A 144,179-nucleotide genomic window follows, 5' to 3' on the forward strand; every position below is an offset into this window, starting at 1 on the left:
TTCTATCAGCTGGAACCAGTCTGGCCATTCTCCTCTGACCTCTGGCATCAAAAAGGCATTTGCGCCCACAGCACTGCCACTCACTGGATATTTTCTCTTTTTCAGGCCATTTTCTGTAAAGCCTAGAGATGATTGTGCGTGAAAATCCCAGTAGATCAGCAGTTTCTGAAATACTCAGGCTAGCCCGTCCATCACCAACAACCATGTCACTTTAAAGTCAATTGAATCACCTTTCTTCCCCATTCTGATGCTCAGTTTGAACTGTAGCAGATCATCTTGACTATGTCTACATACCTAAATGCATTAAGTTGCTGCCATGTGATTGGCTGATTAGAAATTTGCACTAACAAGCAATTCAACAGGTGTACCTAATAAAGTGGCCGGTGAGTGTATTAAAAATGAGCTAAAACTACAGAATTATTGAGTTTTTTTCTGGGGATAACTTAATTTGTATAAATGAATAAATTACCTTAATTCCTTCATGTTGTCCCAACATAAATCGATTTTGTGGAACCCAGCATCTCATAGTAGATTTATGAACTGTATAACAAAAATTTTTATTTTATTGCCAGCATATGAAACAAAGCATAAAATATTAAACAAACTAAATAATGGGTAAAGCATAATGAAATAATTCACTTAACTATGAATTATAAATGGATATTTTGTTTTCCCCATCATTTTATCTTTGTGTTTTTGTCAGGTGCTTCTGGGTAAAATGTGCCAGTGGCTAAAATCAAATCACTTTTATTGTCACATCATCAGCAGCACGTGTGCTGTGATGAGTGAAAAGCTTACAACATAAAGTGAGGATGAGCAAGCATTTAAATGGAAGAAAAAACAAATACTGTGACAAAATGTAAAAACATGCTTCCCTACATGCATATTAACTAAATATTTCCAGTGATTTTATGAAAATGTGAATATAAGTTATACTCTTGTTCATGAAATGAAATAAAGTGTAAACGTTCCCAAACGGTTCCTCTTTTCTTTCATGATGATGCATTTTACCACTAAAATGAGGTAAGTTTTTTGAGGTAAGATTTTTTTTTTTTCATATTTTTGTGCCACTTTATTCTGAAAAAAGTTCTATTCCCTTACCTGATTTCTATTTATGGTATTCTTGATTACACAACTCAAGCAAAAATTGGCACAGTTTACCCCACTCTTCCATTTGATCTCCTGCCTTTCCATGACCCTCTTTCCAATGTCTTTCCCATCCTTTGCTCATTTTGCATTAAGCTCTTGTTCTCTATGTCCTCTTTTGCCCACCCGCTCCCTTTCTTCCCCCAGCTCTCTCGCTCCATGTTTCCTTGCAGTGTGGGTTATTAAGAGCTATATTTAGAACAAAATTGTAGTTTGGCTCTCAGAGACAATTTTATTTGGATTTAAAGTGTCGGCACCAGATGGGTGCGTTGGCTAGGTGCAGCTGAGTCACTCACACACACACACACACACACACACACACACACACACACACACACACACACACACACACACACACACACACACACACACACACACACACACACACACACGCACACACGTACGCACACACACACACACACACACACACACACACACACACACACGCACTCACTGCTTCTCTTACACACTCTGTTGCTTGCGCAAAGATAAAGAAGTACACAAACAGGCTGTAAAGCCACAAATCAACGGACAAACCCTGTGTTTGTGATGAGAACCCTTACGAGCCCGCTGTGACATCACTGAACATAAACTTCTTTAAATGAATCTCACCAAAATAAATCAACGGAAATGAGCAATGAAGCTACAAACTGATGAAACAAACATGAAGATGGGTCTTTACAACATGAATAAACACAAACAAATGTGAAATAAAGCCACAAATCAGCTAACAAACTCCAAAATGAACAGGCCATGACAAGAAAATAATCTATCAATGTCACCGACTAAAATCAGTAAACTGCAATGCCTCAAGTCGACAAACAAACTGTGTTTATGATGAAAACTTGAACGATGAAAAAATGATCGCTCAATGCCTTCTGTGACATGAACGTTCACAAACATAAAGCAACACAGTCAGGCAGAAATGAAGCCACTGATCAAAACCTGCATTCAAAAAAATGGCCACATCATGACGTTATTAAAGTAATTAATTTCAATGAATGTCGCCAACAAAGATCTACGCATACCAGAAGCCACAAGTAAACAAAAAAACAACAGAGTTGTGTATGATGAAAACTGAAATGCTGAATAATGATCGCTCCTGAGCCATCAATGCTCACTGAAACCACAAACTCTCAAATGAATGATGAAAGCACGCATACAACTGTACGATCATTCTGAAATCATATCCGAAGCTTATATAGCAGTGTGTATCTATGACATCCCACACATACAAACACACACGGCGTGTCTTGTGTGAAGGCAGGACCAGTGATTGGGATTGCTTTGATTAGTACGGAGCAGAAAGTGTGCTTCACTGCTAAAAGACTTCCTCCAGGTTCTCCTCAACCGGACTCCACAATCCAGCTTATGGTGTGAATGGAGTGAGCGTTGCCATTTCTCAGCGGCTGTCATTCAGGCTGACCATCTGACGGCGAGGGGTTTCCATCACCCATCGCCTCCTCAGTAGGATCTGGGCACTGTTCATCAACAGGTTCTGAGGTTTCCACCTCTGGACAGTCACATGGGAGCTGCGACAGAGGCTCCTCTTGAGGCGAGGCGTCGGCGTAGGGCAGCTCTGTTTGGTCATCTGTGTGTAATGGGCTGTTCTGACTGGACAGCTCTGTGCACTCGGTTTCGTTCACCAGGCTGCCCTCGGACGGCTGCTCTGTTTGGTCATCAAGATCAGGGAGGTTCGGCTCTCGTGGCAAAGACAGGCTCTTGTGGCGACTCCAGAGCTTGTGGAGCTCAGTTACCTCTGAAACACTGCTGCTGTTGCCACTGTCCCGGAAACTTGCCAGCGGAGGACGCACCTTCACACCAGTTACGGTTACTGAGCCCTCAATGGCCTTACGCAGCTAGAAACAAACACAACCTGTTGGTAAGATGTTTTTCAGGCATAATGAAAAGCTGGTGAATGAATACAGTCACGCACCTCTTTCAAAGAGACGACTCCTACTAGACGTCCGGTGCTGGTGACATAGGCATGATCCAGGCCAAGGAGTGAAAAAATGGTGTGCGTCTGTAATGCACAAATACATAGATATACTCAGTCATGGGATATTGTGATGAAAATGTTTTTTGTTTATAATACTCTCTGATATATTCCATAAAGCGTTCATGACTGCTAAGACACAGAATTTTTTTCTAATGTTTTAATCAAATAAGCTGGGAAAACATACACACAATGGTCCCTTTTTATTCACGGGAGTTACGTTCTAAGAATAACCTGCAACAGGTGAAATCTGCAAAGTAGTCAGTTTTATTTTTACAGTTATTATAGATGTTTTAAGGCTGAAAAAACTCCTCACTACACACTATACACTATTCTCAGACCGACATTAAAATGTTCACACTTTTCTCTCTTGTTTAAACACCCTCAAAGTTCAAACCTTTGTAGAAAAATAAGTCCAGTATTATAGAATGAAACCAAAGATCAAAACCATTTGATCTTCATTCATTCATTCATTCATTCATTCATTCATTCATTCATTCATTCATTTATTTTCTACCGCTTTTCCAGTGCCGGGTCGTGGAGGCAGCAGTCTTAGGAGAGAACCCCAGACTTCCCTCTCCCCAGACACTTCCTCCAGCTCCTCCAGGGGGATCCCGAGGCATTCCCAATCCAGCCGAGAGACATAGTCCCTTCAGCGTGTCCTGGGTCTTCCCCGAGGCCTCCTCCCTGTGGGCCATGCCTGGAACACCAAGCTAGGTAGGAGGCATCCAAAGCAGATGCCTAAGCCACCTCAGCTGACTTCTCTCGATGTGAAGGAGCAGCGACTCTCCCAGGTTTCAGAGCTCCTCACCCTATCCATAAGGGTGCGCCCTGCTATCCTGCGAAGGAAACTCTTTTCGGCCGCTTGTATCTGAGATCTTGTCCTTTCGGTCATGACCCAAAGCTCATGATCATAGGTGAGAGTAGGAAAGTAGATTGACCAGTAAATCGAGAGCTTTGCCTTTCGGCACCCTACAGCCACGTAACTTCTACCTTCTAACTTTTTGTGTGATGTTAACATCTTCCTTTGGCATTTGGGTGCTACTGCAGATGCCTTTGACGGTTCAGAACATTTTGTCAACATTATGGGGAGAAAACTTGCAACCATACAGTCCAGCACTTCACAGTCACACTGCTAGCGATCATAGATTAATGTAAATCTGGCAAGCTGATCACATTCTGTACTGTACAGAAGTAAGGGTACGGAAGAGATGATTGACAATGGTCTACAGCCAGTCAGGATGCAGAACACAGTGCACTAATCAGGACGCAAAAAACAATGTGCTGTGGAAAAAAAACGTGTCAAATTACACTAAAAAATCTATGGAACTGCGAGGCCACGAAAAGCGAACCACACTATTGCAAGGGATCACAGTATATGCACTCATCAAAAACTTGGCAGTTCGCTAAAAAATGAAATTTTACTTAACGTTTGCTCAGCCTCATGTTGTTAGACAACTTTATAATGTTTCTTTTGCTAAATGTTGTTAACCGGTAGCCATTAACATCCATCCATAGTATGAACAAAATATTATAGAAGTATTATTATATCAGCGTCTACCAGTTTCCTGCATCCTTCAAAATATATTTTGGTTCAATGGAAGGAAGGAATTCAAACATCATTTATCCCTTTCATCTTCCTATCAAATTAAACATGTATGGTTATATTGTATTATATATAGTAGATGGTACTATTACAGATTTTCCACAATTGCTAAGACACTAAAGTCCATTCTCTCATCCAAATTCTCAATGGCCTAAGCCCATTTTTTGGAATAAACTAGTGAATTAATAAATCACAGCTCCTTTTTTACCGTAGTCTCTCACAATAAATGGTGTGACAGATCAACTGATCTCAATGCATTAAAGAAATATTTGCTGACCTGATATCGAGAGGCAAATTGAAGTGATCATTGTAATTTCCCAGTGTTCGCACCTCTGTTATGGCAATGGTGAGTCAATCTAGTGGTGCAGTAAATCCCTCTCGCCTGTGCGAATGTGGGTGTATGATTTGTTTTAAAGATTATTATCCCATTTGCATAGCATGTTTGGAAGTGAGACAAGCACAGGCTGCTCTCAGTGATTACGTTTACATGAACATCAGTAATCTAATAATTTGCTTTAATCTGATTAAGACAATAATATGATTAAGGTGTTTACATGAGTTGCTTTTGAATGTTCCTTTCATGATCCTGTTATAGCACCTGCTATAGTTCGATTAACATCATTGCGTCACCACGCTTTCCTCAGGAGTTTCATGTAGTTTTAGATGTTTCTTTTTAACAATTTTTGTCTTGAACTGCAGTTTGGCACTTTGATTTTCATTCAGGAACATTTCATTCATGCCCTCGTGACTGAGGTATTGGATGTGGGTATGAAGTAAGAACTGGTGGAAGTGTGTTGTTTCAATGGAACTTGATACCGCACGCCGTATGGGGGAAAAAACGCTCCGCATTTAACGATGTGTGTGTCTGTGGTTACTGACTCGCTAGGTGCAGAGACTAGTGTCAAACCGCCATGTGTGTATGAAATAATCTGTCACAAATCACATCGAAAAAGTCCTAGATGATGGCAAAAGTTTGATTAAGGTGTTGTTTACATGTCTGTATTGTGACTAAAATCGGCATACTCCACATGTCTTAATCTGATTTCTGTTTAGTACGATTATGACCTTAATCAGATTAAATCAATCAAAAATCTCTGTTTACATGGTTGACTCCTAATCAGAGTATTTTCTTAATCGTATTAAAATCTGATTATTGGTGTCCATGTAAGCATACTCAGTGATACCTAGTGGTGTCTGCACGGTTCCAAGTTCCAGTTAAGGGTTCTGAGCACTGTGTACTAGTCAAAGCCTTTACTAAAGGGGACCAAAGTCCCTCTGCTCCTCCACAAGACATGGAGGAGATTGTTTCTCAGCCCCAGTGGAGCTGGGGTGAAATGATGGATGTGATCTTACTTTAACTTGAAGATCATAAGAAGATTTCTTGTTTCTTGGAGGTTGTTTTGAGGGATGATGAAGAGTATGCTATCCTCCCTCTAGATCTTTCCACTAGCCCAGGCAGCACTATGGATCAGTCCATCTCCAGATGTGCAGAAGAGCAGCTGCTAAACTCTCTTTAAACTGGTCATCTCAGCATGAGGGCCAGGGTATGGAGAGGAGTTTACATGCCTGTTAAAGGTTTTTCTTGGCTGGATGTACATAACTGGGTGAAAATAGGGATGTGCAATTCCCTCCAGGTTAAATAGTTTGTGGCAGTCATCTCCATCCCAATCAATGGGCAGCTGCATCCTCCACCTCTCGTTCACTCCCTGGATAGGCTTTCAGCCTTTCCAAAAAATGGCCTCTCTTCCTCCCTGGCTGTCAGAGCCCTAAATGCCATCAAACAGCTCAAAGCACATCAAGCTGATCTAATGGAGGAGATGGGGAGACAAACTGGGTTCCCCGAATCAGCATTGTTAGAGGAGATCTGGGTCATTGCAGATATTTACCTATTTCCAGAGCTGTGGCCACAGCATGGGCTTAGCTGTGGTAGGCGAAAGAGCTCTGTAGCTTGGTTTGTCAGGCTTATCAAATAAGGAGAAGATAGGCTTTCCAGATGCACCAGTCAAGCCATAAGCTTTTGATGGGATTGTAGTGTCAAATATGCACCAGTGGTGTGAATTGTGAAAGAAGGTGGGGAATTTTGTAACGAGGGTCTCTTCCTCAACCTCTTCCTCAATACTCTTAGCCTACAAGCCCCATGTTCTCTCCTGCATACAGAGATGGTACTCAGGGTACAATAACCCTTGCCCCTTCAGACTATGTAGACTGTAGACTCCATGTAGAGACACACCTAAAATCCCTAGGTAAGGCCTCATTTGTGTATGTAAATTACAGTTAAGAAAGTCTTGCCTTGATTAGGAGATTAGTTATATGTACAGAAGCTCAAGTAACCTGGAAATTATGTGTTTTAAATGCAATTAAACCTTTAGATTTTGTTTCTGATTTGAAATATGTAATTTAATAGGGAGTTCAGCAGGTAGTTTTCAAGATTTTACCATTCCCCCATTCATTTAGATAGGACTTTATGAGACTTTTTGAGTCTTGAATGAGCTTCCTGGTGGCATTGCAAACAGGGCTGCCTTGTGAACAGACCTTACTTGAAAGAGACTTTGCTCTTTGGGTTTTGTCCACATTAAGATGGAGTTCTACAGTTTGAAGTAAAATAACTTGTGTTTAACAGTATGCTAGCATCAACAGCAGAGATGGGGATTCAACTAAAATTTTAAATAACCTCTTTATTGAGCAAAAGTAAAATTGGAATTGCCAATAAAATTGCTATTGGAGGACAGCCATCAAGTCTTTTACTCCCTGTACCTTTTCATCCACCCGCAACCTGGCTCTTGCCCACATAGAAAATAAAGACCCATATGTTCAGCTTAGCAATTCAATACAATCCCACAAAAGCTCATTAATAAACTAAACCTACTGGGCCTTACACCTTCCTCTGTAATTGTATCCTGCACTTTCTAACTACCATACTGAGCACAGGTGCCCCACAAAGCTGTGTGCTCAGCTCACTGCTCTTCACACTGCTCACCTAGGCTGCACTGCCTAGATCAGCTCCTACCACATCATCACATTTGCTGATGACACAGCGGTGGAAGGTCTCATCAGCAACAATGATGAAGTGCATAAATAAAGAGGAAGTAGCACAACTGGCTGAAACATGTGGTACTAACAACCTGTCCCTCATTGTGAGAAACCGCGTTGACCACCCCCCAGCTCAACTGGAGGAAAGTCAGCAGCACTAAATTACTGGGGGTGCACATATGATCTCACATGGACCACCAACACCATGTTACTTTCCAAGAAGGCACAACAACACCTACATTTTCTCTGACAGCAGAAAAGGGCAAATCTCCCTCCACCCATCCTCACCGCCTTGTGCAAGGGAACCATCGAGTGTGTGCTGAACAGCAGCATCCGATAAGGGAACTGCAGTGCTGCTGACCGCAAGACCATCCAGCAAACAATGAAGAGAGCTGAGGTGGTTATCGGACCCTCTCCCCTCCATTCAGGACATTTTCCTTTCATAATGCTCCAGCAAAGCTGCCAGTAAAGACTCCACCCATCCCTTTAACAGTCTCTTCAAGCTCTTGCCATCAGGAAGACAGTTCTGGAATATTAGAGCCTGCTTGGCTAGACTACTCAACAGTTTCCTCCCAGAAGCTGTTAAAGCTCTCAATTCCAGTCACCTTCCCTCTTTTAAAATCTTATCTACAACCCACCTCCCCCAAATTTGATGCCTTCGTCTCCCGACCACACCCCATGCACCACATGGAAATCTAAAAAAAACATGCAATTCTGAGTGTGGCCAAGCCTTTGTTTGGATACGGCACTTCCCTTCTGCAGACCACCAAAACTGACAAAGGGTGCACTCACACTTTGCTATCCAAACCGTGCCCTGGCATGTTTGCCAGTTCGTTTGATAAATGTAAATGCTCCGAATTGGGTCCAGACATGGTTTAGTTGGCCAGCTCTGGCCGGCCCGGTTAGAAGAAGTGTGCCAGAGCGCGGTTCGGTTGGGCTTTGGCATGGTATGCTTCTAGTGTGAGTGTAAAGTGTCCCTGAACCTGAAACTGAAGATGACCGTCACTTTTAAGGGACTGTTTCATATGGATTTATTAATCATTCCTACTTTTCAATGAACACAAACTGTCATAAAGAGGCAAACCCACTTTTAGCAAACCTAATACCTGCAGCACGATGACTTTTGTGATAATTTATGAGCATTAAAAGTTGTGGATCTGTTCTGCAAAATATCTGACTGCACGTCACTGCATCCCAAACGACTAAAATGATATAACTAAAGAAATTTCCACTGTGCTAAGCGAGAGCGTTTCTCTTCCTGTTAAACTGAACAGTCCCATCATCGATGATGTAAGCGTGCTCAGATTTGGAAGGCAAAATGTAGTGTGAGTTCAGGCCGTTGGGGGAGAGGGGACAATCATGCTTCAGCACGGTTCAAAGCAACTGAACCTAATGTAAGTACACCGGAAGTGTTGCTCAGAAAACTTACACTCTGAGTACGGTCCACATAAATGTGCAGTGCGTGAACCAGACACAAGGGCTGGGTCTGCCTCCTCCAAATTTATTGCTTGGAACCTGGTTACCTGTTCACTACCTGCCCGTAATCCCACTCTCAACCTGGAGGATAGTTTTAATACCAAGGCTGTCCGACCGTCAAGGATGGTGAGGACGGAAGAACTTGAGGACTGGGTGGAGAAATGCATCCACCATGCCTGGTGAGCACTCCATGCACCTCAGGAAAGTAGGGGACGAAAGGAAATCAGTCCGGATTGAGGTTCAATGCTGCAGACACCCTAGAAGGCTCACCCAGGACTCTCCCCGGAGCATGACAGCTCACCCTCTGATGTTGCGATGGTTGTCTGTCGACTGGAGTCATCAAATGATAACACAGCTATCCTGGGGATGAACCGGTACACTCACTGCCTGGACAGAACATGCTGCAGAAGAGTAAGAGTTCCACCGCAAAGTTATCAGGTGGATTAGCCCTCATTATAATCCTCAGATCTCCCTGAGTGCATGCTGCATTTGCAGGGAGCAGCTGAGGGGCTCATGTTTTGGCCAGCATGAGCTGCGATCTTAGTGCACCACAGACCTGCCCATACAGAGTGGAGATTAACTGCTCATGAGCACTGTGTCGTCATGTGGGTCCCCTAGACATGAGATACAGTGATTGAAACTTTATTTAGATGGAGCTTTATTCAGAAATTCACGGTCAGTACAATGTCTTTAAAAAGACACACCCGCTCCAAATTATTCTATTAGTGGAAACTGCTCTATTAGAAGATTTCTATGTCTTTTAAGGTGAACATGTAGGCAGAGTGCAGTGATGATGTACAGTATTACGCCAAAACTTCAGAGATGTTTTTTTATCATTTAGCAATTGTCTATCAAAGCGTAAGATATTTTCTTATTCATCAACATGAAATACTCCTTCTAAGCTTTTACATATTGAAAAAGTTGATAGTTAACTAGTCAGTTCTTTTTTAAAGACCTGCAGGATGATGTGAACTCCTTAGTTGCCCTAAATCAGGGCTGTCCAAACTCGGTCCTGGAGGGGCAGTGTCCTGCGCAGTTTAGCTCCAACTTCCCTTAACACACCGACCCGGAAGTTTCTAGTACACCTACAAAAACCATAATTAAACCTGTTTAATTGGGGTTGGAACTAAAATATGCAGGATACTGGCCCTCCAGGCCTGAGTTTGGACACTCCTGCCCTAAATCATGTCAACTTTGCAGAGATTTAAACTTAGCAGATACAACTCTTGGTAGATCTTTCACCTTATGTAATGACGTCCGTTCCACCAGCTGAAAGGGAGCGGGGTCTATTTTACAGTTGTTAAAATTGACAGCTTCATCCAACTGTTGTTCCTCCCACTCAGCAATCTGAAGAAAAAACATTTAAAAAGGTTGAACTCAAAAGATTAGCATGGAATTTATTCAATATTAAAGAGTTCAGTTCAACCACAGAAATCCAGTGATCATTTAAATCACCCATATGTAGGTAAACCCTCTTTCACTTTCTTTTTTAAGTCAAAGAATAACTCATAAATATATTTACAGCAGAATACTGTATGCCTTTTTACTTACAACAGTGAGTAGTGACCACGGCTGCTTTTTTATGAATAAGATCCTAAAATTCAGTTTGTTTTTCATAAATGCTGTCAGTCTATGAAGGAGAAAGTCCTATTGAATTTGGAACAGATTAAATGATGACAGACGTTTCATTTTTGGGTTAACTATTCCTTTAAAAGATCGCGAATTAGCTTTATTTCACACTGTCCTAAACAAGTGATTAAAAATATCTCTAAGATAAGCAACATGGCATTTTGGCAGTCACTTCGAGTCTATTTATGTGGCTCTGCTCACAGCTCTCACTGGACTGTAATCCTGCTCTACATAACTCTGCATTAAATATCAAAAAAATTCTGATTGACTGTAAAAGTATTTGACAGTGACTGTGGACAGAAAATTACTTTCAACTGGCAACTTGCTGCGTTAAAGCACAAGAGATATTGAATAGTAGAGATATAATCACATCACATTGTCATACAATCAAGGTTACAAATGATCATATTTGATTAAAAGCATAAAAAGAAGCAGAATCTCTGTTTTGCATATTGACTCAAAGACATTTTAGTGTCTGCATCCAATTAAATTTACAAATGTGAAATCAGTAGTGCACTCAATGCAAGTAAAGTGTACTATAATGTTTAAAAAATATCATAATAAACTATCTTCCATCATCAATCACCAACAGATTTATGTAAAAGTAAAACAACATATTATTCTGATCTGTACTTACGGAAATGCTTATAAAAACAAACTATCATATCAGATATTATTATATTTTGAATTATTATAACATTTTTGACTAAGTGTAAGGCTTTGAAGGCAACAATTTATGACAATAATTTAGTACTTTGGAGCTGTACTGTGATTGTATATTGTGATTACATGATGCTTTTTCATTATTTGGCTCATGGCTCTGAGCCAAATTATAAGAAAGAACCAAGTACCTTGGCTCTAGGGGTCAAACTAGGGCTGGGTGATAAAAACGATATCCATATTTATTGACTGAACAGACACCATTGTCAATATCAATAAAAAAAAAAGATTTGGTATGTAGTTTTGGTATGAAGGCAGACTAATTACCTCAGACAAACACAGCATATCCAAACACTGCAGTGTTTTTTATTTTTACTCCATAGACTTGCATCGGAGCTGCAACAATGATTTGTCTGTTTGTCATCCTCTGAGAAAACGTTTGATGGTCACCTAGTTACGAAAGACGAGGAAATCACGCACTTGCGCTTGTCACTTCAGGTCAGAATAACAACACATGCAAAAATGAGTGTCGTATCGCAGCAGTGAGGAGATTGTAAATAAAATAGTATGTAAGGATGTCGCCAGAGTGGCTTTTTGGTTTCTTTTCTTGTGCATCCCAGCCACAAGCTCACCCTCTAAAAGAGTTTTTAGCATAGTGGGTAAAATAGTCATTCAACTTCACAATTTGTAATGTTGCAATATGTATTTGAATAATGATGGTTAGTTCCGTTACTTGAAAGCTCAGATTTGATAATCATAATTTGTGTTGTTGACAGATTGAGGTTTACTGTATCATTATTATTCACATCTTAAAGTTTGCTTTGAATGTTCTGTATTTATGCTTTGCCATTGCACACACTTTGTGTTGCAATTTTGTTTATCAAGTTTAAGAGTCTCTTTAACACTTATGTTTATTTTATTTTAAAGAGATCAGATAAATATATATATATATATATATATATATATATATATATATATATATATATATATATATATATATATATATATATATATATATATTACTTTTAAAACTATTTTCCTTAGTAATGTTTGTAAATTAAAATAAAGTGGTTAAAAAATCCAAATATTCCTAAATGGATTGTTAAAAAATATTCAATAATTATCAATATTGAATAATATAAAACATGATATTGTGATTTATTTATTTTTTTGCAATATCACCCAGCCCTAGATCAAACAACAAAAAATAAGGTCAAGAATCTTGGTGTGATTTTGGAGTCAGATATGAGTTTCAGTAGTCATGTCAAAGCAGTAAGTAAATCAACATACTATCATCTCAAAAACATTGCAAGAATTAGACGCTTTGTTTCCAGTGAGGACTTAGAGAAACTTGTTCATGCTTTTATCAGTAGCAGTGTGGATTACTGTAACGGCCTCCTCACTGGCCTTCCCAAAAAGACAGTCAGACATTTGCAGCTCATCCAGAACTCTGCTGCCAGGATTCTGACCAGAACTAGAAAATCAGAGCACATCACTCCTGTCCTCAGGTCTTTACACTGGCTCCCAGTTACATTCAGAATAGATTTTAAGTATTATTACTTGTCTATAAATCACTAATTGGCCTAGGACCTCAATGCATTACAGATATGCTCACTGAACACAAACCTCAGCCGGATCTTTAGGATCTAGTAAATTAGAAATTCCAAGAGTTCAATTAAAGCAGGGTGAATCAGCCTTCGGCGACTGCACCCTCTGCTGCTGGAATCAGCTTCCAGAAATGATCAGATGTGCTCCAACATTAGGCAAATTCAAATCAAGACTGAAAACACATCTGTTTAGCTGTGCCTTTACTGAATGTGCACTGTGCTAATTCCGACAGATCACACTAGTATGTCTTTCTTTTCTTTTTCATTCTTTTAAAACCTTTTAACACATTTTATTCTGTTTTTAGTCATTTTTATTCTTTTTTTGTTTTTATTTTCTTCTTATACTTGTTTCTTTTATTCCTGTTTATGTAAAGCATTTTGAATGACCATTGTGTATGAAATGTGCTATATAAATAAACTTGCCTTGCCTTGCCTAAGTTTGTTCACAATACAAGATGTTTTGGTATTTAAACTATTCCTACCCTTAAACACATTTTTGTGGATGTCTTTTGTAACCAAAAATACACAACAAAATAAAACTGTCAATGTCTATGTTGAAAAATCAGATCAGAACTATTCATTCTATTCAATCTCTAGTTACAATGAAACAATAAAATACCTCAGTATACATGACTCGCTTCATTCATGAGACAATGACAACTTTATTAGGGACAAACACAGTATATATACCTCTGCTGTTGACATGTCATCTTCTACATCAGCTGTATCCTGAAAACATCAAGTGGAGAATTAGACACAAAACACACACGCGTCTTTCACATGTTCTTTTTATAGACACAAACAACCATGCAGTTCACTCAGTTCACAAGACAAGCTCCACATACTAATGTAATCTACCGAAGCGGCTCAAGCTTTACTAAACTTTAGCAAGCTTAAGCAATACATTAAACGCAGCCCATGGGAGGGTGAGGTAGATTGGATGCCATTACGAAGGCAATAAAGAACTAAGACAGGGAATAGCTTTTCGAGAGCTTCTTAATTTGATCGGAGAGTTTGAAAATTGGACTTGAATCAACTTTGTGAGGCTTTGTTCGAAACAAACAGGTCCAACCACAACATCCCCTGACATCCGTCGGCTGGTTTTTGCGAACGGACGGGGCTTCTGAATCTCGACAACCGCAAAAACCAAACCATGCGTCACACAAACGCACGCATTCCCATGAGAGACAAATGTACGCTTCATAACATGGCATGAATCATCTCGTGAGTCAGCTTGTTCCCTGTTCGCTAGAGGGGAATCACTAAGCTGGCGTAGAGTATCAATTGTGCACACAGGCAGAACGCAATAAGGCCTCTTGAGTTAGAAAGGCCCTATTGGATGTGCCACTGCCACCCCCGATGAAGTGTGTTTGTGGGCGAGAGAGGAACGAGTCCCTGCGGCTGCATTCTTACCACCATGGGTATCTTCACGCGCTTGGGCCTCCTGCTCCTCTTAGGAGCCATGGGGCCAGCATTGCTCTTCCAGATAGAACAGATAGAAAAGGGAGCGTTAATGCAACTCTAACGCATCGCTCCCCGAACAACTACACCTTCAACATTCACTATTATCAAGGGACATTGCTTGAGCCACAGGTCCTCCAGTGAGAATAGCAGAAAGGGGAGTGGGACAAAATAAATATACAGCAGCCAAAATCCCATGTTAATGCCGGGCTGAAAGGACGCTCACTTTGTGCTGGTCAACAGATGTCGCTTGATAAGAGAAGTCCTGCAGGAGACTAGTTGATCATTAGGGAAAACTCAGAAACAGATTTATTTGCTTTTCAAATCTGGGTTGTTGCTAGATCGGATATGGTTGCTGCCAGAAGTTACTGAGAATTATTTATATTACCTATTAAATTTCCCATTTATTGTAATTTATTAACGTCTACCCCCACCCCCACCATAAACACGACCATCACAGTATTGTAAAACAGTAGTAACGAGTATTTTTTATGCTATCAATTAAATTACCCAATAAATTGTATTTTTAATTCCTACCCCCACCCCAACCCTAAACCCAACCATCACAGTACTGTAAAAATGTTAATTATTGTCATACAGTGTCATAAAAAATGCTGCTATATTGATGTGGATATCGCACTTCCGGCCGGCCGCGTATCCGATCTAGACTTTATCCCAAATCTGGGGCCAGATTAAAAAATATATTCTTAAGAACAAATATTCCCAAAATGTTTTTGATGAATTGTAGATCTGGCTCAAACTTATATCTATTGCTATGATTAGATGCTTTCTTTAATGCAGCTATAATTTTTTGTCATTAATAGGGCATATTTACACATTCATTCAAATGTTACTCTCAGCAGCATTGATGCTGTCTGGATGTTTGTTATCAGTAAGTATTATGAAATAATTTTTAAATTTACGTTTTTTTAACATTACGGTAGAGAATCATTCAAATGCTATCTCTAAATGAGGTTGGTGAAGTAGCAACGGTTTCTGCTGTTCTGGCGTCAGCTGCAGATGTGAATGAGTGGCAGAAGAAAGTAGTTCTTAGAATGTCCGTGTTATATATTTTTATTATATATATATTTTTTTATATACACGATTATGCTGCCAAACTGTTGTATGAAAGCAACAGCAGCAATATGAAAGCAGTGCAATATGGCTGTATATCGTCACAGGTGAGACTCCAAAATTAGGAACAATCTTTACTGTGAGCATTAACCTACACTCAAAAATGACTTTTGCTGCTTGTTCAACCTACTTATTTAAAATTGAAACAACACAATTCTTAGATTTTTGGGGGGAAAACTTAATTGTTTAATGTTTAATCAACTTAAATTTGCAAAAAAGATTAAGCTAACCTGAATGACATGAATAAATTGTGTGGAACCCAACGTATTTTTACAGTGTAAATGCATTAGCTTCTTTCTTAAGAATATTTGTTTCTGGCCCCTAATTTGTATTTCATTTTGATTCAAAAATTCTACATATGTGAATAGCAAGTGAATTTACAATTACACTGAATTAATCACTGAATTACAAACAGTAAACAAAAATACATGAAATCTGCTTTTAATTTAGAGCTCTGGGCCCATATTTATCAAGCTTCTGAGAATTTCCCATAACAATTATCATAGGAGTTAATCCTAAGTGTCAGTTTTAGAGGTTTGATGATGACGACATAGGCATGGACCAATCATTGAGTAGATTTCTTCCCAGCAGACACACAACATCATAAGACGATAATATTTGATTAGATTTAGGTAAACAGCATCTAAGGTCAATAGCTACGTTTCCAACCAACTATTTTTATCGCATTTTGGATATGCGCATAAAATACTGGTTGATGGAAATGCCAAGATGCGTATTAATTTTGAAAACATGCATAAAAAACATATCCGTATAACTGAATAGGGTAAACTTTTTATTCCATAAGAAAAGATGCGCTTAAACTGCAATGGAAACACTTTTACCGCACAAATTCCAGTATGCGCATTAAAAATGTCATGTGATGTAGTTATAAGAGATCATGTGATGATAAAAATGTGTGTGAATTGACAACTCAGCAAGCTGAGCACATCGTAAAACATCTGAAATGTTGATTTGGTCATTCTAAAACGCCTTAACCGTTTAAGTGTTAGTGTTATTATATTATAAATTACCTCCAGAATCAAGAGCATCTGTGTTCCGTGACTGACGCCTTCAAATGCCACAGCACATTCACTGCGTGTCAGGATTGCCTTCTGAGGCACAAGTCATTTATTAAATAAGGAAAAAATTCACTCAGCTTCTCCTACTGCAGCAAATTCCATTTTTATTGTTGATATTTGCCGCTAGTTAATCAGGAATTGACGATTTTGTTCTCTTTGACTCGTTGGATGAAAATGCTGCTTTATTCGCTCATCTTTTATGCAATATTCCAGTTTTGAGTGTAAAGTTAATTAGCATTTTTGGATGGAAACATTGCTAATGTTATTTTGACATCCAATAACAATGTGAATTGATGTTGGGATTGTGTTTATTGTAGATAGTGTTGGAAAGTGACCAAAATCCAACGTTGAGCCAACATCTTAAACCAGCGTCATATTGACATCAAATACTGACATTTATTCAACAGGTATGGCAACCAAAATCCAATGTAGAGTCATATTGGTAATGTCCACACAACGTCAAGCTGTAACATCATTAGGCGTTGATATTTGGTTGTTTTTAGGTTGGATTGGAAAGTAACCAAAATGCAACATCTGTCCAATGTTGGACATTGACGTTGGCTTTATATTGGGTTCTGACGTCAATCAGATTTTCACTTCAAAACAAAATACAACACTCCATAACGTTGGGGTATCTGAAGTCGTGTTGACGTCCTGTTGGTTTTAGTATATTTTCAGCCATAATCATTTGTCAACGACTTCTGGTTGGTCACCCCACCACTAAAAGCACTCTGTTTTAAAAGGTTGAAGTAAGACATGATGGGAAACAAGTTCTTGTTTCCTTTTTCCAGCATCAAGTGTATAACATAATATATTCTGTTATACCTTATTATCAAATATGTGTTTAATGTAAACTCTTAAGAAGTCCATTGAATAATAATTATTCTAAAAATATTCCTGAATAAAGAAATCCTCTCATTGATTGATCCATGCCTATGCCGTCATTCAAAATCCCATTTGTGACACTTCACTTCCTCAACTGGTGAAGTTTTTCTCCTTGCTACTGTTGCCACTGCTTGCTCAGATCGGGACTTGTGGAGCTGTGCATTGATGGATTTGCTCTTCAGCATTTGAACTTTATAGGGTGACGGGTGGCGCAGTAGGTAGTGCTGTCGCCTCACAGCAAGAAGGTTGCTAGTTCGAGCCTCGGCTGTGTCAGTTGGCATTTCTGTGTGGAGTTTGCATGTTCTTCCTGCATTCGTGTGGGTTTCCTCCAGGTGCTCCGGTTTCCCCCACAAGTCCAAGAACATGCAGTACAGGTGAATTGGGTAGGCTAAATTATCCGTAGTGTATGAGTGTGAATGAGTGTGTATGGATGTTTCCCAGAGATGGGTTGCAGCTGGAAGGGCATCCGCTGCAAAAAACATATGCTGGATAAGTTGGCGGTTTATTCCGCTGTGGCAGCCCCAAATTAATAAAGGGACTAAGCCAAAAAGAAAATGAAAGAATGAATGTTTGAACTTTCAGAAGTGAAATTTAAACCACACTGAACTGAACTAAACTGAACTTCAACTCTGAAATCTGGACTTTACTAGACTTTACTATGTTAAGCTGCTTTGACACAATCTACATTGTAAATGCGCTATATAAATAAACATGAAATAAATTTAATTGAATTAAAATCACATCTGAAACTGACACATTAAATTTAAAGTAAATTTTAATCAAATTTATAAGTAACTTTGAGCCAAGATAGTCTTTCTCTCTAGTCAATTCTTAGCTCTGTTCTGATGAGTAATTCTCAGAAGCTTGATAAAAATACGGGCCCAGAATCAAATCTGTCAAAATTGCTCAAACAGCAGACGACCAAACAGAATGAAGTCTGAACAAAGCCTAAAGACAAGCACTGAAACATCAAAAAACTCATTCAAACAAGACGTTCAAGCTAACTGTGGCTGTTTTTTCTTTTTCAAGAGATTGTTCCTCTTATGTCTCTCATTCCATATTCAATCTCTGGACACCTGTTCAATCAACAGCTACATAAGTGTAGCGTATCACCCGCGATCCCCAGAGAGCCATCATACCTCTACTAACTCCTTCACAGGTTCCCCGCAGGAGAGGTTTGGAGAGCCTGCAGAAGAGGAGTGATTAGATTAGCACAAGATGGGTCCGTACCAGGGGGTCGCAGACAGTTCGCAACACAACATACATGAGTGGGAGTTGAACGTGTGAGTATTCATGAATATACACACTGTTGAGTGAGTCTGTGTTGCTGATTGCAGACACCGTCTTCAGAGCAGACTTGAGGGGGATCTGGGAGTTAGTCAACGTGGGGCTGTAGGAGGACTCTTCAGTGGAGATCTGGAGGAAAACAGTCTGTTAGATCCACTTATTAGCAAGGTACATAACTAAAGTAGACTTCACATACTCCCAGCTGTCTAACTGACAGCCTGCTGGGAAGGAATTCTTTGGGATGAAACGGAAAACATGAAAAATATAGCTGACGGTGATCTGACAAGCCTTTCTTCTTCTTAAGGAATACAGCTGGGAGTCGTAGACTCCAAAAACAATGTCAGACTAACATTGAGCATAATTAAAGAACTACCCAAAAGAAAGTTGCTTATTAAAGCCTGTAAGCTGTTCTGAGTTAAATATATATGTATGTAGGTCTGTGAAAACTCGTGGTGAATGCTTAGCTGTAAACATACACTATAAATGAATCATATAAAGGAGACCATGTGACTCACGCTGTATTCTGAGTCTTCTGAAGCCAAACTAAACAGACGATTGTCCTTAATTATGGAAAATGTCCCACTCCTACTCCTCATTCATTGCAAATCTCATTCTTCATCCCACACATTTGAGCATTCACTAACATGTGAAAACCACTGGCTTGTGGAAAAGCTAAATCAATCTGTACAATACATCTAATCGCAAAGCTCTTTTTCTTGTATTTTATTTATTTGAAGCAACCTTCTACATCATCTGATTTTGATTCTGTCAAGTGAAATGAAAATATTTACACTGTTAAAAATAACCTTTTTAAAAAAAATATCATTATGATGTATCTAGTGTTTCCCAGTACTGGGTTCCTGCTAGAAAGAAATCCGCTGTGTAAAACGTATGCTGGATAAGTTGGTGATTCATTTCCAGGATAAAATAAAGGGACTAAGCTGAAGGAAAATGAATGAATGAATGTATCTAATGTTTTTAAGCAAATAGTGTAGAGCAAGGGTTCTCAAACTCCGTCCTGGAGGTCTGCTGTCCTGCAGATTTTAGCTCCAACCCCAATCAGACACACCTGGGGTAGCTTATCAAGCTCTTACTTGGCTTTCTTGCAGGTGTGTTGAGGCAAGTTGGAGCTAAAATCTGCAGGACATCAGACCTCCAGGACCGAGTTTGAGAACCCCTGGTGTAGATCGTATAAATAGAAAATTTATTTGTTAAAACATCTAATCCATACTTTTAGATTTACAATTACCTGTCAAAATGTTAAATTAAATGAGCATTCACTGCATTCACTTACCACATGAAAACTATTGGGTTGTAGAATACATCTTTACCATATCAGTACATTTATTTGCAATGTTTAATTCTTTTATTATTAAAAGAATTCTGAATAATAAAACTAATTTATTTTTTTACTGTATTTTTATTTTAATCAAATTGCTAAATTATTAAGTAATATATCCAAGAACATGTTTTATTGTCAAATACAGACCAAGTCTTTGCTCCAGCAAATTGATTCTTTTTCTTTTCCAAGTTCAAAGTAGAATGTATTGTGTGATAAAGATTGTACAATTGTAGTTTTTGCCAAGCCACATTATTATTTATCTTTTTATTTGTTGGTAGGTTTATTATTTTATTGTATGCGCTTAAGTTGATTTTATCTATACTTTTAAAATATATATTTTTGTCTTTTTCTTTACTGTAATTTTCCATAAATAAAATTATTTTAAAAAATGATAAATTATTAACAAATCTCAAAAGAAATGTGAATTTCAGACTATTTCCTATACTGTTGTGATGTTTACAGTATTTACAGTAGTATGTATAGTTTATAGTATAAATTGCAAATATATTTGTTAAAACCCATAACTTGAAAATAATATGTGATTCAAAATTTGCTGTCAAAATGTTAATATTAGTACATCCTTTATAGTCCTCAATCAAATCATTAATAATATTAATGTGCGTGAGTAATCAATTATCAGAATTATTAGAAAGCCTGTAAACTTTACAGTTACTAAAAACAGAATTTGCAATTTTGAGAAAGAGTTGCAAGATATAAGCTCAGAATGGCAAAACAAAGTCAGAATTGAGAGAAATAAAGTCAGAATTGTAAAACTATAAAATATATAAACTAGACTATAAGAGTCGCAAAGTCTGAGAATGAAGTCTGAAATGTTTTAAGCTGGAATTGTAAGAAGTAAAATCTAAATTATGAGGAGAAAAGTCAGAATTGCGAGATGTTAACTTAGGATTGCAAAATAATAATAAGTCACAGTTATCTATTAATTAGATTAGAAATTATGATTTTATATTACGAATTTAAGTTCTCCCTGTGTTGGTGGGGATTTCCTCCGGGTGGTCCGGTTTACTCCACAGTCCAAAGACATGCACTATAGATAAATTGAATAAACTAAATTGACCTTAGTGTGTATGGGTTTTTCCCAGTACTGGGTTGCAGCTGGAAGGGCATCTGCTGCGTAAAACATATACCGGAATAGTTGGCGATTCATTCTGCTGTGGTGACCTCTGAAATAGAGACTAAGCTAAAGGAAAAAATGGGTTTTATAGATCATGCATAATTATAATGCATGTCATCTACCATCAGTTACTGCTTCACATCCCTTTCAACGCTGCCATTTAACTACCGCTCTCTGTAAGGCTCATACCAGGAAACGTACGCCACGGCCAGCCTTGGGGGGTGAGTCTGGTGTGAAGGTGGGCACATGGGTGCCGTTGTCCTGAGCTCGCTCTCTCAAATACTCCAGCCTCCGGGGTCGGCCGAGCTGCTGAGAGAGCAGCGACTGAAGCTGAGAGCGCTCGATCGAACCCAGCAGGATCATGGACTCTGGAGCCAGGGGACACAGGCAGGGGAGACAGCAGAGAGACCAGAAAGAGAGGGAAAGAGAGAGAAAGACAGAAATGAGAGAGACACAGCGGGACAGCTGGAGGAACAGGGGACAGCAAAGGGAAATGGTGGGAGGGCAGGAAAGGAGATGGAGAAGGTAAAGAATGTGTCTGTCACAGGGCATGAGGTGGAACTGTGGGATAACATTGCCAACTGTGAGCTTTCATCTGGGAACATCAAGCAAATGGATGGAAAAGAAAATACTAAAAGCAGTAAAACAGCACACAGTATTTGCAGCAACATCATTACACTATTTTGTATGTTTCCTTTTAGCTTCTCTTTAGCTCATTTTTAGTTTTTAAAGGTCCCATGAAATTCAAATAATGATTTCTAGATGTTAGTATTAGTATTGTTAGTTCCCCTTGGGGAGGAGAACTTCAATGCTATGTGGAAAACTTCCACTATAGGGAATCATCTGAAAGAGTATAAAAACGGGCCAATATAATGCCAATGAGTTGACGGCATCAGCATGCACAGCTGTCGTCAATGACAATCATATTGGCATAAAAGCGCTGCATGTGCTCAGCTGCCGCATGCTTTTCGCTTTCAGAGTCTTTCACGAGCTTCTGAGATTGAGTGTTTCTCCAACCTGTGTCTACACAGAGAGATCGAGAAGCAGCTTCAGAGCACGTATACGCAGTGGCAGATGGTCAAGCTGGGTTCGTCTCCCTTGCCTGGTGTCCTTTGGGTCCGCTCCTGCAAGTGCGGTTTGTATAAGGAAGCAAGTTTCTTAAAAGAGCAACACGGTCTTTTACAAGATGTCATTCTGACTGTGCGTTTCTGGATGTGGTGGTTCCCTGTCCCCGGATGATGGGCACGAGCACTGCGTTGCATGTTTGGGGTCCAGCATGTTAATGTGGTGCTCGCGGGCAGTGCATGCCATCATTGTGATGTCATGTCTGTTGCGCAGCTAAGATCGCAGCTCGCTCTTGCAAAAGGGTGACCCACCCCAGTTGTCCCCCGCTCTGTGGCTGGCACTTGGGCAGATCTGAGGATTATAGTGGGAGTAAATCCGCTGCCTTCGGGCTCGAGGACCTCCCACTCCTCATCGCGCTCCATCCAAGCTTCGAGCGAGAGAAGCGATCTGTCCACCTGGATGGTCCCCCTCTCACTCGATGACACCGAGGACCAGATGTCCATCACTGCATCAGAGGGTGGGCTATCATTATCCAACTAGAATCCGAACCCGTTGCCTCCCTCGGGGTTGTGAGCGTGGCGCCGGATCCAGAAGCGGATATGCTGGCCATGCTTTCCCAGGCTGCTTCGTCCGTGGGTCTGGAGATGGTTTATCCCCCAGCCCCACGGCCGGACCGACTAGATGGGTGCTATGTGGAGGATACTAAGAAGGCCAAGCCTTCTAAGCCTCCTGTCCCCTTCTTCCCGCAGGTGCACAGTAGGCTCACGCAGTCTTGGAGGGCACCTTTTTCTGGTTTGCAGCGATAGACCTCAAGGATGCATGCTTTCATGTCTCCATACTTTCACGCTACCGACAGTTTTTGCAGTTCGCGTTCGATGGTTGAGCATGGCAGTACAAATTCCTTCCCTTCGCGCTCCCTCTGTCTCCGCGGATTTTCACCAAGCTTGTAGAGGGTGCCCTAGCTCCCCTTCAGTTCTCGGGCATCCACATACTCAATTATCTTGACGACTCGCTGAATTTAGCCAACTCGCGGGAGCAATTGATTATGCACAGAGACAGGGTGCTCCGGCATCTCGACCTGTTGGGGTTTCAGGTCAACCGAAAGAAGAACAAGCTCACCCCTGTGCAGAGCATCTCTTTTCTTGGGTTGGAGTTGGACTCGGTCACCATGGAGGCGTGCACGCCGGGCTGATGCTGAACTGTCTGAGAGAGTTTGACAGAAAAAAGGTGGTCCAGGCATGTAGTCGTCTCAACAGACGCTTCCAGTACGGGCTGCATTGGCATATTAATGGTCTGTTGGCAGTGTTTCTTGATCTGCGCCGCTTTTTACTGGTGCTGAGAGGGCAACACGTGCTGGTCAGGACGGACAGCACGGCGATGTTAGTGTATATCAACCGCATGGGGGTATATGATCCCGCTGCATGTCTCAGCTCGTTCGCCGTCTGCTCCTCTGGTGTCTCACATGGCTGAAATCGCTGCGCGCCGTTCATATTCCGGGCAAGCTCAACTGTGCGGTCGATGCCCTCTCTGGCAGCTTCTAGCCCCGGGAGAATGGAGACTCCACCCTGAGTTTGTCCAACTTATATTGGCATGCTTCGGGGAAGCCCAGGTCGACCTGTTTGCTTCCTCTGAGAACAGCCATTGCCACTGGTTCTTTTTCCTGACCAAGGGCTCCCTTGGCACGGATGCACTGGCCCCCGCTGGCCTCGGGGCATGCGCAGATATGCGTTTTCCCCAGTGAGCTTGCTCGTGCAGTTACTGTGCAAGGTCAGGGAGGACGTGATGGCCCCTCCCTGGCAGATCCCTTTGAGAGAAGACCTCCTCTCTCAGGGACAGGGCACCATGTGGCACCTTCGTCCAGATCTATGGAACCTTCACATGTGGTCCATAGAGGCAGCGAGGAAGACTTAGGTAACCCACCGATGGGAGTGGTTAATACCACCACTCAGGCTATAGCACCCTCTACAAGGCATGCCTACACCTTGAAGTGGAATCTATTCACTGAGTGGTGCGCTTCTCGCCGAGAAGACCCACAATCTTGCCAGATCAGCATTGTGCTTTCTTTCCTTCAGGATAGGTTGGAGTGGAGGCTGTCGCCCTCCACACTGAAGGTCTACCTAAGAAGGTCAGGGACCTGGTGGCATTTTTGGTCAGTGACTCATGCCTGGAATTCGGGCCGGCCTACTCTCATGTTTTCCTTTAGACCCCGGCCTGGGTGTGTGCCCAAGGTTCCTACCACACCATTTAAGGATCAGGTAGTGAGCCTGCAAGCGCTGCCTGTGGAGGAGCAGACCCAGCCCTTTCACTGCTGTGTCCTGTTCGCGATTTGCAAATTAATGTGGACCGCACTCTGATTCTCTGAGCAGCTTTTTGTCTGTTATGGTTGTCAGCAGAAGGGAAGTGCCGTATCTAAACAGAAGTTGGCCCACTGGATAGTGGATGTCATCTCCCTCGCTTACCAGAGCCAGGGCGAGCCGTGTCTCCCAGGGGTGAGAGCGCACTCCACTCGGAGCGTCGCATCCTCTTGTGAGTTAGTATGCGGCGCCTCTTTAACAGACATCTGTAGAGCTGCGGGCTGGGCGACACCTAATACATTTGCAAGATTTTATAATCTGCGAGTGGAGCTGGTTTCCTTAAGTGTTTTGGGAAGCCCTGCTGTCGTTCCCATATGCTCACTTAGCCACGATGTAGTCCCCCCTCCAAGTGTCTTCCCTCCCCGCTATCCATCTTCTCATATGAGTACTCCCCCTTCTCAGGGCTAGTCCATATGTTATTGCCACCAGGTCTCCCATTCGGGCAGCAGGTGGCCTTCACAGCATCCTCACTATAGGGATTGAATGCTTTCCCAACATACTGTTGTATCTAAAATTCCTAGAATTTAACTAGGTGTACTTTTTACGACTCCTCAAGAAATATAACTAAACTGGAACAGGTAATTAGGTAAGTAAGGGCCACGTTGGAAGGCTGTGCCTCTGGTGATGCAGCTGCGCTCATACTGCTGGCGCGCCCCTCACCAAAGACATGGTAAGGTTCTTTCGTTGTGGCATTTTCCACAGATTTCCCCATAGTGGAAGTTTTCCACATAGCATTGAAGTTCCCCTCCCGAAGGGGAATGCTCTGGTTACTAAGGTAACCCTCGCTCCCAGAGGGGGGGGGGGGGGGGGGGACGGAAATGCAATGTTCCTTCGCCACAATGATTGTCCCTTAGCTGTTGAGCGTGAAAGTTTCTACAGCTAGAAAAGGATGCCTCAGCTGAGCACATGCAGCACTTTTATGTCAAAATGACTGTCACTGACGACAGCTGTGCACGCAGACGGTGCCAACTCATTGGCATTTCATTGGCCCGTTTTTATACACTTTCAGATGATTGGATTCTGACGAAATCCCCATAGTGGAAGTTTTCCACATAGTATTTCCGTTCCCCCCCTTGGGGAAGGAGGGTTACCTTTGTAACCAGAGCATTTTTAAGATATCTATAAGCTAGTGTGGTCCAAAACAGTGACAAAATTCATATCTCAAATGTTTCAAAATCAAATATTCAACACATTGGTCAACTTTTGGTTGTGTTTAATAGTGCTATATAAATAAAATTGACATTGACATGTTTAGAAGATATAAAACTGATATAAGCATGTAAATCTTGTAGTATGTCACCTCCGCCTAAACAGATCAATGGTTTTATTCACGTCAACCCATACTACAGTTTCTGTTTGTCAGTATCAGTATTCTCCTTCACTTTTCATCTGATGTGCTCGAGGTCAACCATTCTCACTGGCAGTGCTGTGATAAAACAAAATGCTATTAGCTGTTTTTTTAAAGGAGAGGAGCTACACTATGTACAAACATCAAATAAAAATGCATATTTCAAAACACTTCACGGGACCTTTAAAAGATATTAAAATATACTCGCCATTTTTTCACCACCTACGTTTTTTTTTCTTCTGTTGAGCACAAATTAAGATATTTGAAAGAATGTTGAAAATATTTCAACAGACAAAATTAACTTAAACATGTTTGGAACAAATGGGCGAAATTACCCAATTTTCTTTATGGGTGAGCTAATTTGTAAGCTACTTTCAGAAGCTCTTCCCCCTAGACATATATACAACTATACATTTTTAGTGTTAGACCAATATATTAACACACAAATTCTATTAGCCTATTCTGCACATTAAAAACCTAAATGTTACCCTTGTAATAAGAAAAAGAAGAAAAAAAGCTGATTGCAGTTCACTCAATGGTCAATGGATTCAAGGGTTTATAATCTTTACATAGAGCCCCTTTTTTGATATCCATCTTCAGGCCCACACGTTTCATGACACATAATCCAGGTAGGGGTGAACCATATATGGTTAATGATGGATCAGGCTTCTTCTTCTTGTTTAATGGCGACTAATTCATTAGAAGCATTATCGTTACCTACTGTACTGGTGTCAATTTAAATGTTAGCTATCGCAAGAATGTTGACATGATTTATATGTGCAATGTTTATTAACCTTTACAACCTTTTTTTTCTTAATGACATGTACAGATGAATTGTTCACCGCAAAACTAGCAATGTGTGCTAACAAAATCATATGGTTAGTTTTGATGTCTTGGGGACTTTAACAATACTCGAAATACTACAAATGAATAATTAGATTTTTTTATCAATATAATGAACCATAACATTTTTGACTGTAGGTTCTGATGAGAAATTTGGTAAATGTTTATTTATCCTGTTGTTTATTAATGTGTACACCAACCCCAACCCTAAACCCACTCCTTACAGTTATGAAAATAACAGTGTTTATTAGTGTCACAAAAATGATGCTATATACAGAATGTACACATTCTTAACTGTAACCGCTAGTCGTAACCATTACTATCATCAGAAGGACCTCCCACTTGCTGCAGTGGAAAAAGAAATAAGATTGTGTATGACTCCCATGAGCTTGGAGGACTGCATCTATACAACTCTACAATGACTCAAGTAACTTTTTAATAAAGTCATCTGGAATAACAAAGAAAGCGTTCTTGCAGGACTCCCACAGTTCATCAAGATTCGTTGGATTTGTCGTCAATGCCTCCTCCTTCATCTTACCCCAGACATGCTTAATAATGTACATACTGGTGACCAGGCTGGCCAATCCAGGAGCACCTTGATTTTGATTTCGAGGCTGAATTATGAGAAGGAGTGCTCTCCTGCTGAAGAATTTGCCCTCTCCTCTGGTTTGTAACGTAATTGGCAGCACAAATGCCGTAACCATTACTATGAGCAGAAGCACCTCCCACTTGGAGGCCTGGATCGTGTGGTCGGAATTGTGTGTCCTGAAACGTGTGTGGATTTGCAGCTGGATATTATTGTTTTTCAGGATTCTTAATATAAAAAAAAGAAAAACTACTTTGCTGTCTAGATATTGGCATCAGCAATTGGAAACCCATTTGCTGACTGAAATCTTGCCAAAAGTGGCAAAGTGGCTCCGCAATCAAAGATTGATATTGCAGCAGAATCCCTTTATATCAAGAAGAAATGGGGGAAAAACACACTTAAGGAAGAAGACAGTCTAAAAAGTCTGATGTGAGATAGCTGTAAAGATATCTGCCATTTCCGCCCTCTGCAACATACAGTACGGATATATTTTCTTTTCTTATTATCTCACCTTTGGACTCTACGAGGGCCAGGGTTTTAAGCTGGCCTGTCACAAGTGCCTCCTGGAGGTCCCGGTAAGAGGAGGAGAGAGTGATATACCGCACATCTCTCACCATTATATCCTCCACGCGGATATTATATTTCCTACAGGTTAAAAATGAAAGGACAAAGTGGGGGTGAGCATTTAAAATGCCAGGGGAATTATATGAGGGTGATGAGAACTTCAATAGCATAACAGCACTCACTCCTGTCCCCAGCCCAGCTCTGGCAGATAGGGAAGTTTCTGGATCCGGATGATAGAGTCGTAGAGGGAAGGCTGCAGGCTCTGAGCCACGGCATTGGCCAGGATCACGGCGATCATCACGGGCAGGATGTGCGAGATTTGACCGGTCAGCTCGAACACGATGACGGCGGTGGACACGGTGTGAGTGACTGCGCCAGAAAGAGCCGCCGCCCCTGTGGGAATCACCATTTCGTCCGGCATCAAATTACAGTAGCAGTCACCCGCCGCAAGCCATCTGATTTCCTATTGTGCTCCTGACAAGCTTTCTGCTCCGCTGCACAACGCAACGCTACCACCGAAGCCATTTCCACAGGCAAGATCTAATTTGGCTGTTGGTCTGTGTGGGTTAATGAAAAATGTATGACTCTTGCATACAACGCCCTGCAGGTTCAATTACGTGTGTGAATAAGATCTCGCCGAGACGGGCTCAAACTGATGGCTTTTGAAAGAAAACAAATGGACATCTGTGTGAAGGCATGCACAATGGACGCTCTCACCTACAACTGCGTAACCGCCGGGAACTATGGGATACACAGTGCTGTCAGCGTGTATCCCGTCGGGGAAGAAGGCCGCCATACTTTCACCCACCAGTCGACCGAATGCCGCCCCTGTACGACACACAGAATTTGCATTGTCGATATTTTGCATTGTCGACTATTAGACAAGAATGCAAATTTATAACACATATTTTGATGTATACTCACACACATTGACTCCAGAATAAAGCTGCAGTGATTTTTCACGAGTTTACACACAGGCTTTAGTGAGTCAGACAGTGATGAGGGATGGAAATGGAGAACACGATCGCAGGAAAAGGAAACAACCATTAAGAACAAACTGAAATTTGATGGCTGGTATGAACACAAGTGCAAAGTAATGGCGCTCGCTCATACAATAGTGACTTGAAATGAAAACAAAACAAAATAATAATAATAATAAAAAAAAACACATTTCCCACAATGTAGTTGACTTTAAAAAGCAACACATGCACACACTATAAATCACATACCAATGAGGAACACTGGCATGAAGGCCCCGCAAGGCACAGGCATTGTTGTGGCCACGGCTGACATCCAGAACTATAGGAAAACATTCAAAAGACTGAAGGTCGCACACTTGAGCGAAGACATCCTTTAATAATTAATCCATTTCACATGTGCAATCATCATGCTGTGCAGAAAATCATAACTGCTGCAGACTGAAATCTCTGCTGATTTTCAATACAACAGCATGAGTGTTTTAACACAGCAGTTCAATAAACAATAGGTATTGAGCAACTGACATTTCAGACACAATATGACCAGATTAATTTATAATTAGAACAATTAAAAAAAGAGGCCAATGTAATTATAAAACGGAATCTGACAGCTGTGTAATACGACATTACATTTGTTTCTCTGAAATACTTGTATGGGCACTTGCAACATTTCAAGGTAATACCTTAATAAAAACGTACTAATATACACTACCTGACAAAAGTCTTGTCACCTTTCCAAGTTTAGCAACAACAAATAATAATTTGACTTAAAGTTGATCATTTGGCAAGTGGCTTATATGAAAGGCAAAGGCCTCTTATGCTCATGCTACCAAAATAAAATAAGATCATGTCTTGATTTTTAATTATTTAATTAGGACAGAAAGGTCTGACTTTGCTGAGACAAGTCTTGTCACTTAACAGAAATTATGTGCAGTATAGAATATAAAGTCATGGTGCAGTGGAAAAGGAATTAATATAAGCTTGAAGGACTGCATCCATACATGTATATCTCTGTAATGACTCAAATAACATTTAAATAAAGTAATCTGGAATGGCAAAAAAGCGTTCTTGCAGGACTCTCAGAGTTCATCTAGATACTCTGGCTTCAACTTCAATGCTTCCTCCTTCATCTTACCCCAGATATGCTTAATAATGTTCATGTCTGGTGACTGGGCTGGTTAATCCTGGTGCACCTTGACCTTCTTTGCTTTCAGGAGCTCTGATGTGGAGGCTGAATTATGAGAATGAGTGCTATCCTGCTGAAGAATTTTCTCTCTCCTGTGGTTTGTAATGTAATGGGCAGCACAAATGTCTTGATACCTCAGACTGTTGATGCTGCCATCCACTCAGCAGATCTCTCACACGCCCCCATACTGAATGTAACTGCAAGCCATGATTTGTCCTTCAGACTTGATTGATTCCTGTGAGATTCCATGCATCTTCCAATAGGTCTTCTGCAGTATTTCTGATGATTGAGATGCAGTTCAACAGATGATTCATCTGAAAAACCTTCTGCCACTTTTCCAAATGATCAACTAGAAGTCAAGTTATTATTTGTTGCTCTTACAACTGGATCGACGACAAGACTTTTGTCAGGCAGTATATAATAATGATTCAATATAAATTATAGGCCTATGGTTACATTGAAATAACTTTCACTTAACCGATTGTTCTTTGCTTTGTATTGAATTATGTGATAATAAACAGGTAGGATTTTAAAATGGCTTCTTCTTAAAGGGATAGTTCAACCAAACATGAAAACTTATGTCATAATTTACTCTCCCTTTACTTGTTCCAAACCTATATGAGTTTCTTTCTTCTCCCTTCTGTTCACAAAAGAAGATATTTTAAAGAAAACTGAAAACCTGTAACCATTGGCTTCCATTGTATTTATATTATTCCACAGTTTATATAGTTTTTTACTTACTATAATTGTCAATGGTTACAGGTTTTTAGCTTTCTTCAGAACATCTTCTTTTGTGTTTAACAAAAGATACCCATAAGGTTTATAACCACGTGAGCAGGGTTGGGCAAAATACATTAAAATGTATTTTAAAATAAAATACCAAATACCTCAATTTTAAGTGTATCAAAATAAACTACAAAATACAGCAGCCACAAAATGTGTCAAAATAAAATACTGTATTTTTGTATTTTGAAAATACTACAAAATACTTTTACAAGGGAGCTTGAAATCGCAAACCTTCTATCAATAGGCCTATTGGATCAATCCCTTCACCATGACAGCAACAGCATTTCACCGAGCAAGTTTAACTTCTATGCCAACTCATTCATCTCTATTGTACATGAGGGGCTATTCATAAAAATGTAACGTGTACTTCACTTTGAATTTAGTAAAAATTTTGTACAAATTTTATTTAGAACACCTTGTCTTAAAGATGATCTCTTTGATCACTGTAATAACCAGATAATGCAGATAATGAGTTGGAATATATTACTAAATCTCTTGATTGTGAAAACTCCTAAAAGTTTCAAAATGTTTGTAATTGAAATCTTTAATACTCAATGTAAAATCATGATTTCTGAAAACTTTCCATAAATCTTGCTGTTTTTTTGCAGTTGTACTCTTCAATACACAATATAACATGATATCTAAAAAATCTGTTTTTGCTGCCATAATACCTGAGTTGGGAGTTTTTGTAGATTGGAGTATTATTAAATATTTTTGTCTCATACTGATAAACTATGGTAAAGTTTGTAATTAACTATAAAAAGCACCTGCAGATCAGCTACTGTCATTTGAAATAGCCAACTGAGTTTTGTACGTATTGTCACTTCCAGTAGGACTTTTATAATGTTTGTCTTATTTTTCTCTCTTATATTGACTTGCTACTGAATTTACCCCTGCTATTGGTCTGTTCCTTTCTTTATGTGTCTCGCATAATTTCCATCCATACTTCAAGCATTGACCACCTTCTCCAATATTTGTCAAATTTCTAGTCTAATCTTAAGCCTTGAAAAATAAAAAAGAAAGCACCAAAGGCCACATTTTTATGATGTCATAATGTAGACTTCTTATAAAGTATTTTACAAGATTTTTAAAATAAAAGAAAGTTAAATACATTATAAATACAAAAGCAATAATTATTAACTAAATAAATAGTATAAATCTTAATAAACAAATAAATTTCTTTAGAAAGTCAATCCTTCTTCATTTAGATTCTTTAGTACTTGGTTTGTGGTTGTGTAATTTATAAAAATAGAATTCTACTAGTTATGCTGCCTTACTTGTCATCTGTAATGCAAGTACAGTTTATCTTTGTTGCCTGTAATGCATGTATGTAATGCATTTTCTAAATCTAACATAATAAACATTTATGGATATATTTATATATAACATAATAAACATTTATGGATATATATATATATATATATATATATATATATATATATATATATATATATATATATATATATATATATATATATATATATATATATATATATATATATATATATACACATAACATAATAAATATATATATAACATAATAAACATTTATGGATATATTTATATATAACATTTATATATTTTTCTGATGTCGGAACTCATCAGGGGTCTAAGAAAATATAAATGGATGATTCATTATATAGGTAATAAATACATGTTTGTTTCTACTGCAAATGCTATGTGCATAACACTGGAATTGCTTTTTTGTATGTCATAAGATATGACTACACATTTTCAATGTCAATTATCTGCTTCTTGGAATTGTTTTTCTTAGAGGAAGCTTTAATGAGGTAAGAAAACATTTTAAAATCAACAATTTTCAATTCATATATTGAGTAAAAAGCCTTGTTTTATTCTGTGATGACAATTTGCTACTGTATATCATTATCATCATATGCCCTTCAAGTTAACAAGTGCTTAACCTGCTAACATTGAAGTTGTTTATTATTTTACAGAGCATGGTGAGACTCACCTTCATGACAATGAAGAGGAGGAGTGTGATGAACACACTGACTTGTGGGTGCTTCCAGGCCTGAGGTACGTGACTTGAGTACTCAAACTCCTCAGCAACACCTTGCTTATACCAGGTCTGGTTGTCAAACAGTGCCACCAGTGACTCATGTTGAGTCAGCTAAATGAGGAGGCAGAGCAGTTTGTTATTTAATGCTTAATTACTGATCTGGAACAAATAAATCTATCAGCAGGCAGCAGACTCGAAAGACTGAGAATTCTGGCTCTATTAAAAAGGAACAAAATATTGAGAAAGATAACCAAAATTAGTTTAAAAAAAAAAGTATTAGGGTTGATTCAACATGTATATGTGCAAACCAAGTGATCTCAGATACCAATGTTATGAATGTGGCTGATCAGACACATATTTATTTTTGCTTTATTCAACAAATAATACACAATTAACCTCTCCCACCCAGAAAATACTGGATGGTCAGTGTGTAATACGATTCCAAAGGTATTTACAACACAAAGCAATGCGCTTGGAATGGACACTGAGACATGGTCAAGCTCCTATACAACTTGCTTAAGACCTATGCTTTTAATGTAAACTCTATTCCCTTTAATGTAAACTGTTATTCCCTCTTTGTGTGAAATCGGGTGTTTTTCAACAAATCTCTTGCTCATGTATTAAAATTATGGTTTTAATCCTCCTGCAAATTAATGTTTTAACAATACCACAGCTAAACGAGATTGTAGATAGTTCTTGTTCAATGTCCCTGGGAAGCTAACCGGGTGTCCCCAAAAAACGTTTACATTTTTTTGTTAATACATATGCAACATATTAACATTTTAAAACACTTTAAACATTTTTTCATCCACATTCACCCAGAATGCATGTGCAAATCACCAAGCTTCTCAACAAAGTACTATAGGGTGTGCCTTGGGGGAGTTAGCTTTCACATTGTTCAGCTCAGCTCTTGAGGGTATTACACCCTTAAAAAGGTGGTGACTAAGGCCGCACACCGGAGAACACTAGAAGAAGAATGAGAACCAACACAGACACCAGGAGAGGGAGTTGTTCTGTTCCAGCTCAGGACAGCTTCTCTTCCGGTCCAGGGAGCAGGCGTGGACCCTGACAAAAATGGGTTAACCACACAGCTCAGATATTCCCATCTCCGATACTTTTCTTTCTTTCTTTATCGTTGAGAGTCTAGTTAAGTTTAGTGCGCCGCTAAACCAGAAGTCAACATGACTAGCCCTTTTGCCACCTCAGAACTTGAAACGACAGACTCCATCCCACTCCAAGCCTCACAGGACAAAGAGCGGACCACCAGCTAACCATGTGGAAACATTAGCTCAACAGAGAGAGTTCTTCACATGACAAAAGGAATGCAAGTAATGCCTCCAGATTACCACTGAACTGGTGTAATTTAAATCCTAAAGAAACCATAGAAGGGTTAAATTGATTATTTTTAGTTCGCTTGGTTTGGTCTTACAAGCTCCAAGGTTTTTCCATCATTACACTCTCTCAAACTCTTATTTTTCTTACTTTACTCTTCTCTACAACTCAGTATGAATGTGTGTTTGTGTTAGATGTTAGTTTCTGTTAGATTAGTCTAAAAAGTGTCATTTTGTATAAAGAAAGGTGCCTGCCCTGTGCATATTTATGAATCTAATGTCTCGATCTTGTTGCCCTGCTTAACATATATGTGTTTATATTTTTGATAGCAATAGTCGTAGTTAAAGTCAACTGTCCATTTGAATAGGGAAAAGTGTAACAATAAAGATGGTTGCTCCAGTGAAGGAACCCCCCCCCCCCCCCCTTCAAGTAAAGGAGCCAATTATTGACTGATATAGACTGACAATTCTCTGGGGGAGGAGATCAGTTCAGATGTGTGTTTTTATGTAGCTTCATTGTTATAAACCTGTCTGAGATCAACAAATGAGCTTAGATCTCAGTGAATACTTGCCTCACAGACATGAGAACTAACTCTACACAAAGCTTGAAATCTCTATGTTTAAACAAAATAAAAAATGAATGTTCTCTGGTTTTGTAATCTGAATGAAATGATCATGAGTCACAGTCTGTTCAATACAAATCACACGACAGCAAAAACTTGAATGCCCACAAACTTGTAAACAACAAATTTGCTTTCATTTCAGGAGAATATTTGCTATCAGAAATAAGTTGTTGGAATAATTCTGCTGCATTATTCAGAGGATGATACTGTGTCACACGTTCGTTCGTTCAAAGAGATGGGAGCTGTACTTGCATGCCTGAAAGGCATTTCAAGATGGCCATTGAGTGGAATGACTTTACTTTGACCATAAACAGACCACCCCCGAAGTGTTCACTTGTGGGTCTGTTTGAGGTTCTATATATTTATGATTTGTGAAAGCAAAGAGACCCCAGTCTGCCTTGTCTTTTGTTTTGACAGTTGCACCTGGAGGCTTGGCATACCTGCAGCCATGTTATATCATTGATTCATCAACAAAAAACTTTACACCATGGCAGGTCGCAGTGCCATGGGGTCTCAGGGGGGAGCTGTGCACTTATTGAAATTTGGAAAGAGGATTACATTAAACACCAACAATCTTCAACACATAAAAACATAAAAGTGTTTCTTTTGTTTAAAAACAGAGTAAAGGGGATATAGGAGAACTGTGCTACAAAACTCTGTAATGTTGAGTAAATATACATATACTGTATCTATTTATATTGGTTGTGTTAATTACCTCATTAAAGAGAAAGTTCTCCCAACAATTATATATTTGATTTTATTCACTCTTAAGCCAAATGTGTATATGACTTTCTTCTTTCAGACATTATATTACTATTTTTATAATAAATGCTGTTAAATTTATGATACCTGAATTAATAACCAATGGTAATTAATAGAAGCTTATTTTGATATGTTTTGATTATTATTGTGAGCTAAATGTAAAGCAGACATTAACATGGCAATATCAAACAAGGCTAATCAAGCAGAGCAAATACTTTAATACAATCAGTTCTTAAAAATCGATCGATGCAAAAAAAGTATGTGTATGAAGTCTTATGAAGTCGAGTGGTCTGAGATCACTTCATTGCTGAAGAGAACCAACAAAAAAAGGGGTTTTCTTTTGAGTCCATTAAGTTGTGAACACCTAAAATGACTGAGATCTCTTTTGGCTGGTTCCCTTTCTGGTTCGCTCTAACTGAACTTGTTTTGGATCTTTAAAAATTAACTATACATGAAAACAATCTTACTGTACAGTTAGGTTAGAGTAAGAAAAACAAGGTAAAATGTATATGCAAAGTTGCTTATAGTCAATAGAAATGCCTGTTGAGGGAGCAATATTAAGAATTAGCAGATATTAAGCATAGAGTTGCAAAGTCAAGTCAAAAATGTAAAGAAAAGATAAATCTGAAACATCAAACCTGGCCTGCCATGAACTGTCCAAACCCTGGAGGAAAGGTAAGTGTAGATACAAGAAGAGTCACCACGGCCGGATACACTAGTCTTCTACAGGAAGCCAAAATCGAGAAGAAATAAATAGCATTTGTATGAATTGAATAAATTTTAACAGTAAATACACACTCGCTGATCACTATATTAGGTACACCTCTTCAACTGCTTGTTAATAAAAAAATGTAATCAGCCAGTCAACTCAGTACATTAAGACATGTAGATGTGGTCAAAATGATCTGCTAAAGATAAATTATTTAGGTCACTCAGGGTTGTTGCTCCAAGATGGGCTGTTCTGAGTATTTTTGCCAAAATTAGTAATAGAAATAGTAAATTGGAAAAGGGTTTCTGGACTGATGAGTCTCAATATTGGCTGCAATTGGATTGTAGAGTCAGAATTTGGCTGAAAAAAAGATGAAAGCATGGATATTGTATCATTGGTTCAGGCTGCTGCTGGTGTAATGGTGTGAGTGAGATTTTCTTGGCACACTTTGAGCTGCTTAGTACTAATTAAGCATTTTTAAATGCCACAGCAAATCTGATTATCGTTGCTGACCATGTCCATTCTTTATGACTACATTGGATCATATTGTGATGGCTCTCCAGCAGAATAGTGCATCATACCACAAAGCTCCAATCATCTCAAACTGGTTTCCTGAACATGGCAGTGAGTTTAATATAGCAAATGGTCTCCACAGTCGTCAAATCTGGGATGCCATTGCAACACTGTGGACCAAAATCTCTGAGGGATATTTCCAGTGACTTAATCTCAGTAGGCACAGAATGTAATATGACATTGATCTTTAGTTCTATTTTGGTTGCAACATCAGGTGACCAAATTTTTACATCAATTGCTGGGTAATACCAATAATACCTGGCATTGATTTTTGGTGATTTTAGGCGGTGGCATTAACTAAAATCCAACATCATTTTAACGTCATGATAGGACATCCGTACAACGTAATACAGTCTAACATCAGTAGATGTTTGGGGGGTGGGGCTTTCTTTTTGTGCATCATTCCCTCATTAACAGTAAGAGGGGTGGTCATCAGAGGAGGACAGCCACTCCAAATGCAGATGCAAATGGTCCGACTTTGATTAAAAATTACCAAAACAAACAGAGGACTAATGGTTCATCTAATGAATAAGCAAAATAAACACTGTACATTTTGTTTTCACACTGATTTAAAGGTGCACCTAATAAAGTATCCAACAAGTTCATACTGTAAATAAAAGGGCACTAAGAAACATTCTAGAAGACGCAGTAAAAAGAAACTCACTTTTTTAGCAAAAACTTGTTGATGGTTTTCTGCTTTCTCATAGACTCCACTATGATCCTGTTCAGATAGACATACAACGCTCCTCCAAAACCACTGGCAATCCTGAGAAAGACATTAGAGGGATAATTTTGTTACCCTTTACTTGTTCCAAACCGGGTTTGAGTTTTTTCTTCTGCTAAACACAAAAGACTCTATTTTAACGATCTAGGCGCAAAGCTATTTCAAGGATGAAAAAAATATGCTTTGTGCCACAGCGTATGGTCTAACAAGGTTGTGCTTATTCTCTTAACGAGTTATGGGTGTGTTTTAAGCATAACATGCATTAAACCAATCAGAGACTCATTTCCCATTCCCTTTAAGAGTCTGTTGCGTTGTGCCATGGCGCATTTGCTATTTACATGGCAGACTTTGTAAGTGGAAAAACTGAACTCTTTACTAGCGAGAAAACAGATCATCAGAGCGAGAATAAAAAACGAGCCTCCACCATTCAGCCTCTTTAGTTTCTCTTTACTTTACTTGTACACTTTACTTCTTTACTTTCATGGATAAGGAAACGGTGTTGTTCGCATATTGTCACCTTGGAATTATAAGGTTCTATCTGCATTCTAAATGATTTTGAGATATTGAGCTTAAAAGTTTTGCATTCCATAGCAAACAGGATGTGTGTAACATTTTTTCTTTTAAATAAAAAGTCTTAAAATGTAAACAACTTATAAAAAAAACATCCCAAAATGTAAATAAGTTGTCATTTAATAAGAATATGTCAATAACTCAATTTTGACAAAAATGTCAGATAGAATCTTATAATTCTAAGGTGACGAAATTTAATTTTGTTTGTTAAGCACATAGATTTGTTTAATTTCCAGCAAACGAATAAATAAAAAATAATAACGATGTATGGTCAAAAGATATGTGTTTATTGCTGTACATCCTGTGTGTATTAAGCAAGGTATAAGCGTTTTAAACCTGCATAGGTGCTGGACTTTTTTATACCAGCTTTCAGTTGGTCAGTGGCGCAGTCTTTTTCAGTTCCTCAAAATAGCAACGTGCAAGCAGTGCGCCTTAACTTACCCTTCTTATAGACCAGCACACCCATGAGTCCACAAAGTGACATGAATGGATTTGCTATTTAAACAACGTGACACAAAACATGAAAATTAGGGTTGCGCTGGTCTGACAATAGCAACAAATCGCACCAAACACATCTTGCGCCTTATTGCGCCAGGTGTATGATAGGGCCCAAAAGAATATATTTTAAAGAAAGCTGGAAACCTGTAACCATTGACTTCCATAGTATTTGACTTCCCTAGCTCAATGGTTACACATTTTTGACTTTCTTCAAATACCTCATTTTGTGTTCAGCAAAATAAAGAAACCTATAAAGGTTTGAAACCACTTGAGGGTGAGTAAATAAATAGTGAGTAAACAGTTATTTTTAGGTCAAATATAAAAGAAATTCCACAAAAAAAATGCAAAAGGCTAAACTATAACCATTGCACGTTCTACTTTACAGCACTAAGAATAACAAGTTGGATACAGAGACTTACATTTTCTCTGCCAGCCAGACTACAACTTTCAGGTATTTGAAAGCAATAGCATAAGCTTTCCAAACAAACGGTGCTAATGAGATTTGACATTTTAGCACAAAATGTTCTTAGACAAGGCTATTGGATTGCGTGAATTCTGTGTTGCAATCAGACTTGTTTTCAGGATGCAAAAAGGCAAAGGTAAGACACAAACCCGAGCACAGCGAAAGCAGGAAGCTCTTGTAGGTCGAAAGGAAAATCCAGTCGAAAGCGTGTTTTAAAGAGGGCCGTGATGGTCTCTGCAAGATGGTGAGGAGAGAATGACAGGCTGAGCTTTATGACGAATGAATCATCTGGCTATCATAATGGATTCCTTCCTCACCCTCATCCTTATTCCACACCGCCAGCACCCTGAAGATAAAGGCACTGAAGGTTGCAGCGAAGAATCCTCTCCAGTAGTTCCTCACGGCGAAGAACGTCGATGTGACCTCAATACTAAACAGCACTCCTGCCACAACACAGAAGATCAGACGACAAACAGCTCTGGGAAGTGTACAGGGGAACGCTACTGTCTTAAATGTGATATGGCGTTATCTCCAGTGGCCAGCTATGATCACAATGTCTGGTCTTACCTCCAATGGGGGCCGCAAAGCAACAGCCCACCCCCACTGCACAGGCGGCTGACAGCATCTCTGTGTTTCTCAGCTCGTTCTGTCAGATTAACAAGAAAAACCCAATACATGCAAATCCGCTTTCAAACGACTGTCGCTGTGGCATTTTACAGGCAGCCAAGAGTGGAACAGGGTAATTACACTGACAGAGACATGAAACCGACATGCTGAACAAGGTATTGCTATGAGCACAATTAAAAAAATGGACAAGCACTGCTCTTTCATTCGCCATACGCTAACTTTGTCAACATTTGTTTGCTACGGCCAGGGAGGATGAAGTCCAGGAGATTCTAAATTAAATGGAAAAAAATGGTAAACTTGGGAAAAAAATAATCACAAATGGAGATTAAAAGAATAAAACTAGCTTAATTTGTATTTACTTTAAAGCTTTCAATCAGTCTGATCACATGGACACAGCCAAACATGATAATAGCTGCATCTTACCTTGTTTCCCTCAAAGGGCTCTTCCTTCAGCAGTAAATCAAAATAACACATATACATGTGAGTATCTGCACTGTACGTTCGTTCAAAGCCTATCAACACTAAAAGTAGTGTTAAACACTGCATACCAAAGAAAATATAAAGGAAATGTTGATTTACCTCTTTCCCTCTGTGAAAAGTTCGGTTGTGGTTAGATTTTATAATGTTTTGGAGAAAAGTCTCAGAAACGAATGGCTGAATTTATTTTATGAAAAACATGTATACTGTAAAACATCTATCTATCTATCTATCTATCTATCTATCTATCTATCTATCTATCTATCTATCTATCTATCTATCTATCTATCTATCTATCTATCTATCTATCTATCTATCTATCTATCTATCTGTCTGTCTGTCTGTCTGTCTGTCTGTCTGTCTGTCTGTCTGTCTGTTCATCCATTCATGCATCTGCCTATCTGTCTCTGTCCATCCATGCTGCTACCTATCCATCCTTTTATCCATCTATCCCTGCATCCATCCATTTCTCTGTCTATCCATCCATCCATCCATTTATCCATTCATACATTCATTCATTATCCATCCATCAGTCTCTGTCCATCCATCCTTCTATCCAACCATCCATCAATCCATCCATCCATCCATCCATCCATCCATCCATCCATTCGTCTCTAATCATCCATCTTTCTATCTATCCATCATTTTATCCATTTATCCACTTGTCTCTAACCATCCATCCATCCATCCATCCATCCATCCATCCATCCATCCATCCATCCATCCATCCATCCATCCATCCATCCATCCATCCATCCATTCTTCTATCCATCCATCCATCCTTCTATCCATCCATTCATTCAGCCATCCATCCAACCATCCATCCATCCATCCATCCATCTGTCTCAGTTCATCCATCATTATATTTATCTATCATTTTATGCATCCATCAATCCATCCATCCATCCATCCATCCATCCATCCATCCATCCACCTGTCTGTCTCTGCCCAGCCATCCTTTTATCCATTCATCCTTCTGTCTGTCTGACCATCCATGCATCCATCCATCCTTTTATCCATCCATCTATACATATATCCATTCATTATCCATCCATCTTTCCATTTATCCATCCATCCATCCATCCATCCATCCATCCATCCATCCATCTATCCATCCATCCATTTATACTTCCATTTATCCATTCATCCTTTTATCCAGCTGCCTATCTGTCTCTGTCCATTCATCCATCCATTTATTCATCCTTTTATCCATCCATTCATCCACCCATCCATTTATCCATCAATACATCCATTTATGCTTCTATTTATCCATCCATCCTTTTATCCGTCCATCCAGCCGCCTATATGTCTCTGTCCATTCATCCTTCTATCGAGCCATCATTTTATCCACCCACCCACCCACCCGTCCATCCATCCATCCATCCATCCATCCATCCATCCTTTTATCCATCCATTCATCTGTGTCTGTATATCCATCTTTCTATGCATCCATCCAATCATTCATCTATCCATTTATCCATAAATTATGATGTTACAATATGGCAACATCATCCTCTTCATATTGCTGCTAGCATATTTTTCTCTCATCCAGGCCTGAACTGGAGCATATTCATATCCCGCACTCAAAAGTAACACCCACAGGTATGAAGTGTCAGACAAATAATTATCAGCACGGCCTGTTACCCCGAAACCCACTGCCTGATTGACTGTGTAAACATGCCATTGACATTTGCCTAATTAAAGTGCATTCAATTATAGCGCAACAGTTAAAATGTGCTGGAATGTTTATGGTCTCCGATTTTCTGTCAGATTCACTCTGCCCTAACAACATGTTATTGATCCATTCCCCGGCATGCTGTGATTTCTCAAGTTGCGTTGTGGATAAAGTATAAAGGCTTGATGTGGCTTCACACAAAGGCCATACGACTCGACTCATTTTACGCGTGACTTACAAAGGCTCCGTTCACTGTGCATACAATTCCCTCAAGAACCAATACCTCATGTACTCTGACTAATCAAGGTCTAACGGAAAACCCTAGAGATCCCTCAGCTGCTTGTTTGTATGATACACGCAGATGAGACTGGAAGAACAAGGCCATGACGTTCCAAGTGCAGTGACATGTAAAGTGATGATACAAACACAAGTCATTGGCAACGCTTTATAATATCTCTCATTAATAGGTCATTATTAATAGCCCATTTTGTTAAAAGGCCTTTAACTAGTGTATTATGATGTTTATGGGTCAATAGTTAAACTACAGTCAAATATTATGAGCAGATCTGCACCCCAAATGTTTATTTTTAGGCGTCTTCCCTTTTTTTGATCACATAGACAGCAGGAGAGTGGGTGTCTGAAAATATCAGACAGATTCAAGCTGATATGTGCACTAAAAAGGTAACAATTTAAAATACGGTTTCAATTGTTAGTTAAGACTAGGATTAAATACATTTACATATGGAGTTATACATTAGTATCTCTATGAATGCTTTTAAATGTCGCATTTTTTGAGTGAACTATTCATTCATTTATTAATTTTCCTTCGACTTAGTCCCTTATTTATCAGGGGTTGCCGCATCGGAATGAACCATCAACTATTCCGGCATATGTTTTACGCAGCGGTGCCCTTCCAGCCACAACCCAGTAGTGGGAAACACCCATACACTCTCACATTCACACACTACAGCCAATTTTGTTTACCCAATTCACTCATAGCGCATGTCTATGGACTCAAAAATAAAGACAATATGTGCTCCACAAAGAATTGCCAACTGGCCCAGCAAGGACTCGAACCAGTGGGCTGCTTGCTTTGAGGGGACAGCGCTAACCACTATGCCACTGCGCCACCTTGAGTGAATAAAGAAACAGAAATGTATCATACTAAAAAAATTTTAAAATCTGAACAAATATCTTATGTGTTTGGAAGGACATGTAAATGTCAGTTTTCAAATCATCTAATGTAAACGAATGACCTTTATTTCAGCATTTATTAATACATTCTTAAGATCATAAGTTGTATATTAACATACATTAGCCTATTACATGGCTCTCTGGTGTAATCAATTCTGATTGGTCAGTCATGATATTACAAGGTAATTCGTAACTTTTTGATTTAGTGGCTAATTCCTTTTAATTTGTACATTTTAGTAGGTTTTGCTCATCCCTCAATGAGGGGTAGACTTAGAGGTGGGTTTTGTGGGCACATCTCCTTTTAAAATATGTTTTCGTATGAATTAAATTGTATGAATGTGTACAATTAGCCAATACATAAAATAATTATGTTTCCTCGTGAAATTGGGTTTCCCAAATAACAAACGCTGAAACTAATAACAAAGGCTCATCCGTGTACTACGAATCATCTTCACCATTAGTGAACACATTCATGTTATATAATAATCTGTCACGTGATGTACAGGACTGCTTGACGCCATCTTGTGACTGAATAATACGCAGGTTAGTGTAGGCTGCATTCAGCCATTTTTTTACATTTAATTTTACAATTTACATTTAAGCGCTCTTTACATTTAATTAGAGTTAATACAATCCCACAAAAAACATAGTAATTTATAATAAATACTGTTGTTTTTTCAAACCATACTATGGTAGAGTGTATTGTGCTGCTTTTATTATAGTATATGCAACACTAATGAACGCTTCAACATACTATATTATTATAAATACAGAGCTGTTAAACTATAATAAATACTGCAGTCTACTTTACTGCAGTAAACTGTGTTGTATTGTAGTATGACAAACCCTCTAAAAATACAATATTGGGTAATTTGTTTATATCAATATAGTTGTTGTATCACCATAGCAACTAAAGAATTACCATAACAGACAGATTAATTCAAGTATTTATTATAGTATGGTTTAAAACCTCTGTAGTATTTTTCATGTGGGTTATTCCAGCTTAGATCAAGATTTGTGTCTAATTGTATTGTTTTGTTGCAAGTAGCCATATAATAAGCAGAATAATGTACAACTCTGACCTTATTGAATTTTTTTATGTGCTTCTTTAGCATGTGATTAAATGAAAACATTACTAACATCAGAGAGCAAAAGTGATCAAATTCACTCAAAAATTATTTCTGTTGCTTGTTCAAACCTACTTTTTTTTAAATGAGCTGAATCAACACAAATCTTGAGTTTATTTGTAGACAACTTAATTGTTTTATGTTCAATCCACTTAAATTTGTAAAAAACAATTAAATTCTCTTAATCTATTTGTGTTGGGACAACATGAAAGAATTAAGTTAGCTTATTAGTTTTTACAAAATTAAGTGGAAGGTGTCCCCAAAAAGTTTTTAAAAAACTCATTTTAAATAAGTAGTTTGCGATGCCTTACTTTATATTGGCAAGACGAGTAGGCCTTTAAAAATTTCTGGACATCGATGCGCTATTTGACACCATGATCCTTGAAGTCCGATTGCACAGCATTTTTCAGCTATGAGACACTTAGTCTCCACTCTATACACAGGGATTAAAGTTGTTAGGTATTCACGTGGGGGGGATTTTAATAAATTGCTGTTATAACGTGAAGGCTTTTGAATTTTCCCTCTAGATACGTTGTCTCCAAGAGGTTTAAATGAGAAGTTTGATATTCGTCCTTTTCTTTAATATGTTTAATCAGTCATTTGGGTAAGGGTTTTTTGTTATATTTTGTTGCTTTTTTATGTTTTATTCTGTTATGTTTTTTTCTTTATTAGGGATATATTATTAAGATTTGTTTTTGTATTTTTGTTTTGAATATGTAAGTCGTGGAATTTACTAATGTGTATTTTTATATTTTTTTGTGGTGAGATTATATGATCCGGAAGTGTATAAAAAGAGCAACAAGCTGTGATGAGTACTATCTGATGAATAGCCGCTTGAAATGTTACACGCATTTTTAGTTTCATAAATTGGTATTTTTGGAGCATTGGTGTTGCCTCCTTTTTGATTATATCTTTGCACTTTTTGCTGTTTGGCTGAGCACCCATTTAGATTGATGTGCTTGTATTGTGGATTTTTCCAATAAGTAGTTTGAACAAACAGCAAACATAATTTTTTTGAGTGCTTAATAAAAAAGCCATTACTAATGATTTAATAAAACTGCACTTTTATGAAACACAATAACAACATAATATTTCATGCTAATGCACTTAATAGAAGTTATTATAAAGTGTTGCCAACTTATGAAATGTCAGAAAGGTACTGAAAAATGACAGCATCAGTAGAGGTGTTTCTCACCATGTAGATTCCTCCAAACAAGGCCATGAATTTGCTCAACAGAGCAGCACACAGACTGGCAACGTGAACAAACGGTCCCTAGAGGAAGCAAGAGGAGATTGAAATAACAGATGTGATCACAGGCCAAGGGCTTAAAGTATTTCAGAATTAGCAAGCTTATCTGGGATCAGATATCCCCATCTCATGCACCTCTTTGCCCAGAGGCATGCCACTTCCAAGGGCACAAGTTAAGCCAATCACTTTTGCGACGAAGGTTTTGAAAGTGAGGTACTCTTTCAGCACCACACCTCGGAGGATGGTCTTCATCTCTGGGATCCCAGAGCCTGGAGGAAGAAAAGACCAAAGGGGGTTACAAAGAGATCTGAGAGCACATAAAGGCCGTTTGACTTAAATTGATTACGTGAGTCTGTGTGTGCGTCGCTCTCTCTCACCCACTGCCTGTGGTGCCAAGATCTGTGTGAAGCCGGCGGAGAAGGTGATGAGGACCACTGGGTACGTGACCCAGGCTAGATACTGCAGCAACATGTTACTGTGCAGACCGCCGTACATCCACTTCTGTGCTGCAGACACCGACACACACACACAGCCCATAATTACACCTCTGCAGAGGACTGCGCTTATGTACTACTCACTGTTATTTTTAGTCAAAATAGTGTGAGTTGTGCTTTCACGCTGAAAATTATATAAAGAGGAAGTGTTACTATGCAGACCAGCGTACATCCATTTCTGTGCTGCAGACATAATTACAGCTCTGAAGAGGCATAAGGTGCATACTAATTGGCATGCGCTATTCTGTTACATTTTGGGTATGAATGAATGAATGAATGAATGAATTACATACTTGAAATGGATAACCTTGGGTCACTCTAAACCCCATGAAAAGAAAAGCCAGAGTTATCTCGCTTCACGTTTCAGAATACTTTACTTAGTGTTTACAGTTACCGCTGGATGTTTGTATGCTGTCATTTCACACTGTACATTCCTGTACCCTGAAGTTTACTTTCTTATTTGCATTTCTTAGGTGGCTCTCGAAGGCATCCAGATCTTATATAATGCTGACTGCACTATTTCTCAAAATGGAGTTTTCAGAAAATAAAGACAAGAAATTACCAATTCCTTTGTTTTACATCACCATTTGACATTTATCAACTCACGTGCTGAAACTGCTGTTTACGCTGCAAAAAATGCTTTATTACTTATAGTTTTCAGTTATAGCATTTAGCCTCACTGACAAGTGGCAGATACATTTGTATTGGACTTTAAAGGTGCCATAGCATTTATACAATATGTCAACCTTTTTATGATGTTTAAACAGAAGGTATGTGGCAAAAAAAAAAAAAAAAATATATATATATATATATATAAATATACACATACACACACCTGTCCAACTGCTCGTTAACACAAATTTCTAATTAGCCAATATCATGGCAGCAACTCAAGGCATTTAGGCATGACCACAGTGTACCCATCTTCTGATGGCTACTTCCAGCACACTCTCGGAAAAAAAGGTACATGGTGGTACAAATAATGTTCCTTAAGGAACAGTTTTATGTCTTTGTAAAAATTGTATCTTATATGGTACAGAAAAAACCACTTATGATACTGTTCTGTACCTTTTATGGTACATTTGAAATGAAGGCAAAGTGATTTTATGAATAATTTCCATATTAAAACATGAATAATCATTTAAAAGCATATGATTAAAGAAACTCATAAACATTAATTATTAAGTTGTAAAATACAAAACAACTGGTAAAACATAAAACTAAAGGTATTGTAAACTAAACATTTAAGGCATTTTTAATAAACATTTGATAAGCATTTTCTGATAAATTATTTCATTATTGATATCTGCACCTTTAGGCTTTCCACTACGCATGTGAGCTGGCAAAAGTCCTGCATATGCAAAGTGTTCATGCAGACATTTTACTATTGTAAAACTAATCAGACGTACATCTTGTTACAATCCTTTTGCATGATTCTATATCTACTTTAAAATTAAGTCAATTAAACTAACTTGTAAGTGATTACAAAGTACATGTATTGTACATGGGAGATTGAATTTCGGTAACATTTTTGTGAAAAGTGTTGTGAAATGTTTAGCAAAAGAATGACTTTTGACTTATGTTAAAGTATTTTGTATTCTTTATTATAAAGGTGTGTTTACACAAAAAGAAACTAAATAAAAAAAGGTTTAAATATAAATGGCATGAATTCAAAATTTCCAAGAACAGGACTGGCTACTCCAGGGATGCATCCGGAAGCTATAAAATGCTGCCAATGAATGATGCATTTCAAGGTGGGAAGGCATCTAGGCATCTTAATTCTAATCTAGCTTCACTTCCTTTCTCCTTAGAGACCTTCATCTGATTGATTTTTGAAGGCAGCATATATGTATCCTTCGCCGGCTTTGATATCCCATAATCCTGCGCATTCCATTACCGACAGTTAAAAAATAAATAAATAAAGACGCTGTCTGAAAGCTGTTTGGTGTGACTTTGTGTGTAAAATAAACTTTTCCTCTTTTAATATCATTTATTGTGAGAAATTAGCATTATAGTATTTAATTATTAACCTATACACAACTATACTGTATAATTTATACTATATATACTGTGCATATTTATTATGTGTGTAAATAAATACATGTACTGTATATAAAATAGACCGTTATAAAATATATGTATGATATGATACAAATTATATATACATTTATATATCTTGGTAACTAAAGAGTTTTAAATAGTTTTGTTATGTGTGTGTATCACATATACATAGTAAATATAAATAATACATAAACATGCAGTATATATAATGCCAAAACAAACTTTTATTTTGGATGCGATCAATCTTTGCCCAGCACTGAATAAAATACACATGATAATAATATGATAAATTTTCAACATGAATATACCACATTTCTTTCAGTGCAACTTTATATTAAGTGTCCTTAATTACTACAAACTTGCATTTAAATGAATAATTTGGCACATTGCACTTATTGTATACACTACCTGACAATAGTCTTGTCGTTTATCCCATTTGTAAGAGCAACAAATAATAACTTGACTTCTAGTTGATTATTTGGAAAAATGGCAGAAGGTTGTTTTTTTAGATGAATCATCTGCTGAACTGCATGCCAATCATCACAAATACTGCAAAGACCTATTGGAACCCGCATGGACACAGGAAAAATCATAGTTTGGAGTTACATTCAGTATGGACAAGACTTTTGTCTAAGCAAAGTGTCCTAATGGAATAATTAAAAATCAAGGCATGATCATGTTTTATTTTGGTAAAATAAATGTAATCTACTGGCCTTTGCCTTTTATATAAGCCACTTCTAAAACTTGGATAGGTGATAAGACTTTTGTCGGGTAGTGTAGTCCATGGTTTTACAATATATTTATACTTGAGAAATAATCTGTAATCTGTAACAATCATCAAAGTGTTTGCAATGTTTGGTACCATTTTTAATAAACGCTAGTGGTGAAAGAGTTAAGAATCATCTTTGACTTTGAAAGTCAGTTGACTGATTTACTCTGTGGCCCTGTTCTATGACACGCTTGATATGTAGCCCTCTTGCTGATTTGCATTGGTAGTCATATGTAATTTGTCAGTTTATCATTCTGAGGGGTGTGTTATATGCAGTCCTAGCAAACAAGGACCTCATTCATTCATTCATTTTCTTTTCAGCTTAGTCCCTTTATTAATCTGCAGGTGCCACAGCGGAATGAACCGCCAACTTATCCAGTATATGTTTTATGCAGCGGATGCCCTTCCAGCCGCAACCCATTACTGGGAAACATCCATACACACTTATTCACAAACACTCATACACTACGGTCAATTTTAGCATACCCAATTCACCTGTACCGCATGTCTTTGGACTGTGGGGGAAACCGGAGCACCTGGAGGAAACCTACGCGAACACGGGGAGAACATGCAAACTCCACACAGAAATGCCAACTGACCCAGCCAAGGCTTGAACCAGCGACCTTCTTGCTGTGAGGCGAACATGCTACCCACTACCCCAAAACAAGAACCTGTGTAAAACAAAAAAATGTAAAAAGTTTTATCTAAGCCGCTTGATGTAACCAGGATTTCATTTCATGTGAGTGCATATAATTTTTAGGACATCTGTCAAAAGTACTTGTTGTCAAATTTGTAATTTCCCCGAGGTGTTTTAAATGGGGAAAACACTTCACATACTTTAAGCTAATGCTGAAATGTTGACCTTGAAATGTGCCATTATTGTTAACTGATTGAACTGCCACATCCCCGGTCCTCTGCTCCTTATAAATAAACTCATTTGCCAAAAAAGAAGTCAGTGAGTTGGCACCAATTCGTTCCAGCATTAATGCACCTTCCGTCCCAGAATACACTCGATGACGATATACCTCACTGGAAAAAAACACAATACTTGACTGATTAAATGACACCATCTGTAGTTTCATGGAACCCTGTGAAGCAGAAAATTGTCCTTTTCTTTCTCCTCACTCTTTTCTTTCTCTCACCTTGCTGGCAGAAGGCAATAGTGTAGTCCATAGCCCAGCTGACCAGTGCCATGAGAAGCCCCAGGAGGATGAGGAAGATCCAGTCTTCACCCACACGGGAGATCAGGAACTTCTTACAGCGTGATGTACAGACTGCAAACAGACAATAAAGAGATATATCACTCAAAGATGATATATATTCTCAGTAATCATTTACTCACCCTTGTGTCATTCCAAACCTGCAACCAAAGCACTGAAGCTTAGTCTTGCACGACATCATTTTCATGCTATCCTGTGCATCTGCTTTCAAAAATCGTCTATTTTTTTTAGTGTGTTTTGAAAAACAACCTCTTGTTTCTCTCAGATTGTTCAATCAGTGAGTAATTGCATTCAATGAGTTGTTTTATTTAAAAGTAGACATTTCAGAGATTACGGAAAATTTTCCTGTTTGATTTTTCCATTTTATAAAATCACAGTATTTTGTTGTAACAGCATGTACACATATAAAAGCAGGCCAACTACATGAATTACCCTTAATTGTTTGACAAAAAAACATTCTTTCCATTAGGTAAAACACTCACTAAAACAAATAATGATACTTTGAACCAACATAAGGCATTTTTTTTTTCAAAATATAATTCAGCTTTGGTTCAAACATTAAACTTTATTTTTAGTCTAAATAAAAAATATATATTTATTGTGGTCAATACAAACTACATTAACAGAAAATACTTGTTATGATCACCAGTGATCCAGCCTTTGCAGATCGCTGGTAAACAGTTCAATTGCATAGAACTACAAATCCACCATTAAACGGACGACAAGATCCAGTCATGCACCACTCACACACCTGGCCTAGATCCCCATGATTGCAGACAGACACAGCTGAAGCTACTCATAAACTGATTACTAGGACTATTTGTACAGCACACGCACACGCACGCACATATATATATATAGAGACCATGAATTAATCACTTTAGTTCAAATTTCTTTAACTAAAACTCAAAGTAAATTTGTACTTTGGATGAAACTATAACAAATAAATGCAATGTTAGGCTATGTTACTGCTATTTATTTTATATTCAAGATCTGAGGTAAACTATCTGCTGATGTTTCAGTATGGCTATAAATGTCATGCAAGATAGTAAGGCAAGGCAAAGCAAGGTTATTTATATAGCACATTTCATACACAATGGTAATTCAAAGTGCTTTACATAAACAAGAATAAAGGAAACATGTATGAGAAAATAAAAACAAACAATTAAAAGGATTAAAACAGATAAAAACAGTAAAAAGGTTTTTAAAAAATGAAAAGAAAAGAAAGACACAATATTTCGGTTTACTTGATCCTAATGATCTGAGTGATCTGTTAGGTTTGTATTCAGTGAGCATTTCTGTAATGTGTTGAAGTCCTAGGCAATTTACTGGTTTATAGACAAGTAATAATACTTTAAAATCTATTCTGAATGTAACTGGAAGCCAGTGTAAAGACCTGAGGACAGGTGTGATGTGCTCTGATTTTCTGATTCTAGTCAGAATCCTGGCTGCATCATTCTGGATGAGCTGCAACTGTCTGACTGTCTTTTTGGGAAGGCCAGTGAAGAGATTGTTACAGTAATCCACACTGCTGCTGATAAAAGCATGAACAAGTTTCTCTAAGTTCTCACTGGAAACAAAGTGTCTAATTCTTGCAATGTTTTTGAGATGATAGTATGCTGACTTCTTTAACATGACTACTAAAACTCATATATGACTCCAGAATAGCACCAATATTCATGACCTTATTTTTTGTTATTTGTCCTCTAAAGCCAAGGTACGCATTCACCTCACCTCATCTCTAGTCCCAAATGCAATGACTTCAGTTTTCTCTTTGTTTGACTGAAGAAAGTTTCACTGAAGAAAGTAATCAAACTCACATTAGAAATACATAAAAACTGAAGAGCACATAAGCAGTATCATAGGCTACTGTTGTTGTTGCCGTGACATGATATAAATTAAAACATATTTTTAAAAAACATATGTTGCTATCATGGGTGCTTAGGATAAAAACACAGATTACATTACATGAAAAATACTGAATGTTTACTTTGTCTAATTATGACCACAGACCATTTTTATATTTGAATCGAGTAATGGCAGATGGGAAAATCTATTCAGGAAGGAATGTAATGTGGCCACATGAAATAAAAACTGCTGGTTTAAAGTAGAAGAAAAAACTAATTTGAGAAACTCATTCTTCTGTTAAACAGGCTAAAATCAGAAACCATAATTTTTCAGTTAATCCAATCTAAAAATGTACTTTGAATAAAAGACAGTCATTTAACTTTCTTCAGTGATTGACCCCATTAGATGTGTCATCTAGATGGTCCATTTTAATTCTAGAAAGGTCTAAATGGCAATTAACGCTAATGTCGGGGTAATCGGCAGTTGTTAAGGCCAAGAAACCACAAAATGTAGACAACCTGCAGTAAAATCTCTGATAGAAATGAACTCTGATAGAAATGAAGCCTGACACAGAGACAGTTTCTGCTGTTCCACTAAGACAGTTGTACAATACACAGCAAAATAATATAAGCTAATTAGCAGTTATCCACAGCTTGTGATGTACGTGTGTTCTGTTTATTTCCAGTATGATTTCAAACTACATAATGGGATCTCAGCTCTAGCAACTTGAAATTTGTGTCATTTATTGGCATGCTTGGTTTGTTTGGTCATGTTCTGTAAATTATGGTATACGTGACTTATTTATGATGAGCTGAAACAACAAATTTCTTGAGATTTCTTTTGGGACAACTTGATTGTTTTATGTTCAATTCACTTAATTTTGTCAAGTTATCGATTTGTTAAAGGGGTGGTCCACTACAATATCATATTTTAAACTTTAGTTTATTTGTAATGTAGCTGTGTAAACATAAACAACATCACTGAATGTAATACGCTCAAAGTTTAATGCAAAGGGAGACATTGGCTTTTACAGAGTTAGCTTAGCAAAGCCTACAGCGAACGAAATTTGGGGACTACAAAAAAAAATACATCTGGGTTAGTGAGATCACAATGGCTTCCAGTTACGTGCATACACCACACGTATTCACCCCATGCAGCAAAAGTCCAAACGCTGCTATTTCCACAGAACTTCTTCTGTTTCTGTATTTGGGCTTCCAAAGGACATGACACAAAAACAGAAGCACTTACAGTTTAATTTTAATTATGTTCCAGAGAATTATAAAAATATATAGCTAGCATTTGACAAAAGACCAGAATCTCTCTTCCAGAATCTCTCCCAGTTCAGAGCTGGATTCGGCTAAAAACTCCTTCAAATAAGAAGCTGCTCCAACCATAATAGAAGAAGCTGTGGATTGTGAGCCACAACCTGTAAGTATTTTCATTTATTCAAAGTGATCTATTGCATGCATAGTTTCCAGCGTTAATGGTATATTGTAGCAAGGACAGAAACAAGGATGTAAACAACGGGAAATGCTGTTTGGCACCGCTAACAATTTAGCTACATCTCAAATAACAAACTTGCAAAAAAAGATACGGGAACATTTCATATTACTTACACATGCTTATAACCCGAATATATGTGAAAGACACTTGTCAGATTTTATTTTAGAGAGCAGGCATGAGGTTCTGCTGTGTCCTGACTGGACATGACACTTCCTAGTGATGTGGAGCTGATCCATACATTATGTTAGCTGACCAATCAGAGTCTTTTGAGGGCAGGCTTTCGGAGAAACTTGGAAATATGATAGTGGTTTTCATGTTAGCTGAGTAGCGGTATATAATCAAAGTAAGATATATGAAAAAATAAGGTGATTTTTTTTTTTTTTTTTATAAATGAAGCATGAGCACACATTGCTTTGCATCTTATAAACACAACCAAGCCTTAAAAATACACTCTGGACCACCCCTTTAGGTTATCGATTTGTGTTGGGTAAACATGAACCCTGCAATTTTTACAGTGTATTTCTTCAAATTAAAAATGACTAAAAATGTCAATAAAAGGCAAACCGCAGCGTTACATGTTTAACATTAAAAGTTATCGGTAACACTTTATAATAACTACACACTATGAATCATTTACTAAGCATTAGCATCTAGTGAATTCATTATCTGTTAAGCATTAACTCTACATTAATAAATGTTAGTAAGTAGTTTATAACTGCAGCTACAAATGCTGTATTCTTGACCTATAAGCACCTATATAATGTGCTTAATAATTGTATTTTCATTCTTAGTTAAGGATTTATTTTTCATTACTAAATTAAGTATCGCATCATTTACAAACCAGTTGTATTTAAGAGTAGTTGAGGGTTTTTAGGATCATTCAGAATGAGTAAGTAAATGATTAATAAACTATTGAAATCAATGTTTATATATCTTATTATTCAGGCATATACTAATAGTTAACTAATATGTTAATAAATGCTTTATTAACTCAACTTCATGCAATTTTGTGACCCAATCTAAAGTGAGGACAAATTATGCTTTATAAATCCCTTATAAATGACAATTAAAGGCTCAGAATCAAATGAACAATAATATTTGCAATCTTTTCTAAAAAATAAAATTACTGTACAGTTTAAACATTGCTGAATAACAGGAGTGTCAAAATACGACATAAAACTGGATAAAACAACAACAACAACAATATAATAATTTAACAATATAATAAGATGCAATGTTTAAACTCTACAGTTATTTTATTTTAGAGAAGTTTGCAAAGATTTATTTTTCATTTGAAATACAGTTTTATTTGTGTCTCTTTAAATGAAAAGGAATGAATAATGTCATTTTTCCTGTTTAGAATTTAACTGAGTCTTTATTTGTCATTTATAAGGGGTTTATAAAATGTGAAAGTACAATTATTAAGCACATTATAAATATGTTTGTAAGTCAAGAACACAGCATTTGTAGCTGCAGTTATAAACTGCTTACTAACGCTTATTAATGTAGAGTTAATGCTTAACAGATAATGAATTAACTATTTACTGATACTTAATAAATGATTTATAGTGTGTAGTTATTATAAAGTGTTACCAAGTTATCCCTTAAAAATATCCGAAAGTGTATGTAACGCTATGCCAGCAGACTAACTACCTCGCCCAACTACTGACTCAGCTCCACTTCCTCTACAGTCACTTCCTGTTTGTGCTGTATTTCAGCAAGAGCTCAAGCCATGATTCCTTGCGATGTATTGCCAGTTTACCTGCCTTTGCCCCCTTGCTCTGTTTTGGACTGCTTGTTGTTGCCTTGATCATTGGCCTGCTTTCTCACCACATCTTCTGGATTTACCCTTGTGTATGTTGTTTGGTTTGGACTGCTTATATGTTGCCAACTCTCTGCCTGTTTATACACTGTAAATAAATGGAAAAACTATTGTTATTAACAAGTGGCAACCTCCTGCTCTCCCTCGTGAAGCAAATACGGAAGTAACTGAAACTGCAATTCATCAAAATTCCGCTTGTCCTGGCTCCATAATAGAGCAGATTTTTATTGAGCCCACTGTTAACATAGCTAACTTTACAGTAGAAAAAAAGATGTTTACAGGCTGGTACAAAGAACGATTTTGGTGCACATAGCTAATATTACCCTTCATGACAACTGTGAGGGGGGTGACATTTTTTTTTTAACTCATTTGTTTTGTTTATATTAAGTTATATTAAGTTTGCATAATTAAGGGTGTGGCCACTTAAATGACAGCTAGGTCTTGCTGGTAGTCATCAATTCACCTTAGCTGATTCCGGCTGATTAGCCGCTGAACTCGGCACATATATCATACTTTTGTGTTGTTTTATGTGGCTTTATACAGTCAGTTGCTTTTTGGAATGATTTCTTACAATTATTAGATAATATGGCATGCTAAGGGCACTTAATTGTGCTCACAAATCATTCATGTGGCCTCCTAGGTGAGTGAAATTATATACTTGCATACCATATCTATAAATGTATTTGCTTTACTTAAGATCACTTATCATTGATATTTTTCTTTATAACTTGAATGCACTCCAGAATCTGATAGATTGATTAGCTGTAGGCTCTAGAACAGTCATCTGAAATGTTGTCATTCAGTTTTATGCCTGGATTTCATAAATAGCCTTGCATTTACTAACACACACTACATTTGAAGTGTTTGGAAGTAATTTGCATTTTCCTTCTGTAGAAAAACATCATAAGAACAATGTTTAGTGGCTAAAATGTATTACAACAGTGTTTTTAAAGGACTAAACACTTTATTGATATATAGTAGTATACAACCAAGCACATGTGGTCAGAACACAGATAATAAAGAACACAGGTAATAAAGTATTAAGCGTTTCTGTCAAAGAAAAGCTCTTCTAAGCAAAATGCTAGAAGGCTTCTGTCCGCTTAAGTCATGACGTATCGGTGACGTATGGAATGCTGTTTCCGGGTCCAAGCCGCTTCTCATTTGAATTGAGAAAATGTTCGGTTGCCACTTTTTTGTCATATCACACTTTAAAGTGAATTGTATATAAAATCATAAGCCGCATTTCCACTATCGGGCCAGTGCGAGCCAGGGCTTTAATCGGGCCAGGCCGGGCCAATAGCCCGGGAGGTTGAGAAATGAGGCCGAAATCATGTCGCGTTTCCACTGTCGGGCTAGTTGCTTGCAGCGCGTCACGCAAACACCGCCCCCAGAACGTCCCCCGAATCAAACGTCACACAACCCGTCACACAACCCGCCCACTTCAGCGGGAACAAAAAACTCAAATTATAACCACAAACACAACCTGGCATCACTACGAGAGCTGGAAGATGGAGAACACTGAAGCGATTGCTTTTTTTTTACTGTTTGTGGTCTGTTGGTGTAAGGCCAGACAGCGATCCCTGGATAAGGACATTCGAGTTCGGCGGCATTTACTATGAACACAGATTTTGGCTGCAAGGTGAGTGAGTTGATCAAGCGCGATAGCAAAACAAATGTAAGGGAAGAAAGCATCTTATCTCCTCTTTACCTGACAGGAAAACTCCGCCTTTGTACGTAACCCCGCCCTGAAGCCCCAGTTGGCCCTCCTTGGCCCAAGGTATTCGGCGGGCCGAAAAAGGCCGGACGCTGGCCCCAAGGAAGCCCCGCTTTGGCCCGATTACGCCCCGGAAGTGATAGTGGAAACGCGACTGGCCTTGGCTCGCCCTGGCTCGCTCGCTTTAGGCGCGATAGTGGAAACGCGGCTATTGTGTACTCAACAGTCTCTGGACTTGGTGCTTCACAAATACCAAAATTAACAATTCGTCACCTTAGAATTATAAGGTTCTATCTGACATTTTTGTCAAAATTGAGTTATTGACATATTCTTATTAAATGACAACTTATTTACATTATGGGATGCTTTTTATAAGTTGTTTACTTTATAATAACTTTTTACTTTTTAAATAAACTGACTTTATTTAAAAAAACAAATCTTACACTTACTGTTTGCTATGGAATGCAAAACTTTGAAGCTCAATATCTTAAAATCATTCAGAACGCAGATAGAACCTTATGATTAGGTAAAAAATTAAATCATAATAAAAATGAATCCCTTTTGGCCATCTGATATTAGGCATGGATATATACATTGTGATCGGGATTTTGCGATCGAAAGTATTGTAACCCCTAGTTCAATAGAATGAAAATAAAGAAAACAGACTTTCGTATAAATAACCTTTATTAATTACGCAAAAAGGGATATTAAACAATTAACCACTTTGGTAGCAGGTGAGCAGAATAATCACAAGGTTTTCTTATCAGGTGCAAACGTGCAATACTCTCAAGGCAATTTGGGTCATACCCCACTCTTAAATAATGTGCATATATCCAATACATTAATCCTCAACATTCCTTATGACATAAGTCAACTCCTGGACACAGCTACGATAACTGTTACCCAGCAATAGCACCTGCAGGTATCCCCAACTGCACATCCTCAAAAAGCATTGATGCTCCCCAACCTTCCCAAATGTGTCTGAATTGTCTGCTCAGCTTTGTCTGCTTGACGTGCACGCCACACTTCCTCCTCACAACTGCCCCTCCATTCATAAAGACAGTGTCTGACCAGAAATTATTGTATTTCCCCTATCTTGCACCATTACCGTAAATACTACAAAGTTTACAGCCATTACAATATGGCTTTGTAATCGCTTTGTTAACATTTATTATTACCACTTGACGAGTCTCCCCATTCAGTTTGAAAGAGCACTTGGACCCGGAAGCTGCTTCACGTGACGTCACACTTAACAAGCAGGTAGCTCTGCTCACACTCTGCCTCTTTGCCCTTATTTGGTTACCCACAGTTGGAGTGAACAAAATGGCGCCGGTTGGCCACGTCCACTTGTAGCTTCATTTGCACCCTTCAGAAATCTATGGGTGACGTCACGGATACTACGTCCATATCTTTTACAGTCTATGGTTACTAAGCATATAAATGAAAGAAAATGAAAGTCTATTACCCTCAAAAACGCAGTTTTCTGTTTGTTCAAACAAGTTTTTTTAAACAACTACCAAATTCTTGAGGGTTTTTTTGTGACCTCTTAACTGTTTTTTCTTCAATCCACTTAATTCCTTCATGTTATGCCAACACAAACCATTTTTATAAAGCCCAGCATTTTTTACAGTGTATTGTGATGCACTTATGGTAATTATATAGCAACATTTTCCCTTCCACATTTTATTTCTTTATTTTTGCTTTTCATTGCTCTTGAATGACCCAAAGGTGAGTAAATGTAGACATTGTTTTCATTTATGACTGAATTAATCCATTAAGCATCTCCAACACACACAATTTCCCTCTTCTTTATAGGTCACTCTGTGTTCTCAAACATAGCGTTTGGCTGTACGAAGCGTAAATGAACAACCTAGAGCAATTACCCGAGCCCAGCGGTAGGTTCACAGTGTGCTTTAATGAAGTGAACAATTGGTCATAAAGGAGCTCGTTTCCCCTGGATTCCCACGTTTCCAGACTCATGAGAAAGCAGAGAGTGTGAACAATCGCGCCGCTGCATTGGCGGATGGGATTGCGGAGCCCCAGACAGGATATATGGCTTGTGTGTGTGAAGATAAGACACTTCTAAAAGAACGTAGAATGGGACGGGTCACGGCAGGTGATGGGACGCCTCTGTGTGCATGACAGAGATGCTGCCTCTCCAGCCTCTGCGCCCACTGAGTGGCCCTTTGCCCGAGCAGGAGCTGGCACGATTTGCCTACTGAAGTGGCACAACAGATGTCTTTGCTCTCAAAATAAACCCTATAACAATCCACAACCAAAAAAACCCGACCAAATGTACAGCAATTCAAGACACATATTGGACGCACAAACCTGCAGTGCTTATCTCCAAACCACGCCAGCCAGAAGTGCTGAGATGCAGCATATTTTGACATTTAATTGGAGTTTTGAGGTATAACTGTATAAATATGCAGAGCTCATGCTTCCCCACACATATTTTAGCGTCTTTGACAAGTGAGTCACAGGCCAGCACTGGAAGTGACATCCTTATGTGGCATGCATGCATAATATAACAATGTGTTATATATCCCAGATCTATTTATATCCCCCGAGCGAGTAGAAAGGTGTGGTGAGAGGCAATAGTATCTGCCCTCGATCTGCCTGACGTGACAACTTATGCAGCATTTTCTGCATCCAGCCTCTCTCTGAGCAGCAGTCGCAATTTCCCACGAGGGTGAGCTGGTGGACTGCTGCCAGTGCTCTGTTTTCATCCACAGATTCAAAACAATTAATACCGAAATAGGCCGATTAAGTCAGCTATGGCGGTAGGACTTCACTCTGAAGTGGCACTGAGAACAAACAGCAGGATGCTGACAGCTTGTCGCAAATCTACCCCCCTCTGTCATCTTAAAATGCATAAATAAACTCTGATGACACCAGGGAGACGAGTGATATGCGCTTATATGTGCTCTGTTCAACATGGATTTGTACTTGTTTGCTTTAAACGCAAAACAAAATGACAGCATGCTTTATCAAAATACACACAAAAAAAAATGGAAACTAAACCGTGTCTTTCCTTCAAAGTACATTTTAATATTGGGTTAGGTGAAATTGACATGACATGAATTAGCATGGCATTTATAACTGTACTGAAAGTACCAGCAGATATACAGGTACAGTGCATGTGGAAAGTATTCATAGCGCTTCACTTTTTCCACATTTTTTTATTTTACAGCCTTATTTCATAATGGATTAAATTCATTTATTTTCTCCAAATTCTACACACAGTACCCCATAATGACAATGTGAAAAAAGATATTCAGAAAAATCACATGTAGCTAATTATAGGCCTATTTCAAATCTTCCATTTATGTCTAAAATACTAGAAAAAGTTGTTTCTGCCCAATTATGCTCCTTTCTGCAGACGAGCAATGTTTTTGAAGTGTTTCAGTCAGGTTTCAGAGCTCATCACAGTACAGAAACTGCATTAGTGAAAATAACCAACGATTTACTCTTAGCTGCTGACCAAGGACGCATCTCGCTATTAGTTTTACTCGATCTTAGTGCGGCATTTGACACCATTGACCACAGTATCCTCATAAATCGCTTAAAGTCTACAGGTGTCCAGGGACAGGCTCTACAATGGTTACCGAACCTTCACAAGTCAGCCCAGTAAAGTATGGGGTGCCTCAAGGATCAGTTTTAGGCCCTTTGCTGTTTACAATATACATGCTACCCCTGGGAGATATTATTAGAAGACATGGGATCAGCTTTCACTGCTATGCAGATGAAAAACCTGAAAAATCACATGTACATGAATATTCACAGCCTCATATACCATTATATGTATTTATTATAGTTTAGTACAATGTACAACTTTACTTGAATTTTGTCAAAGCAAAGTAATTTAACTAATTCATCCTTTGAGTCAGTGTATATTTTTTTCCTTGGGCAGAATAAACACACCAAAAAAAACAACAACTTTCAAGCAGTACTTTATTCAATTAAAAATATATCTTTCATGTCAGTTTAATATTATTTGTTTTATTTTTCAAGTAATATATTTTAAGTTCAAAACAAATGTTTTTGATTAAGACCTCAACTAAGAAAAATTGTCTTGACCAATGTAAATTTTTAAGGTTATTCACACAGGCCAGTGCATGCGTATTAAACAGACGCTCAATATGCTTTGCACTTTCACATACTTTTAAGGCTAATTATTTATTTTTCATTGGCTCAAGTGATCAAATTTAGATGTGAAACCATTACCCTTATCTTTTTAATTTGCATGAATGAACATTTATGTGAATTGTTGTTTTGTTTAAAGCTATATCTTCTTGTTTAGAACAAAATGGCCCTTTAATACAGTGGTTCCCAAAATTTTGACAGCTCACGACCCCCAAAATAACAATATGACAGTAATTCACCATGCCCACTCTCCTCTGGGGTGGTTATACTGTAAATATAAAAAAAATCACCCACATGCACACACACCAATAGGCCCATGTAAATACAAGCATACTGACAACACATATCCAACAGTTTAACAAATATATAATTTTTATAGTAGGGTAATTTATTCATTTGTTTAATTTCAATATTAACCTCACCTAATTAGAGGGAGTGTCACAATGTTTGGAGCTCAGCAAGTCCGCTTACTCAGCTTAGTCCCTGATTTATCAGGGGTCACCACAAAGGAATGAACTACCAATTACTATGTCATATATTTTATGCAGCAAATGCCCTACCAGCCACAATCCAGTGCTAGGAAACACAACAAGTCCATTCTTGGTTTAATTTTGAAGAAGGCCACTGGGAGATTGTCCTCCACATTCAGTTGTGACCTGTATTTATTTGAGTGCTGAAAAAGTGTCAAAGTTTAACATGGTGGCTAAAAATCGATCTGCTGCAACTGATGCTATTACTGTATTGATAATCTGGCGTAATCACCCCAGGGATAGCAATCCACTGGCTTTTTATTTGCATGTTGTTTTTTTAAATGTGACTATTAACTACTATTTTTAGTAATATTTTATTATTTATGGATGTAATTCTGTAATATTTGAATCCCTAACTTTTTTTTCAAATTTTGGAATTCACCAAGTGACTGGTATAATATTATCTTTTCTTTAGGAGGAGTTAAACCTTAAAGATAAGTGTCATTTCCTAATATCAAAAATATTGACCATACTGTTTTAGAGAAAATGATTACTAAACCAGAGCTTTTCTACTTCCATGTATGATTTGGCACACTTTTATAACAAAAGATTGTCTCAAAGGCTAGATCCAATAACTCCTATAAGAATTTACACCTTATCTTTTGTCAGCCTCTTTCCTTGGTATACTTTTAAACCACCAACAAGCTTTAGACCATCGCTTGTAGAGACTGCTAGATATACTAAATACTGTGAGCAAAAATATTGGCTCAGCTTGTGACAGTAAACTAATACACAGACTGCTGTCTCTGTCATTAATTTTTAATAAGAAACAACTCATCCACTATTAAGAACCCTACAGGCGCATCCAAATACCTTTTTGACATGATAAACAATCTCAGTAGCCCATTAAAACATGCTATCTCTGGTTCCGAGGAGCTTGTGATTTTTTTTTTTCCAGTTATTCTCAGACAAACTAATCAATCACATATCTGATTGCCAAAGAAAAATATGAGCTTCTGACATGTGTTCACTTGATAGGAGCTCTCTTAAATTATTATTTTTCCTTGTTTACATCACAAATAATATCCTTCTTAAATTTGAATGGTCTTTTTGAACTATTTCACACCAGTTTTCACCAATTTCACAGCACTGAAACTGGTCATAATTTTTGGAACATCATTTTTGTTTGAAAATGTAATCCATACCTATTCCTTACCCCTAAACCCAACCATAACTGTAAATTATTCTCAAATCAGAGGAGTGTAATAGTTGGATAACAATCATGTCGAAGTGCATAAACCTAACCATAAGCCTAAACTTAACATAAACGGTGAACATATCCCTTAATACTGATTGGCTGATTTGAATGTAGTTACAGGATCAACATAGATGTTAATCCATGAGCATGTCCTACTTAGTTAAATCAGGTTTGCGTGGGCCAGGTGGAATTTCTGTGTAAAGTTAGCATATTCTCCCAGTGTTCACATGGGTTTCCTCCGGGTGCTCCGGTTTCCCCCAAAATCTAAAGACGTGCGCTATAGATTAGATTAGATTAGATTCAATTTATTGTCATCACACATGTACAAGTACAAGGCAACGAAATGCAGGTAAATGGAACCCCCCGACCGTGCACAGACATCACAACTCCAGGGAAGACAGGTCACAGGAGGTGGAACAGGAAATAAAATACAATCAGGAAAAAGAGGCAAAAAAAAAGTCCCTCTCACCTTGCTCTTAAGTTAGAGCAATGTGAGATCAGGGATAACAAAAAGTCCCAGCAATCTAGCACAAAAACACACCGACAAGACATAACATTGCCACAGGGGAAGGGAACAGGGGGTGTGGATATAGTCCGGTAAGGGCGGGCAGCCATCAGGTCCTGCAGCCATGGAGGCGCTGGTCGCAGACCCGCTCACCCCCTCCAGTGGGTGAAAGCATACGAAGTCGTTGGATTGGGGCCAGGAAGTGTCGTGCTGTGTATCTGTGTGTGTGTGTGTGCGTAAGCCTGTATAGTCCAACAGGTGTCCTTGACAGGGAGCAGGAATTTCAGAGCGTCTCCTCATCTTGCTATCCGGGAGAAGTTGTTTTCCTCCAGCCGAGGCCGTCTGGCAGGAGAAAAGAAAACACAGGGAAGCCGAAAGAGTAGAAAGATACTTCAACTTTAGGTCAATACCTGCCAATTTCACAGATATTTAATGTCCATCACTCGTCTCCAGATCTGGCCAAATTTTGTTGCAAAGCTGCTAACTTCACCCCGATGTTTTCCAGTTTGCGATCTAATATTGCAGTCTGATTATTAGCAAGCCTGCCCATCAGCGCTTCAATCAAGCCGGCCAGCCTGGTGGGGTTTTGAGCAGCACTGACCGCTTTCATCATTCGTCGATACGCCAGGGCCCCACATAAGCCCATCAGCAGAAACCCTGTTATCAAAGTTCCGAATAGGTAAATGTCTTCAATATCCTCCAGAGACAGAGCAGCCAGGCACAGGACGCGCCACTTCTCCCACCCGTCCATCACGTATCCAGCTGCAAACGTCCCCGCAGGACAGGTGGGCTCTCCCGAGCCCAAACTTCTCGTCGAGAAGATGGTGTCAATCGCATTCAGAGACCAGTTGATCAAATCCATAATTCCTTATTTGTTTGGATAGCAGGGCACGGAGAGTCTCAGAGATAGAATAAGACAAAGACAAGAGGAGCTAGCGAGGAGAGATATGGGACGGAGAGGGAAAAAGTGCGACCGCCTTCGCCGAGAGAATAGTTGGTGGTTCATTCCACTGTGGCAACCCCTGATAAAAAAGGGAGTAAGCCAATGAAAAATTAATGAATGAATGACTTATTCTGTCTATGAATGACTGTCTATCGCAATGTACTTGCCTCTTGCTTTTCTGATTCTGTCATCACTGCTTCTGCTCTTTCCTGGTTCAGTTCCTTTCTCAATGACAGTAATCTCATATCTGCCACAGGCTGTTCCTCAAGGTTCAGTTCTCAGTCCATTACAGTTCATCATTTATATGTATTCTCTCGGAAATATCTACTATTTTTATGGACTTGAGTTTCACTAATATGCTGATGATATCCAAATTTACCTTATACTAAAAGTTGATACACCATTTCTTCCTCATTCACTCACTGCATGTACTTGGAATATCAAACAATAAATGTCACTGATCTTTTTTAATCAGAGTTTTTAAAGATTAAAGGTTCCACCATCATAGTATTGCTCACATTCAATCCTTTTCAATCCTTTTACATTTTGGCTGACGCTGAATCTTTGGTTCATGCTCTAATCACATCATGCCTGGATTATTGTAATTCCCTATTTTAGCAAACACATCAAGATGTCCAAAACACAGCAGCATGGGTCCTCACGTCCAGCAGCCTTTCTGCTCAGGTCACTACTCTCAGCCATTTCCATTGATTACCTGTGGCATCACACATCTATTTTAAAATATTACCACCCATACTGCCAACCCAGGCTCATCGTCCCACTATATACATTTCTAGAGTGCGCCAAGTATGCCCCAGGAGGTACTTTTTTGCAGTTTTTGTTTTCGCGGATCCACCAGAGGCCGCTGTGTACGCTTTTTCAGATCTCAAATTTCTCTTGCGAGTGCTATTAACGCCTGCTGTTCTCACGTAAATGCACCAGAGGCCACTGTTGACTGACTGAATGACTGACTGAACGACTGACTGACAGATCGACTGAACCACTCTCCTTCTTCCCTAAACCCAACAAAAGTATTTTCGAAAGCACCGATTGACCTACTCACTCACTTTCCTAAATCCAACAGACAGTTTTGAAAAGAAATCTAGAAATAGAAAAGCCCTTGCCTGATTTTTACTACATTTTCAGATTTTAACACATTCTTGTTTATTTTATTTTTTGGCTTCTCTTTTTATCTTACCCGCTTTCTGAAACCGTCATTTTGCCAGACTTGAACCCCATCATTGTTGTCAACTCCTCACTGCGTCTCAAGTCCGCCGACGTACATGGCAAGCTACTGGACAAACTGGTAACATGCGGAGTCCATACGGAGGTAAGCGGTCAGCTGGTATGCGCAAACAGGAACTGTTTTATTGCATCTGAACTTATAATCCTCTACTCTTTGTATCATTACTTCTCATTGCTAGCTTAAAATTCTTAAAAATCTGTTCAATAATTTGGCATTGATTAGTTTTATGTGTGTGTTTGAGATGTACAGTTAAAGTCAGAATTATTAGCCCACCTTTGAATTTATTTATCTTTTTTAATTATTTCCCAAATGATGTTTACCAGAGCAAGGACATTTCCACAGTATGTCTGATAATACTTTTTTCTTCTGGAGAAACTCTTATTTGTTTTATTTCAGCTACAATTAAAGCCGTTTTGATTTTTTAAAAAAACATTTTAAGGTCAAAATTATTAGCCCCTTTAAACTATATATTTTGTTGGATAGTCTAAAGAACAAACCATCGTTATACAATAACTTGCCTAATTACCATAACCTGCCTAGTTAACCTTATTAACCTAGTTAAGCCTTTAAATTTCACTTTCAAGCTGTAGAAGTGTCTTGAAAAATGTCTAGATAATTAGTATTTACTGTCATCATGGTTAAGATAAAAAATAAGTAATTAGAAATGAGTCAATAAAATTATGATATTTAGAAATGTGTTGCAGAAATCTGCTCTCCGTTAAGCAGAACTTGGGAAAAATAAAAAATACAGATCGGGGGGGGGGGGGGGTCCTTAGTCAAAATAATATCAATTATTCAAATGACAGCTTGTATTACTTGCAAATAATTGTAATTTGCAACAAAATATTTCTTTTTGGTACAGTATACTTGTGCCCTTATTTAGTTAATTTTAGACTGAAGGCTTGGAAATCTGAAACTGTTATTAGCCATTGGTCATACTCCATTTTGCATGCAGGTCAAGCACTAGAACACCCGAATACATGATTGATTTCTGGAAATAAGCCCAGAAAGCTCAAACCACGACTGTCCATATTTATAACTGAATGTATTTAAGTGTTTTAAAATAGGCAGGCATAACAACATTGACTTCTAATGAGGTGTCTTCAAAGGCAGCGTTTTAAAAGCATCAGCATGCTCGTAAACAAAGGGTTGATGTTGTAATTATGCTGCCTGCCAAGATACCTCCTTCTGGCTGAAGCTTCCTTCTTAGAGAGGGCAATCCCAAAGCACACTGTGGAACACTCAGTGAATAAAAAAGATAGTGAACAATATTTTATTAAATATATCCAAATGTATCGATAAAATTATTTGCAGTGTGTAATGAAGTACCTTACCAAATCCTTCAGTGTGTGATATAAATTAAGGCATATTACAATTTCACACGTTTAGCTTAGCAACAAAGCTACCAGCAAACTCAGAAAATGTTAGTTGCTCAATACCTACATTTTTTTTATTATCTGAGAAAATAGGTAATCCTTCTTATTTGTCAGTGTACTGTGTATTTTATTCCTTATTAAAGTATCATGCGGTTGTCTTGGCAACAACAACAAAAAAATGTCAGCAATAAATACAGCCAATATACTTTGCTAATAAAAAGTTCACTATGTAACATTTGGACATTTGGCTTTTGAGAAAAACTGCACGTCTTGCTAAAGCATGTTAATTTTATAAAACTGAACAGTATTATATTTGATGACTCTTTATTATACGTTCATTATTTGTCCATACTAAGAAAATAAATTCCAGCATAGAACTACAACAACACATAACAAAATACAAATGCTAATGCTACAGTATATAATAAACACACACTACTGTTACCATAGCAGTGGTTGCAAACCTATAGGCCCACACGGAATCTGTGCGCGCAGAAACTTTTAGCCCATCATTGAGTCAATGTATTTGCTTGTATAAATGTGTGTACATTTTTTTATTTTTTTTTAAAATTAAAGTTAAATTTATTAATATTTTATGATATAATATTAATAATACTAATAAAATGTTCATATGATTTATTTAAAATACAGTTTGTAAAGTAATTTATTATATTATATTATATAATTATATATATTATATACCAGTTTGTAAAGTAATATATTATATTATATTATATTATATTATATTATATTATATTATATTATATTATATTATATTATATTATATTATATTATAATATATTATATGAGAGACTTGCTTTGTTTACCAAATAAGTGGATCTAATTGGTTTTGCATTGTAAACATTAAATAAAAGTTAAAAATTTATAATTTTTTTATTTCATATATTAAGTTTTTAGTTATGATACTCCTAAAAACATTCATAAATCCAAACATAAATCCGCAGATTTCTTATAAAATTCTCTGCAAAAATAGCAAAAAATATCTGCAGATTCTGTCTGGCCCTACCTACTGTATGGCCAAAAATACATGGCTCTCCAGCTGTCTCCCTTCAATAATTTTTTATAGTTTAAAAAATTATAACCGTCACTAGAAATCAGTTTCTATTGAAAATATAGTTACAATTTCCTTTTTATTCAAATTTTTTGCTGTATTTTTTAATTTGAGGAACATTGAAAGTTTCAAAATGAGTGTGCAGAAACATTATCTTTTATTGAAAGCTCTGGTGCTCTGCTCTGTCTGATATGCACAAAACGCATTTCCTCTTGTAAAAAATAAAATGTGAAGAGACATTTTGAAACCCACCATGCAGCTTTTGTGGCAAAGTTCCAGCTGAGAGAAAGCAGAAAGGAGGCATGTGAGGAGCTCCAACATAAACTGCACTCCAAACAAAAACAGCTGCAGGTTTGGACAGGGCACCTGGGAGTTTGAATGCTGCAAGCTTTGCTTGCCTCATTGGAGACCGCAAGGCAAAGGATGGCGAATATGTAAAGTCATGTACGGCTAAGTACGGCAACTTAATTGTTTGTGGATTTTCCAAACAATGACACAATAATTCAGAAAATTAAAGATGTGCCCCTATCTGTCAGAACTGCATGACCGACCATGCTGTCAAGATGACAAGTGAGATTGAGTAGGTGCATATCAGTGGCATAACATCAGCATTTATTTTGAGTTGGTTTGAAGACAAAATTTAATTGTTGAATTGTTATTTTCTTAATAATAGTAAAATATAATTTTCCCATCCGATTTTTAACTTTAAAACTATAGCCAAAGTTGAAACGTTGAAATGACTCTGCAGAAAAAAAGTTCCTGACCCCTGGCCTTTAGTTAGGGTTAGGTTTGTCACTGTAAATATATTGTAACCATGGATTGTAGTAAAGCAGTGGTTAATTTTTGTAAGGGTAGTTACATGGATAACTGTTTGGTTAAATCAAACAATGTACTTATGATAAAAAAGAGAAATCTCTAGGTCAGTTTTTGTTTCTTTTAAAAACTAATTAAATAATGTTAATTCAAGTCTTACAAAGGACATTTATTACTGTTCTGTTTCATTCTTGCTTGTAGACACTTTTCTGTTCAGAGTTTCTTTGTTTGTACAACCGATCATTTGCAAGTGAATATTTCATACTCTTTCTGACAACTAACATCATCTTTATGCTACTTCTACACCATACATGTGCATGAGTAGCAGGAGCAGCGTCTCTCGGTTTGCATATATATTGGGATAAACTTTGGCTTACGCAAGCAGTTTCCTACAAAAATCAGGCCCAACATGTCTAAAATATAGTCTTTGTTATTCAGGGTGAAAGAAAAACATGTTTTAAAAAAGATAGAGTTATGATGTGCACTCTTGTTATTCAAATTATCTTTATTTTGAACAAAGCAGTCATATAGTGTACTTACAGAGTTTAGTGGGAGTAAAAAAATGTAGTATCTTTTAATGTGCTATTTATTATGGCAATATGGGCATTTTTTTTGTATTTTGGCTGATTTGAACTTTGTAAAGTTTATTCATAAGCTAATTTCGAGAGGATTACCTGCTTATAATTGAGCACAGTGGTCCCGTATTAGCTAGTGCATGATTCACCAATTGGATGATTCCTAACTCATTAATAACCAGAGTTTCAGTTATCTTAGTTGTCCTCATCTTGAAGAATCCCCCCTTCCATCCCTACTCCTCCTCTCTTTTCCTAGATAGGGCAGCACAGTGGCCCAGTGTTTAGCACTGTAGTTTCATAGCAAGAATGTCACTGGCTCAAGTCCTTACCAGACCAGCCGACGTTTCTGTACGGAGTTTACATTTTCTCTCTATATACAGTATGTGTGGGTTTTCCCCAGTTTCTCCAGTTTTCTCCCACAGTCCAAACACAAGTGACAGGTGAGTTAAATAAATAAGCCATAAATAAGCAATTCTCAAGACTTACCTGAGCTCAAACTCTCCTCTTGCCCTGCAAAATGGGAGGAAGCCCCAGACTTGAGGACCCTATGAGCTCAGGGATCTCTCCCAGGACAGCATGCCAAACACGCTTTATAATCACTCATCAGCTAAATGTGAACTCTTGAAAAAGTTACATTTATCATAAAAATAATTACTTGTTAAATTCTTCACACTAATTTACTGTTCAGCAACAAGCAATTCAGTCAGAAAAAGTTTGTTTAGCAGAACTGATATGCAAAAGGCTCATGCACCCTTGACAACCAAATGGACATTTTTCATGACTTTCTAACAGATGGAGAATTAAACAGTGCTAGTAGCTGTTTATGCACTGTTAACAATTTCCTGTAGAATCTACAGTAACTTACTGGCAGCAGTTCGCCAGTAACTTACTGTAAATCAATTATAGCAAAAATACTGTATTTACATTTACAGCAAAAATACTGTATTCACATTTACAGCACCATTTATCTTGCTGTATATGTATTTAAAGTATTGTATATGTTGTACTTACTGTAAAATATACAGTCATTTTCACAATGCAGCTTTAAAATACAGTAACATACCGCATAACTGCCCAACAGTAAAATGCGGTTCATATTAGAGTTAAATACTGTGTCATTTTCAAAAATCGCTAAGAGTGAGTATGTATCTGTCAGCTGAACGTATGCCTTTCAGAGCAACCTAACAAGGTAAACAGGTTCAGACTATATGTGTTAACTATATTTTACCAGGCGTTTTAAAGCGCTCAATATAAAGCATGACTCATGCTTAGGACAAATTGGATTATGCACTTTCACCGCAGCAGCTCACTGTGTCCTCCACTCTTTTTCCAGATGAGCTTGTGTCAAATCATTGCATACAAATATAAATGGCGTTGCCTCATAACATATAGTTTAGAAAAATCTATTGATACTTTGTACAAACTGGATATACAAGGCATAATTAAATTTGAATTCCCTTTTAAGTATTTCCCAAGAGTTGTATAACCAAGTAAGGATTTTCAAAGTATATCATATTACATTTTTTTCTTCTGAAGAAAGTCTTATTTATTTTAGTTTGGATGGGATAAAAGCAGTATATTTTTATCATTATTTCTTTAACATCAATAGTATTAGCCTCCTTAAGAACCTTGTTTATTGGCTACAGAATAAACCTGTTGTTCAGTAACAGTCCTAATTAACATAACAAAGATTTAAATTGGGCTTTAAGCTGAATACATCTTGCAAAAACTGCAAAAAAGTGTTATTAATTATTTAAGTAGGGGCGACGCGGTGGCGCAGTAGGTAGTGCTTGCCTCACAGCAAGAAGGTCGCTGGTTCGAGCCTCAACTGGGTCAGTTGGCGTTTCTGTGTGGAGTTTGCCCTGCGTTCACATAGGATTTCTCCGGGTGCTCCGGTTTCCCCCACAGTCCAAAGACATGCGGTACAGGTGAATTGGGTAGGCTAAATTGTCCGTAGTGTATGAGTGTGAATGAGTGTGTATGGATGTTTCTCAGAGATGGGTTGCGGCTGGAAGGTCATCCGCTGCGTAGAAAAAGAAATTATACAATTATTATATTAAAAAAAGTGTTGAAAATGTTTTGCTCTCCATTAAACAGCACTTGGGAAATATTTGTATTATAATTACAATTTTACAGGAGAGCTAATCATTTTGCCTTCAACTGTATATCAGTTGGACTGGACTGACACAGTTTCAATTTAATATAACTTCTATGTTAAGCTGCTTTGACACAATCTACATTGTAAAAGCGCTATAGAAATAAAGATGAATTGAATTGAATATATCTCTGTATTCAAAGTGTTTATTAGAGAATAATACTGTTAGTTTAGCAACTTGATTAAAGGAGACTCAACGGGGCGTGGCTGGATGTTATAGCAGAGAAAGCTAAAATAACATCCAAACGCTGCTATTTGCACAGAGCTTCTTCTGTTTCTGTATTTGGGCTTCCAAAGGACACGACACAAAGAGAGAAATGCTTACAAGTAAGTTTTAATTATGCTCCACAAAATTATAAAAAAAATATAGCTAACATTTGACAAAGGACGGCTTCCACAATCTCTCCTAGTTCAGTGCTGGATTCGGCTAAAAACTCCTCATAGAAGGAGCTGCTCCAACCATAATTGACAAAGCTGTGGATTGTGAGCCACAACCTGTAAGTATTTATATTTGTTAAAATTAATCTATTACATGCATAGTGTCTAGCCTTAACTGTATGTTGTAGCAAGAACGTAAACAAGGATGTAAACAATGGGAAATGTTGTTTGGCACTATTTACAGTTTAGCTACAAATTCATATTTATCAGTAAAACCCCTGTAAACACCCACAATCTTCACCAGCGCTGCAGTGTCTCTATGCGGCCGCTTTCCATGCGTTCAACATCTTAATACAAACTTGCAAAAAATAAGTGAACGTTTCATATTACTTACACATGCTTATTCCGAATATATGTGAAAGACACTTGTCAGATTTTTTTAAAAAAGCAGGCATGAGGTTCAGCTGTGTCCTCCTTATTTTCTGTCTGATTCAGCTACTGTTTACACTGTTTATATGCTTGTAGAGGCCTGACATAGTGACATGGTGCTGATTTGTGAATCATTATGTTGATTACCAATTATGTTCAGTATTACCAATTAGAGCCTTTTGAGGGCAGGCCGTTTAGAGGAACTAGGAAATATGACATGTCGTTTTCATGTTACCTGAGTAGCTGTATGTAATCAAAGTAAGATATATGAAAAAATAATGTGATTTTCTACATATTAATCATGAGTACACATTGCTTTGCATCATATAAACACAATAAAAAATCCTTAAAAATACACTGTGGTCCACCCCATTAAGTTATAAAAAATATCTTAACCTCTTGATAATTTAAAGTGTTAAACACACTAAAATAGTGGTTAAGTTTAGCAACAAGCTAACATCAAACTTATTTAGCTTAGTGTCCAGTACTCTCACTCCATGTACTGTATGTTAGCTAACAAGTTCTAAAAATGTTCCCTTAACGTTCTTAAGTTTTTAGTTGATGTTAACATTATTTTTTGATTATTAGAACATTATTCTAAATGTTGTTTTCATAGCATTTCAGTCTCATGTTACTGTGTGTCAATGTTCTCAGAACTTTATTTTTAACATTAATAGCACATTCTATCCACATTATATTAATGTACTAAGGATTTTTCAATAAGTTAAAGAAATATTATACTGAAAGGTTTTTATAATGGTCAAAATTGTCAGTAACACTACACGGTGGTACAAATAATGTTCCTTGAGGAACAGTTTTGTACCTTTGTAAAAGTTGTACCTTATATGACACAGAAAATACCTCTTATAATACTGTTCCTTACCTTTTATGGTACAATTGAAATGAAGGTACACAATTGTTCTCATAAAAAAGGTACATAAGTGTTGGACAACTCCCTCTTTATTACAATATCTATGAAAATAAATACTACTGGAAAGCCAAAGTGATTTTATGAATAAAAAGCATATGTTTAAAGAAACTCATAAACATTAATTATTAAGTTGCATAATACAAAACAACTGGTTAAACAAAACTATGGACTGAACTAAACTAAACTGAGCCTCAACTCTGAAATCTGGACTTTGCTAAAACTATGATAAGCTGCTTTGACACAGTCTATATTGTGAAAAGCGCTATATAAATAAACATGAATTTAATTTAATTTAATTGAACTATAGTTATTGTAAACTAAACGTTTAAGCCATTTTTAATAAATGTTAATAAGCATTGTCTGATAAATACAGTTGTATTATTGATATCCGCACCTTTTGGCGTTTGCTTTCCACTACACACGTGAGGTGGCAAAAGTCCTGCATATGCAAAGTGTTCATGCAGACATTTTAGTATTGTAAAACTAATCAGACATTGTGCATATTTCGTTACAATACTTTTACATAATTCTGTTTCTATTTTAAAATTAAGTAAATTAAATAAACTTGTAAGTGATTACAAATTTATTGTGTGAACATTAGTTTTATTATTAAAAAAGTTTTATATTGTACATGGGAGAATGTATTTCTTGTGTGAAATACATTTTTGTGAAAAGTGTTATGAAATGTTTAGCAAAAATATTTTTTTTTTGTTTATGTTAAAGTATTTTTTATTCTTTATTGTAAATGGAAAAGGTGCATTTATACAAAAATAACCTTTTTTTAAAAGCATTGTTTAAAAATGTATTTGATGTTTTATATTTAGTGAAAATAAATTGACGTATTTGGATATACAGTAGCAAAATGCCTTTAAATAGTTCTTGGTACAAAGTGTCTTGTCACTGTAGTGGTGCCTTTATTTATCACATTTGTACCTTTGATGAAGGTACAATATTGGATCTGCAGGTTTTAAAAAAAACAAAAGTACATTTTGGTTTCCCATAGTACAAATCATGACCTTAAAGCTACAAACTGCAATGGTACAAAGTTGTTTCTTTGTCTTAAGGTACAATTCAGTCCCATAAAAAGGTACTGCCCCAGTGACAAGGGTTTGTACCTTCTTTGGTACAACATTGTACCATTTTGTCTGAGAGAGGTAATATTAGTAAAGCTATTTATAAATAATTAACACTACATTTATTAATGTATTAATTAATCTTTGTTAACATAGTTAATGGAAATAATGATTCACTGTTAGTTTAAGTGTATTAACTAATGCTAACAAGCACGAATTTGGATTTAATAATGATTTAGTAAATGTTAAATTGTGATCGATAAATGCTGTACAAATATTGTTCATTAAAAGTTCATGTCAGTAAAATTATCATTAACTAATTTAACCTTATCGTAAAATGTGACCAAAAGGTCAATGTTCAGACTGTATTAAGTTTTTTTTGTGGTAATAATAACATTATTCAAATTTTTTTAATAGAATTTCTGTCTCAAGTTATATTAAATGTTCCCAGAATGTTATTTAAAACATTCTCATTCTCATTATATCAATGTTCTCAAAACGTTTGTCTATCAACATTCAGAGAGCATTTATCAATGACAACTATCATCCTAAAGACATTCCAAGAATGTTTTTCCATCAATGATACAAGAATGTTTTGGAAATGTTATTTAGTTAAGGTCACAATTCATAGTATTAACAAACCATTAACTAACACTGCTAGCGTAATAAACTACCAATTAAACATTTATTATTAGTTAGAAAGGTAGTAGCTGGGTTTAAGTTTTGGGTATAGGATTAGGGATGTAGAATTAAATCATACTTTATAATTACTAATGAACAGTTAATATCTTAATAACCTCCTAGGGATTGAGTGTCCACATATTTTAGCTCTTAAGTGGCTATTTAAAATACTCTGTATGTCTGCAACAAAATATAAAACATTCAGTGTCGTCCTGCAACTGTTTTGCAGCATATGAAATGTCCCAAACCCTATTTTTGACTGTCCAAAATGGGAAAAAATTTTGTTTTTACTCTCTGATAGTCAAAGCAAGAAAAAAAAAATCTATGTTATATATGCATTAAAAAAATTAAGGAAAAAGTGTTTTATGTAAATTCGGACCACGAGTCCACATATATATGGACATCATTTTTCACTAAAAGTACATAATATCAAAAGATAATACTTAGATTTTTATTCTAATTAGGTTCCAATAAGCCCAAATAGCAAAGAGAAATAAAAAATGCATGTAAAAAACACCTTGGGCCTTAAGAGGATAATAGGCAAGTAATAAGCCAGTAGTTAATAACATGAAATGTGACCTGAACTAAAGTGTTACCTATTATTTTAATAGCGTTGCATACTAACATCTACACAACATTTAAATAACGTTACTGAAAGCTCTGGGAACGTTCCCTGTTAGCAGTGTCACTGCATTTGCAAAACATCACAAACCAGTCACTTATGTGTTTCGTGATGGTTGGGATCCTAAGACAGCTGCCTATGTGGGCAATGTAAAGTGTGGCAGTGTGCTGGGTTCTGAATCAGAATTACAGTCAGACGGATGGAGGAATAAAACAGAAATGAGACACAGATGCAGAAAGAGACAGACACCTGATGCCAGCTCTGTGGACCAGTGTGTAGGTAGCGAGCTGACAAGCCTCCAAACCCCTCCAAACTCAGTCAAGGAGGATCAGAAGACCTCCGCTGCACACTGCGCTGATAGATTTCTCATGCTTTTCACACTCAACAGGGAGGCGGGAAGGATGATATAGAGACAGATGCTGTGCGTCTTTGGAGATTACACGAGGCCAAAAGAGCAGTCTATTTATATTACAAGAAACCAATGAGACACCTCATTAGCACTAAAAACATTGGACCGCGAGACACAGTTGCCTATTTAATAAAGACTCAACTTTTTTAATAGCTAAGGGAATTTATCACAGACTTCCTATATAAATGGCTACTGCTTTTGTGCTTTTTTTCAGACAATCATTTTATAGCACCAGTCGCAGGGAGAATATATTTTTTTCCTCAACTCAGGGACCACATAACTGTGCTCTGATAAATGATGACGTATGTTCAGACACAGATGCACAGACACACACAAAGACACAGTGGCTCATTATAGAAACACTGCACGTCTGTGTGTCTCATCTATCACCCCTAAACTGTGCAGACTGATTATGCTCCCTGCTGGTGAGCGGCAAGCACTGCATTGAGGTGCAGAGGGAATTGACCGGGCTGATAAATGCTGCTTGTTGTTGTTTACAAGCTAGAACAAAACTTGAAAAATTATGTGGGGGAAATGCTATTGATGTGAAGACCATAAAGAAGCCTTTAAGATTCAGGTGATGGCCACACTTGTGGAATGTGAGAGACAGATTGATAAACAACAACATCTGCTACACAAACCGGTGGCAATTAATCACCAGTAGAGGGCAATCTAGAAAACAGGAGGTAAACCACATCTGCAAGCGTCAAGACATGATCTGCTCATGTCTTGCTGAACTGCTTCAAATACATCAATGCACCACACCGGATGGACCATTCACAGTATATTTTTATGTTTTTTTTTATCATGTTGTTGGGGAGAAAATGTGGTTTGTGACTTGAATGGATTTAAATGAGACAAATACACAGTAGTCAACATTTGAAGCGAATCAAAGCCTTTCATTAAAGTTGTCCTAAAACTGTTCAACAACACCTATTCTTCTCTTAGGACAATTCTGAAAAACTATTTTGATCCATTTCAAATGTTGACTGCTGTACATATACACTAACTGACAGAAGTCTTTTCGTCAATCCCAGTTGTGAGAGCAACAAATAATAGCTTGATTTCTAGTTGATGATTTGGAAAAGTGGCAGAAGGTAGATTTTAACGATGAATCATCTGTTGAACTGCATCCCAATCATCACAAATACTGCAGAAAATATTGGGACCCGTATGGACTCAACCCAGCAGGCACATAACGTCAACATGATGTCAGATTGAGGTTGTACCCAAACTTTATAGAACGTTGCATTTAATTTGGAAATGAAAATTGGGTTGACGTCAGAACCCAACGTCTGTCATTTTGGTTACTTTCCAATGCAACCTAAAAACAACCAAATATCAGCATCTAATGATGTTACAGATTGATGTTGTGTGAACGTTACCATTATAACTTCTATCAAACATTGGATTTTGTATTGGATTTACTTTCCTACACAACCTAAAATCAATAAAATATCAAGGTCATTTCACGTCATTAATGGACATCAAAATAACATTTTCCTTAGACGCTGGCAACCTAAATATTAACATCTTATGATGTTGTGTGTCTGCTGGGAAGATTCTCACTGAAATCAGTCAAGTTTGGTGAAGGAAAAATCATGATTTGGGGTTACATTCAGAATGGGGGCATGCTAAAGATTTGCATAGTGAATGGCAACATCAACAGCCTGAGGGATCAAGACATTTGTGCTGCCCATTACATTAAAAATCACAGAAGAGGGCAAATTCTTCAGCAGGATAGCACTCCTTCTCATACTTCAGCCTCCACATCAAAGTTCCTGAAAACAAAGAAGGTCAAGGTGCTCCAGGATTGGCCAGTCCAGTCACCAGACATAAACATTATTAAGCACGTCCGGGGTTTTATGAAGGAGGAGGCATTGAAGATGAATCCAAAGAATCGTGATGAACTCTGTGAGTGCTGCGAGAATGCTTTCTTTGCCAGATGACTTTATTAATAAGTTATTTGAGTCATTGCAGAGACGTATGGATGCCGTCTTACAAGCTCATGGGAGTCATACACAATATTAATTATTTTTTCACTGCATCATGACTTTATATTCTATCCTGTACATTATTTCTGTTAAGTGACAAGACTTTTGTCTGAGAAAAGTCAGACCTTACTGTCCTAATTAAATAATTAAAAATAAGGCATGATCATATTTTATTTTGGTATTTTTCATATAAACCACTTCTCATACCAAATGATCAACTAGTCAAGTTATTATTTGTTGTTCCTAAAACTTGGATAGGTGACAAGACTTTTGTTAGGTAGTGTAAATTCTATGCAGGTTAGTGTTGGTTTAATGATGGTCTAAGCCAGTGGTGTCAAACTTAGTTCCTGGTGGGCCGCAGCCCTGCACAGTTTAGCTTTAACCCTAATTAAACACACCTGATCAAACTAATTGAGTCCTTCAGGCTTGTTTGAAATCTTCAGGTAAGAAGCCAGTTTGGAACTAAACTTTGCAGGGCTGAGTTTGACATCACTGGTCTAAGCTATTCATAATGCTGGTTGACGGCACAATAATTATGATTTTTCCAACACCCCAAAACAACTCAAAATTTTTTCTATATTTTGTTAACGTGTGCATTTGCATTACTGGGGAATCCAAATTCAGAGAAATGTACAATTGTAACCAGCAATGATTGCGTCACGAATGCTATGCTCAGTTTAAAGGCTATCCATCCAAGGCTAATACCATCAGGTATTTAAAATTAGAAATAGTGAAACCAACCAAAATGCAGATCTGTTCACAGCCTAAACTTCTCAGACATACTGTAAAGTACACTTGGTAATTTACATGTGATTACAGTGTGATTTCAGCACAGTGGTAACCCAGACAGCAAAATTACATAATTTCAACCTAAAATCAACCTTCGTCATCACATCGAATCATCGTTTTAAAATAGTTGTCTCTCAGCCAAATATTGTTCCATTCTAACAAACCATACATCAAGGGAAAGCATATTGATGTAGATTTCAGATGATGTATAAATCATCAAACAATGACTATCAACACACATCGAATCAACATTGATCACTGATCTCGATTAAATGTTTTCATCAGGGTAATGTTGAAACGACATCAGGCACTTCAAATCTAACCTGGAATCGACAGTCGATCGAAACAACATCATAGAATCCACACATTTTCCACATATAATCGACCTAATTGGTTTGTCTACCTAACATTGAAACGACATTGATTTTAAGTCGATTGGAACAATGTAGAATCAACAAATATCAACATAAAATATAGCTAAACGGTTTAATGATGAAACTACCCTGTTTACCTAGATAGTATGTGATGTAAATCCAAACTTATGATTTACTTGCTCAAAATACATGGTCAGATTGTCAAGTTGTAAATGCTCACACTAGATACCTGATGATGTGTGATGTGAAATAATATGTTATTATTTGTAACACCCTGAACCCAGAAGTGTGTGGATGTTTCAGAGAAAATATAGATTTAGGGGGGGCTTTATTATGTGCTTCTGTAACCCCACCGGTCCTACATGACCCAACCTGGTCCAAGTTGGGATCGAACCGGCAACTCTTCGCATTGGAGTCAGTTGTTCTAACAAGGAGGCTAGAGGAATGAGGTTTACCTGCACAGCCTCTGTTAAGCTCCCTTTCATCTTTCACTCGAAGCAAACTAATGGTTGAAGGGGCGTTGCTAAGCATAAGTCACCCACAATCTGTCAAACAGACATCATCAGAGAAAAACTAGTTGCATTTCCATCCACCTATTTTTTTTGCACATTTGGATATGCTCATAAAAAAATGGTTGATGGAAATGGCAAGATGCGCATAAATTTTAAAAATGTGCATCAAAATGTATGTGTATAACTAAATAGGATAAATTTTTGTTTGTTAAGAAAAGATGAATAAACACTTTTACCTAACAAATTCCTGTATGCGCATTAAAAAGCCATGTGATTTTGTTATTAGAGATCATGTGATGGTAGAAATATATGTGAATTGACAAACCAGGAGGCTGAGCAAGTTGTAAAACATCTGAAATGTTGTTTTGGTCATTCTAAAACGCCCTTAAACATTACAGCGCTAGTGTTATTACATTATTATCTCCAAAATTGTCAAGAGCGTCTGTGCTCCGCATCTGACACCTTTAAATGCCACAAGCGTTCATTGCGTGTCTGCATATAAGTATACTGCCTTCTGAGGTGCAAGTCAATTATTAAATACAGAAAAGATTGAAGCAGCTTCTCCTACCGCACCAAATTTAGTTTTTATTTTTGATATTTGGCCCCAGTTAATTAGGAAGTGACGATTTTTTTCCCTTTGACTACTTTGATGGAAATGGAGTAACTGCTTTATTCGCATGTTTTTCATGCAACATTCCAGTTATGTGCATAAATTAATTTGCATCTTTGGATGGAAACATAGCAACTGTTATGGCTGGGCGATATTACTAAAAAATTATCACGATATCATGATTCATATCATTCCATATCGATAATTATTGAATATTTTTAACAATACATTTAGGAATATAAGGTTTTTTTAGTTTAGTTTTTTTTGTTTTTTGTTGCTTTATTTTATTTTACCAACATTACTAAGGCAAATAGTTTTGATAGTCAAAAACAAAAATATTTAAACAAAATATCTCTTTATAATAAAATAATCATAAGTATTAAAGAGATTCATGATAAATAAAATGTTACGAAGTGTGTGCAATGGTAAAGCAGGTAAAGCACCTTGAACAATCAATGCAAACTTTAAGGTGTGAATAATAATGAAACAGTAAACCTAAAACTCTGTCAACAACACAAATTATGATTATCAAATCTGAGCTTTCAAGTAGCGGAACTAACCATCGTTATTCAAATACATATTGCAACATTATAAATTGTGAAGTTGAATGACTACATTACCCCCTATGCTAAAAACTCTTTCAGATGGGGTGCTAGGGGCTGGGATGCACAAAAAAGAAACCAAAAAGCCACTCTGGCAACATTCTTACATACTATTTTATTTACAATCTCCTCACTGCTTCAATATAGCACTCATTTTCGCATGTGTTGTTATTCTGACCTGAAGTGACAAGTGTGTGCGCGTGGATTCCTTGACTATTTACAATGGACTTTGCCCTCACGCTCCCTTGGCATCTCTCATAACTAGACGACCACCAACCGTTTTCTCAGAGGACAAATGGACAAATCATTGCTGCAGCTCAGATGCAAGTTTATGGAGAAAAGTAAAAACTACTGCAGTGTTTGGGTGTGCTGTGTTTGTCTGAGGTAATTAGTCTGCTGTTATTACTAAAATGTGAATATTTAATACAAAGTGTGAAGCAGATTGGTTAGTTCTACTTACATGAATCGTGGTGCGCACGCAGCATTTGGAAAAGTTCAGATGATTTTTAACTAGGTGCAGCTGGAATATGAGCAGCGGTTCACATGTGTGCCGCTTGTATAACATGTGCATATCTTTCCCATTTGTATACGCATCATGCAAGTTACGCACCTCCATTAGAAATGACAAACTTACATCCTAAGCTTATTGGCACTGCTTCCAAGGGGTGCGCTCAGCAGCCACATATTAATAAAACTATAGTCTTCATACCAAAACTACATATCTTTTTTAATTGATATTAACAATGATGTTCGCTCAATAAATATCGATACCGATTTTATCGACCAGCCCTAGCTACTGTCAGTCCAGAACAGAAGCAAATGGTCAGATTTTTATTAAGATTAACTTAATAAACTGTTTGTTTGTTTTTTTAAGGGATTGCCTTGCACTGATTAATTGTTCATCTTAATACTAACAATCTGAGCTAGCAAAATAAAGATTGCAAACAGCATATGATATTTGGATGCACAGAAAATATGGTTCATACAATTCTACAATGTGAACTGGAGGTAAGCAGTTGTCTTCTTGTAGTCTGTTTTCTATAAAACATCTGTTTATGCTGCTTTTGTTTGGATTATTGCTCTCCAACAAATCTTAAAGTTGAATGTAATCCATACACAATTGCAGCTACTTGCAGTCTTGTTGCCATGGTTACATTTATGTATTTTTGCGCAGGCACAATGAAGGCAAAAACACTTTTAGGGCAATCGGTTTGTAGTTATGGTTTGACTGTGTGATATCCTCACGAGGGATGACCAAAATTGTCAGAAACTCATCCAACCATCCAGTTAGAAGTTGGCAGAGGTTAATTGCCTCTTGGGTCCCCCTATACACTGCATAAGTGTATGCTCAGCCGTTTGCCCACAACACATGAAACTTACATATTGTGCCTTGGCAAAAAAAATAAAAATCTGTTTTATATCTGTAAAATACTGTAGTCTCTCTCTAACACAACAGGCCTCGACCTCTATGATTTAAATTGAATATACTGTGTCAGTATATGTATTGCTTATGTTTTGAGGGAGTTTAGAATTACTCATACCAGAATGACTCCTTTTAGGGTATTTAAACATTGTAACTTCTCAGATCTTTTTTATGTTTAAGCGACAAAATAGTGACTCTAAACCATAAAACCATATCTTATGTCGCATAGGTATATATTTTTGGGCAATAACCAAAAACACATTGTTAGGGTCAAAATATATATTTTTTCTTTTATGCCAAAAGTAATTAGAAAATACTGTGCAAAGGGCACCAATTAGAGATGGCAAAAGTACACACATTCTTTACTTAAGTAGAAGTACAGATACTCATGTTTAAAATGACTCTGGTAAAAGTTGAAGTACTGACTACACTTTTGTACTTAAGTAAAAGTAAAGATGTACAGCCTGAAAAATGTACAAAAGTAAAAAAGTAAAAAGTACCTTTCAAAGACATGCGGTAAAGGTGAATAATATGTAACTAAATTGGAAGAGTACCCACTGTGTAAAACATATGGTGGAATAACTGGTGGTTCATTCTGCTGTGGCGACCCCGGATAAATCAGGGACTAAGCTGAAGGATAGTGAGTGAGGATAGGTAGGTAACTAGATCACACATCCTATTGATACATTAATATAAAATACATTACATTTCCAATTTTTATGTAAAATGTTTGTTGCCAATTTTATGAAAGTAGCCAAGCAGCATCAAACCCTGTAATATTGCCCAATAAATCTGCTTAAAAAATTGGCCCATGTATCACCATCCTGACACAAACTCAAAGCGTTCAGCATATACTGTAGTTTTGCGGCTGTTAGATAAAAGACATCAGCTGTCATTCATGATCATACACTCTAATAGTAATTCTGTAGGCCTGTCAGGCTTTATAAATAATGTCTTACATTTTACACTAAATTCTGTGCAAAATATATAGATTTTTTTCTTTTGCTAAAATAAATAAATATCATATTTGATGGATTTATTTTTTTTTTGCATTAGGCTAAAGCTGCTTTATTCTCTTCAAAGAGAAACTCTTATACACAACCCATGATTTGAGTGTTTTTTTTCCAGGTATTTTGGTTATTTTATTTAATGAATAAACATTAATTCTGTTACAGTTTTTTACAGTCACTTTGGTCCATTTAATTAGATCAGAATTGAAAGTCTTAAAACAACCTGTTCAATCTTCAGATCATCATCGTGTCCTTTGTGCAATGACAAGAATGAATATAGATCGAGCCACCAAACACATGAAAATGAAAGTAACAACCGTGGTTTAAAAAATGTAAGGAGTAGAAAGTACAGATATTTGTGTAAAAATGTAAGGAGTAAAAGAAAAAAGTTGGCTAGAAAAATAATTAGTGGAGTAAAGTACTGATACCAGGAAAATCTACTTAAGTACGGTAACGAAGTATATGTACTTCGTTACTTCCCATCTCTGGCATCAATGATGCAAAATCATCTATTGGAAGTTGTTTGGACAAAACTGTGTGTAGGTATAGTGTAGGGCTGCAGGATCAATCGAAAAAAGATCCTACACACCATCTTAATTCAGCTTTTTCTATGCTTTTTCTAAGTCAATTATATTTTCAAGGTCAGGAGAGAAGCAAGGCAGTCGCACAAATCTTCACAGCAACATTGACACCTTCAAATGACGTTAAAAGTGTCACAAACTGTATTTATAAGGTTTAATTCACCCAAAAATTACATTTCTGTCTGTAATGATGTAATGATGTATTCGCGGCCTCGAAATCACACGTGAGCTGACCGCCAGCTGTTTGTTTACTTCTGAGAACCAGTGTTGTCAGATGAAGCTGACTGTATCCAGCATAAAACCCGCTGAAAACTAAAAAGCACCGCCCAACCATCTATACGGGGTTGTGCATTTTTGTAATAAAAAAACCCCAGTAAAATCGCTATGTAATTCATAAATGCTGAAATCACCACAGTTGCATAGTGTAAGTACAACTATAAATGAGAACGCTTCAATCCGGGTTTGTGAACATTAAATCAGGTTAAGTTTGTACAGTATCATAATGGATATTCATACAGCAGTCTATATTAAATTGTACACTGTGACACATGCCACAAGTAGACTTGCAAAAAACAGCGCAAAGGTAAATGTGTATGCGTGTGTGTGTGTGTGTGTGTGTGTGTGTGTACTGCTAACTTTGTAATGGAATTGTGTGTGACTCATCGTTGCAGAAAGGCTTGAAGAAACTCCAAAAATAATGTATCAAATAACAACTGGGAAACTTCCTGATTCATTCTTACTGTAATATGTCTCATTAACAGGTTCCCTGCTTCATTTGTGTCTGTCACTAGATATGTTTCCATCCAAAAATGCAAAATAACTTCATGCGCAAAACTGGAATATCGCATAAAAGATGTGCGAATAAAGCAGCATTTCCATCAAATGAGTCAAAGAGAACAATTCGTCACTTCCTGATTAACTGGTGCCAAATACCAACAGTATAAACTAAATTTGCTGCAGTAGGAGAAGCTGCGTGAATCTTTTCTTCATTTAATAAATGACTTATGCCTTGATTCTGGAGATAATTAATAATATAATAACACTAATATTGAAATGGTTAAGGTGTTTTTAAAATGACCAAAACAACATTTCAGATGTTTTACGATGTGCTCATCCTGCTGGTTTATCCATTCACACATATTTTATCATTACTTCATTAATGCGCTTATTGGAATTTGTTCAATAAAAGTATTTCCATCGCAGATTAAGTGCATCTTTTCTTATCGAATAAAAAGTTTAGCCTACTCAGTTATGCGCAGATGTTTTTATGCGCATTTTAAAAATTTATGCGCATCTTGCAGTTCCATCAATTTTTTATTCCATCTTTTTTATAATATATCCAAAATGCACATCAAAATAGGTGGATGGAAACGCAGCTACTTATCTGATGAGACGCAGTAGAAGCAGACATGAGTGTTGCGGAATGTGAACGTTGGGCAGGAAGAACCTGCTAATTTGCATTTAAAGGCACAGGCTACAAAAATAGCTGCAATTTATTCAGACTCCAGAAATAACATTTTCAGCAGGGTAAAGTAAATGATCTGATGGTAATTTAAGCTGAAACTTTACATATACCTTCTGAAATTTTTACATTTTGATTAGTAACATGTTTGCTAAGAACCTAATTTGGACAATTTTAAAGGTGATTTTCTCAATATTTAGATTTTCCTGAATCCTCCAAATTTTCAATTAGTATTACTTCATTTTAACAAACCATACATCAAGAGAAAGCTTATTGATGCAGATTTCAGATGATGTATAAATCATCAAACAATGACTATCAAACAGGTTTGAGTTGTCGAAATAATTTTGTGAAGAAGCATTTTTTTGGTCATAAATATTTCTTCTATCACAACTTACAGTGTGCACTTAAAAAAACTGCTATAATCAATGAAGCTGTGAAATGAATCTCTTATACACCTTGCATCTGCACTTTGTTGTTAATGATGAGAAAATGCATGAGAGCATAGAATTCAGTCCCTGGGAGTGTTTTCTGCAAACAGGTCTGATTTGCCACTGCACTTATACATTCAAGAAATGTGTGTGTTATTATTCTCAGTGCGACAAACAAGAAGTAGATCTGATATTTTGAGGTATGTACCATTGTTTTAGGAGGTGTACTCTCCCCTATACGGCACCACCCCAGCCAAGTTAAATTATTTGATTTTATTTTCTATAGTGCCTGATCATAACAGAAGTTAAGATTCCTTTTCTACAAAACAGCTCTATATTTTGATCTCTTATTAAACAAACTAAATATTCATTCAATCATTTATTCATTTTTCTTTTCGGCTTAGTCTCTTTAATAATCAGGGGCCACCGCAGCGGAATAAACCACCAACTTATCCAGCATATGTTTTACTCAGCGGATGCCCTTCCAGCTGCAACCCATCACTGGGAAACATCCATATACACTCATTCACACACATATACTACGAACAATTTAGCCTACCCAATTCACCTATACTGCATGTCTTTGGACTTGTGGGGGAAAACGGAGCACCCGGAGGAAACCTACGCGAACATGGGGGGGAACATGCAAAATCCATACAGAAATGCCAACTGACCCAGCCGAGGCTCGAAACAGCTACCTTCTTGCTTTGAGACGATCGTGCTACCCACTGCACCACCGTGACGCCCACAAACAAAAGAGCATTAAGTTATTTATCTAATTTACATGAATGCATGTCACTACATTTTTACAATTCTACATTTCTCTGCTCTTTCTATTTCACAAACTGTGTAATTCCACTCCGATCACACAAGTGAGCACACTCTCACCAGAGGTCAAAGGGTGCATGTCGGAAAATATGTTGTGTCAACCAGATGGAAATAAAATAAAAAAAACATCTGCGCAGCCAGGAGAAAGTATAAATCCTACTTTTAGGTGTGGTGCTGCTTCATATTCATCGTGGCTTCCATCATGTGATGTTGTTGCAATGCAAATTCAGCTAAAGCCTGTTTGAACTAGGCTATGTGATTCTAACAGATGCCAAAGATGCACATCTGTCATCATAATCATGCGCTCTCTGTCTATGTCTCCTCAGTCTCTTGTTCTCTCTCTCTTTCTCTCACACACACATGCTTTCAGTGGCATCATTTAATTTGTTCGAAAAGTTGTCAAACAACACGGGCAACTTAATATTTATTTTCCGACATTTTCTTTCATTTTATCTGGTTTAAACATGTCAGAAAAAATGAGCTCTGATTCTTTATTATTTCAGGTTACTTGACACATCCTGACTTATAGTGAGTTTTATTTTAGAAATTTGGAGAACAACTGGGGGCGACACGGCGGCGCAGTGGGAAGCACGATCGTCTTACAGCAAGAAGGTCGCTGAATTGAGCCCCGGCTGGGTCAGTTGGCATTTCTTTGTGGAGTTTGCATGTTCTCCCCGTGTTTGCGTGGGTTTCCTCCGCGTGCTTCGGTTTCCCTCACAACTCAAAAGACATGTGGTATAGGTGAATTGGGTAGGCTAAATTGGCTGTAGTGTATTAGTGTGATTGGGTTTGTATGGGTGTTTCCCAGTGATGGGTTGCAGCTGGTAGGGCATCCGCTGTGTAAAACATATGCTGGATAAGTTGGCGGTTCATTCCGCTATGGCGACCCCTGATGAATAAAGGGACTAAGCTGAAAAGAAAATGAATGAATGAATAAATGGAGAACAAATGCAAAGAAATATAAAAGCATATACGCCTAGTACAGACTAGAAATGACACAGTTATTTCATATCGCAATGTTTAAACAAACTAAATAAATCTTATTACTGAGATATGCTCAACTTATGTCCTGCTTGCAATTGCGGTTTGATGTCCTTATGTTTCATTGAACATTAGGGGCCTGTTTTCACCTGATTAATTTATGCATTATCTCTGATCGGATAGGTATCTGATTTGTGAAACTGGTTACAATTACATTTGGCCACATAAATGCATCTCCCCCAAACAGATATGATTCCCAATTTCTAGTCGTGAAGTATATGCAAATTTAACTGGGTTGTTAATTTGGCTCAAATGACCATTGTGTGCATGATTTTGAATCTGGCTTTCTTACAATATATAGCACTACATGCTCAAAAGTCTTAGGTGTATGGTTTGATAATAATCCTATACTTTAAAAAGCAGATAAGTGCTGTAGTCAAGTCTTGTTTTAATCATCTTCATCTTTGGATGAAGGCGAAGACAATTTTCTCTTGAAAGAAATTTGAACTTCTCGACTGGATTATTGCAACTCATTGTATATATGTGCTTCTCAGTTTGCAGTTGGTGCAAAATGATGCAGCTCGAGTTATTTATGGGATACATAACACGTGTTTTGATCTCATTGCATTGGTTGCCAGTCAAATATAGAAATGATTTTAAAAATGTTGTTGTTTGTTCATGTCCCTTTATAATCTGGCACCACAATATCTATCCGATTTGTTACATTCATTCAAGAGTGCTCAGATTGTTGGTGCCAATGGTGTAATGGTTAGTGTGTTAACACATGCACTCCGGTGCTCATGGCGACTTGAGTTCGATTCGTGGCAAGTCCTATGCCAATCTTCCCCCTCTCACTGCTCCCCATGCTTTCCTGTCAGTACTCTCTACTGTCCTATTCATTAAAGGTGAAAACCTCGAAAAAATTATTATATATATAAAAAAAAAAAATGCTCAGATCTGCAGATCATGGTTCATTACAAGTTCCCAAGGCGCGTCTTAAAAATAAGGGTGATCATGTCCCCAACTTCAGCACATAAGAACTGCCTCTACTTTATCTATTTTAAATCTACTCTTAAACATAAAATCTAAACTCTTAGAACAAAACACACCTCTTCTCGTTGGCATTTAATAGCTTTTGTTTATTGATGTGCAACGATTTTTTATGATGTGGAACTTTTTTAATGAATCTTCTCCATTTGCAGTGTGTGTTTTATTGCTCCTATTTTATTTTGTATAGAAATTTGTTGACGTCTTTGTTTTTTTTTTATACTTTATAGCACTTTGGTCGACTGAGGTTATTTTAAATATGCTATACAAATAAACAATGTATTGTATTGTCACATCAACTTGAAATGTGGTATATCTGATGCTTATCTACTTATTATTATTTTTACCGAAACGGCATACAAATTAGGTTATGTAGGCTACAGGCTGTAATTATGTCCCAGTAAATGATCATCACACAACGCAGGCTCCACGATTACTGTCAAGATAGGCTAAATAAGACTTTTGTCAAACAGATACGTGCAAGATATCATTAAAACCTGTGAAGGGTTTACATTAATTTCTGTATAATTCTCTCCCCAAAACAAAGCACTGTGCTTTTGTTTTTACAAAAGAAAAAAAAAAGTTGTATTTTTGTACAATTTTTCCCTTTTATTCACAGAGATAGGTTACTACAGGCATGTGATATCCCTCAGTTGTTATTCATATTTTTTTAAAACACTTTTTTCTAACTTTATCATTTAACATATAATGGGTGGTCACAAATATAAAGAAAATAATAAAATAAGTCAAATAAACATCACAAAAATATTATACATGGCATTGAGTTGTGTTTCACATAAACGCTGTTATATCTGACTATGCGATATAGCTTATAGAACGCACTCTCGCGTTTATTTAGTTACAATATTTGTAAAGAGTAAATTTACATATTTGGTTTTAATAATTAGATGCATTAGAGCTGTCCAATTTCATCTAGAATGTGCCCCAGACCACCTCCTGAAGTGGTTTGAGCTACTGGATTTATATCCCTTTTAAATGCATTTAAAGGGCATTTACACCAAACCTTTTCATGAACTGATAGCTATCCAAGCTATCCAATCAGGAAAAACACATTAGGTGACCAGCCCTGAATACAACGGCCTGTGTCAGAATTGGGCTCAAATTGATCAACACTATCATTAATAGCTAAAGACTGAGGAAGCCTCTTGAGCTGAAATGCTGAAATATGGGTGTATTGTTTCCAACACAATGTAAGCAATTTACCAATGATGGCAGACTAAGCCATCTGGCCAATCAGAGCAAAGTAGGTTCATGGAAATCAATGAATTATACAGACAGCTGCTGTTTCTCAATTCCAAGAACGCACAGAACGGTCTTGTGTTCTTGTGGAGAGCAGTCTTGTCAGGTCACCTCAGAAGAATGAACTCTGGAGACCGCGGAGAACACAGAATGTGTCCTGTTAGAAATGAGATGCTGCGTTCTTCCTCATGGTCACACGACCTTCACGTGTTTTGAATGGAAAATTATTTAAACGATACAGCAATCATACAACAATTTATTGTTTTCACCATTTCTACGTATAACATGCACAGAAACCTTACAAAAAACTATACAATACAATACAATACAAATAACACAAGTTTTAATATGAATGTCAGCAAATGGAACACCCTTATTGTGTTTATGCATTTAGGGTTAATTGTAATTAAGGTTTTCATTGTAATGTTTACTTTCACCATCTCATTTAGGGAAATGCCTGAGATAAATAAGTTATAACTCTGAACTTTAATAATAAACAGGTATAGAATGCTGCACTTTCCACCTTCTTTTATTCAGCCACAATGATTTCTGGACTTCTTGAGCGAGTTGGCACTCACGTCTGCATCGATGCATCCTCGATAACCAGTTGCCTTGGGCCCCGCATTATTTGGAGGGCCCCAGAAAGCTGCTCTTGTATAACTACTGTGAACATGAGCGCATATGTATATACCATGAACAATGCGTATTGCTCAACACACAAATGCCATTAAACGCAATACAATTTACACTGACGGTGAGAAAAAAATAACCTCCACATTTTATTAAAATAATAGCTCTGTATAATTCATACATGACAAATACTTGGAAACGATAATAAATACATAACAACAGTATAAATAAAAGCAGAAAATATTAGAAACATGCAGCACTCTATTTTGCATAACACAGCCCGTGATTGGCCATTGGGTGACCTAGAAGGACGTAATGTATTCTTACACAGATTCCACATATAAATTGTGATTTCTGGCTTTATCTGAATAAATCTGAGTAAATATTCTTACATATGTTTTATAGGTTAAATATGTTACAGTTAATAAAAATGTATACATTTAAATATTCAACTTGTATTTTTTTTTTTAGCTTTCTTCTCACAGTTTTTCACCAGTAGACCCAATTTTTTTTTCGCCTAGGGCCCCTCAAGCCTACAGGCCAGCACTGTCAATAACAGAACACTGATCTGGGAACTTTCACACGTAGTTCGTTCTTTAGTTTTAGAACTGAACTGTGGCGTAGGGATGCAACGATTATAGATTTTGGTTGTACGATAATAGTCTGAGGAATAATCAGGGTTTCACGGTTATCACGACTATTATGCATTCATAGATTTCAAAACACGACTAGTTTGGAAAATCAGATGAAAACTTATATTTTAAAGTGTTATTTAATGCTGCTCAGTAACCAATGAATACAGCACATAATAATATAAAAACAAACAATAGTCCATTTCTCTCTTTGTGTATAAAAATAAATGAAAGTTGGGTTTTTCTGATATTTAAACATAAGTAATAATTTTATACGGAAAATAAATGACAGAACAATGAATAAATAAATTAAAAATAAGAATAAATAAAACATTTTATTTGTCTAATGCTGGGGTTGAAATTAACTTATTTATTTGGTAGCACCTGTGCTCCTGTGCTTCTTCAAAGAATTAGGAGTGCCATAAAAAATGTAGGAGCACCCACCAAAAATGAATGAGCACCACTGCAAACTGTTACTTTATGAAAAATAAATCTATGTTTTGCAAACAAAAAAAATGAAGCATTGCAGTTAAAAATATACATTTTGAACTATTTTTTATATGCATGTTAATTTAATAAACAAATAATATTTCTGCTACAAAACATAAGATTAGAACAAATTTAAACAAAATTAAAAATAAAAGAAAAACAAAGACAAAGACAAAAGAAAGGAAAAAAAGTCTCACTTCTATCACTCTTTAAAAGTTTTGGTTTCGGTTTGTGTTATTTTATATGCACAGTATTGTTATGCGCCAATTTACATTTTTCTGTGTTTGTGGAAGAAGCAGTTGAGTCAACCGGCCCATTTTAGGCCTACTGTATGAACGGGGCAGTTAGATTTAGTGTTATATTTTACATTTAACGGCCATTTGCACAGAACATGCTGTGAATGCAACGCATCGAGATTCAGGCCATTAAACAGCTGATCCACTCTGAGTCTTTCAGCATTCTCTCTGAATTAACTCGATTAATCTCAGCTGGTGGCTCAACATTCACCACATGATCGCTCTCATCGGAACCATTATTTGTAACTTTAGGTGGGTTTGCAAACCTGTGTTCTTTTCATTGTGTCTTCCTAAAACATTTCCTGCGGTCACAAAAGCTTCATGTCATCTCAACTAGGTGCACCTGAAAAGCATACATCCGTTGCGTCGCATCCTTTCATTGGAAATAACGACCTTGCACGAACTTGCCTTAGTTAATAGCCTCAGCCATAGTTAATCCAGTGTGCGTGGTTTTTAGTCTCGGTGTACAAGCTCGGCACATTAAGCTAGCACACAGTTGGCATAACTTTGATTACTTGCAGCAGTTTTGTTCCGTGCAGAAACGCAGTGTTGAGAAGCCTTTACTATTAATTAACCATGACGAATTAAAGTGTGATTAATAGTGAAACCAGTTAATTGTTGTATCCCTTGGCAGTTGATGATGACGTTACATGAGAACACGAGAACACAAGAATGCTGAAGAACGCATTTTGAGAAACAGCCAGGATCTTCAATCAAATACTTTGAGAAGTTTCACAAACTTATTTCGAGAGGAGCACGTGATAGGATTGACTACAGCTGATCCCTATCATTAATCACTAACTAGCCAATCGGATCATTCCAAATATAATATAAATATCCAGCCTAAACTTCATTCCTCATCTTCATTTTGGAAACCCCCCCCCCATCCATCCCTTCTCCTCAATTCTAAGTTCGGGCGACACAGTGGCTCAGTGGCTAGCACTGTTGCCCCACAGCAAGAAGGTTGTCAGTTCAAATGCTAGCTGAGCCAATTGACTCTCTTTGTGCGGAGTTTGCATGGTCTCCCCGTGTTCGCATGGGCTCCCACACAAAAACATGCAACAAAAGTTAAAGTCACAAGCACCTACTACGTAAAATTAGCGGTCTATTCTTGGGAAGTTATTGAGAACTACCTGATCTCGTATCCCTCTTAATGCTTATTTACCAGGCTGGAGCCTTGGCCTCATCTGTCTCCTAGCTCCGAGAATATTATACTTACAAACTATATCAGAAACCTTTAAATTAACATAATTGGGAACTCTGAGTTCACAATTAGAATGTTGTTTTGAATAACAAACTTCAAGAAAAACATCTGAATAAGTCTTAAAACAATGTACATATAGCTACATTAACATATTCTTTAATTTTAGTGCCAAAAACAAACAATTAATCTGTAAAACAATAAACTGACATCATAAATTGGGTTGCAAAAGAAAATACAATCTTAGCTCGCAGAACAAAGAGGAGACAGACAAAATACTGGTGTTAAATGGTAGAGAACCACCGTGTTACACAGAGATAAAAAATACTGCCCTTCCAATTCTGCAGAAAAGACGTCAATCTTTCAGTGAATCTCAGCTGTCTCTGATTCCATGTGGGCCCAAACAAGAGTGTGGATGCATCACAGCAGCCTCAGTAAAGCTCAGATCTTCCGTCAAATCCATCCTACTTATCGCCAGCATCGCTCTCACCTAATCCTCAATTTCAGCACGTTCTCAATGACTCTTTCGTCTCCTGCCCTTTGCGACCCGTTTCCTCTTTCCATTCCTCCTGCCCTTCATCCTTGTGGATTTTCTCTGCTTTTCTAGCTTTGCTCTGTAGCCACTGCTGCAAATAGCAAGCTATATGACGCAAGCAGAACAGCCAGCGAGCAGTTGGCGCCTGTGTATGTATACAGAACACCCACCTTGACACTTGGCACATGGGTCTTTCTCGTACTCCAGCAGTTCTGGAGCCTGGCCGCGAACACTGGTGGTCCTCCGCAGCGCTCCATCCTCACGCAGACGAGCTGCCTCTTCTTTGGCATAGGCCCCCAGCTCCTGTGTATAGCGTCCATACATCTGAAAGAGAGACGGGATTCAATGAAGATTTCAGCTGAGAAGGCAATGAAGGGAAACCAAGCCAAGAAACGTTTCGCTGAAATAATGTGCAACTTAACAGGCTCTTCAAAAACCCATCAAATAAATGGAGCAAGTCTGTCAGAGCTTCCTGTCTCTGAGTACCATCCCTAAATATAAAATAGCTGGATTCTTTAATATAATAACGCTATTTGTGACATTTACATGTTAAGCGTCAGTTCACTCATGAATGAAAATTATGTCATTAATTACTCACTGTAATGGTGCCAAATCCCTGAGACTAATGTTCATCTTCTTTAGAAAACAAATGAAGATATTTTATCTCTTGTCCTCTATAGACAGCAATGGCCCAGACTCATTCAAGGTTCAGAAAAGTGGAGGGTGGGCAGCTAAATGAGATCCAAAAGTTTACATTCCTATAATCATTAATCACCTGGTTCTAAATGGTCTGGCTCTAAAAGTGAGGGGGACGTATCCCCCCTGTCCCCCCAGTTGCTCAAAACAGACTATATGCCTTCAGTGGTACAACTGATTTATTATCAAGCTACAAGATTTATTATCAAGCTATCAAGCACAACAACAGAGTTGGGTGTAACACGTTCCACAGTAACACATTATTGTATGCTAATTACATTTTGGGGAACACAGCAATATAAAAAATTACATTTTAAATTTGTGTAATTTGATTACAGTTACTAAAGTCAATGTAGCTGCGTTATTTATGTTACAAATCTAGATTTTAGAAGAAAAAAATGTTTGTTGTTTTCCGCTGCAACGCCAGTTAATGAGCATTCACTTTTAAATTGCTGGAGAACACGAGCTGAAATAGTTGCAGATAAGACTGATTGCTTCTGTGGAAGTACAGACACTACTTTGATCTCCTTGAGCGTAAAAACAAATATTGCTGTAAAATGTCCAGTCCCTAAAAATATTCGACTGCTTTGACCAGCAACTTGTTTAAGCACTTGAATAGAAAGCATTCTATGACAATACTTGTTACCAAGGAGGACACCGGCACCCAAAAACACCGCGTTCTAACTCAGCCTAAACAGCTTAAATAGAATTTTTGTACAGGATCAGGAGTGAAGGTATCTTCTGAATATGAAGAGAAGCGTAGCTGCTTATGGGGCTGTTCACATATTTCCAGCCGAGCCAGTTGAAAACCGCAAGTCATGTGACAAGAACTGACCTTATGTTTAGTATGGAATATACACATTTTGGTGGACTAATTACCTCAGACAAACACAGAACACACAAACACTGCTATGCTTTTTCATACTATGGATGTTAATGGTTACAGGTATCCAGTTTTCTTCTAAATGTCTTCTTTTGTGTTTAAAAAACGGGTTTGGAACAAGTGAATGATGAGCGAATTTTAAGTTTTGGACGAACTCTTTGAATATGTCAAGCTGCTGTGTTAAACCCATTGTAATGTTTTTCAATGGATATTAAATTACTGAAAGAGCTGCAGTTAATTTTGGATTATTAGTTATATTTTATACGTTGTAAAAGTAACTTCAAAGTAAAGTAATTAGTAATTGATTAGTTTGTACATTAAGTAATTTGTAGTGTAATCGGATAACAATTTTCAAGTAGTAATCAGTAATTTGTAATCTATTACTTTTTTAAAGTAACTTACCCAACACTGCACATAAAACTAATTAAAATTAATGAATTTATGCAACAGTTTCATCCAGTGTTGCCAACTTAGCGACTTTTGTCGCTATATTTAGCGAGTTTTCAGAACCCCTAGCGACAAATTTTCAAAAAAGCAACTAGCGGCAACTTTTTTGGGTGTTACTGGAGATTTTTAAAGATTCTCATGTGTCAGTACTGTACCGTTCCTACTCTTCTCACTGAGCTGCAGGTGATGCGGTCAGCCCCTCCCCCGCCTCAGGCGGCCCAGTCCTTGTACAGCAGTATCTCCCACCCGAGACAGCCCGAGAGCAGATCACCCCTCACGATTTAGCACCGCGAGTGTGAGGTATTTTCCTTGTACAGTCAAACCGATCTGCTTCTCCTTTGTTTTAAATTTAACAGTTTAATTTGACCGTTTATTCTTTTCTTGGTCACTATCACAGATATTTTAGTGACAGTTTCGGAGCTTGTCTGTTGGAGCTTGACGGTTGGATGTGATGATGTTAGTAATATGCAAATTGACCTATGACAATATCTAGCAACACTAGGTCACGTTGCTGATTTCTCCCTCAGATGTGCCTGTGCTTTGTTTCAAACAAAGAAAGTCAGGCATTGCTATATACATTCATCATATATGTGCGCCCTGTACTGACACTGATAAGAAAAAACTGTTGAGTAAAGTCATTAATTTTTGTTTTATGTATGCACACAAGTAACCATTTTGTTTCATAATATTCAGATTGAAGCACTGAAGACACATTAACTGTTTTGACAATGTTTTTGGTCCCATTCTGGACTTTGAATGAGTCGGGACTCGGGAACATTATTGTCTATTGAGAATCAGGGAGCTCTCCGATTTCATACCAAAAATGATTAGCAAAAATCTTGTGGGGTAGAATGACATGAGGGTAAGTAATTATTGACATCATTTTCACTTTTAGTTGAAATAACACTTTACCAATAGAACTACTGTGACAAGGCAATTTTTACCATTTTTAATTTTTGCAATTTAATAACTTTGTTAAAAATAAAACACATATCTATAATAGCCTGACTTTTCCTAAATATGTGTATATTTCTTTCTAACATTGTTATTTAATAATACAAAACACAAAAGAGCTATGAGTATTTTTACCTTTAATTACCATATCGGCTAAAATGACTGTATACATTTCAGTGTCTGCACTATGACTTTAAATATACCTGCCTCTGTTGCCAAGCAACTTCCTTCAAACAAAAACATAACTTTCTTTACTTTAATTCAGATATGTTTTTCAAACTAACAAATTCTGTGCCGCAAAAAAAGCTTTTTCTCTTGCTTGTGAAATGAAAATAAAAGTGAGGTGCAGACATTCACGGGTGGTGTATTAGCCTAACTATACATTTATTGGTTGTATTACAAATTATTATTTTTTTTTGGGTGATGACATAATTAAATATGACAACAGACATTCAAAGCTTAATTTTAATATCTCAATAGAAGCTTTGAATGTAAATATGACATGACAATATGACTTCTTATATGAGAATGGTCAGAATGAGTTACAGTTATAGAATTAGTTATAGAATTCTGGTAGTTCACTGTCCAGTTCACCCAGAAATGTTTGCTGTTAAATGACTTACCCTGTAAAATGGCAAGACATTTTAATGCAAAACAAATTTAATACTAATGACAATACACTGGAAATATACCAGAAAATTGCCATAAAGAAATCATGTTTGAAAAAGCTCTTTTTAAAAAATGCCATTTTTTTCAGAACCAGAAGTTGTAAGATTTAAGTAAATGGAATACTGCTGTGTGAATGCAGAAGGTAAATTGCCAGTATGAGCATGTACAATTTCAGAATGCACTGATGTGAGGAGTCTACTCTGGGCCAATCAACATTCCAATACTGATAATACATTCACTTCACACTGTTTATGGAAATAAAAGCCTTTTATTTCATTGTCCAGATAAAAAATTTACTTAGAATTATGATGCTTATGATAAACTGCTCCATTCCACTGTGTTTTGCCAACCATCGAGTCAGATTTCAGTACAACACCGGTCTTTCATTGCAAAGAGGGTCTCGCAAGCTGCAGCACATACTTCAACATACTGTATCTCTCGACATGTGAAAGTGTTCAGTCCACATCTCTTGAGTTGATCAAAACATCAAAACATTTTCCATTTCCATAACAGTTTGCAGTGCATCTGCCTTCAGATTTTTTTCTCTAGTAGTTCAGTATTGAGGCTTATCTCTGGCACAAAAAAGCTGCATGAATGCAAAAAAAACAAAAAAACATTTTACTTAAAACCTTCAACAAAAAGACTGACTATCTTCAAGTTTACAAGTACAAGGTTATTTCTGGTTAATGACATCACAGAATTTTGGAATGGATGTGTAAATGGTGGTTTTTCTGAAGAAATACCTAACATTGTTGCTTGTGAGAACAGTACATTTGTTAATTTTCCAGCAATTTTATGGCTAATTACCAGTATTATTGTGTGCAATGGGCTATCAGAGTCTTATCAAGTGAAACAATTGGTATTTGAAAGGAACTAAACATTATTTATATAAAACATTATTGCACTGCAAATGGTCCTGAGCACATTCATAGCAGTTTGGAGTGAAATATTTCTGTCATATAATGATTTACATATGGGCACAAATATCTTATGTTGTGTTGTTCATCAAATTGGTGCTTAGTTGTGCTTATCCTGGATGTTGCAACCTATATGAAAGAGTACAATTACTTCTATGTGCAAATGCACTGAGGATCTTTTGCCAACTGAGGATTAAATGTAATAATGCTTTACTGATCACTTCACTTTGTAAGACATCCATGTACCTCCAGGAGCCAACGGCATTAATTCTGTTTTGCCTGCAAGTATATTCTCAAAGTGTCAGTAGACCTTGGCTTTTATTTTGAAAATCAAATCTCCCTTATCATAAAAAACACCTTTTTCTCAACTGGGTGCCAATACTGTTCTCAGTGGCTTACAGAGTGTTTTTGTGATGCAAAACTTTAATTTTGAAAAAAAGACGTGTTAAAGCCGTTATGTCAGATGCGGTTCAAGCGGAAGAGAAAAACGCTTTCCCAATTTAGTGTCTGCTGCCAGATCAGATGCTGAAGTATAGCGTCAGTGTTCCCGACCTGTCAGCTGTTATAATGTACTCCTCAGCTCTTCAGTGCAAATGCACGCACGCACGCACGCACGCACGCACGTACACACACACACAAATAATAACTCACTGCATTATAAAGAGCAAACCATGTTACTGGCAAGAAACCAGCAGGTATGTAAACCATGCAATTTCCAAAAATTACCAATAAAAGTATGTTACCAGTACTCTGCTAGCTGATTTGCATGTTGATTCTAATCAGGAGCAGTTGTTTCATTAGTTTAGTTTGTATTCTGTAGTATTTACCAGGGTATGTGTTTTTCTGTCATTTCAAAATGCCATTTTATTTTCACTTTGTGACATTAAATTAATGTGTCAGTGGGATAGTATGTGTGTGTGTCAAACACTATGGTGAATTACATTTGTTTGGGTTGGTTATAGAATCCATTTTGGAATAAGGCTGTAACATTAAAAAATGTGGAAAAAGTGAAGCACTATGAATACTTTCCAGATGCACTGTATATAACTGAACCTGCTCAAAGAAAAAAAATGCTTCTTCAATGTATCAACATAAAGAAAATGATATCAACATGTTCAGCATTGTGTTCTGCTTCTCTGCATGAGGAAAAGATGGAGCTTTTCACAGTGTGCCCAATGACATACAGGATTTTAAATTCTACTGAACCTTCAGTGTCGGTGAAAGACTATCCTCACAAACTCAAATAATAACAAACGGTGTTCAAACAGTGAACCAAAGACTATAAAATATACAAGACATGTCACTCTTATTTGTTTTGGGAAAATTGTAAGGGTCAATCTGGCGATTGAAACCCCGCCTACTAGTACAGGAGACAATCATCAATCACTATAGAAAAACGGGGAGAAACTCGGACCAGACGTGTGCTTTTACGACAGATTTTGTGGTCAACAAACACACTGGAGTCTCAGCGAATACATGCTTCACAGACATAAGAAATATATCCACATAAAGCGTGAAATCTGTACTTTAAATGAATCCACTACACTTGGAAACAACGTTTTCTGGTTTTGTACTCTGTATGAAAAGAATGTGAGGTACAGTCCGTCCTGTCAAACGCACATCACATGACAGCAGAAGCTACTCAAACAGCCTCAAACTTGTAAACAAAGAGTCGCTGTCATTTCTGTCATTTTAGAATTCAATTCAATTCAATTCAATTCAATTCACCTTTATTTGTATAGCGCTTATACAATGTAGATTGTGTCAAAGCAGCTTTACATAAAGGTAACAGTAAATAGGAACAGTGTAGTTCAGTTTGTAGTGTTTAAGTTCAGTTCAGTTTAGCTCAGTTCAGTGTGGTTTAATAATCACTACTGAGAGTCCAAATACTGAAGAGCAAATCCAACGATGCGCAGCTCTACAGATCCCGAACCATGCAAGCCAGTGGCGACAGCGGAGAGGGAAAAAAAACTTCACTAAAGGCGGAAGTGAAGAAAAAAATCCTTGAGAGAAACCAGACTCAGTTGGGCACGACCATTTTAATTTCTCCGCTGGCCAAACGTTTTGTGCAGAGCTGCAGTCTCAGTGGCGGAGGCTGGAAGCTGGCCTCAGCGAGACTCGTCTGTCTCTGGAGCGTCACAGGAATCAGTCTCATGTTCTCCACTCTTCCATGACCATCACAGTAGCTGCTCAGGATCGGTCTGGTCCAGGATATAAAAACCTTGGGATCATCTCGTCGTTGGTCTTGGATCGAATCAGTGACTCTGCATAGTCTGAGGGCCTCGGGAAGAGTATCCCCAGGTGGAAATGGAGATAAAGAAAATAATTAGCATAGCTGATGTTCACAGTGTATATCAACAAGATGCATAACCTGGTGGAAGCCCCCAAGTGGTGCACTAAGTGTATGCTTTACTGAACAGATAGGTCTTTAATCTAGTTTTGAATTGGGAGAGTGTGGTCTGAGCCTCGGACGTTATCAGGAAGGCTATTCCAGAGTTTAGGAGCTATAAATGAGAAGGCTCGACCTCCTTTACTCGACGTTTGCTATTCTAGGTACTACCAGAAGCCCTGAGTTTTGAGACCTTAAAGAGCGAGTTGGATTGTAGCGAGACAGAAGATTGGTTAGATAAACAGGAGCTAGATTATTAAAGCTTTATATGTAAGAAGCAATATTTTAAATTCAATACGAAACTTAACAGGCAGCCAGTGTAAGGAGGATAAAATTGGGGTGATGTGATCAAATTTTCTAGACCTGGTAAGAACTCTGGCAGCTGCATTTTGTCCTAGCTGAAGTTTGTTAATAGAGGATGCTGGGCAGTCAGCAAACAGGCATTACAGTAGTCCAGCCTAGAAGTCTAAAAGCATGGACTAGCTTTTCTGCATCTGAGATGGATAGCATACTTCGTAACTTAGCGATATTTCTCAGATGAAAGAAAGCAGTTTTTGTGACATGGGATATATGATTTTTAAAAGTTAAATTGCTGTCTAATATGACACCCAGATCTTTTATAGTAGAGCTAACGCTAACTTTGTATCCCTCTAATTGTAGGTCGAGTTGTGAGATCTGCTGTGTACAGGATTTAGGCCCCAATAAGTAATAATTCTGTTTTGTCTGTGTTTAAGAGAAGATAATTGTTGGTCATCCAGTCTTTAACATCTTTAATACACTCAGTTAGCTTGGACAGATTAGACGTCTCGTCAGGTTTAGTTGAAATATATAATTGAGTATCATCTGCATAGCAGTGAAAGCTGATCCCATGTCTTCTAATAATGTCTCCCAGGGGTAGCATGTATATTGTAAACAGCAAAGGGCCTAAAACGGATCCTTGAGGCACCCCGTATTTTACTGGGCTGATTTGTGAAGGCTGTCCATTAATATTCACAAACTGTAACGGTCAGATAAGTATGACTTAAACCATTGTAGGGCCTGTCCCTGGACACCTGTAGACTTTAAGCGATTAATAAGGATACCATGGTCAATGGTGTCAAATGCCGCACTAAGATCGAGTAGAACTAATAGCGAGATGCACCCTTGGTCAGCAGCTAAGAGTAAATCGTTGGTTATTTTCACTAATGCAGTTTCTGTACTGTGATGAGCTCTGAAACCTGACTGAAACACTTCAAAAACATTGTTGGTCTGTAGAAAGGAGCATAATTGAGCAGAAACAACTTTTTCTAGTATTTTAGATATAAATGGAAGGTTTGAAATAGGCCTATAATTAGTGGAGGACGTGGAGGACGACGGCACCGAGGCTCTCGGCAGCGCTCAGGATAGTAGGTATCTGTGCAGAAATATTCTTAACTAGGGCACCAGGGAAGCAGAAAGTGCGTACTTTGTTACCTTTGGAGGAGTGGAGCGGACGTGGCGCACGATTGAGTCGCCAATGATGGCAACATCGCGACCCGTCTCGCGGAGAGGGGCGAAGCGGTTCTCTGTGGGGATCTCGAACACCGGAGGAGGAGACGTTCTGCCCCGGGACCTGGTAGCACCTTACGCGGCTGCACCCAGGGGCCGTGGTAGCCGGGTGTCGCGTGAACGACGCCTGGGCGAACCGCGTTTAGAACAGGTTGTGGATTACTTCAGAGGAGCTGCGCGATCAGACGATCAATTATCCAGAGGATGATAATGCGTAGAAGTGCCCTAAATAAGGTTGGTGTCGTGATCGCTTTCATTTCGAATGTGTAGGCGCAGTTTTGGATAATTTGATGTTTCCCCCTTCAGACAGAATGCATACTGCCTGGGAGGCATTTCAAAGATGGCCGCCGAGTGAAATGACTTGCCTTAAAGAAACTTTGAGTGAACTCAAACAGTGTAATGTGACCAGATAGGCTTTAAAATATATGGAGCAGTTTTAATTACTAGCACACGGGTTGTGTCTTCCTTGCTAGAGTATGCACTTTTAGCGCCCACATTTAGTTTTTCTAAACCATAAAAACACCCTTATGATTGCTCATTGTCTCTCATTCCTTTAGGAAAAGTCCACCTGAGATGTGATTAGAGCTCTTGTCTCTACGCGTCTTACAAGACCCCTACAGTTATGAATTGTTGATGTTGTTGTCTTATGCTCATATTCTTCAATCTTTTACAGAGGTCCTGTAACTCTTCTATTATTCCCGTCTTGTTAGCAGGGTCTTTTGCAAAGAGAATCAGAGTTTTTTTTAGGCCTACAGTTTACTTTTCTTTAAGGTCTGTGTGAAAAGTTCCTACATACTTGCCCTGTCTGCTATTTTATATGAACCTTGACGCAGTTTGCTTTGAAAGTGTATTTGCCCTGATGGTGTAATGTTTTCTTAGAACTGCATAGAGATGCACCCACATAAACCCAGGTGTGTTTATTTTGAAACCCTGTACCTCATACCTCAAACGCACTACAGATTTCAGTCAACTTGAAATCTCTGTTTGGCTCCATTGTCTTAATCAGAGTTCATTTACCAGTTAAAGCAGGCACTGAACGCCTATTGATTCTATTACTTTTATTACTATTATCATATAACATTTAGAAAATTATATATAATATATATATATTATATATATATATATATATATATATATATATATATATATATATATATATATATATATGTATATATATATATATATATATATATATATATATATATATATATATATATATATATATATATATAAATAAATTAGATTAAACCCTTTCAGGACTCCCTTTAAGGGTCAAAGAGTAGGTGTAGGAGTATGAAACAAGAATTGGTATTGGCTCTACATGTTCCAGTGTTACACTGTTACGACAGTGACAAACCACACTTTTCTGAGTGAGTCACTGAATCATACACTCAGCAGGTTTTGCTCAAATTCACAAGGCATTTGTCTATTAAACAATAATTACAATAAATAACAACTGCCTCCTTTCATAAAATATAAAATGTAATTATTAAAGTGCTTTAAAGTGCTTATAATAAAAGAACGCATATAAAAAAACAGGTTAAAATCCAGGTACAGAAACACAAATATCTTGTTAGTAATAGCTTGGCCAAAAAGATGTGCCTTTAAATGTTTTTTTGGGGTGCTTTCACACTTGGTTCAATTGCCTGGACCAATCCCAGGTTCGATTGTCCCCCTTGCCATCTTCTCGGCTGGTTGTGTTCACACAGTCTTTTTTTCCTTCCGAACCCCGGTGCGCTTGCATCATCAAGCTGCTGTATCTGCCTCAAAAAAACATTAAAAATGTTCAGAACATCCCGCGATGTCTGCATAAGCTGTTTTTGGTGGAGACAAGCAGACTTATCAGTTATCACTGTTTACACTGGCTCAGTCTTTTCACAAGGTAGGTTATACACAGACATTCACACACGAATGAATATCATAAAACATTTGCTGTACAGTTGGCGGTTCACTTCTGTTATGTGGTACGATTGCATTCATATCAAAAGTGAACTGTTCCAGAATTTGCACAAATCGTGCCCCAGACCACCTCTTTAGGGTGCTTTCACACTAGCACTTTTGGTCCGCACTCGGGTTCGTTTGATATCAGAGTACAGTACATTTAGCGCATGTGAACATGTCTTCTGACTCGGGTGCAAAACGTAACAGAGTCCACCTGAGAGAGGTGGTCTGGGGTATGGTTCACGTGAACTCTAGTCCGGTTCACTTCTGGTATGAATGTCTGGTATGAATCGTACCAAATAAAGGAAGTGAATCAACCAACTGTACAACAAATTATCTTTTTCATAATGTTCATTCGTGAAGAGAAAACCCTTCACAACAGGTGGCCAAATCAAGCACACTCTCCAGGAGGTAGGTGTATGTGTGTCAGAGTCAACAATCAAGAGAAGACTTCACAGAGTGAATAGTAGGGTTTACCACAAGATGTAAACCATTGGTGAGCCTCAAAAACAGGAAGGCCAGATTAGAGTTCTAAAAAAGCCTTCACAGTGCTTGAACAACATCCTATGGGCAGATGAGACCAAGATCAACTTGTACTAGAGTGATGGGAAGAAAAGAGTATTTGAAAGGAAAGTAACAGCTTATGATCCTAAGCAGTGAAGCATGGTGGTAGTAGTGTCATGGCGTGGGCATGTAAGGCTGTCAATGAAACTGGTTCTCTTGTATTTATTGATGATGTGACTGCTGACAAAAGCAGCAGGATGAATTCTGAAGTGTTTCAGGCAATATTTTCTGCTTGTATTTAGCCAAATGCTTCAGAACTCATTGGGCGGCGCTTTACAGTGCAGATGGAGAATGACCCAAAGCATACTGCAAAAGCAACAAAGAGTTTATGAAGGGAAAGAAGTGGAATGTTATGCAATGACCAAGTCAATCACCTCACCTGGATCCGATTGAGCATGCATTTCACTTGCTGAAGACAAAACTGAAGAGAAAATGCCCCAAGAACAAGCAGGAACTGAAGACTGCAGGAACTGTTGCTGTAGAGGCCTGGCAGAGCATCACCAGGAATGAAACCCAGCGGCTGTGATGTCTGTGCATTCCAGACTTCAGGCTGTAATTGACTGCAAAGGATTTGCAACCAAGTATTAAAAAGTGAAAAGTTGATTTAGATTAATATGCTGTCCAATTACTTTTGGACCCTTAACAAGTAGGAGGCACATATGCAAAATGTTGAAATTCCTACAGCGTTCACCTGATTTGGATGTAAATACCCTCAAACTAAAGCTGACAGTCTGGGGTAAAAGCACATCTTTAAGGTTTCATTTCACAATCCATTGTGTTGGTGTATAGAGCCAAAAATGTTAGAATTGTGTCTGTCCTGGACTTCCGGTATAGCAATGAAGGAGTAAGGTGCGTGGAAGAAGGGCTCCCAACCTACTTACTAAATTAAACCTGTTAAACACTAAATATTTCCAGTTACTGTTAATTGATTTGTTTAGAACATTATCGGCCAAAAATATGAGTAATTTCTAAGCCGAAGCAAGCTCATCCTTTAGCTCCACTGACAACGAGATCTACCACGAGCATCGCTAGCAAGTTAGCAACCACGGCCGCCGCCGCCCTCCAGTGCTGAAAAACAGGTCACGTCAGAAACTTTTGAATCCGTATCCATAGACCTGTTGATTTCTGAATTAACTAAACAGCGTGTTAGTATCAGGGAAGATCTCTCTGCCTTGATTCAGGAATCTATCGGGCCTTTACAAAGCTCCGTGAATGCGCTAAGAGAATCGGTTGAAGGATTTCAGAGCCGCCTGACTGCGACGGAGTGCCTAGCTGGGGAGAATTTTGAGAGCCTGACAGCAGCTGAAAATGCTATAAAAACTTTACAAACTCAGAACACACTTCTGCTTGATCGCATTGAGGATTTGGAAAACAGATCTCGAAGGGCTAACTTGAGGATCGTGAACATTCCGGAAGGTAGCGAAAACGGCAAAGACCCCGTTACGTTCGTTTCTGAGATGTTACTTGAGATGACGGGCACGGAGGTCTTTGTCGACAACCCACCAACACTTGAGAGAGCGCACCGTCACCCGCCAAAAACCAGCGGACGGCCGTAAACCATGTCCATTTTTGGTGTGTTTTCATCGATTCCAGGAAAAGGAGCGTTGCTGCGCTGGGCAAAACGACACGAAATGAAATACAAGGGAACATCATCAGAATCTACCAAGATCTCAGCGCTACCCCTGTCAAAGAAACGCTCCTCTTACAACGGCATCAAGCAATCACTCTACCAGACGGGCATATGTTTTCAGTTGCTTTACCCGGCTCGACTGAGGGTGACTTTTAATGAAGAAACCTTAATATTCAATACACCGGATGAGGCGAAACAGTTCTACGACCAACGTATAAATGTTTAGAACACCTTTTTTTTTTTCTTGTTTTCTTTTTCACTCAATCACAGCTTTCTGAGTTGACTCTTTTGAAATAGCCGATTTGATAAAGGTATTTTTTGCTTTTGCTCTAAACTAAACAGAAACTGATGCACCGATAACAGTGACTGCGTTGAGGAAAAGAACAAAACAAAAAAAAAAACATTATACTTTATAATGGTGTTTAGGACTGGAGGGTCTACTATCCGGTTTATTAGCTGGAACGTTAAAGGTTTGAACGGGCCAAACAAAAGAGCTTGTATATTGGCTCATCTTAAAAAACTGATACTGAAATAACATTTCTGCAAGAAACGCATTTACAGCTAACAGACCATATGAGACTTAGAAAACCCTGGATTGGTCAGATCTTTCATTCCCAGTTCAACAGTAAAGCAAGAGGAACAGCGATTCTAATTCATAAGAAGGTGCAATTTCATGCTTCTAAATTTGTTTCAGACCCCCAAGGACGTTTTGTTATTGTGATGGGTCATCTGTTTCATACCCCTGTTGCACTAGTAAGTGTTTATGCCCCTAATTGGGATGATGTTAACTTTGTTCACAAAATTATTTCTTCTTTACCTGATTTAAACTCATATCGTTTGATTTTTGGTGGAGATTTGAACTGTGTTATTAATCCAACACTAGATCGTTCAAATTCAAAAACAACATCTCAGACAAAAATGTCTTACGCTCTATCATCCTTTATGACTCAAACAGGTTGTGTGGACCATGGAGATTTTTATTTCCTCAAAAGAAAGAATTTTCTTATTTTTCCCCTGTTCACCTCTTCATACTCAAGAATCGACTATGTTTTTCTTAGATAAGACATTACTTCCCCCTTGTGGAAAAGACTCAGTATTCTACGATTGTAATATCAGATCATGCACCACTGCTTCTTGATTTACGATTTACTCATCACTGTACCCAACGTCCTAATTGGAGATTACATTCTAACCTATTAGCAAGATAAAAATTTTCCCAAACATATATCAATGGCCATAGATAACTTTTTACTTACAAATGATTCAGAAAAGACATCACCAATAGTCCTGTGGAGACACTTAAAGTAGTCATCAGAGGTGAAATTATATCTTACTCTATATCTGTTAATAAGTTAAACATGCTAAACTACAACACTAATAGAATCAATAGAAAAATTAGATCAACAACTTTCTATATCACCCACTGAAGAACTACTTAAAAAGAGAGTGGAACTCAAAGCAGAATTTGATCAGTTGTCAATCGAAAAAAACCCAACAAAACTGCTTTGAACTAAAGGGAATTTTTATGAACATGGGGAAAAAGCAAGCGTTTATTATCTCACCAGATAAAAAATTCAGTCAGCTTCCAGGTTAATCCCACAAATTCGTAATGCCTCACAACATCTGACAGTTGATCCTAAAGAATTAATGATACCTGTAAAAATATTATACCGACTTATACACCTCAGATTTTTTGGAGATACATCAGGTATGTCATCTTTTTTTAATAACCTCAATATCCAGACAATTAACCAAATCAAAAAGAAATGTTAGAACAACCATTGATCTACAAGAAATCTTAGATTCTATTAATGGTATGCAAAATGGCAAAAGCCCTGGCCCTGACGGCTATACAGTGGAATTTTATAAGGCTTTTGCCCCCAAATTAGCTCCACTTCTTCTAAAAATGTTTGAAAATTCTTTAATTAATTCAGAGTTACCAAGGTCTCTTACAGAAGCATTTATTACACTTATTCTGAAACCAGGAAAAGACCCACTTGACTGCGGCTCCTACAGGCCAATATCACTGCTAAATGTCGATGTTAAAATTCTTGCAAAATTATTGGCCTCCAGAATTGACACCATCATACCAGAAATTGTATCACCAGATCAAACAGGCTTCATAAGGGGTCGCCACTCATTTACTAATTTAAGAAGACTTCTTGGTATTCTGTATTCTCCTGCATCCAGGGAGGCCCCAGAGGTGGTGGTGTCCCTGGACGCAGAGAAGGCGTTTGATAGAGTGGAGGGGCACTATTTATTTACAGTTTTAAAAAAATTCGGTTTGGATCAAAATTTATAGCCTGGGTCCAATTGCTATATTCTAATCCCAAAGTATCTGTTATTACAAATAAAATACGTTCCCAATTTTTTCCAATATTTAGAGGAACAAGGCAGGGCTGCCCTTTAAGCCCTCTTCTTTTTGCATTAGCAATCGAACCACTTTCTATTATGCTTAGATCCTCGCAGTCTATCCAGGGAATTGATCGAATGGGGTCGGAACACAGGGTCTCTTTATATGCAGACGTCCCAAAGATAGTAAAAAATGTATCAGATTTTGGTAGTTTTTCAGGATATAAAATAAATCTTTCTAAAAGTGAATGCTTTCCAATCAATTCCCTTGCTTTACAAATTAATGTAACATCCCTTCCATTTAGGGTTTCTCAATCTGGATTTAAATATTTGGGAGTCCATATTACCCGCAGTTTTTCAGGTTTATATGCAAAAAATTTCTTACCACTATTAAGTAAAATTAAAATGGATCTTCAGAGATGGGACGCACTACAATTATCCTTAGCAGGCAGAGTGAACTGTATAAAAATGAATATCCTACCTCGATTTTTATACTTATTTCAATCCCTTCCAGTTTTTTCTCCCAAAAGCTTTTTTCCATAAAATAAATACACCTATTTTATCATTCTATGGAATGGGAAGAATCCCAGAACCTGTAAGGAGCTTCTTGAAAGACATAGATCCCAGGGAGGTTTAGCACTTCCTAATTTTATTAGTTACTACTGGGCCGCTAACCTCCAAAAAATTGTTAGTTGGTATAATACCCCAGAGGTTGATTGGTGTAAAGCTGAAGCAAATACCTGTATTTCTACATCACTTTCTTCATTAATAACAATGAAGTTACCATATTCTCCGTCTAATTATTCCTCAAGCCCCGTTGTATGCTCTACACTCAAGATATGGTCCCAGTTTAGACAGAAACATAAACTGACCGATTTTTCTATGCTAAACCCTTTATGTAATAACCACTTGTTTCCTCCCGGTAAGCTAGATTTCACATATGTTCAATGGCAGAAGGCAGGCCTGGCTAGATGTTGTGACTTCTATATAGACAACACCTTCGCTAATTTTAGTGACCTCTCCAAAAAATTTCAATTGGCACATTCCAATCTATTTCGTTATTTCCAGGTCCGACACTTTGTCCAAGCACAGAGCTCAACTTTTCCTGATTTAACACCAGCCTCAATGATGGATAAAATTCTACAATCTCCTACTGCTCTTAAAGGTCAAATTGCAGCATTATACATGATTATTATGTCTCCAAATGATGCTTTAATTGACCGAATTAGAGGAAAGTGGGCAAACGACATTGGTACTGAAATCCCTGATATATATGGGAAGAGGCTCTGAGTAGAGTAAATGGATCCACTTCCTGCGCACGCCTCAATCTCATACAATTTAAAATTATTCATCGAGCCTACTACACAAAATGGTAGACTCTCAAAAATATATCCTTCTATTGATGAGGTGTGTGATCGATGTAGAAGTGAAAAGGCAGACTTTTCCATATGTTCTGGGCTTGTCAAAAGTTGAGTGACTATTGGACACAAATATTTAAAACATTAAATGACGCCTTTAATTTAGAGATAAAACCTAGTGTTGAGTTAGCTATCTTTGGGGTACCAGAACACAATATATTGTTGACAAACAAAGAAAAAAATTTATTCGCCTTCGCTACTTTGTTAGCAAGGAGAAGAATACTACTTGAGTGGAAATCAGCAGCTTCACCTAAAGCTTCAATGTGGATGTGTGATCTGATTTTATATTTGAAATTAGAGAAAATTAAGTATTTAATGAAGGGATCTGTCCAAAAATTTTATGAGACATGGCAACCTATGATTACATGTTTTGGGAAAAGGAAGACTCTCTCCTTTAACTGATTTATATAAATAAATCTGTGGCAAACAGGTTTAACTTTGATCACCAATATGGTTTAGTTTGATATTTATGTAAAAGACCACTATAAATGTAATAGAATATTGATTTGTATTATCATGTACTGTAGGTAATTATTTATTTGAATTTTTTTTTTAAGTTTATTTATTTATTTTTTATTAATTTAATATTATTATTATTTTATTATTTATTTTTATTTATTTATTTACTATTATTAACAATATTTTTAATTTTGCTATACTTTTATTTATTCCTGTTTTTCCTGTAATTGTATTTTAATTTTATTTGTTTGATAATGTATTTCGGCGGCAATGTTCAAAAATGGGGGGAAAGTTACAACTTTAAATGTACAAAATGTTTTGTTAAAGCTTGAGAAAATCATCACAAATAAATGTTTAAAAAAAAAAAAGAATTGTGTCTGTCCAAATATTTATGGACCTAACTGTACTAATCTGAAAAACTGTTCAAATGTTTAATCTGAAAAACACCAAGTACATTTAGCGAAAATTTGTATTTGTATTTTTTCATTTTGCAGGTTTTCAGCTCCACCATTGGATGTTGATTTTAAACTAATTCTGGGATTTATGACCATTACAAGTTTTGCACAAGTCTCCACCAGATTAGGGCTGGGTGATAAGGCAAAAATGCAATCTTAATTAAATATTTCCACATTGAACGATAATGACATATATTTCTATATCAGTTGTTAATGCTTCCATATTTAATAGATAATCCCAACAATGACTGATGCCAAAAATTAGAGGGTCCATTAAATAGCATAACCTATTTTGGGTGAGCAATAATATGTGGCGGCCGAAAATCAGGTGCATCTCTAATATCAACACACTTCAAGATTCCCATTGTTGCAAATTTCTGCTGTGTGATTGACTCTTAGATCAATATAAAAAAAATCCAGAGCTTATCATTGTTATTGACATACATTTTATTGTTACTCGATATAATATCGTATATCGGCCCAGCCTTACACCAGATGCATCCTTAATAAAAGGATGGGACAAAAAATAAACGCAAAACGCAAGTTTCGGCAAGAGTGCATATTGTGAAACAGCCAACGAACAAAGCAAATGAGTTAAAAGTTGAATCATTTACTTAACCAATTTGTTCAAGACCAGTGATTCATTCACCAACAAACACCACTTCAACTGGTGTTACTCAGAGATGCTCAACACAAAATTGGCTTGTGTGTGATATCGCTAATTTTAGGTCTACTTATGGCCAATGACGTCATTCGCAGGGCTTCAGGGATGAGTAATTTGTGTCCTCCTTTAAAATGTGAAGTACACAGTGTTTTAATCTGTTTTCACTTTCAAATACCTTGAAAAGTTTCAATTAAAATTGGACGACACTGTGATTCATCTGGATGCTGGTTGATTTGGCTCAAAGAAAATGATTACTTTGTAACCAAGGCCAGTGGAAAAGTGTGTTTTAATGTGTTTGCAATGTTTTGTGCTGATTAATTAGAATAAATGATTAGGATTTATGTCTTAAAAAAGGAACGTGAAAAAGGTCCAATGTAGGTAAACACATCTTCAGCTATACTTGAAGTTTATCCCAGTTTTAAAGAAAAAGAAGAAGAAAAATAAGGATAAGAGAGGAAATGTATAGATTTATCCAAGCATAGGATGTGTATTTCTATTCTCCTGGGGTTTTACACTTTAAAGCCACTAGTGTAAAAAGAAAACAAAGAGTCGGTTGGCTCTGTTTCACAGAGATACAGGAGAACAAAACACCATCAGAATTTAAATGACTTCCACATTTTTCTGCATTGAGTTATAATATACAATTATATAAAAACTTAAGTGTTTGCCTTAGTAAATCAAATAGCTTAAACATCATATTTTGTTCAGCTTAAGATATTCCATAAAAGTTCAGTTCACCTTATGAGTCTAAAGCAAACAGCAAAACTTTTCCAGCACCCTGTTGCCAATAAATATTTTATTAGTCAATTATTTAGTTACAGATTATTGCACACCGACCCATGAGACCATAAAGCAAAGTGAAATCTATATTGCCCCGCACAAGTTCTTGAGGAGAATGTCTTTTGAAAAGAGCTGTGAAACATACAAATTATTACTCGATGTACAATAAAGGAGCTGTTCCCTGAAAAAAATTATTTTCTTACTTTTTTCTACTTACTTACTACTTGATTTTTTGTCTTGTTTCTAATCCAAATATCTAGAAAAATTTAAATCAAGAAGAATTTTCTAGACAAGCAAAACATGTAGTCTTATTTTAAGAAATAATATATCAAAACTAGGTGAGTTTTCCTTAAAACAAGCAAAATAATCTGCCAATGTGGTAAGCAAAGTAATATTGTGTTTCATTTGACATAAGATTATTTTACTTTAGACTTTAGATTGTTTTGCTTGTTTTGAGGGAAAAGTCACCTGATTTTGGCATAATATTTCTTAAAACAAGACTATATGTTTTGCTTGTCTAGAAAATTCTTCTTGGTTAACGAATGTTTTGATATTTGCACTAGAAACAAGACAAAAAATCTAAGTAAAAATTTTTTTTTGCTGTTTTCTTTTACGTTGCTAAATTTCCAAAAAATATACAGTACAAATCAAATTTGTCATCAACCTGAGGTGCAACCCAAAAAACTATTTCACACGAACTCGTGGCTGAATTCACTACATGAATTATGTAGTGACCAGTGTTTTCCAAACCGTAGTTTCTCTGTCGCAGGTCCATCGCTTGAACCATGTTAGTTATAACGTTTAAACAGGGTGAAGTAAGAACTTCTTTAGAGAAAATGGCCATCATTATTTGTATAAAATTATATTGTTTATACACGCACATCCATAAAAAAAAAAACAGTATCAGTTTTGGAAAAAAACATGCACATGTGTAAACGACACATAAAGGGCAGATGTTTCCTTTACAAATATTATTGTAAATCAATTTGATTATTGTAAAATCAATTCGATTTGTATGAATTTGTACAAAACAAGTGAAGGACAGAACCTAAAAATAATTATTCCTGAGAAGACCAGATCATACATTGCAAAAAATACTTTTCTTCGAGTTTTTGTCTTGTTTGTAGTCCAAATATCAAAAAACTTAAATCAAGAAGCATTTTATAGACAGATTCATTTTCTAGGTTTGTTTTAAGGAAAAACTCACTTCATTTTTTCTAAAAGAAAAAACAAACAAACATTTTTTTGCTTGTCTAAATGTTTTTTTTTTAGATATTTAGACTTCAAACTTTAAGTAAAGAAATGTTTTGCAGCATACAATAATGAATGAGCTACTAATTGACCAAAATGTAAAATAGATACAAATTGCTAAAAGTGTTGGCCCAGAATCTGTCATTCCTGTCATTCTGGAAACTGGATGAACAAAATATAATATACTCATGATATAGGTTTAAAAAGAAAAAGAAAAGGTTTGTTCTGTGTCTGTTTATGGGCTTCAGGAACACAAACGGAGACATATTCAGGATGCTGCTATATGATTCAAAAAGACAGAGATACAGATTTACAGTTGGCTGGATATTGATTTGCAAAAGCCATAGCTCAGCACTTTATGCTTCACAAAAGAAACCACAGATCATGAGTTTTGTCTGAGACTCAAGTCAAACGATTTGTCAGGCAAGAGATCAAACGATGATGTAAATAAAAAAGAGCAGTTTATATGTTGCATAACAATAGTTGCATCATTGTTAAATTTAGTCTGAGCTTATCTGACTGAAAAACATTGTTAAAGCTAGACATACTGTATGTTGATAAGCAATAATTCAATATATCGTGATATGCACATGCGCATATTGATATTGTCCAAGCCAGGCTCATTCTGAAAAGGTACTGCTAGTTACATTTCTGGAGATTGCAAAATACGTCCCAGCGGGTACTTTTTTTTTGCAGTTTTGTTTTGTGAATCCACCAGAGGCCACCTGTGTATGCTTTTTCAAATCTCAAATTTCTCTTGCGTGTGCTATTCACGCCTGCTGTTCTTGCGTAAATCCACCAGAGGCCACTGTCGACTGACTGACTGACCAACCAACTTATCGACTGACCCACCATCCTCCTTCCCTAAACCCAACCACTAGTGTTTTCAAAAGCACTGATTGACCCTCCGTTTTTTAAAACCGACAGTTTTAAAAAGTAATCCAGAAAAAGAAAAGCTCTTGCCTGATTTTTACCATGTTTTCAGATTTTACCACATTCTCACCCTGTTATTTACTTGTTTATATATTTTTTTGGATTCTGTTTTTGTCTTACCTGCTTTCTGGAACTGTCCTTTGCCAGACTCAAACCCCGTCATCATGGTCAACTGACTGTGTCTCAAGTCTGCCGACGCACATGGCGAGTTAACTGGACAAACTGGTAACAGGAGGAAAGCCATCCATATGGAGGTAAGCGGTCAGCTAGTAATCGGAAAAGGAATGGCGCCATACTGCCCCGTAGTGTTCGTTTTTAAAGATGAAATGTAGCTATACGTAGCTCTGGCTACATAATTCGCAATCTCCAGAATAGGGCTACATTTTCAGAATGAGCCTATGTTGATATTGACGGCACTTCAAAAAGCCTGTAAATAAAAAGTGCCTTTTTAACAACATTCAGACTGTTGCTTGAAGACTTGAAGGCTGTTTATTTTTAAACATGAATACTTTCCCATGTTAACCTGGTGTACAATATTGAAAATTTGTTCGATTACTATGCAGTAAGATTCTGTTTGTTAACATTGGTTAATTTAACTAAAGTCAATGTAATGACAACTACAAAATAATTTATTAATCTTAAGTATTGTTAATTTAATGCGTATTAAGACATCTAAAAAGTCATAATCATTCATTTAAAAAATAAAATTAACTGATGTAAATGTAACATATGACTGTACGAGTCTGTTATTCACTGTTCATTTTGATGCATTAATGTTTACTAATAAGACTTTGTTGTGTTGCCCTATTGTACATTATAATTGCTTTTGCAATTTAATTAAAGCATTTATTTAATTTGAACATGTACAGTATAGACACCTAAGTGATACACTAAGTATTTTCTGGTCAATATACCTGTTAAAGTAATCAAAGAATGTTTTAAACATACCATGTCACTTTAGTGGTTCAACTGTAATCACACAAAGCTCAAGAACACTTTTGTGTAAAAAAACCACTGTATATTTAATTTTTATTGCATTCTCTCCCACGTCAAGTCAGGATGCATATTTACTATGACACGTTATATATTTATAATAGAAACAACACCTTATGAATAACAACAAAACATACTGTGAAAAAAATTAAAAGCGAAAAGATGAACTTAATTATCTGTAAGTACTGTATATAGAGTCAAGAATTTCACAACTTAGCATCCAATGCTAACAAAATGTGACAAAAGAAAAGGGTAAACATTTCTTTTTCTTTCACCTTTCCTAATAAAGGTAACATTTTTTTTCTTAATATCCATTATTGTATACAGTGGGGTAAAATTAGTATTGAACACGTCCCCATTTTTCTCAGAAAACATCCATATAAACCCATATATGTAAAGACAACACATTTAATTAGTTTAAAAATTAAGTTATGCGTAATATGAAATGATGCAGGGAAAAAGTATTGAAAACATGAAGAATTGGAGGTGTAGAAAGGCAGTGAAAGCCCAGACAGCAGCTGAAATCATTCAGTAGTTATTCAGCAACCCACTGCCCTTCGTCATTGTAAATTAACATCAGCTTCTTCAGTCCAACATCTACATTATTAGGAGGATAAAGATGAAACTGGGGTGGACATTTCAGCAAGACAATGATCCAAATTACAGCCAAGGAAACACTCAAAAGTCTTTCAGAGAAAGAAAATCAAGCTGTGGAATGGCCCAGCCAATCACCTGACTTGAATCCAAAGAAAATACAAATTAACGATCAGAATTTGATAGACGAGACCCATAGAACCATCAGATTTAGATCTTCTGTTGAAGTCTGTGAAAATGCTCACACCTGAGCAATTTATGTGACTTTATTCTCCTTATGAGAGGCGTCTTTAAGCTACTATCACCAAAAAAGCCTTTTATATAAAGTATTAAATACTTTCAGTAGTTCAGTACTTTCTTCTTGTGTCATTCCATTGTCATTACAGATTACTAATTTTTCAGATTTTTTTTGTTTTGTTTTATTTTTATGTTTGTATTGTTTGGGTTTTTATCAAAATCTGGTTTAATTCCATGTCAACAACTCTATTACAAAAATGTTATTCCCAGAAAAAAACATGACATGTTCAATACAGATTTTCCCCGCTGTATTTGCAACAAAACTCCACTTAAATGAAAAACGATGAGCCTGCCTATTTCTCAAATAAAAGTCAACTTTTTTCAAACATATTATTAAAAGTTCTTCCAGTTTCAAGTGGCAAAAACTGTTTATTTAAATGATGACTCACTATGAATTAATTGTATTAGCCTACATCAATGATGGTCCAACTCTTTTTTTTTTTTTACAGTAAGATTTTTTATGAACTTTTCTTTTATGTACTCTCCCTGCCCAATATAAACTCACATTGGTGAGAGTTCCTTTTGGACTCTGAATGTAGATCTGATTAAAGGGCGATCAATCAATGTTCATTTTAAACCAGAAACCGAGGACTCAGCCTTTTCAGCCAATCAATCAAGCTTTGTATTCTTCAGCTCATTCAAATTGACTTATGTTCAACTGTATCATCCTGACATGATTTTATCCTCTGATATAAAAAACAATAAATCCCCACGTTTGGCAAGAAAACCAAAAACAAAAAACGTGTCATTTAAATCTAAGTCATGTGTTGGGTCAAACTAAAGGTCTACAATCTTGTAACTCACACAAATAGTTATATAGTTATATATATATTTCTTGTTTTAACCAACAGTGCTATTCATTGAGCGACACAAACATGCTTTATTAAGCAGGATTGTATATTTTCAATAGTAGGCAGCAACAAACTTGCAGCACACTTTTTCCTGCTGCAAGGTGAAGGTGTGTGGGGGAATGGTAAAAAATATTGTCTGGCATCAGAGCGAGATAAATTTACAGGAGAGGCACAGAAATCTGCGTACAACAACCTGCAGGCATTAACCAGACTAAATGTGAAGGTTTCAGGCAAGATACACACCTTTTCCCCCTTTTTCTGCAAGAAATGGCCAAAATGCCAATTTGCTTTCAACAACATTGTATCCTTTAACTGAATTTGTATTGATTTTTTTTTCTTCTTGACATGATTTTGTCCTTTAAAATGAAAAACAAAACAAAAAAGGTAAGGGTGTAAAAATAAACTGTGCATATAGTGTAGGAGCAGCTGAAACAAGCATTTTCTATTGATTTTGCTCGACTTAATATGTCTCCAAGATGTGAACCGGGCTTTTGTTTGGTTTACAGTCAGAAAAGAAATGGATTGTTGAAACAACAATACTACTGAATACTACTAAATTCAATTTTTTTATTTTTAAACCTCAAATTATTGAGTTGGTCATTTGGCCATATATTGCAAATTTGCTTTCAACAGCTGTGCATCCTTGAGCTGAACACATTCATTATTAATTATGAATCGTAACTGAATTATTAACCTTACCTAAAAACAATTTGACAGCCAATAGCCAAAGTATTTTGAAAGGTGATTTGAAACCTTAACGCATAATTAGATTACACATAAATACATTAATGAAGGTCACATTCTTTTTACATATCAATGTTTTTTAAATAACTCCTTCATTGACTCTCTAAGCACAATTTTGTTAGAATTTTATTAGGGTGTATTTTGGACCCTATTAGAGATCTGAATAAACTGACATTCTTTTACACCCAAAATTGGGGGGAAACGGTGCTATTAGCCATTGATCCTCAAGCTTAATTCATATTGAACTGTATCACCCTGCCTTGATCTTGACTTCTTTTATTAAAAATATGACATAAAGGGGCAGTTTGAGCCCATTGTTACTTTTTCCTTATTCCTTTCTTCTGTATGTTACAAAAACACAATTGACGTGCACAAAGTGTTTAGGGGCATAAGCTTACTATATGATTCATTCGTTCATTTTCTTTGGCTTAGTTTCTTATTTATCAGGGGTTGCCACAGCAGAATGAACCGCCATCTATTCTGGCATATGTTTTACACAGTGGATACCCTTCCAGCTGCAACCAACCATTGGGAAACATCCATACACACACATTCACACACACACTACGGGCAATTTTGTTTACCCAATTCACCTATAGCGCATGTCTTTAAACTGTGGGGAAAACCAGAACACTTTAGAGGAAACCCATGCGAACACGGGGAGAACATGCAAACTCTGTACAGAAAGGCTAACTGACCCAGCCAGAACTCGAACCAGTGACCTTCTTGCTGTGAGGTGACAGCGCAACCCACTGTGCCACCATACCACCCTATGATCTTGACCTCTTATATTAAAATATCGCCATGTACTGGTGACATAAGTGGTATTTTGAGCCCATTGTTACTCTTTCCATATTCCTTTCATCTGTAGGTCAGAAAAACTCAATTGACTTGCACATGGAGTTGCACATGGGGTAAATTACAAAAGATTTATTATCTTAGGTCTTAGGACATGCTGAATTATGCTATTTACAAATTTGAGATTCTTATCCTATCTTACAAAATCGTATCTTATCTCCAGTTATGAAATCTGAAATCAAGTCATCAAGTTCGACAGTCCACTCTCAGGTCTGTTACCAAGCAACCAACACAGCGCCAAAAATGACAAAAAAGTACGGAATCAGTCACTTGAACTAGAACTGGTAATGATTTGTTGGTGTCTGTAGTGCTAGTTGCAGTTCATGTGCTAACTGTAATATTTGCAATATTTTAGTCTGTAATTACTAATTGTTTTGCCATTAAAATAGGACACTTCAAGGATATATTTGTTCTTAATTTTTAATATTCAATAAATTATATATATATATATATATCATGGTATAACAACCGTTATCAAGGTATACCCCGGTTTGAAGAAAGTCATGGTTTTAAAATTTTCTGATTTTACGGTCCTATAGTATTTGTAAGATTTTTAAAATGTTTTTTAAGACAACAGTATCTCCCGCAAAAACAGTATCCAAAGACACCATTTTAAATTGTAACAAAATCCGTCAGAATCTTATACCAGCCCATGCCTAATGTATACAGTTGAAGTCAGAATTATTAGCCCCCCTTTGAATTGTTTTAAAAAATATTTCCCAAACTATGTTTAACAGAGCATTAAGCTATACTTTTTTTCCATAGTCTACAGAACAAACCATCATTATACAATAACTTGCCTTATTACCCTAACCTGCCTAGTTAACCTAATTAACCTAGTTAAGCCTTCAAATGTCACTTAAGCTGTATAGAAGTGTCCTGAAAAATATCTAGTCAAATATTATGTACTGTCATCATAGAAAAGATAAAGAAATATGTTATTAAAACTATTAGGTTTAGAAATGTGCTGAAAAAAATCTTCTCTCCGTTAAACAGAAATTGGGAAAAAAATAAACAGGGGGCTAATAATTATGACCTCAACTGTATACAGTATTTATACAATATTCAACTTGCTTTGAATAATTTTGACTTTAGGACAGTTGTAGTTATCAGGTTGCCCTAAAGTTTTTTTTGTCAGGTTAGGATGTTTCTGTAATACCATCTTCCTCTCTGTAGTTAAGATAACGTTCTTAGGAAATGCTGTTCTTTAAGAGCTTTTGTCCTAAAAGTGTTCTGAAATGACCATGGGTAATGGACAGATAGAATAATGTTTTAAAGTTAGGATCTTTCTGTTACACACATCCTGGAGAAACCAAAAATTAGACATCCAAAATAATATAAATATTTTTTCATTTATAAAATAGTTAGAAATGTTTTTTTTATGATTTTTGTGAAATTCCTCTTTGAAACTCTCAGTGAAAACTCTTCATGCATTTTTAAATGAACTCCTCAATTTTCTAATACAAACCAATATTACTTGTGTTACAAACTATTTTCTTTTACACCCAAAACTGTGTATCCTTAAGCCGAATTCATATTGAAACTGTATCATCCAGACACAATTTTGTCCTCCGACTTGAAAACAATCCTATGTGTGGGTGACGTAAGGGGGTATTTTGAGCCCTTCCCACCATCATAACCCTGTCCTCTGCCTTTCCCTATTCCTTTCTTCTCCCATCCCTCGTTCGTACAGTCAGCTGCTCCCACACAGGCACATGCCCACGGTGCTAAAGATGGAGAGACAGGGATATTGGCAGGTCCGCTGTGTAGCGCCACAATCCCTCACTCTCCCACTCCCTCCTCCTGTTTCTCCCTCTCTCTCTCTGTTCTATAAACACACAGCACTCTGATCTGAGGAGCTCAGCCGCCAGCGGCACATTGAGATGAGCATCACGATTCCAGCAGACCTCTCTCTCCGCTCGCATGAGCAGGTGCAGCTCGTAGAAAGAAAGCAAAGCAGCCCGCCACGGATTGATCCGCACCCTCTCTTCCTTCTCTGCTCCTTTCACGCAACCTTTGCACTCTTTTGTCACTCATTCTGAGCATCTTCCCACCTGAAGCCCTCGGCCGACACGAGACACCTAATAGCACCGAGTCATCGTCTTCATCAGCTTGACATATTAGTCTGCCCAATTAAACTCTCCACCATTTACTAAAGAATGACATTTAACCTTAGCAACACAAGCTGTCACATTCAATGGCCTGCTGCAGCCAATCAAATTGCTCCACTGAAATGCGATGCTCCTATTACAAGTGAGCTCTCCAAGAAATCGGGAAAAGGGTTTTAACGACAAGCTGCGAAAAACAAGGTTTACCCAACAGATGCTGCCTCACCACATCACGCTCAGGCCCACCAACACTTCAGAGCACACTCAATCGATACAATAAGCCTTTAAAGTGTTCCCCTTCAGTATCCTAGCGGTCAAACAGACCTGCGCCATATTGACCAGGAAGGGCGCTGCGGATGCCACACACCGATGCCCCTGTTACCGGGTGGTTACTGGGAAAAGGGGGCACATTTATCTTTTCACACAGCTGCTACTAGAAGTCAGGTTTGACTCGGCATCTCGACATGTCACATACTGCTTCAGTAATTGTTCTGAGGGTTAAAGATATGAAGCTCTTGCTTTGTATCCAATCGGTTAACCTTTGAGCGAGCTGAACTGATGACAAATCAACACCAAAACAAGACCAAAACCTTGTGGGATTGAGACCAAGACCAAGGTACTGTATGCCTAGATCGAGTCAAGACCAAGAATAGACAAGCACTATACTTCATATTAATCTGAAAGATCCATTTTCTCCAAGACTAAGAAAAAACTATTAAAAGTATTTTGCATCACAAATAAAACTGTTTAAACTCTGTTATGAGATTAATGTTTTACATTGTTCCCAATACTGGGTTGCAGCTGGAAGAGCATCTACTGCATAAAACATATGCTGGAATAGTTGGGGGTTCATTCCGCTGTGGCGACCTCCGAAATAGAGACTAAGCCGAAGGAAAAATAATAAATGACTGAATATTTTACATTGACATTTTTCTTGATAAAATTTAACACAGCTTTTGGCTGTCTTTTATGAAACATCCAAGTCATTTTAAAGTGTATTCTGCCTTAAGTTATCATAAGTTAAAACTGGGGTGCACCTTTTCCAAAGGGTAAAGGTTACCTAAGAGGAATATATTTGTAAAAAATTCAAATTCAAGAAAATCTGGTTTTCGTCCAGGCCGCCGTACACTGGACCAGCTCTATACTAGGGGTGCAACGGTTCAATCAACTCTGGTTCGGTATGTATCACGGTTTTAAGGTCACGATTTCAGTACGGTACGGTATGTGCTATGCTTTGAAAAAAATGCCTGCAGATCAATTGAAAGAACAATAAACATATTTATTGGGTAACAAACAGCTGACAATGCAACAGCTTCACACATATGGCTGTAGATTTGCATGTTCTCGCATTAATTAATAAAAGTAGGGGCATTTTGAAAATTGTATGTTCAAATAAATTAAGAAAAAAAGCTCAAATTTCCCCTTTTTCTATTATACATCTCGACTATTATTTTCTATTATACATCAATTATACAGATCATAATTATGTCAACACATCTTAATAATTGAGCACTTTTAAAGTATCTATTACTTCTGTTTACATTATGCTTAAATTATGATTTCTAAATGATTTTGTTATGATTCCAGAGAGCTTTGTTTCACTTAGCACCATCGAAGTGAATGAAACTGGGGCAAAGGACTTCCGGTATGGCGTTGGAACGAGTGGCAGCGTAGATTGAGAGCTCCCAGACAGACATATTATACTCCCTGAATTTAACCAGATATACTTGTTGAAATTAACGAACAAACATGGAGGGGGATAAGCAACGAAAGGCTAAAAGTAAATTACCTCAAAAACCCGAGAAACAAGGGAAACAAGCGTGTATCGGTGCTATATCCGCTGAAATTAAAGCTATCCGATCGGATGTGAAGACGGAGTTAAACAACTTTCACGAGACGCTTCTTACAGAAATGAAAACTGACTTGACAAACTTCAGAGCGGATATTAACCTTAAACTGGATGAAATCGCCACAGATCTGAAGGACGCGATGGGTAGATTGGAGGAGGCCGAACAGAGAGTGGCGGATTTAGAGGACTGGAGCACCGGAGCTAAAGAAGTGCTATGTCAAACCCTTGAAATCCAACAGAAAATGCAGACTAAACTGACGGATATCGAAGCAAGATCTCGGCGAAACAATATACGTTTATACGGAATCCCGGAGGAGGCTGAAGGGAACAACATACAGGAGTTTATTGAATGTTTCATCAAGACGGAATTATCCCTCTCCGATACCGAATTTGGGATACAGCGTTGTCACAGGGCGCTCGGCCCCAAGCCGCCGCCGAATGCTAATCCCCGATCAGTTGTGATTTTCTTTCTAGAATATAAAACCAAAGAATTGGTGCTTCGTTCGGCTTGGAGAAAAAAGGAAGTTCACTTGAATGGTAAACGAGTGTACTTTGACCAAGATTACCCCGCGGAAACCCAGAAGATGAGGAGGGCATTCGCTCCAATAAGGAAACTTCTCAAAGATAGGGTCTCCGTTTTCAGACACCACCTCCGGCTAAACTTTGTGTATTTTTTAAAGATGGTGCAGTTGTTTATAACAGCGTAACCGAAGCTATAGAGGATCTGCAAAAGAAAGGAGTGACTACTGCTAATATCAGAGAGGATCACACCTCCCCATCGGCATCCATGGAGAAGCTGAGTAAAATCTCCTGGGAGACAGCGGGCGCAAAGCAACGGCGCGGCAGAGAGACACATCTGGAGAAAACGCGGAAAAGGCTCCAGCATTTCCGCCGAGACATTGGAGATACTGAATGACTTTCTCTCAGGGTAAAATTAGTTAATAATAATTGTTACACCTACTATTAAAACTACCAAAATGTTATAATAAGGACAATATTCATTTAAAAGCTCTAAACTTTATATGATTTGAGTTTGTAAAAAAATGTAAAAATAATTTGATTTAAGTTCTAGCCTAATAGATTTATAAATGGGGAAATAAAAAAATTGTCTGGGAGTTTCTGGGAAGAATTAGTTCCACTAAGTGCACTGATTTATAATATCAGTTTGCACTGGGGAGGCCCTTCGTTAACCGGAGACTTTCCTTTCCAAACAGAAGTTACTTTGGAAGAAACTTTGATTATGGAAGTACTGTTATTTTTATATTTTTATTTTATTTATTTATTTTTCCTGTTCTGTGTTAACTGTTATAATGTAACGATCATCCAGGGCTTACAGTATGATAATGTACATGATGACACATGTCGCACCAAGAACATAGAATAATATCACTTAATGTTAAACGGGTTACAAAATCCCATCAAGAGAAGTAACTCATAGCGAAGATGAAAAGAGGAACCAACATATAATTTTTTGGCAGGAAACTCATATGATACAATCTGAACATGAAAAATTAAAGAGGTTAGGACTTAGAAACACATTTTACTCATCATATAATAAGGGACATGCTAGAGGAGTTGCAATATTGATATCAAATAATGTGACCTTCCAGGCTACCAACCAAATTGCTGACAAAGAAGGGCGTTACATTCTGGTGAAAGGGATACTCGATTCGAGAGAAGTAACATTGTTTTACATTTACAGACCACCAGGACAGGATAAAATATTGAAAATATTAATAAGAAAATATTTGACCTAATAAATTCAGAAGTTTCGGGTACTCTTATTTGTGGGGGGGGACTGGAACGTACAGTTGCATCCTACCCTTGACTCTTCAAATCCAACAAAGAAGACAAATTCTGAATAACTGTTTGTTAAGAGGAATGCTAAAGGCCGCAGGCCTGTGTGATATATGGAGGGAACTCCACCCATCTAGTAGACAGTTCACTTTCTTCTCCCATCTTCACAAGGTTTACTCTAGGGTTGACTATTTTTTCATGTGTCACTCAGAGAGGCACAGAATTATAGATTGTGAAATAGGAGTTAAGATGTTTCTGATCATGCGGGACTGTATTTGAGACTCCATCTTGATGTTCAACCCAAAAACACTACTTGGAGATTAAATACTAGTTTTCTGAATGATCGCCAATGTAAAGATACATTAAAAAAGAAATTAAGGACTACATTGAGTTTAATAATAATGAGGATATGTCACCATGTGTTATATGGGACGCAGCCAAAGCAGTGCTGAGAGGAAAGCTCATAAAGTGGGCATCGAGGAAAAAAAAAGAAAAACAGATGTTAATGAATGTCTTAACAAATAAATTAAAGATACTGGAACAGAAACATATTGAATTAAAGAAACCTGAATTACTAATGAAATAAAAATAATAAAACAAACAAGTAAATAAGATTCTTGACAAACAAGTGGAGATTAAACTCAAATATGTTAAACAAGAACTATTATGAGAACGGTCCCAGAGCTAAAAGAATGTTAGCTTGGAGACTTCGTAAACAACAAACAGAAAGGTCAAATTTTAAAATCAAGGATCCTGAAACCAATGTAATGTGTTACCAAACCAGAAGAAATATCACAATCTTTTGAAAAATTACTATAAGAAAATATACTGTCAGCCAGAAGCAGCAGACCCCTCAATTCTAATAAGTTTTTTGGAATCTCTAGATTTACCATCAGTAGGAGTGAAACAAAACAAATCGATAACACAAGAAATTAAGAAACAGAAATTGATAATGCAATATCAAACTTAAAAACAAACAAAGTACCGGGAGGGGATGGATACCCAGCAGAGTGGTATAAAACCTTTAAGGAATTCTGAAACCCATGCTTCTAAAATGTTTTATAACCATATTCTTAGGGGAGGGGGAACTCCAGTGTCCTGGAAACAGCTAGTATAATCCGTAATACCACAGGCTGGAAAAGATAGGACAGAATGCGGCTCATACAGACCTATTTCAGTTTTAAATATAGATTACAGAATATACGCATCAATAATAGCAAAAAGATTAGAGAATATAGTTCCTGAACTAATTGATACTGACCAAACAGGATTTGTTAAAATAGGCAGACACACGATAATGTAAGACGTGCTTTATTTTTACTTGAGAACATGAGTAAGAATAATTACAAATCTTTGGCAATTAGCCGTGGTGCTGAAAAAGCTTTCGATTTGGTGCGATGGGAATATTTGTACCTGGTACTTGAACGCTTTGGCTTCAATAAAGAAGTTATAGGAAGTCTTAAACCATTATATCATTTACCAACAGCCCAGATTAAAATAAATGGTAATGTCTACAGCTCAATTACACTGGAGCGGGGATGTCGTCAGGGATGCCCCTTAAGTCCCACACTTTTTGCTCTATTCATAGAGCCATTAGCTCAGGCTATCAGAGAACATACGGAAATTTTAGGCATTCCAATGGAAAAAACAGAACATAAAATATGTCTGTATGCGGACGACGTCCTTGTGACTATGTCCGACCCAGATTCTAGTTTACCTAAACTTATGTCTTGCCTTGAACAATTTGGTTGGTATTCGGGATATAAACTAAATTTACACAAAACTCAATGCCTTTCTTTTAATTATTTACCACAGGAAAACATACATAATAAATATAATTTAAGTGGAAAACAAGAATATTAAATATCTAGGGATTATTATACCTAAAAATTTGACTAAAATGTATACAACTAACTATGGCCCTATGACAAAGGAGATAAGAGCAGACCTGGATAGTTGGACACCCTACCTTTAAGTTTATATAACCGAATAGAAATTATAAGGATGAATGTTCTGGCCGCGACTGCTGTTTCTTTTCCAATCTCTACCTATAGAAATACCAAAAAAACAATTTAATGATTGGAATCAATGATTTCGAGATTTATATGGAAAAATCTGAAACCCAGAGTGAGACTTAAAACACTACAATTAACAAAGGAAAGGGGAGGATTGTCTCTTCCGTGTTTGGAGGATTATTATAAAGCAGCACAACTAAAAAACCTAGTCAGCTGGTGTATAGATGATTATGATGCAAAATGGAAAGAAAATAGAATTTAATCAGTTGGACTTTCCCCCTTCCTTGTTTATTAGGGGACAAAATGACTTTGACTATGCACTCCAACAAATTAAGCACTTGGGACATTGGTTCCTCTTAATATTTGGTTTAAAGAGTGCAAAACCCTAAAGTTGGAGAGACATGCACAGCTGTTAAGATGGGTGGCATATGATAGAGACTTTAAAACCCTCTCAGATGGACGCACGGTTTAAACAATGGATTTGGAACGGCATTACTTCATACTGTACAATCTCATCTAAGACAGATTTAGATAGCTTTCAAAGTCTAATTGATACATATAACTTAGAGAAACAGGATTTCTATAGATATTTACAGCTTAGAACTCACTTTAATAAAAAACATTAAAAATAAGGAGGGAAGTGACCTGAGTCTCATTAACATTTTGTTGCTGCATATAAAGGTAGTATTCATAAGAAACTAGTATCAAGAATATATGCATACATACAGTCTGCCAAGTCTCTCTCTACCTTATATGTTAAAGAGAAATGGGAGAAGGAGGCGAACATATTTCTTTCAGAAGAAGGTTGGACAAATATTGTAAAACACAACATACTACCTCCAGTTCTGGTCAATGGAGAGAATTCTCATGGAAAAAAATATGATTAGATTCTTTATTACTCCAAAAAGGAAATACTCACAGAATGGTAACTTAGATTCTGCATGTTGCTGGAGACGATGTAACAATTTTATGGCTGATTATTATCATATATTCTGGAATTGTCCAGCAATCCAATCTTATTGGTTAATGGTGGTCACTGAAATTGAATCAATACTGGGTTTTGAGATTGATCATAGCTTTGGTACTATATATTTAGGAAACATACAAACCGATTTTAATGCACAAGACAAATACCTTCTCAAAATACTATTAGTTGCTAGTAAAAAAGCAATAACCAAGAAATGGTTGGAAGAGATTCCACCAACAAAGGATGAGTGGATAACAATTGTAGATAATATGTTTGAAATGGAGAAACTCACCTTTTCTTTAAGACTAAACATGGATAAATGTTATAAAAATTGGTCAAAATGGTTTATATATAAGAATACAGAAAATATATAATTTGCTAGGAAATGCTTTGCAATGAGTGCTAACCCCCCCTCCTCCCCTTATTTATATTTATTTATATTTTTTATTTTTATTATTACTTATAATTTTTTTTAATATATGTACATATATATGTATATTGTATATGTGAAATATTTTGTTGGACCGCACATTACAGATTGTAAAAGACTGAATCATATGGACTTGAAGGAAACTATGTTGGAGTTTATGCTTATAATACAGTACCTTTTACGGGCGGGTTGGGGTGGGGGGCTAATTGGAGAGTAACCTGTACTATAAAAACAACTGTATAAGAAGAATGTAATAGTTGTATGTGATGCCTCTGGTGATCTGTTTGTTCCGTTATGTTAAAACGAATAAAAAACAAAAGTTAAAAAAAAAAAAAAAAAAAAAGAAACTGGGGCAAAGAGACAGTGTTTGGCTCTTCTCTCTTAATTCAGCAGGAACAGTCAGTCGAGAAGAAAACTGTTCTTAGCAGACAGCAGGAAAACAGAGTGAATAGCGGGAGCGATCGGGTGTGGAAGAATACCCAGAAGGAGCGAGACTGAAGTAATAGACCGAGTCTGTATGGGACGCTTCTGGGTCTGGACACAGACCTTGATCTGCCTGTTAGTGACCACTAATCTAGGCTATCTTTGCAACAACAACAAACGCCATTTGTTATGTTTTTTATGTTTGTCTGAATTCATATTGACTGTCTGTTGAAACACTACAGCAATGCGCTGTGATTTGGCCTCACCTGCACATTTGCACTTTATCTCCTTCACTTGCCATGCTGAGACACAGAAACTCCACACTCACACATCCACACGTGCAATAATATCCAGCTGATATACATACTAAGAGGTGATTGGACAGGTCTTCACACATGCAATGAGCATGAAAGGTAATCGGAAGCGTACAAAGGCGGAACTGCTTTGTTGCAGTTGTTTTTATTAACGAACTAATATTAATAATGCATATTCTGAACCGCAGATCACAGGATGCACCAAACCATGGGAGAACAATGGGACGATACGTTTTTTTTTTTACCGAGAACTGTTGCATCCCTACTCTATACCCTCACCAGGGTGCTCATGGGAGTATGCCCAACCAGTCGGTACTAAGGTAATAAGGTCAAACTTGAGGGCTGCCCTTTGTCACCAATTCTGTTCATAATCTTTATGGACAGAATTTAAAAGCGCAGCCTTGGGCTGAAGGGGGTCCGGTTCGGGGACCACAGGATTTCATCTCTGTTATTCGCAGACGAAGTTGTTCTGTTGGCTTCATCGAACATGGACCTTCAGCATGCACTGGGGCTGTTTGCTGCCGAGGGTGACGCAGCTGGGATGAGAATCAGCACCTCAAAGTTCGAGGCCATGGTGCTCCACAGGAAAAAGGTGGTTTGCCATCTCCAGGTTGGAGGAAAGTCCTTATCCCAGGTGGAGGAGTTCAAGTATCTTGGGGTTTTGTTCACAAGTGAGGGAAGGATGGAACGTGAGATTGACAGGTGGATTGGTGCAGCGGCAGCAGTAATGTGGTCGATGTACTGGTCCTTTGTGGTAAAGAAGGAGCAGAGCCAAAAGGCAAAGCTTTCGATTTACCGGTCAATCTACGTTCCTACTCTCACCTATGATCATGAGCTTTGGGTCATGACCGAAAGGACAAGATCTCAGATACAAGCGGCCGAAATGAGTTTCCTTCACAGGGTTGCAGGGAACACCCTAATAGATAGGGTGAGGAGCTCTGACACCCAGGTGGAGCTCAGAGTAGAGCCACTGCTCCTCCACATTGAGAGAAGTCAGCTGAGGTGGCTCGGGCATCTGTTTCGGATGCCTCCTAAATGCCTACCTAGGGAGATGTTCCAGGCATGTCCCACTGGGAGGAGGCCTCAGGGAAGACCAAGAACATGCTGGAAGGACTATGTCTCTCAGCTGGCCTGAAGACACCTGGGGATCTTTCCAGAAGTGTCTGGGGAGAGGGAAGTCTGGAATTCTCTCCTAAGACTGCTGCCCCCACGACCCGGCCCTGGATAAGAGGGCGAAAATGAGATGAGATGAAAAAAATTCAACTGGTTCACTTTGGTACTTTTTACATACTACTAAGCAAGTGCCAGGTGACACGGTGGTGCAGTGGGTAGCATGTTCGCCTCACAGCATGAAGGTCGCTGGTTCGAGCCTAGGCTGGGTCAGTTGGCATTTCTGGGTTTGCATGTTCTCCCTGTGTTCGCGTGGGCTTTCTCCAGGTGCTCCGTTTTCCCCACAGTCAAGGCATGTGGTATATGTGAGTTGGGTATGGTAAAAATTGACTGTAGAGTATGAGTGTGGTGTGTGGATGTTTCCCAGTGATGGTAAAACATATGCTGGATAAGTTGGCCGGTTCATTCCACTGTGGCGACCCCAGATTAATAAAGAGACTAAGCTGAAATAAAATGAATGAATAAGCAAGTGCCGGTATGGACCTTTTACATACAGATGTGTACCTTCAGAAAAAGTACTGCCCCAGTGACAGCTCTCATGCCTTTATTTCTGAGAGTGTATAAAATCTACATATTTGGATTATTAAGTTGAAATTTGTAGTCATTTCTATTTATTTAAGTGACATTTAGGCACAAAACTATTGTTTTTGAATCAGCACAAAAGTACCAAAATATTTATTGTATTATGAAGCAATGTTTTACATTTAATCAAAGTTAAATGTTATAATACATCATCAACTTGGTAATATCCCTGCAGCTTTGTTGTAGTTGTCTTACTCTAAGACCAAGAAAAGACTAAGTACAAATGTAGTTGATCCTGAGCAAAGACCAAGACATAAGATTGATTGATCTTGAGTACTAGGTTTCAGAAATGTATATACCCATGAATACTAACAAAGACATTGATAGTTTGTTAGAAGTTATAATTTATAGTTTTATTGTACTGATGTATATGGAAGCAACAATAAAAATCATTTCAAAAAATACTTTTTTTGCAGATCAGATGCACATTGATTAGGTAACTTTAAAGTTCACTCAATTCTCCCAACACCAGCAAACTTTCATTCATGTCTTCTGGAAAATGTGGAAGAATTTGCTTGTAGTAAATTGAGTGTCTCTACTGTACAGTAACTTTCTGCACCGCAGCACAAATTAGCATGGTGCCACCCATCGGCCATTGCAGATTATGGTCATTACTTAAAAACTCAAGCTGAAGGCTCAATTATAATACGTAAAATTTGCATGTGAGAGGGTTTTTTTTATTATTTGATTAAACAAAATATATAAATAAATAAATAAAGTGTCCAGCTGAAAAAAAAATCAATGAACGGAATGTCTACAACTACAGAAAGAATCACAGAGAGGCACAAAAAAATTGTTCTAAAACCTACTTTCCTTTTTTAACACTGTGTCTTCCTTTTTTTAACTAGTGTCTACTGAGCAAGAAAGTAAACAGTTTACAGGTGCTGGATTCAACAGTCTCGATGTTTTTCAAATCTAGACATCAGTGAGGGAAAGCAGCTTCCTTTTTCTTGCTGCAAGATGAGATTTGAGTGGGGAGAAAATGAGAAAAGAAATCTTGACAAAGTTGCATCAGAGCAAGCCAGAATCATCGAGTAGAGAGACTGAAAATCTGTGTAAAACTGTACCTGCAGACATTAGTGGGCAGGATCAGAACAAAACATGAAAGTTTTGGGCAAGAGTGGGAATAAAATATAAATTACATTTTGTTTCGCCAGAAACTGGACATAATCTTCTTGGGGTTAAAATGCATACCCTTATGACTGTTTATCAAGATAACAGGTCTTTTAAATTTGATAGTATTTAAGTTTGATAGTTTGATAGTATTTAATATGATAGTATGACAAGTCAAGGATAGTTCAGTATTTAAATATTTATGAAGGCCCGTGTACACCTAATTTTACATGTTCCACTCTATCCTCACGCACAGCTGAGCATGCAGGCCTTTCCAGATATTCTCTATTGGTGGTGAACAGTGTTTGGAACAGACTAGTAAAGCTTTCTGCTAGCGGTGAGCACCATTTTTTTAACAGTATGCTATTAATGCTATCGAATGTAATTGTGTAATATATGCTTCAGTGAATCAAATTAAAATGTCATCTATTTCATTAATAAAACATATTTAAGTTTCAGTGTTTTGTGGGATATTTTGTGTGTTCTGACTTACAAAATCTTGTGATTAGCAAGATTCCTGTAGGTCAGGTTTATTGAGAATAGTCAGGCAAACAACAGTCAACACAGGAGCAAACGGATGTATACAGGCAATCCAGAGCCGTGGTCAGAAAACAGGCAGATGGTCAAAAGGCAGGCAGCAAGCAATGTAAACAAACAAAACAAAGCAAGGGTTAGAGGCAAGGCAAGTCATGTCGTAATGTTCACAAAAGGAGTAAAACAAGACTCAGCACAGATGTGTGTGTGTATTTAAAGTCCTAGTAATCAGTATTTAACAATCCTCCGGCTGTGTGTTTGCATCAGTCAGGATCAGGAACCGGTGTGAATGTGTGTGGTGCATGACTGGAACTTGTAGTCCTTATAGTGATCTGCATGTTTACCAGCGATCTGCCAGGATTAGATCGCTGGTCATTGTGACCATGACTACGACTATACAAATTATGCATCTAATTTTACTTTACTTTTAGGCTATATGTACAAACTAAGACTATTTTTATAGTTTAATAAACAAATATATTTTAATAAAGAATTATTTTTGCCTATTTAATTATTTATTTAATTATTTATTATTTATGTACATTAAGACTTTTTAAAAAAAAGTTAATTTTAAATATTTAGTTTTTAAGTATTTATTTCTAAAATGAAAGCATCATTCCAGTAGGTTATAGCCTATGGTAAACTCGCACAACACAGGCCCTTCAAAAATAAAAATCGATGTTCACGCTGTGTGCATGCTGTTGAATTCACATTCATTAACAGGTCTAAATGAATACATCTATTACTATACCCTTATAAGCAACAAAGACAAGCAAACAATGTAAATGAAAAGGTAGCTGTTACAATCAGTAGCGATCCAGGCTTGTAGATTGCTGGGAATCATTTTCTTTCACTCAGAACTACAAATCTATTACCATATGGACTACAAATCCTGTCATGCACAACACACTCACACCTGTTCCAGTTTTCCACTGATTGCTAACGCACAGCTGAAGCTGTTCAGAACTGATTACATAGACTTTAAAAGCAGCACAGACACACACACACTAGTTGCTGAGTCTTGTTTATCTGAGCATTAATGATGCGTTTTTCCTTGTTTAGCCTAGTCCTTTGTTTTGTCTGTTTGTTTTGATTCATTGCTGCCTGTACCGACTATTTGCCTGTTCTTTGACCACGACTTTGGATTGCTTTGCATGTATCTGTTTGACCCTGTTGACCTTTGCCTGCCTGATCATTCTTGTAATAAACTGCACGTGGATCCTCAACCCCATTACCAGCATCCTTCACATATCAGTAGCTTATATGAAAAGCTTATTTATTGGCTGTCTTAGTTCTATTATTTTGAAAATAACTAATACTTTACATCTCTATATTTAGGCTAAAATGCAGCTTTTTAATTTATGTTTGTTTGTTTGTACTTTCATTTTAGATTTCTTTTATTTATTTACTTAAGTTTACAATGGTAATGAAGCACAACAAGTTTTTAATTATTTATAAAGGATCTTTAATGCTTTGTTTCATTATTTTATCTTCATTTATAAGTGGCAGGTTATTTACAGCTACTGTATATTGTTGTTCGTTCGCATCCCATCCCTTTGTGCCCCCTGGCGGCATAGTTGCAAATTGCTGTTACACCTAAAAACATGTTCTTAATCCATTAGTCTTGACACAGCATCAAGTGTGGCGGAAATGGTCTTATTGAGCTGTCACCCACTGTATACTGTAGGTGCATTTTGTGTGTGAATGAATGCAACGTGGCAGAACTGCAGACTGATTACCTCGAGCTGGTTTACAGTGATATCAAGCTGATATACTAGCACAACGACAAGCCAACCAGTTTCTCTTAGGAAGCATGCAAGAAGGACATTCAGATACACAGAAATGTACACAGCTGCCTCTGGTGGGCTAATGAGAAATGTCACATATGAGAAAACGTGTCCCAGTAACATATTTTAGATTGTCTAAGATTTACATGGCAGCCTCTAGTGAAAGGCCTCCCAAAAATTTTGCCCCGGCCAGAATTTTTTCAATGAGCCTCCATTATGGGGAATACAATAAAAGTCCTCAGAAATGTTCATGTATTTGACTCAAGATAATTATCTGTAGCTTTGTTTGCATTTATCTCTTTTAAATGTGCATATTTGCTCATATAAATACCAATACTGTATGTGCATAAATTCTAAAAATGTGCAAAAAACCACATGTGTTTGTGTTGTTCAGTTGAGTTATGACGTGCATAAAGGTCAATTTATACTTCTATTTCATGGTAGTCTTCACTCAGTCACATACCCTTCACTATAGCCTGACATGAACCATGGTATGCAACCTCTTAAAAAGGTGCACCAGGTTTAAGGCCAGACTGTACCAAACGCTGAGGAGTGTTGGCGCAATAACCCAGTGTTTTAGCATGCTGACATATGGTGCAGTAGCACTTCAGGGTGTCCCGAGTTGAATCCGGCTCAAGAACATTTCGTGTCCCTACCCCCCCTCTCTCTCTCCACTTCTCTTCCTGTCTGAAATACTGTCCTATCCACTTAATAAAGGCAAAAAAATGGAATGGATGGAAATCTAGGTTAGTGTGACTTCACCAAGTAGGACAAGTTCATGGATCAACATCTCTGATAATACTGGACAACATTTTAATGAGCCAATTAGATTAAAGTGATTAGATACACAAAGATACACACTGTGATTAGATGTATCTGATAAACTTAATGTATCTAAAGCCAAAAAAATACTGTTAAGTTATTTTATTTTGTTTGGTTAGGCTATTTGGTTTAGTTATTTTGGTTTGATTTGTTTGGCTTGGTTTGGTTAGTTTAGTCAGTTTGGTTTGTTTTGTTTTCTTGCTTTGCTTTGCCTTGGTTTGGTTTAGTTAGTTTGGTTTGGTTCAGTTAGCTTGGTTTGGTTTGGCTTAGCTTGGTTTAGTTTAGTTAGTTAATTTAGTTTAATTTAGTTTAGGCTTACAGTTGGGGTTATGTGCTTCTATATCAACTTTTAATCACTTCTGTTTTTGGGAATATTTTTCATTTAGGGTTAGGATTAGGTATGAATTATATTTTAAGCAGGAATGATGTTCCAAAATCAACATAGATGATAATCCAGGGTCGCACCCTACTTGGCAAAATTACACCGACCAGATATCTTATGATAAGCAGATATGTGGTAAGTGAACAATTTGATTTCAATACAATGTAATTTTTGGTAATCAAACACAGACAGTACATGAAATTAGCCAACAATTGATGACAACCTGCATTTGCTGTATCACAAAAGCTTATAGCAACAGAGTACAGAGTCCCTTTGTAATGGCACAGATTTAAATGATGGATAATTACATATATTTCAAACATTTATCAATGTAAGTGTATATGTGTATTTCAAATTATAAGGAAACTTTTTGTAATGTTAATATTTAGCCAACACCTAAGCTAATTTTCTAAAATATCAAGGATGTGTAAATCACATTCTGACATCCTCATTGGCACACAAATTAAAATGAGCTTAAAGCTATTTTTTTCAAGGCATATGGAATCTGTGGCTAAGCTAAAGAAAATGTCAATCTTCACACAAGACTCAAGATGATTTTCACAGTATAAAATAACTTGAAGGCTACAAAGCATTTGTGTTCATTTGTAACTAAATGTCTCTTTATCATTTCTCTGGCTTTTTTGGTCTCTATTTAGACATTTTCTCATTTTCTAAAATATCTTTATTGGGACTGTACAGCTTTCCCAGTTAACCATACATCTGGCAAAGAACCAAACATGGTAATTTCATTGACAGTGATTACAATATGAAAAGGAACGGTATGTTAGCAGTTTTAAAAACTTTACTTTTCTAAACCACGCTAACCTTGAAACCAGTTATCATTCCATGCCTAATGGTAATGATGACAAAAATGACATCACACAATTTATCCATATGAGGGCAGAACTAATAATGACCTGATCATTTTCTAAGCAAAAGATTTCATGACAATTCTATTAAACACCAACACTGATACAAAAATACAAAGGACACTATATGCTAATCCAAAATGCACACCAGCGCACTGGCTGCAGCAGGGTTCCAGGTGGATATGAGTGGCCTGTGGCAAAGATCTCTCTGAAGGGTTTGGTAGTGTAAATGGAACCTTTTACCACTTCTGCCTCGAAGCCTTTAGTCATCGGTCTGAGAGCATCAAGTGGCCAGTCCTGCGTCTCTGAGACAGGTGCAGTGTGCAGCACTCCACTGCAGGTTAAATAGGATTCGATAGTCACCGCAATTAAAGATGGCAGTATATTGGAGGATTTTGTTTTTCAGTTGTTTGTTACTGTTGTTGAATGTGCAACATGACTCCATGACATCTTGCTGGATGCACACAGCAGACTGTGTGACATCTTTAGTCATGATTGACAGCCATGACAAAGCGCTCAAATCACATTCTGACATCCTCATTGGAACACAAATTAAAATGAGCTTAAAGCTAGTTTTTTTTTCAAGGTACATGGAGTCTGTGGCTAAGCTAAAGAAAATATCATATCTTCACAGCAGACTCAAGATGATTTTCACAGTATGAAAATAACTTAAAGGCTACAAGGCATTTGTGTTCATTTGTAACTGAATGTCTCTTTATCCTCTCTCTGGCTCTTTTGGTCTCTATTTAGACACAAAACACACTGATATGGTCACCAACTGCTGTGCTGCGATTGCACCCTTTCTTCATTAGATTTTTCTTAAAAAACCAGGCACACCAGAGTGATGTGGCTAATGTATTAGGACATACTGTCATTACTTTAACATTACATTTTGTTATTTTGACAGCTCAGTAAGAGAAGATAATCCGTAAGCAGTTAATTGGCTATCTTAAATGTCACATTAAGACCAAAGATTCTGGGATACAGTTTATTTGTTTTACAATCTGTGAATTTGTGAACAGTAAAAACAGAGCAAAATCTGCTGCACAGTGAACTTGAGTAACAGTTAATATTCACATAAACAAATACTGTACCTGTAAATACTGTACCTGTACCTAGCCATACATGTACTGTACAAAATACTGTACAATAAATAACATTTGTGCTGTCCCATTAAAGATATTTTAAAAATTCATTTAGGTGCTGGCTAAATAATAACATTATTTTAAGTTTCCTATATTTGAATCATAATAGAAGGCTTACATAAATAAATATTGGGGGAAAACAGTAAAGCGAACTGTGAAATATACACTACCGGTCAAAAGTTTAGGGTCATTTTTTTTTTCTGTTCATCAAGGCAACATTTATTAAATGTAAAATTTATAGTTAAATAGTTATTAAATTTTAAATAACTGCTTTCTTATGTATGTAGTTTCTAATGAAATTATTACTCCAGTCATTATTGCTTTTATTACTATTACCTTAATTATGATAATAATAATAAATATTAGAGTGATTTCTGAAGGATCATATGACTCTGAAGTAAGGATGTCCCGATCAGGTTTTTTGCCCTCGAGTCCAAGTTCAAGTCATTTGATTTGAGTATCTACCGATACTGAAACCTGATCCGATACTTTACAATACATAAAGTCTTAGTGGAGCCATGGTAGCTATGGACGAACTCCATATGTCTGTGGTGAACAAAACATGGGGTGCATCTTATAAAAGGACAAGTAGTTTGTCAAAAATCAGGCAGAGCTTTCAAATCGAGGTGTTTTATCCAGGTTTGATGTGTTAAATGTAGCCTTTAGTGGGCCAGACGCACACATTCGCATGGTATTTAAAATAAAACTAGCAGCAGAAATATTAACAGTGTCCGGACTTGTGGCTGGGCGCCACAAAACACCGCCGACTTGCAGCGCCAGTGTGCGTACCCTGATAGAAACCTATGTTAATTCTAAAAGTGTGGCGCGGAGCGGCGCATCTGGTGTGCGACCCCCTTTTTCCTTTCCACCTCTCGCAAGACCAAGTTTACATATCTCACAATGTTGGCAATCGCAATGTTGTCATCATCAACTTTATAATACCTCTAGACCGCAGACATACGGTAAAGTCTAGATTGGATACGCAGCCGGCCGGAAACGCGATTGGCACATCAATATAGTAGCATTTTTTATGACACTGTATAACAATAATTAATATTTTTACAGTACTGTGACAGTTGGGTTTAGGGTTGGGGTGTGGGTGGGGGGTAAACGTTAAAAAATACAATTCATTGGGTAATTAAATAAATAAATAATAATGCTCAATACTACTCCTGTTTTTACATTACTGTGACAGTGGGTTTAGGGTTGGGGTGGGGGTAGATGTTAAATAAATACAATTCATGGAAATTTAATAAATAATACAAATCATTTTCGTTAACTTCCGGCCGCAACCATATCTGATCTAGCAACAACCCAGACATACTTGCGCTTTCTGTTTCAAGCTGCTTCAGTGTTCTACTTTGCCGGCAATTAACCAATAGCGTCTCTGCAATGAAGTGATGTCATGCTGCATGCATTGCTGTTTCTTTGTGAAGTCAAGAAAGAGGTCTAACTCTAGACGTATAACTATAGATGTGTTAAAAAATAATGAGATATATTGTCGTGTGTTCTCTTTTTTTTTTTGGTTTTGCTTTGGCTTATGTGGATGCGTGGGAGGAATAAGCCACGACAAGAATATCGTCTTTTCCGAGTAATGTTTACTGAACGTCTCGAACACGTAGATAACCAGTCTCAGACTCACACAGTACAGGTGACAAGTGACAAACACAGCATACACGTGACGGTTCCTGCTGTTTGGTGCTCTTGCTCCGGGACAGAACGGCAGCCTTTCCGACTGTGCGATGAGCATGCGAGCAACCTCTCTTATAATTCAACTTCCTGTACACACGTAACTCAGCAGATACTCTATGATTGACATGACTAACAGCCAATGGATATGGAAACAGAATAAACACGTGAATAGGCTTAAAGGGACCATGCTCTCTTTACTACACTATCCCCCCTTTAGCAGTACTGAGTCCCTTCAGTACAAAACAGGCAGTAATAATGAAACAGTTACCCATAACTAAGGAACTGTACATAGTGAAAGGTCTAAGGCAACAGTGAAACACTAACTGTTGTATCTTGCCGACTTCCGAATTTCTCTTCCTTTAAGTGTTCTTTTGAATGTATCTTGTTCTCCTATGTTTGACATCACTCCAAGTCCTCTTCTTTCTTTCCTACGACGGCGAGCAGCTGGCTGTCGCTTTCTTTCTTTGTCCTGGTTTTCCTGGGGTTCAGGGTCAGAAGAAATGGATTCAATTTCACTGCTACCCTGGGATGCTGGTGGTTCCGTCTCATACAGAGTTTCTTGAATGGTGGGGTTTTCAGTTGTATCCTTGCTCTTTTGTAGAATTTAACTCCTTTGACGTCTGACCTTTGCTGGAACCATGTCACAGTCATAAGGCTCTAGACGGTCGTGATGCATGATTCTCTTTTGTCGTAACCCCTGAACCTCATAAAGTACTGGGCCACAGCAGGCAGATATGACAAAGGGACCTTTCCAAGGTGACTGGAGTTTCGGACTTTGTCCTTTTTTCTTACTACTGTCCCGCATATACACCAGATCTCTGACAACATATTTCCTCTCCTGAGCCCTGAGATCATAGATCTTCTTTTGTTGTTGTTGAGCTGTTTGGAGGTGTTCCCTGGCAATTTTATGTGCATCTCCTAATCCTTTTTCCAAGTTGTACAAAAAATCTGGCACTTCCAAACTGTCAGTCTTCTGCTCTGCTATGCCTGACCATGGATCCTGCGGCTGGTAAACTTCCCTTCCAAGCATGAGCCTATTTGGCGTGAATCCAGTAACTGCATGTTGGGAGCTACGGTATGCTGATGTAAGAAGAGGAAGATGCTCATCCCAGTTTTTCTGATTCTGGTTTACATAGCATCGAATCATCTGTAGGAGTGTTTGATTGAACCTCTCAACTTGCCCATTGGAGGCAGGATGGTATGGGGTCGTCCTTGTTTTTGTGGTCTGCAAAAGACTACAAACATTTCTGAATAAAGAACTTTCGAAATTTCGACCCTGGTCTGTGTGCAGTTCCAGTGGTGCACCAAACCTGGAGATGAACTCATAGACGAATGTCCTAGCTGTAGTTTCTGCCCCTTGGTCTGGCACAGGGAAGGCTTTCACTGGTCGATAATGATTAGAACATACTTGTTTCCTGAACTAGACACAGGAAATGGGCCCAAAATATCGACGTGGATCCGGTCCATTGGTGCCCCTGCTTGGTACTTTTGAAGCTTGGCTCTCTTGTTGGGTCCTGCAACTTTGCAGGCATTACAGTGTCTGCACTTTCGTATGTACAAATGTACATCACCACCCATGCCATACCAGGGGAACTTTGACAAAGTCACTTTAAAGTCTTTTCCTTCCCCCAAATGGCCAGATTGCGATGGGTTATGGCAGGCTTGCAACACTTCTACTTGCATTGAGGCAGGTACTAGCAACAGTAGTGAGGGTACTGAGTCCTCCAGGCCTTTCCCAACGATAAAAGAGGACACCTTGATGGAGTTCAATTGCGGCCAACACAGCCAGTATTTCTTACTGCTGGACTTTTCAATGCAAAATCCTTTTTTGTTGGAAGGATGCCCATCTGTTTCCACTCATGCAGGATGGAGAGATCAGGATCAGCTCTCTGATCTTGTGCTAGCTTTTCTTTTGAGATAGCTTCCAGCCAGTTCACACATGGGGTCCCAAACAACTCTGCTGCCGCACTGTTCTCATTATCCTCACCAGGGTTGTCGATAATGTGTTCCTCTGCCACACACTCAATGCTCCTCACTGCAAGTGGAACCACATCATCTACATTTTCTTCAAACCTCTCCCAGTGGTCATGCAGCTTTTGGCAATGTTTACAGCCTCCACATGGCAGATTTGAAACACTTCTCCCTGCCTTATAACAGTTGCACATATTAGAGAGCTCGCCACCGCATCTTGACATTGCATCAGCATTTGAATGATGTTTCCCAGCTCTGTGCTCGATGTCAAAGTCGTACTGACAGAGCTCTTCCAGCCAGCGAGCAAGCTGTCCCTCTGGATGTTTGAATCAGAACAACCAAGTAAGACTGTTGTGATCAGTGCGCAGAAGGAACTTCTTGCCAAGTAGGTAGTGTCGAAACTGGCGGGTGTATAAAACAACAGTGGGCAACTCACGTCTTGTTACACAGTATATCTTTTGAGCTGGGGTGAGGTGGGTGCTTGCATAAGTGATAACTCTCTCCTCCCCCCACTAAAGTTGTGCCAACACTGCACCTATACTGTGATTTGATGCATTGGTGTCCAGGATGTATTTTCCCTCCACTAAAGGATATCCAAGTACAGGAGCAGAAGTTAACTTTTATTGGAGCTGTGTGAAAGCATATTGGTGCTCCTTAGTCCACAAGAACGTTACTTCTTTTCTTAGGAGTTTGTTAAGTGGACTGGCCAGCTCAGAAAATGCTGGAACAAACTTCCTGTAGTAATTACACAGTCCAAGAAACACCTTCAGCTCATGTACATTCGTGGGGGGGTTCCAAGCTTCCACATCACTAATCAAAGATGGGTTTGGCTGTATGCCTTCGCCACTGACCACATGGCCCAGGAAAAGGACTTCTTCCTTAAGCAGGTGACACTTGGATGGCTTTAGCTTTAATCCATACCTGAAAAGGCGCTGGAAAACAGTTTCAAGTCGATCGAGGCTTTCATCGACCCCTTTTCCCAGGATGATGATGTCATCCAAGTAAATTAAGAGAGTTTCCCACTGAAGTCCCCGAAGAACAAGCTCCATTGCTCTTTGGAATATGCCTGGTGCATTGCACAAGCCAAAGGGCATACGCGTGTATTCATAAAGGCCATAGCGAGTGATGAAGGCCGTTTTTTGCTTTGTCCATTTCATCTACTGCAATCTGCCAGTAGCCAGACTGGAGATCCAAGGTAGAAAATACACAAGCTCCACCAAGGACATCAAGGCATTCCTCGATTTTGGGGAGAGAATAAGCATCCTTGGCTGTCAAGCTATTAAGGCACCGATAGTCAACACACCAGCAAACACCTCCATCCTTTTTACGTACTAACACTACAGGCGATGCCCACTCCGAAGTAGAAGGTGTTACGACTCCTGCTTTCAGCATATCATTGAGGTGCCTCTCCTCTTCCTCTTGGAATCCCAGGGGAGTCCGTCTGACTGGCTGGCATACTGGCCCAGCAACTCCACTATTTATCCTGTGTGTGACAGCCGTTATGAGGCCCAAGTCCAAATCTGAAGCAGCAAAGAGAAATCTGTATGAGAGCAGAAGCTCAATAAGTCGCTGTTGCTGTGGATCACTTAATGTTCCACTTGAGGCGGAATAAAGGGCTTGGAGATGCTCAGGTAGGTCTGTGGCAGTTGTTAGCCTTCGCAGTTCTGAATAATGAGTGTTATCTTTTTGATCTTGCATGCTACGACAGTCTTTCTCCTGCTGTTTGTAATTCCTTAGGCCCTCATCTGGATATGTTTCCACCAAAACACCAAGACAGGCCCCTTTTAGTAGAGTGGTTTTATTGCTGGAAAGATTGCAAAGCCTTACAATCACTCGACTCTCCATAGTTGTGACAACACTCCCTGAGGACACAGTTTCTGTGATCAGGTAGGGTTCAAGGACAGCACAGACACCAGGTTTTGGATTGTCTACTTCACCCCAGACTAGACATTCACTTTCTGGTGGTAACATTGTGTCCGTCTCTAGAACCACTCGAGCAACGTGATAATCTGTTCCATCACCACCAACAATCCTAGCGGGAACCAGTTCTTCAGCAATGAACACTCTACCACTAGCATGGATGGTTACGTTTGCAGCCTGCAAAAAATCAAGCCCTAATAGGACTGGGTCACATATCGGAGCCACAAAGACTTCCCATTCTGTGCTCCAGGTGCCAATTTATAATTTGACTTTTAGTCCACCTTTAGCATTCATGTCCTTCCCTGATTCTGCATTATGGAGACATGTTTGTGTTGTAGCTGTCTGCTTACTGTAGGGAAACTGCCGATACAAAGTCTCCGAGATAACTGTTGCTTCAGCTCCTGTGTCTACAACGGCTTGTGCTGGAATGCAGTTTACAGTCACATCAATAAGCAAGCTTGGGCCTCTGCTTTTTGCACGCCCCACCTGTGGTGTGGGGGACTGGCTTCTCCAGCGGTCTGGACTTTTTAAAGTGGTACTGCGGTTATGTTCTTTGCTAGTTTGATTAGGGGTGCGTGGTGGAGTTGATAGATGCGCTGATAGGTCACGCTGACCAAAACGTTGAGCTAACTGCTCTCTAAGAAGGGTGTAGTCCTCACGGAAATGCTCAGGAAGCGAACAGAAATACCTAATAGCTGACCCTCTCAGGCAGTCGTACAGACAGTCCACTCTGTAGTCTCCACTCCAACCATACTTCCTAGACTGTCACTCAAATGGTAACAGAAATGATTCCCAATCTCCGCTTCCATCAAAAACAGCAAGTTTTGCCTTGGGACCATCTGCAGCAAATGGCTGGCCTTGGTAACGAGGAGTACTAGATCTTTGTTTGACTAAATAAGTATGTGGAACTGGCTGGGAGCCCCGCTCAGTGTTTCGTTGTCTTGTGCCATTCTCCATGGAGAGGGTAGCTCTGGGCGGACCTGAAGTACGTGCTCTCTGTTGTATCACTTCTAGCTCAG

The 144,179-nt window shown here is 37.5% G+C and overlaps 1 protein-coding gene across 1 annotated transcript; it reads right to left on the reverse strand.

The window, feature by feature from the left end:
- Positions 1–634: 634 nt before the first annotated feature.
- Positions 635–94,328, reverse strand: clcn2a (chloride channel, voltage-sensitive 2a). The gene is made up of 23 exons (XM_056474534.1): positions 94,175–94,328; positions 50,271–50,402; positions 46,182–46,310; positions 45,940–46,073; positions 45,751–45,828; positions 40,023–40,101; positions 39,773–39,898; positions 39,605–39,689; positions 37,865–37,966; positions 36,557–36,641; positions 33,155–33,313; positions 29,463–29,532; positions 28,951–29,061; positions 28,416–28,626; positions 28,181–28,314; positions 21,663–21,841; positions 19,017–19,125; positions 18,849–18,895; positions 14,564–14,629; positions 13,841–13,879; positions 10,497–10,601; positions 3,083–3,169; positions 635–3,005 (listed from the first exon to the last, which is right to left on the reverse strand). Exons 1-23 carry the CDS (start codon positions 94,326–94,328, stop codon positions 2,559–2,561), a joined length of 2,868 nt encoding a protein of 955 aa, XP_056330509.1. The 3' UTR covers positions 635–2,558.
- Between the last annotated feature and the right edge of the window lie 49,851 nt (positions 94,329–144,179).

This window comes from Danio aesculapii, chromosome 2 (assembly GCF_903798145.1).
Source record: "Danio aesculapii chromosome 2, fDanAes4.1, whole genome shotgun sequence".
Lineage (NCBI taxonomy): Eukaryota > Metazoa > Chordata > Actinopteri > Cypriniformes > Danionidae > Danio > Danio aesculapii.

Coding starts and splice junctions, on each gene's coding strand:
- clcn2a (XM_056474534.1), bottom strand. CDS start 94,328: ATGTATGGACGCTATACACAGGAGCTGGGGGCCTATGCCAAAGAAGAG. Junction 36,642..37,864: donor AACAAGTTTTTGCTAAAAAA/GTGAGTTTCTTT, acceptor GGCTTCCTGTAG/AAGACTAGTGTATCCGGCCG. Junction 33,314..36,556: donor GACAGTTCATGGCAGGCCAG/GTTTGATGTTTC, acceptor CTCCTCATTTAG/CTGACTCAACATGAGTCACT.